This window comes from Rhipicephalus microplus, chromosome 9 (genome assembly GCF_043290135.1).
Source record: "Rhipicephalus microplus isolate Deutch F79 chromosome 9, USDA_Rmic, whole genome shotgun sequence".
Classification (NCBI taxonomy): domain Eukaryota; kingdom Metazoa; phylum Arthropoda; class Arachnida; order Ixodida; family Ixodidae; genus Rhipicephalus; species Rhipicephalus microplus.
In genome coordinates, this window is record NC_134708.1 from 17909630 (window position 1) to 18043472 (window position 133843).

Below are 133843 nucleotides of genomic sequence, written 5' to 3' on the forward strand. Positions count from 1 at the left end.
GGGTCGTGGTACGTGTTCTATCCTGGTGAAAGCTGATGGATCCTTAAATAATGTAGACCATATAGATGGTCTACATGGTCAGAAGAATGGTGTACATAGTACAGAAAAATCTAGGTTGATCTATAAAATATGTAGATTTGCCTTTTTTTCAAATATAAATTTATTTTGATCTATATAGATTATTGCGCTGTGTATGGAGAAGGGGTCTCATATATGCTGCTTTCGGACATTTAGCTATAGCTATGTAGCCCAGGCCCAGGCATGACTGCCTTAAAAATATCTTCAAGAGCTACACAGCCGTGACTGGTCTCAAGTATTTATTTATTCATTTAGTTTTGTGTGTGTGGACGCCACATACGGTAACTGTGCGTTAAAATATAAGTGTGGAACAAAAACTCTATATTTTAGAATCGCGTCTCAGTTTGTATTTCTGCACATCAGCATTGATATTTTTCTCGAACGCCGACGTTAAATTCCCTTCGCAATTGGCGCGTGTTTTTAAATGAGGGAAAGCCGTCTTTCAAAGTTAGCTGACACATTGTAGAGCCCATACGTATATACGCACTTTGCACAAATTTGGGATCTAATTTTCTTACCCCTTTACACGCACTAGCGTGTAGTTCATTATACTCACACGCACCCAAATTGGAACACGAGTATCTGGGCCCGTTTTCTTGTGGAAATACCGCCTTCATGTTCGTGATTCGAACCTGCGACCTCGTGCTACGCAGCAGAACGCCAGCGCCGTACAATCTTTGCGTATAGTTAGAGCACAGTATAGTTGGGCGTTATAACAATGCTTCCAAGACGCGATTTTCTCTGCTGATGGGGTAAATGATAGATCTGCATCGAGGTGGAGGCCCAGACGGAATCACACTTATCTAGAGTGCCCAGCCAGCCAGCCGCTTGAGTATCTGTTTTCTGCAGAAACGTATAAAGACCAACACCGTATAGTGTATAACCTAACATAGTAGTGCCGCATGTTGTGTGCTCGTGCTATAATTCAAGCATGAACGTAGGCTTGCAGTTAACGTGGGGGTTGCAGCTGCGGACAACAGCGTCCACATCCACGCACTCCGTCGCTCTAGCAAAGTGTGATTGCCTCTGTACGAGCAGCTGGTCGTGGACCAGTGGCATTCACATGTGAAGTTGAGGGGCGTAGCCACAGGGTGACACACCGGGCCCGTGGCCCCCTCCCCTCGAAATTTTTTCAACATGGCATAGAGAGCGAAAAATCTAAAGAGGGTGCCCCTCCCGAAATCAAAGATTGATTGATTGATATGTGGGGTTTAACGTCCCAAAACCACCATATGATTATGAGAGACGCCGTAGTTGAGGGCTCCGGAAATTTGCGACCACCTGGGGTTCTTTAACGTGCGCCCAAATCTGAGTACACGGGCCTACAACATTTCCGCCTCCATCGGAAATGCAGCCGCCGCAGCCGGGATTCGAACCCGTGACGTGCGGGTCAGCAGCCGAGTACCTTAGCTACTAGACCACCGCGGCGGGGCTCCCGAAATCAAAGAGGTGCCTCCCCCCCTCCCCCCCCCCCGGAAAGATTTCTGGTTGCGTGCCTGGTGAGGTTCTTAGAACATACGCACACAAATACGGCGCAAGCGAGTCGTTTGGCTATCGAACAAGCGGAGCAATTTTTTTTTACTTGTCGCATACAACTCTAAATAACATCACGACGTCGGTACCGTTCCTCAGCGGTAGCGAGAATGGCCTGCGACACTGTCAACCTTCTTACTGCACCGAACTAAGCAACGGTTTACGCCGAGAGCTGCGGAGCACCGCGGCATACGCGCGTTAGTGTCGCCCCTCGGGAAAAGCCACTTCATCTGCAGTCCGCTCAGCGCGGGACCTTCGCTCATACTCGGCAAGAGAGTGTGTGTGTGTGTGTGCATATTACTCCACACACACGGGAGGAACTGCACGTGTGTGCAGGCCGCCGCGTTGCAAGGCGTGGTCGGTGTGCGCGCTGGCAGATAACGTATTTACATGATGACTAGCCGCGGGGTAATTCTATGTGAGCGTAACTTAAATATGCATACGACGCTACGGCCACGTAGACGTTGGCCCGTCGCTCGTTTTCCATTGAGAAACATACGCGCTCGCTGCTCCGTTGACCACGATTCCTTTTACGCGCCTCACTATACGCGGAACCAATGCGGACGTGGTTTGCGAAGACGACGTGCCTCCCCCCCCCCCCTTTTTTTTGTCGTCCCCGGAATAACGCGCACTGGAACGAGGCGTTTCCCGGCCTTGTTCTCACGTAGTTTACTACCTACATGTCGGAAGTTAACTTCCTACATGTCGGAAATTTACTACATACATGTCGGAAGTTTACTACCTACAGGTCGGAAGATACGGAAGTTTTTCTGGGGATATTTCGTAGGTGTATCACTCGAGTAGTTTACCTCTATGATTCTCGCGACTGTAACTTTGTCGCGTTAATGAAATGTTCCAGCATCGCTCGGGCAGGGTGTCCACTGAGGTGAGCAATTTGTCTAATCAGTACTGTGCAGTGCAGCGGAAGTTGCAGCCGGCGTCAACCAGCCACACGGCAGGGACGACCCCGCCTATGTACAGAGTGAGTATGGAACCACGTTGATGTACGTTTTTACGACTTATCGTTATCGATATCGTTATCAAGCAAAATTTGCCCAATATTTCGCAGCATAATGGATATGTTCGAGGTTTTCTGCGTGTCGTACACAGAAAGTTATCGTCATCATCGACCGGCTTGCGTTTTACAGGCGTCCAAGTATTCTGTACAGATGATTAACGAGAGAAGCTGTAGCATGATGGGATTTGTCGAATTTCTCTGGCACATACGCGCTATGGGAGTTTTACAGTAGAGTTGCCATGGATGGAGAGTGAGAGACATAGACGGTGAGGCAATGGTCGAAGACAAGCATAGGAAGAAAGAGAAAAATATGAGAGGGGGAACGGCAGGGCACACAAAAGAAGGTAGAGAAAGACATAGAGACAAATCGACAAAGAAATATTACAGAAAGGCAGACTCACAAAATATTGCTACGTAGCTGACGTATCAGCGGTCAGAAGACGACAACGAGGAAGTGGTCTGTCGGTTGCGCGTGCTGCTTCCATCTTAGTCGACGCCATACGCATCATTTTGAATATAGATTTTAAATAGACACACCTCGTGTCATTTTTACGTAACAATACTATATAAAACAAGAAAGCGAGCATAGTCACGTATAACATAGTGCAACAAAGGGTGGGAAAGAGAGTTGAGAGAGTAAATGCGTAACCAAGCCAAGCTAAGGCCAGTTAGGTGCCCACCAGCTCTGCTGCGACCAGGCCGTAGCCAGAAATTTTTTTTTTGAGAGGGGGAGGGGGAAAGCACTCGTTGAAGGCCTTGAAAAAAAAAATACACCAGGCTGGCGTGGAACGCGCGGCACTGTCAGAACGCAAGCTTGAAGAGCGGCCTTTGAGAGCCTTCGTTAAATACTCCTTGGGTAATTGCTTCAAGCACACTTGCAGGGTACCCGCTACGTCATAATTGATCGCAATTTTTGTGTGGTATAGGGAGGCGTTCACTAAGCTATCCCCTTCTGTTCACTATGACACCCTTTGTGTCCTGTCCTCAATTATATTCCTCGATGATGCGCGTCTTTTTTTTGTATTTCAGTAACTATAATGTTCTTCGTCGTTCGTCGGAAAAGCATGTATACCCGTTGCATACTTGCAAGGAAGTTTCTGCAAATATTTATGCTGTGGCTGACGAAGACGAAGATATGCCCGAATCTTTTGCATTGGGTTGGAACATTCGATAACCCGCTCGTTACGTGATTCGCATTCTGCGACGCCTGGTTGTTGCTTTGCTGTTCTAAAACGCTTCATTATGCATAACGCGATTTCTTTCTCGGCATCGAGCCTGCCTATAAGGTCAGTTTGCAACGCGGTTTCAAGCAGGCTCAGTGGTAAGAATGCTGGACTGGCACGGAGGAGCCCCGGGTAACCCGGGCTCGAATCCCTTTGTGTGCTCGGTGTTTTTTATTTACTTATTCTTATTTCACCCGATAGTGGTTACGGATACCGGCGGCGGCGGCGGCGGACAACTGCGGCGCACGTGACCCTTGTGATCTCATAACAGCTTTTGCCGTAGAACACAAATTTTCATTACGTATTTGTCTTCAGTAAAACACCTCCCTCCATGAAGTGTGGCAGCTTGGGCTAGTTGGTATGGCATGACGATAGTTATAGCGCGAAAACAAAACGCTATAGCGCTCGTGTCTTTCGGGTCCCTCTTGTCTCTGTGTCGTCGTTTTGTTTTCGTGCTATAACTATCGTCATACCTCCCTCCAACCGAGTTTCAGCGAGATAGGGGAAAATATAGGGTAACCTCCCCCCCCCCCCCCCGGTCTATACGGGCCTGGCTGCGACCCAAGCTTGCGCGATTTCTTGCAAGTTGCTAATTTTCGCGTATGTTTTCCCTGATAGTGCGCTTCCTTCCCGCGTTCTCAAACAGTAGAGCTGTTCTTAGTCGAAATTTTCATGTCCGCGGGCTGTTTTAGATGGTAGATCGTAATGTGATTTACTTACAAAAAGGGGGTCGATCCGACCGCCTTATAGCAGTACCCACGGCCGCTGTAGCTGAGCTAGTAGAGCGTCGGACGCGTTGTCCGAAAGTCACAGGTTTGGTTCCTGAGCAAACAAGACACAACCTGACTGCGCTTATATGCTTACCACCGTTACGTAGTATTTCCCTTCCGCTGGCGGTATACAGACATACAACGTGTGTCCCTGGCGTTTGGTCAGTCTCGGTCTGAATGAGATTGCCAGCTGGAAGCTCTTTATGGTTTGTGGACTTCTAAATGCCAAAACCACGATATCATTATAAATATACGGAACACAACCTTACCTGTTGTTCTTTAAAGCGCGCCAACTTTGCACAGTACTCGGCCCTGTATACGATTGCGCCTCCGTCTAAACGCAACCGACGCGGAGGGGTTCGAACCCGCCACCTCTGCGTCGGGTCTGCAACCGAGCCCCGCTATCACATCACCACCGCTGCATGCGAGCAGGAGGCAGCTCTTGCATGCGCTTGAGAAGTTACGCAAAATGAATCGGACAGGTCCATGGAGCAGCCTAAACGAAAACGACTGCGGTCGGAAAATGGCCATTCCGTTCTTGTTTGTTTTTTTTTTTTTTCAAGTTGTTACGCAGGTGCCCGACACGGGCTCCTGCGTAACAACGTACCAGCCAAAGTACGGGCCACTTTTGAAACAGTTGCTGTGGCAGAGTACAGCAGCTAGCTCTTCGCGGCTGCAGTGGTCGACAACAGAGTGTCGCGGTGGCAGTGATTGCGGGGCCCGAGTCGGGTCAAGTCATTATCCAAAGCGTCCTCTAGCCGTCGCCAGCAACGCACGCGGTGCTGGTAATGACAAAATGTCCGTGAAACTCGGTCGCCGTGCAACCGTTTCACGAAGCGCTCCTTGCACACTTCTTGGTCAATCCACCGTGTACCCGGTAAGTTAAACTTGAAAAAAAAAAAGACCAAGTACATGCGTGCTTCCCTGCAAATGTGCCTTATGGCCCATCTCAGAGGTGGTTCATCGGGTGCTTTGCTGCGATGAACCAGCTCTGCGATGGGCCGTATGCAAATATATTCCGCGCAAGGGCTGAAATGCATTTTCCAACTCCAACCCTATCAAGCTCGTCAGAGTGATCGAGAGACGCTCGTTACCTCGTGACCAAGAAAAAAGCCCTCTTTAATGTTTCGTCGTGAAATATATACAGCCAGAATGATCACATGACTCCCGTGATAACCGGATAAAGGAAACCAAGATAGCGCGTGTCTTGGCGCTTGTCTCTGGAGCAGGCGGCCACGGAATGCAGCAGGATAACGTCACAAACCCATACTTTTTTATCTGGGCATTGCAGAAGTCTGCACGAGTCGTCGTATATTAGCAAAATTTTGCTGGCTTGTTCCTTGTTTTTTTGTTTTTTTGCTTCGACACCTGTTATATTGATACAAGCCATCATTAACATCAAGGAATGGACCATAAAAGCGGCAAAGATGACGATTGAACAAAAGCTAGTGTTGTTGTTGTCACTCCGCAATCTTGGTTCAAAGACACTGTGTACTCCGTGTACAATCTGTAAATATATTTCTACCCTCTGCCTGCTCCCAATCCGTGACATTTTGGTGGAGGGGTGGGGGTGTCACCACTCGAGTCCACTGCGGTCCAGCCGAGCATTCTACCACAGAGCCACGCTGTTCCCCCTCTTCCCCCCCCCCCCCCATATTTTCGGTTAAACTTCACACACGGGATGACGGGGTAAATATATTACAATGCACAACAAACATGGTAGAACAATTACTACGGCCATCAAGCACAGCTCACATCACAATTTAAAATTTTTTTCATAGTAAGCAGGGGTTCTACATTTTCCAGCCATGAAGGAACACATTAATTTGTTCTTACTACCCCGGGCAACGTTGATATGCTTTCTTTAAAATACTGCCTTGCGGGTCTCTTGTCAGGGTCACAGTTAAATCCAGCCATTCAAGAGCGCCATGTCCTGTGCAAGGTAGTCATCATGATTAAATGAAAGGTAATCCATCGTCATTCTACATTGCTAAGTACGTGATTCCATGAGGGTTTAACTGAAATTCTTTTTCAATAGTCCTCTGTAAAACACCCCAAGGGTATACCGCTTCCCAACAGTGTAGGAAAACGTGGTCAATTGTTTTCCGGTTTGTATGCCTCGGGGATCTGCCTAATTTGTAACACAGCCACGCCGGTGCTTAAAACTCCGTTGCAAACTGGCCTTGGGTAGGCTTGATTTCATGATAGGAATCGCATTTTTATGAGTAATAAAGCGTTTTAGAACAGCAAAGGAACAACCAGGCGTCGCACAATGCGAATCGCGTAAGGAGTGGGTTGTTGAATGCTCCAACCGTTTACAAACGCCCTAGGCATCATTCTTCGTCGTCATCGTTAGCCACAGCGTAAAATAATTGAACAAAAAAAAATGGCAGCATATCCACGGAGTGAATGATGGAGAGTGGGGCGAAGAATTCGTCCGTCCATTCGTTCTTGCTTCCGTCCGTCCCTGCGTCCGTCCCTGCGTCCGTCCCTGCGTCCGTCCCTGCGTCCGTCCCTGCGTCCGTCCCTGCGTCCGTCCCTGCGTCCGTCCCTGCGTCCGTCCATGCAGCCGCCCCTGCAGCCGCCCCTGCAGCCGCCCCTGCAGCCGCCCCTGCAGCCGCCCCTGCAGCCGCCCCTGCGTTCGTCCCTGCGTTCGTCCCTGCGTTCGTCCCTGCGTTCGTCCCTGCGTTCGTCCCTGCGTTCGTCCCTGCGTTCGTCCCTGCGTTCGTCCCTGCGTTCGTCCCTGCGTTCGTCCCTGCGTTCGTCCCTGCGTTCGTCCCTGCGTTCGTCCCTGCGTTCGTCCCTGCGTTCGTCCCTGCGTTCGTCCCTGCGTTCGTCCCTGCGTTCGTCCCTGCGTTCGTCCCTGCGTTCGTCCCTGCGTTCGTCCCTGCGTTCGTCCCTGCGTTCGTCCATGCAGCCGCCCCTGCGTTCGTCCCTGCAGCCGCCCCTGCAGCCGCCCCTGCAGCCGCCCCTGCGTTCGTCCATGCAGCCGCCCCTGCAGCCGCCCCTGCGTCCGTCCATGCAGCCGCCCCTGCGTCCATCCATGCGTCTGTCTGTGTGTCCGTTCGTCCATCTATTCAACACTCCAAGTACCACCATCTCGCATCTTTTCATCATATATTCCCCGTATAGAAGCACCGCCATCCAGCGGACATTCCAAGGACTAAACGAGAGGTGGTACACGCACACTTTCTTACGGCTTGCGCTTCGGATCCACTTCCCACCTTTAACCACCTCGAGTTCATGGTATATACTAGTTCACTGTATTCATGGCACTGCGGCCTAACGCTCGCTAAACCTTTCGAAAACCAGGGAGGTTACGCCCAGCGAGTATGACGTAGCAAACTTTTTCAGTCAGATAGTGCTCAATGTACATGCCAATGGCTGCTAATGGGAAATGAGAGGCGGAGAATTCGGCTTTTACTTTCTTACGGCTTGCGCTTCGTATCTACTTCCCATTTTTAACCACCTCGAGTTCATTCATGGTATATACAAGTTCATTGTATTCATGGCACTGCGGCTCAACGCTCGCTAAACCTTTCTAAAGCTAAGGAGGTTACACCCAGCGAATATAACGTAGCAACCCTTTCTTGTCAGATAGTGCTCAATTTACATGCCAATGGCTGCTAATGGTGATCGCAGCCTGCGCGTTAACTTAAAGCCGAATGCTCCTGTCTCTCATTCCCCATTAACAGCCATTGACATGTACATTGAGCACTATTTTTTATTGTTCAACAACGCACAGAAGAAGTCTCTCACCGGCACCACCTTGGAGGTCAAAATGTTATACTTGTTACATACTACGGAGGACGAACGGGTGCCGCTATAAGAAGTTTCGCCCCTAAAATCCCTGCAAGTGTGAAGTGGTTACCTCGGTTCTCCAAATAATGACGAAGATTGGAATAGTGGATACTTCCCTACTGCACAAAAGTTATACATATTGGCGTAGTGTGTACCCTGCAAATGTGCTTGTAGCAGGTACCGAAAGGGTGTTTAAAAAAGACTCTTGAAGGCCGCTCTTCCAGCTTTCGTCGTGACTGTGCTGTGCGTTCCGCACAGGGCTGGTGTTTTTTTTTTTTAACCTAATTGCAGCATAAACGATTGCTCGCTGGCGAAGTGTGCATTCCAGCTCGCCTCATCGCTACTTCATAATGACATCTGGTGTTTAACGTCCCAAAACGATGATGACATTATGAGAGACGCTGTAGTGAAGACCACCGTTAATTTCGACCTCCTGGGGTTCCTTAACGTGCAACTAAATCTAAGTACACGGGCTTTAATCATTTTGGCCTCCATCGTAAATGCAGCCGTCGCAGTGCCATAACCACTAGACCACCGTGGCGGGGCCGTCATGGCTACCGTGCCCTAACACAAGTGAATAAGCACAACTCAACTGGCCGCGAAGCCATGAGATAGCATAGATATGGGGAAGCAGGAAAAGGAGGAGGGGGGGGGGGGTAAAGTTTTCCTAAGCCACTCGGAGTTCAAAGGAGTGGTTTCTTGCAGTAGCACGGATAATTGGGCTAGTTGGTATTGGTTAATCTTTCAACTGAATGACCCTATTGAGAAGATCCGTATGCGATGTCCAATAATTCCGTATTCCGACGTACTTCCGACAGAAACGTCGTAGCAAAAAAAAAAAAAAACTTGAGCTTTTACAAGCCACGTCACCACGCCGACACCCCAAACACACCATCGCCACTACTACCTGATTTGTAGCACTGAATTAGCACCATCGAACTTGCATTACCTGATTAGCACCACAGATTAACGCCAATAGATTAGCCCCACTGGATCAACCCCACTGAATTAGCCCCCACTGGACTAAACGATTAGATTAAAACCACTAGATTGGCAACCACTTTAATGGCAACTGCTTGAATCGCAACCGCTTGATTGACAGTGCGTGATTAGCAACCGCTTGATTGACAAGTGCGTGATTAGCAACCGCTTGATTAGCAACCGCTTAATTAGCAACCGCTTGATTAGCAGCCATTTGATTAGCAACCACTTGACTTGTCCTCTAGATTCACCCTTCCTGGGTCTTCCTCTGTGTCTTCTTGGGTCTTCCTCTGTTTCGCGGTGCTGATCGATAAGCAGGACTGCTTATCGATCAGCCCTTGTGTTTACGAATTCAGCGGCCTTGTTCGGGACTTGCTCCGGCTCCCACAGCGTACATTACCGCACTGCACAGATTTAAAACGGAGACACTGTGTCAACGTGTTCTCGGCTATGCGTTTCCTCACGGCGCATGCGTGCGTTCACTCGCTCGCGTTCGAGCGGCGTTTTCTCAAATGGGTGTAATGAGCAGCGACACCTTTTCTGCAGAGAGCTCGCGACGCGCGCTCCATGATGACGAGGCCGGCACTGCTGCCGCTGCTGGCACGCCGTCTCTACGGACAGCGAGTCTTCGCCGCGCTCACCGTGCTCTCGTTCCCATTTGCTTCCTGGTAACGTGCTCGTCGACGGTTAGCTGCAGCGTCTGCGAACATCGGGCCATGGACAACCCTCACATTTCGTCGGACTGGGCTCCTTGCTTGCGTGTTCACCGGTCTCTCGCCGCACTGCTCATGGGCACAGACGTGCACACGTGGAGAGCCATATGGTTCTCCCTATGGCTCCCACGTGGGAGCCATAGGGAGAGCCATAGGGAGTGGAGAGTTATAGGGAGAGCCATAGGGAGCCACGTGGGAGCCATAGGGAGTAAGGGGGAGTTTGATCACCTAAGCGGGGCGCCAAGCCCTGCCCCATACAGTTACACGGTCGGACCTTTCTCGCCGTTGTTTAATCAAGAGGCCCACGGGGACTAAATGTTTTGACGAGTGAGTAAACGGCGACAAGAACGGCCCCTGATCCCGCGTTCCGAGGAGTGGCGTGGCCAGGGAGTGACACGCATGCAGTCTCTTATTACTATCGTACGTGGTTAACTCACTCACACGAGAATCGGAGATAATAGCGTTTAGCAAAAAAGTCAAAAATTCTGATAAGCACTGCGCTTAGGGCTAACATAGCGCACGTGTTTCATGAAGGAATAAGTGGCGAGGAGGAGATATCGCTCGTACGAAGGACAGCGTAGGCGGGAAAGAAACCACTAATCTTTTTTTAACTGAATAAGGGCGCGCACGCAGACACGGATACTAGAACGGTAAATTGCGCAAACCAAGAGCGCCTAATGTGTGTGGGGAATTAGAGGTTGTACAGAAGTCAGAGAGAGAGAGAGATAAATAAAAGCGAAAAAAAAGACACACACATGGACACACACGCAGGACATTCAGATCAAAGTCGTTCTGAGAGGCCACTTGAACGCAAGAAGCGCAGTAGCGCTTGCACGGCCTTCTTTTGAGACGTTAGGTCCGGCCGATATGGTGCATGCAGGATTCGTTCTTTCGAAATAGTTCTATGGTCTAGTTTATCAAGCGCATTGGTACCTTTAGAAAATGCTTTTGTGCTGTTGGGGTGCCCTAGCAAAAGCACGACGACCGGGAAAGGAGGAGCGGTACCGTCATTCGTATACCGTATTTCCGTAACTTGCTGTAAGTCCACATTGGTAGGAAGCGCAACCATTAATACAAAGAACACACAACACAAGCGCTTCCATAAGCGCTTGTGTTGTGTGTTTTCTTTGTATTAGTGGTTCCGCTTCCTACCAAGATGGATTCATACCGACTGGCCCGATACAATTGTCTATTGCTGTAAGTCTTGTATTGTGCCTGGTCAGTAGCGTACCCATAAACGTGTACTACGAGTCTGCGGCTTGGCCTTCCTGCGGCCACTTAGGCACGATTCGCCAGAAAGCGCCGCGCCATGTTCGCGCGGTGCACGGCCTGGCGCGCGTATATTAAACACACGCTGCGGCGATCAATTTCGATCCATCTTACGTATCCCTGCCCCTAATCGCCTGATCCGCTGTGCGCGACTTCTTCGCGCGATTCATCTTTCCGAGCGAAGCACACCTAGGGTGCCGAAGCGTTGGTGCGTACGCATCCCGCGGAGTCGCTGACATGCAAATTTCGAGTAACGCGCGCAGGACGTTTGAAATCCTCCCAGAAGCACTGGAAAAGAAAAAAAAAAACGTAAGAGAGATCAATGGTGTGTCAGTAACTTTTCTACACTGTCACATAAAGAAATCTTATTTCCTCGAGTGCGAGTGTGAGTGTGCTGGTGACGTATATCTATCGGGGCGTTTCGCTTTGCCGATTCTGTCACATCGCATTTGTTTTTCTATTTATTGCTTTTCAAGCACTAAATTCAGTTGTCAGTCAGCGCTGTGTATGTTTGCTTCTTTTCGTTTTCTTTTGCCCGTCTCGGTTTACTATATATATATATATATATATATATATATATATATATATATATATATATATATATATATATATATATATATATATATTCACGCTCAGTATGTATAGGAATTGGCCGGCCAGCAGTCGGTCCATCCAGCAATCAGCAATCGGGAGACTATCCTCTCCTCCTCACACTCCGAGGTAAAACAAATTATGACTCCATTCGATGACTTCTTCCTTCTTTTTACACGTGTATGACTCTCTATGGATAGACGCGTTAACTCTCGTCTTGGTCCGACGACTCCCCGAAGCACAACGACCTACTACGAAAGCTTTCGTGTCTCTTTATAGTGGTGCCGACACGAGTTTTCGCAGGTGAGTTTACTCTGCCAGGCAGATCTTCCGTATACACTGTTGGCTCGGCGCAAGTGTCATCATCGTCGTCAGCAGTAGCAGCCTGGCTTCGTCCACTGCAGGGAAAAGGCCTCTACCCTACTCAGCCATACTGATTGTTGGCCTATAGTTGGTACTTGCTTATAGACATGCTTTGGCCGCTTGTGCTTGTCGTTGTGTGTTCCTTTACTCTGCGGCCAAAGCATGTCATGCTCAGCCAATCAACCGGGTCCTTAATGACCAGTGGTCATCCTACCCACGCGCTACGTGACTGGCCCATATCCATGTCTTCTTGATTTCAGCTATGATACCCTTAATCCCCGTTTCCTTTTTCCCTGACCCACTCTGCTCTCTGCCCGTCTTTTAATTAAGGTTACGCCTATCATTTTCCTTTGACATGACGTCAAATGATACGTTTTGGTCAGGTCACGTGACTCCCGGACGGGACGGTGACCGGAAGTTCGGTTGCATTGCTCTTTATGGCGTAGTTTCTTACAATACTTACTAGGTGGAAGTCTGGCGCTGCGATCGCTCAGCCATTGTGGTAATTATGGGTAGTACGTGGATTTGCCTGTCCTCCGTGCTGGCGGCTTTGAACTCGCTTGGGGCTTTGTTTATTGTTGTGTTTTGAAGCTTGTTTTGGATATAAGAGCTCCTTGTGACCTCCTTGTGAAGGTGTTTGAATGGGTGAGCATCAGAGTCACTGAACTCGAGGAGCATGTGTTAGGGGGAAGCAAGTTGCCAAGGCATATATTATGAACAGTTGTTTATCAAAACGGAGAGGCCAGCGAGTCGGTACTGATCCATAACTGCGTAAATGTAGCGCGAGAAAGACACGGACAAGAAAGTGCACACCAGAAGCGCTTACTCACAACTGAAAGCTTTAATACCTGAACCGAAAATATACAACACTTACACTCGGTGCCCAACAAAATCCCGCGCATGCGCATTGTTGGCGAAACAAAAGGCAATAATACAAAACGCAAGAACACACCTGCACCCCCCTCCCCACTGGTCTACGTCCTTTCCATGAGTAGTGCGACTTCCTTGTCCGATAAGGCCAAAGAAGTATCGCCAACACACATTTCATTTCATTTATTTACTCTCAAACCACTGGGCATTACAGAGAGGAGTGGGACAACAAATATCAATAACAAGTAAAACAAAACAGCAGGATTAATAAATTATAATGCACTTTCATAAATGATTGATTTGAAAGCGTTGGCGTCTGTGATTGAAGCGATCGATGCGGGAAGGTGGTTCCAGTTAGTACATGTTCTAAGGATGAAAGAGTTGAAGTGCTGGTTCGTATGGCAGAAGGGAACCCCAAGCTTGTATTGATGGTCATTGCGTGCTGATATGTAGGCTGGTGGAAAAAACAGTGAATCGGAGAGGGTTCTGTTAGTGTGATAGATCACATGGGAGCCTTCGCGTTAATGTGGTATATAGGCCTCGATAAGTTCTCATGTCGTGCGATCGTGGTGTCTAAGCAAAATCTCTGTGGCGTAGAATTGCGCTTCACACTAGCACTCGGCGCAGTGCATGGCTGCAGGTGTGTTAGGAGTCTTCCCTGCAAGAAAAACTGATGCTCCCTAAGACGAATGTTTAAACATCGGCCTGTCTGGTCCACGTAGACGATACCACACGACAGAAGGATGCAATGTACCCTTTCTTGTCCGTGTCTTTTTCGCGCTACATTTACGCAGTATGGAACAGTGGATAGTCTGTGATTTTTTTTTTTGTCTTCTACTTTGGTGCCTGGTCTCAAGCGCGGTAAAAGTGTGCGTAAAAAGTGGGCCAAAGTGGTACTGTGGGACGGCTTAACCTTTTGCGTGCCGCCGTCTTGCGTCAAAGCGACTCGAAGTCTCAATAGCCAGACAGAGCCGCAAAGGCGAGATTTCGGCAAATCCATGTACTATACCCGTTCATTCCAGTGCTGTTTGAAACGCATTGCCTTGCATCTCTCCCATAAACACCAGCGGAAGATTTGCCTCTCGCGCGCTGTCATGAAACTTGGGGGGTATCGAAACATGCTGCCAGACATCTAAACCGGCGTGAAAGGATGACATGTATTGCAGAGGCCCCGCCACGGTGGTCTAGTGGCTAAGGTACTCGGCTGCTGACCCGCAGGTCGCGGGATCAAATCCCGGCTGTGGCGGCTGCATTTCCGATGGAGGCGGAAATGGTGTAGGCCCGTGTGCTCAGATTTGGGTGCACGTTAAAGAACCCCAGGTGGTCTAAATTTCCGTAGCCCTCCACTACGGCGTCTCTCATAATCATATGGTGGTTTCGGGAAGTTAAAACCCCGCAAATCAATCAAACATGTATTGCAGAGTGGTCTTTCTAAGCGGAAAACGCACTCTGGCCATTGCGCCAATATTGCTTCGACTCGCACCCCATTCACGCACCCAGGCGTACGTATGGGCGACGTTTAGCACCGTGTAAGTCATCATTAGCGAACATATCAACGAGGCAACACGCAGTAGCAGCTTGTGCCGCTCCGGCTATTGTGTTGTATTGTGCGCCGCCAGCGTGCAGGTCTTTTGTCTATACAATGCGTCGCACGGTAATCCATGCAGCGTTGCTGATACTGCGCGGTCCGGGATGCGCAGTCGAGTGCGATGTATCGCCGTATCTTCGAGCGATGTTTATTTGTCGTGATTGTCGATCAATCGATTGATTGATATGTGGGATTTAACGTCCCAAAACCACCATATGGTTATGAGAGAAGTCGTAGTGGAGGGATCCGGAAATTTGGACCACCAGGGGTTCTTTAACGTGCAGCGAAATCTGAGCGCACGGGCCTACGACATTTCAGCCTCCACCTGAAATGCAGCCGTCGCAGCCGGAATTCGATCCCGCGACCTGCGGGTCAGCAGCCGAGTACCCTAGCCACTAGACTATCGCGGCGGGGCTGATTGTCGATCAAAGAAGCCGTCGTTGTGAGGGATGCGAACATATTTTTTCCCCCGGTGTTTACAACACAATGTAGTCGAAGTATACAGGGCACCAAATTTCGGTGCAATTCGTTCGTAAAGGCTGTTTGCGATTTGTTAACCGTCTCGGTAATATGTCTGGCATCGTGAATATTGATTTGCTCGTATTGTCTTTTCGGGGTGTTTTAACAGAATAGTTATTATTAAAGGAAGCTATCTTTGCCTGCATTATACATATGAACAATGGCCTATATGCTTACGCAGAATGCTAGTACCACTGAGTAGGCCTAGCTTGGTCAGGCGCATAAATTTTTGCATAAAATGTAAGTAAATAAGAACCGTTTGTTGCTTTGATTTATATTTTACGGTGACAGTGGCTATTATTACGATTATAATCAAGATTGATGTAACTCAGCCACTGTCTAAATGCCCGTGGGTATTCTGAAGAAAAAAATTAAAATCGGCGGCCAGTAAAGAGAGAAAGTGAAAAAAAGAGTACCGTACATCGATGTGTTTTGCTGCTTTCACCTTTCTATCAAAAACTACGTGTACCTATAATGTCGTTGTAGAAATGTTGTTCGTGCATGTTTTAGCCGATATAATAACCTTTTTAGCTCGGCAGATGTATCCTACGTCACACCTTTCGATCAAGTTGACGCCGATTGTATACAGCTTCAACAACGGTGCACCGAACTAGTGAATCGACTATAGTAAGCATTGCATAGACCGTTACTTGTGCATCGTTATTGCGGCGTGGATTCAGGTAGCGCACACTTAAGGAGCTGATGTGCAGTATCTATACAGCTTCCGGACTTACACGCCTGCTTGAGCAGACACACAAAAACAACTCGGCCGAGATGAACCTGTTATAGAGGAGATCACTCGGTGGGGGCGAACATGCCTAGCCGGCATTGTTCCTTTTGTTGAGCGCGTAGAGTTGCCAGTGAAACGTCTTCGAGACTCCACGTGGAGTGGGACCTTTATCGAATCGGCTCCATTGTGCAAATGGTCGTCGCACAAAAACTTCTATCTCGCGCTCTCCACTTCAATGTAAAGATGCGGAGTGCCATTCTCGATTTCCGACTCCGTTCAGTGAATCTGATCGTTCGTGTTTGCGCGTTCACATGTACATTGACATCTCCCCGTATTCTGCAGTGCTGGAAGCTATCGTCGTTTGAGAAAATTTGAATATGCGCTCCGTTTACCTTGGTGAGCAGTGGATCTGAGCAGGGGTCTTCCTTCTTGAATTGTGAAAACAGGTGTTCTAACGATCCAGATGCCCTTGTACATGTGTAAAAAAAGAAAAAAAAAAACCAGGCCTGTGCGGAAGGCGCAGTACAGTCACGGCGAAAGGTAGGAGAGCGGCCTTCCAGAGCCTCAGTTTCTAAACACTCATTGTGTAACTCCCGCAAGGACACTTGTTCGGTACCAAAAGTCGACACTTTAGGGCTATGTGTAACCAGTAATGAGACCTTCTTGCACGCTAGTTCACATCGAACAGGTGGCGTAATGCGCAAGCACGAAGGAAGGAGTGTGCTAGTACACGTTCTACCCGTACCTTGCTTTCCTGCACCTTCAGCTTGTATCACATAATATCGGCTCGCACACTTGCACTATAGCCAACGGTTCCTTTAGTAGTCAGACTATAGTATATCGACGTCATGCGGTTATCTCGGCAATGGAGCACACCAGTCCGATATACTTGAAGTTTTGAAATCAATCGTGTTGCATTATATAGGCGAACACTGAACGTACAACGACAGGTCGTATATATACCTACGTAATAGTCAGCTGGGGGCAAAGTGCTGCGAGGTGAAGTATGAGTGATTCAATAGGGTATTGACAAAAAAAAACAAAAAAAAAACAATGAGAATGGCACTCTTCCCATTTAGTTCCGTTCATGCGATCGTTTTCAACGCGTGTGCGTGAACTCCTCTCTCTCTCCCTTTTTCCATCTTTCAAACTCCCTCATCCATTTCCCCAGTGTAGGGTAGCATACCGGTCGTTCCAGACTGGTTGACATCCCTGCCTTTCCTTTCCCTCTTGTTGTTCTCTCTTTCTTTTATTTCATTGTTTTTTATTAGTGCTTCACCCTTCGCTGAACACATAGGCAATGACGCAGGCGTAGAGGTGTCAGATGTGGAAACAGCTTATGCACCCACGATTTACGAAAACCCGAGGCGGGGGGTGGGGGGGTGGAAACTATACCACCGTGTATCCTTATATACTCGCACACTCGCGCAAGTATATACAAACGAAAGCCGCGCCAGAGGACTGTGGGTTCATATTTCTCGCGATTTTATTGCGATCGAACCCGATCCTGTCATTCATCCCACTCCACTTATAGCCGGTGCGAGCCTCGACGGGCCCATAACATGGCGCGTCTTATTTGTACGCCGATCGAGGGCTTCGCGCGGGAACGATGAACTGCGCCTTTGTTTTTCCCGGTACGAGCGGAACGGACAAGAAACGAAACCAGCCACGCGAGCTGGGCTGCTATATTTACGTTCTCGAGGCGATGCTCGCAAGTGGTAGGCGCGTCTCCTCTCCGCCCTGCTCACGGATGCCGAGGAAGGGACAAACGAAAAGAAGAAAATTGAAAGTGGTGAAGAAGAGTGAAACTGACCGCAGCTGTGGGGCTGTGGCGGTGCGCCCGAGTAAATATATCAAGCCTGGTCATGCATACGGTCTGTGCTGCACCGGGATGAGGCCTCGCCGGTGTTGCAGGTGGAACCCGTTCCGTGCTCGTTGCGAAACGAAAGTAGCATAGCGTATGTACTTCGAGAATGGTGAGGGGTGTCTTCGAACGGTTCGGGAAAATGGAGAGAGAGAGGAACGAGGGAAGCGCGATACTCGTCATTCATCGCTGAAATTCGGTCGCTCGGTGATCGCTGGGAAAAATAAAACACACGTCTAAGATGACTGCATAACGTAACGCAATCTTTTTTGTCTTTCAAGTCAAGGTATCGAACATCCCGCGCCCGCCTGGGAAAGATTTCTGCACCTACACAGTCTCCAAGATCGGAGGCCACTGCAAGGTTTCCGAACCGCAATCTACAGTGGAACGTGACACGCCTGAAATCCTGCGTCTACTACTATCGAACGCAGCAGTCTAGTTTAGGCTCACGGACTTTTTTTAATGTTCTCTTCTATCTCTCTTTTCATCCCTCAATCCGCTTCCCCCAGTGTAGGATAACAAACAGAACGCTCGACTGGTTGTCCTTCCTACCTCTCCTTCCTCTACCTACTCCTCCTCCGTGATCAGCCCACCTTAAGCCAAGCGGCAACGTCACGTGATGACGTCTTCGTGGTGACGTCACACATTTTGACGCTGTATAACGGCATCGTACTATGATGATAGTTTTGCGTAACTCGTGTTAATGGCGCCTGCATTGACGTTAAAGTTTCGCGTTTGATGATAAATTTAACGCATGGGGAAGCCGGAGAGGAGAAGAAACAGACACTGTGTATGTCCGTTTCCATGAGAACGAAAATACGAGGAGGAAGTGGAGGAAATTGACCTTGGCTTAGTTTTGAAGTAAAAATCATGCAACGAGGCGTTCTGTAGGTTTATGCCGGCAGAAGTAGAGCTATAGGAGCTGTTAGTACTAGTTCATGGTGCTTGTCGAATGCAGCAGAAAAGAATCATATCAGAATCGTCCAAACGAAAAAGTGAGATAAGTACAGAGCGAGTGCAGTGCTGTCGCAATGTGGAACTTCCATAGAGTGGCAGAAGGAAATGAAAAGCAATGTTAAGCAGTATACGTGAATTGCGCTTCTGAAATGAACATAAAGGACTCTCTTACACTCTCAACATGCTTCTTTAGTAGGTGGTGAAAAAAAGAATTTATAGCAGTGGCTTAGCTCGGCTATGCCAAGATATACGCATGAGCTACGGACGGACGGACGTACGAATCATGGAAGCTTGGGTGGACGGATAGAAGAAATATGGATGGACAAACCACGGACGGACGGACGGATCAAGCAGGGATGGACGGACGGGTGGACCGATGAACCGTGGATGGATGGACCGATTAACCACGGAGGGATGGACGTACGGATGAAGCATAGAAGGAAGAATAGACGGATGAACGAACTGTGCTCAAGCGAGTCAAGTGCCACCCCACCAGTGGCACGTCACTCCAGGAGCTTCAAGACCTTCTCTGGCACGACTGCAGCTTTGCGCACTGTGACGTCACTGCTCCTCGCGCTTGCGCAGATATGCTCACCGTAGGCCACGCGAGACTGTTCAACTTCGGCCAGTGTAGCTTACGCTACGAGGACGAGAGGCGCTGTCGATGCCATGCGAGAATTTCCGTTCGAGAATCTCGTGACGACTATAGAGGCAAACCTGCATAACGGCGTCGTCCTGCGTGCCTCTACCGCATTCATCAAACTGACACGATGCGAGAACTCAACGAGCTTGCTCGGCGTTTACAAGGCTAACGTGCGTTCTCCCGCATACGCAGTGCGTATCGGTTGCCAGATATCATCGCACACTCGAAACCGGAAGGCGTCAGCGCAATTAGCCTTTCCTTCAGCTCGTATATCACATGCGTATGCCATGATCGAGGCGACCCATGCGCATCACATGCAACGCGTTATTTAGGTGGCGTGAATTAGACCTTCGCGCGCAGGGTCACGTGGGGCAACAGCTGATACGCTTGCCCTTATGGACAGTTTGCGCTATCTGTTCACGATGGGATCGTTTGGGGCCGTCGTGTTGCGTATACAAGGCGCTTGCCATCTACATAAACTGAGCCTGCCGTGCATAAAGCTTAGCGGGTATCATAGGGTGACACTAAAGTGAAACAATTAACGGGTGTGGATTAATAAACTGTACTATGAGAACTTCTAACGTCAAGTTTATTAATTCGAGAAAAGATGAACGACAAATCCCCGCGCGTATTCCAAACTGTATTTGTTGTATGCAGGGGTCATTGGCTCAACTAAACTTACTGAAGCGGATGGAAGTATATAGAAGTGCTACACGGTCCCGAACACTTAAATTTAAGAGCATGTTAAAGAACCCCACGCGGTCGAAATTTGGGAGCCTTCCACTATGGCTCCTCTCATAATCATATCGTGGTTTTGGGACGTGAAACCCCAGCATTCGGTAAGTCTGTGGCCTTCTCAAACGTTCTGCGTTCTACTACAAAGGTCCTACGTAGTGGGACACTGTAGACACCGTCAAAATCGGTGCAGTGTGAAGAAGAAGATGCTGCTCGATGAATGCCCCTCATGTATGCAGCGCACCCGTGCGGTATGCGCGGACGCTGTGCGTATATGATTCCACAACCGCCTTACGACACGCACGCACCGCCCGCACAACCGCCTGCTTAAGTTCCATCTTATTCACTCTGATTGGCTCGGAGGACTGTGGAGCAGGCCTCTCTAATTGGCTACTGCATGCACCTACACCAAATGTGAAGAGCTTTATTGGTTTTCAGAGGCCGTTATTGTCGTCACCGGTGAGGCAGCTTGAAGAACCGTCCCGAGCATAGCAACGTCCCGAAACACAAGCCGAGCGAGCCGAGCGTTGGCGATGATGATGATGATGATGATGATGATGATGATTCCACAGCCATGGCTCGTACCCACTCAGTGGGATCGGCCAAGAAGCGATGACTCAATTCAGTAAGATATTTTTTAAAATTCAATATCGAATCCACCCACCGGAGAAAAAAAGGAAAAAAAAGACACCCTAGTCAGAACGAAAGGATTGCAATAGCTGTTTGTCACTCGTTCAGATCAGACAACCATTCATTACCTTGAACAGGAATCAGCATGATGCTGCTAACCACGCATCTTCTTCTTATTCTTCACAGAAGTCACGGTGTTCGCGCCACTCGCATTTTATTTTCTCGCGTTTGCTCGCTTCCCATTGGTTGATTGATTGACTGACTGACTGACTGATTCATATGTGAGGTGTTACGTCCCAAATTCACCATATGATTATTAGAGACGCCGTAGTGGAGGGCTCCGGAAATTTCGAGCCACCTGGGGTTCTTTAACGTGCACCCAAATCTGAGCACACGGGGCCTACAGCATTTTCGCCTCCATCGAAAATGCAGCCGCTGCAGCCGGGATTCGATCCCGCGACCTGCGGGTCGGCAGCCGAGTACCTTAGCCATAAGCTTCCGTATACGGAAGCTTATGGAGCATGTAAACAGTATACCGCTTAAATGCTATACAGGTTAGCAAGTATTTCGTATCTTCCGTAGATACAACAAAAAAAAATATCTGTATGAAAATGTTTGCGTACTGTAAACGTACTGAATGGTTCCTCCGGATTTATATGGTTCCTTTGGAAACTTTGGAATCCATATGGTTCATTTTCTTATAGGACATTTAGAACATCACTTTAACTGTGCCTTGTCCGTTCTCTGGCAGTCGTATGATCCTGCAGTATTTTGACTATAGGATAGGTCCTTTATGTTTACAGCAGGACGTTACCTGAACACAAACCCAGTGTTTACGGCAAACTTGAGCCTACACTGTGTTTAACATATACCCGATACGCTGCACAATTTAGAAAGCATTTCGCACCTTCTGTGGTGCGCAACATAGAAACAAAGCAGGATACCGGCTTATATATGCCACTCTTTCACTGTTATCATCTTAATGAGAGCTCTGGCCGTGCATATAACGCGGCCCCTCGTTGCCGTCAGCTGCTGCGTATGTCGCGTCCTTCGCTTTGAGTGAGTGCAAATGAGAATCTAATAGAATGCGCGCCACCGGTCAAGGATGGATGCCCGTGTTGGATTCCCCCGTGGGTACATCAAACGATTCGAACCCGACCATCATCAGTGCACGTGGACGAAGGGGTATACCTAGCTGCCTGCCTTCTTCTTCTTCTTTTTATTTTTTATTGGTCACGTCCCATTTCAATCTCGGTGTACGCGGAACCGGCTCTTCTGGGATTGAATATCGATGCGCCGGCCGAGCGATATATGCGGGCACGTTGTGTGCAAAACAGCTACATGTACTGATAGTAATTTGCCCGATTTTCACGTTGGGCAGACAGGGCAATTAGCTATCGCGACTGAGCGTTGGGACCCTGTTGTTTTTTCAGCAGCACCTGCGGTAGTTATCTGAATGTCATCGATAACAAGTTGCGCTCGTCTTATATCTTCCCTGTGAGCGCGTGTGCGTGTATACTACACCTGTTGCGAAGCTTGTATCTGTATCTTTCCGTAGTGTATACGTCTTGTGTCCATGGTTCCTGTGATAGCGTAGGTTATTCAGCATTCGTTATGCGGCAATTATTACTAATCGAGGAGTACAGACTTCTTTGACTAAAGCGTGGGACGCCCTCCCACTTCTTTCCTCGTGAGTGACGTTTCGGACTGCAGCTGCGCCGCCGCAAAAAATAACGTGTAAGTTGTAATAGCGACGGTTTTTCAGCCTCTAAAACGCCCGAGACGCTTCCCGCCTTATGCTTTCGACGTTGCCGGCGACCGGCATTACGCTACAGGGGCTAGTCACTAATTACGCTGCTCCAAAAGGCCCCGCCATCAAACTCGGAAAGCAAACACGTCATGGCGGCAAAGTGCTGACCACCGTGAAGTAAAATGCTGAACTGGCGTTGTCACTTCACCGACGCTGCAGTGGCAAGCGAGAGCTGAAGCGATGTGGACGAACTGTTGCGCAGAAAGCTACCGGTGCCACGAACACCAGACCATCATGCCACCAAGCCGAGAGCGCACGCATACTTGTTAGGGGAAAAAACAAATACGGTGCCGTGCGCGACGCTTATTTATTTATTTATTTATTTATTTATTTATTTATTTATTTATTTATTTATTTATTTATTTATTTATTTATGTTACCCTACAGGCCCAGAGGAGCATTGAGTAGTGGGGGTTACAGAAAAATCACAATACATAAAGCATAAAAAGAAATATATCGAAGAAAACAAAGAAAATTGTACAATGGAACAAACACTATAAGCAAATGCACCAAAATACAAAATGAAAAAAAATAAAGCATCTTTATACAAAATCAAGAGAACATATTGAATTTGCAGTAGCTCACAAAATTTGGCCGGATCTCTCAAAGAAACAATTTCATCCGGAAGGCTATTCCAAACTGCGATGGCGCGTGGCAATACAGAATTATTGAATGACTGTGTGTTGCCGAAGATGCGTCTGAAACTGAGATGATATGATATGTTATGATACACTCTGCACTGCACAAATTTTAAAGCCCAGCGTAAAGAACGAATGAAATATCACACGTAATATATGAGCTCCCGTTGCGTTCCATTAAATATTTCTTTTTACAAGTTCACCGGACTCACAGCAGCGAGGAGGTACTTACGACTGTACCGCCGCTGTCGCCACCTTGAACCCGCCAGAGTGCACTAGGGTCGAGGTGCGCACAGCGCCGAAGGAGGCCAGGAGCGTCCCCTGGAAGCGGCCGCGGCACAACGGCACCGAGGAGGGAGGGGGTCACTGGGAGAGTTGGGCCATGCATCCGCGATGGCTGCAGTAGTGTCCGGTGTATGCATGCACCCGAAGTTCAGCCGTGGTACGCGCCAGTAATGAGGGCTGCGATTATGTATACACGTGCGCTCTATGGCGGCCTATCATCGCAACAACGAAGGCAAAAAAGAGAGATGTGCCACGGACAACGGGATCATCTCCCCGCTCAATCGAGGGGGCCGATCAACACTCGATGCCTGCAATCAGCCGCGCCATGAACGTGCGCACGCTCGATGCTTCGATGCCTTTTCTTCTCTGCCTGGGCTGTTTTTATCGTCTTTGTTCCGTACGCGCCACAAAGACGGCAGTGTCGCTGTCCTTACCCTTTTTTTTTACCGTTATATCGGCGACCGGTCCTCGGTTTGACTGTGATTAATACCCGACGACGTTCTTAAATCGCGTGCGTGCGCGAGATGGTTTGCAACCTTTTCTCGCTCTCCGTCGTTTTCTAGCGAGTGTGCATGCACAACGAAGTGGGAAGTTGGAGACCATAGCGGCAAGGGCGAAACGGTGCTTCCTGCAATTCGCAGAGATAGCTTCGCGTTTGAGAGTACAATTTTGGGGCATTTGGTGATGCATACTTTGAATGAAGCGCATTAAACAGGACAGCCCTTTCTTGCCCAGCTTTTTTTTTTTTCATTTTATTTCTAATATCTTTATTTACTCTCCTCCGTAATGACACAATGAAGGTGAAAATTGATTTCACGTGTAAAGCTTGCATTGACGTCACTCAAGCAGCCATATTGGAGCACCAACATGACGTGACGCAAACTTTGTGATGTCACGCTAGTGTTGCCAGTGCATCACATGTTGTTTCCTTCGCTATTCATGCACTGAGTCCCAATAGCCTTCAAGCGAAGTCGCCATCACAGTGAATCAGGTTAATCGCCGCGCGAAGATACGGCCTTGACATTGTCCAAGCCACCATCGTGGAGTGCATGTTTTTCGTCCACCACGTCAAGTGTAAGCTACCTCGGTTAGTAAATATTACAATCTTACAATGCCAGGAACACCAGTCTTGTCGCTAGAAGACGTTTGGCAAGCCGGAAGGTGCACGCAAAGATAACAGAGGTGGCGTGGCAGTCGTTAAAATTTCTTCACAAGCTCGCCGAGGCGCCGTAGATGTGGTGTGATCGGATCCTGCTCGTATCGCCCTCTCAATCGCTAGCCTTTGCTTCTCCGTCGACTCCTCGGTCGTGCCGCACGGACAGGAACGTCTGTGCGTGTGGAAGTTAGCCCTTTCGAAAGATATCCTATAGACTACCCATAGTTTTCTATAAGTACACTATAAAGAACTCTGGCGCTAGTGTCTATGGGAGCTGCAACGCACGGCGCTTCAGCAAGTGCGGGAACCGTGGGTAGTACACTGATTTGTCTACGTACATCCGACCTTGTTTGGCTTCGCGTGGCTTCTGCAAGTACGAAGACTATAGGCAAATCCGTGCACTACCCATCGTTCCGATGGAGGCCGAACGATCGCAGCGCCAGAGTTCCCTCTATTTAATTATACTGAGGAAACTCTATGAGGCTACCTGCTGCAAGCGCGGTCTCGAAGTACCCACTACTCTACAATTCTTCCTTTCGCGAGTTGGCCACGTTAGGTGACCTCCTTGAGAGAGACAGTTGCAACGACGCGCTCTTCTTCTCATTTCCCTTTCCACGGAACCTCTCCCAGGCACCCACTATTCTTCCGGCAACACACGCACATGGGCAGCTGTACGCGCTGTTGACACTGTCGTTGAAAGAGATAATTGATTATTCCTGTATAGCTTATAGCGGCAGGGCCTTGGATCCAGCCACTCGTTCCACTATTCGCATGCCAAGTTTTCACACCTGGCTGGATTCGACGCTTGTGGCGCGCAATGTTATGTCTTATTGACACTGCTCGCACTTTATCACGTTCACATGTGTAGTGTTTCCTTCCGAATCAATTTCGCGCATGGCCGTTGCTTTGTGCTAGAATACCTGCTCGCCGCGCTGAAATCCTGGGCTCGGTTTCCGCTAAGACCAAATTTATTTTTATTTCTTGCACCTATCTCGAACTTTCGCTCACGAGTAACGCTTGTTTCTCCCTCAAAACCAATGAAACCGACGCTGACACGAGAATGTCTGTGAAACGATGTGTTAAACCCTATCTCAATTATACGAATTACATCAAGTTCTGTTTTAAGGGTGCAAAAGATATAATATGCCATGACTCGTATTCACATAAAGATAATTTACGTTAGAATCCTTCGTAAAGAAAAATTCGCCTTTAGTGAATTTTGCTGTAGTATCAGCTTAATCAACAAAACAGGGCTAAGGCAGGCTTACAAATGAAAAAGTTTGGCGAATATATGACCGCGGGGCTCGTGATAACAAATATCTCAGTACGCGAGTATTTCTCGTCCACTCTGGTGGCCTGGATAAATGGTCTGGGTTGGTTTTCCTGGCAAGTGCGTTTTGCAGGCTTGAGGCTTGGTATTGTACGGCCATGGGCCCTGGATGTTCTTCAGACGTGAGGTTTTGGTGTTCTGCAGACGTATTCTACAGTCCTGGATTGGAGGGAGGGGGGAAGGGGGTATAGGTTAAGGAACTGAGTGTTCTACAGGCGTGGGTGTTGCGCAGGCCTATGTAATCTACAGATATAGGATTAGGTTGTTTATACGTTTAGGACGCGGGTGTATTGCAGGCCTGGCACCTGCGTCGTAAACTGATTTAGGATCTGGGTGTCTTACAAGCCTGACCCCGGTTAGAGAGCTTCTCTATAGAAACGGCCCGTTTTCCACGTTACCAAAGAGTGCTGAGAGTCTTGTTTTATTTATCCTACATTTTTCAATCCTCTTTCCGCCTGCGGTGAGATCTACTTGTGTGATGCCGACTGCCTTTGGTGTCGCTACCGTCGCTAATACGTCTGCGCGGTTTGCAGCAAACGCTTCACTTGGTAAACCGCGTCAAAGGAAGGCTGGTGAGTTCCTTAGGTTAGTGGTACGAAAAAGAAAATGACAACTCGATCTTAGCCGCGAAGAGCTATGAGGCTGTACATGCAGAATTCGGGACTGGTTAGTAACTGTCAAACATTTGTTTGCGTGCTGAGGGTGCTGTATGTTGTTTGTGTTCATCGAAGAACAAAGATGGACGGGATCGCATAGAGCAGACATTGCCTAATCATGCCCGGTAACTTACCATAGTCATTAAAACGGGAAGCGTACAACTACGGCAGTGAAACCAGAATAAAACTGCACAAGGGACGTAACACAAGTGAAAGTAGACAGGACGATCGCCGTTTCTCTACTTGTCTACGCTGGGCTCGTTCTATCTGCTACTTCTACATGTGTTCCGTATTTGCAAGATGTTTCAGCGCGCGAACAAAGGAAAAAGGACAGGGTAGACAGAAAGAGCGCTGACTTCCAACTAACTTTATTTCACAGAGTGGCAAGAATATATACTGCTAAAAAGGACGGTAACAGAGCATGAAGGTAAAATGCTAGCCTAATCTACACATCAGTAACAAAACACGTGTGACGGGTCCTCTATTGCCTCAAAGCCCAGCCAGGTAATCACGTTCAGCCTGTGATAAAGCAATCGATGCACCAACTAGCCCAAACTTCCACTCTTGTGATGTGTTCCGTACTCTGCGCAGTTTTATTCCTTTATTATCGTCAACTAGCCCCTCTAAAGCACTTTACTCGAACTATTGTAGATGGCTACTACAGGGATACCGAAATAAAGGCTTCACCGCACGACGGTTCCGAAGAATAGTGAGTACGGTGTATGTTTTCGTGTGTTATCCGAGGTCGCCAGAATGAGTGATATACGTTCTGGAGCAGGTGACGTTGTTGAGATAACAATATATAAAAAAAGTAAACTTGGTGATTGGGATATATGCCGAGGAAAAGCGATGGCATTGCAGGGGGCGCAAAGCTGCAGAGTTGGTGAGGAGGCACGGGTCGTGTGAAAGGGAAGGGGCCCCGCGCAGTGTGCGTAGATATGGCGATAACCTCGGGCGCCTGACCCGCGCGCAATCTCCGCGCCCGGTTCCCTCGATGAAGCCAGGGGCCAAGAGGTGTGTGTGCCTCGCGTCATCCGCGGCAACAACTCGACGAGGCTAGAGGGCGCTGATGGCCCAGGAGGATGGATGTGGAGGTCTGTATCGGCGCTGACCCGCGTGCTTCGAGTTGGGCGGCGGTGATCGGAGCTGTATGCATGCGCGCGCTAAATACGCGATAAGTAGCGGGCGTGCGCGTTTGCACGCGAAGAAAAGCGGGTGCCGCGACGCGCGAACGATGCCTCGTTGCCGGAGAGTGCGCTGTGGGCAAAAAGACCGGGAGAGAATAAACACGGCACAGGTGCTCACCTTCAGCTAAAGTTTTGTCCGAGAAAGCGGGAGAAAATAACATACAAAGCTTCACACATGCGTCACGGCGAAAACCTATACGATAAAGCAGAACTGAGACATTCGTCGCATACTGTTGAAAAAAAAAATTGTAGGTTATCATTTTCCCGTTCTCCTTTATTCAACTTATGTAGAAAGTGAGTGCTTGTGCAGTACAGTTCTCTTGTTTCCGTAGTTAGTGCACGTAATCCGGCAATGATGAATCCACACCAACTCGGTTAGTTTTCGGCTTTCTTACGAATGATGTGGCCGACCGTGGATCAGTGGCAGTGCCAATCTCGAAAAGTGGCAGAATGGAGACCACGTTTTTGTTTTTAGATGCGGAGCATCTCTCGCTCTGGTCTATGTCCCGCTGCGCCGGCGTCCGCGCTCGCAGTGCGCATGCGCAATCCTCCTCCTTCCCTCTCTCCAATGGCAGCGCGTTACTCTCTCCACTTATCTCCTACCACTTGCTTTCGTTTCTCCTGCGTCCTCGCGTCTCCTCTCGCTATGCGTGCGCTACTCTCCTCCTCTAGTCTCCTCTCCTCGATCACGCCATATCTCTCCTCTCCTCCATTTAGCATGCGCTACTCTCCCCCTCTAGTCTCCTCTCCTCCGATTGTGAATTGAAAGCAGCTGCGCATTCGCGCCCGTTCCCCCTCCTCTCTTATGCTGCGCCCCTCTCGCCTCGCAACGCGGACGCAGGCAGCGTCTGCTAGTCTCCGCTTGCTCCCCCCTCCCCACCACTCTCCCTCCTCTCTAAACTCGAGCCATCATTCCCAGTGGCGTCTACATCACCATTGCGCATGCGCGCACTCATTCCGCCCACTCTTACGCTTCCCCTACCTTTCGCCTCGCAATGCTAGCGAGTTTCTTGATTAAGAAAAAAAAACGACTGCTCGCGCTGCATAGCCGTCCAGTGACAAACCTAGTATATATAGGCACTCTATCTTGACCTTCAAAGTTTAGTGCCGGTGGGAGATTTTTCTTGTGCGTTGTTGAACAATAAATAAATATTTGTAGCGTGCGCGTTAACTAAAAACGGAGTGCGGGTCTCTGTGTACCATCGGAATCTTCCGTCTCTCAATGCCATTTCCGGAGCCCTCCACTACGGCGTCTCTCATAATCATATGGTGGTTTTGGCACGTTAAGCCCCACATATCAATCAATCAAATCTCTCAATGCCCATTAACAGTGATTGGCGTATTCCAGTATAGAAAACACCGTTCTAGCATTGCGTGCTTTGCACCCCCCCAAATTTCTTTCCTGCCCAACGCAAGCCCACGTGTAAGCGTTAGCACCCACTGCTTCGCGCGTACACAAGCTTTCCTTCAGCGGGAAATGGTGTAATTTTTTAGGGCTAAAGCGTTAGATGCCTCATAGAACAGGAAGTTTGACCAATAGCGGCTTCAACGTGAGTGATGCAAAAAAAGTCGTCATGTGATGACGCCATTACATGACGTCACAGATCGCCAATATTTAAACATCAAATGACGGTGTTATCACGTGACATCGCAGCTTGCTCAAACGTGGGCTGATCAGGCATACAATGCAAAACCCGGTCTTCACTCGCCAAGGCCTCCGATTCTGTATGGAGAGCGAGATTACTATGTATCGATTATGGTGAACCAAACCAAATCTCGAAACCCGAGTTAGATACAAAAAGCTTTCGCAGGGGGTAGGGGATGGATCAACACGCTGTCTGAAAAGAAAAGGGGGGATGACTGTCGCCATCGAGTTTTAACGTGACAGCGTTAAAATGCTCGTATCGCAGAAATTGCGATGGAAAGTGTATACACTCTTCTTGTTTTGCCACTCGTAACGTATGGGCGAAAACCTAGCGGATAAAAAAAAAAGCTGGAAAAGAAGCTACGAACCTACCAACGTGCGATAAAACGAAACATTGTAGGCTTGACTTTTAGAGACAGCAGTCGCACAACGGTCCAAGGCAAATTACGTCACGAGAAAGACATAATGTTCGGTCAGATGGAGCGTTGGTGGGATACCAAAAGATGGGAAATGCCGCCGAGAATGGCGAAATTCAAGTGGAGTGACGAAACTCGGAAATCTGACGACGTAAAATGGAATCAGCTAGCGCGAGAAAAATTGAACTGGTCAATTTTAGGAAATAAAAAGTCCTTTGTCCCGCAGTGAAAATGATATACTGCTAAATTACGAGCCAGCGTCCCCTCCCAACTTCGTGGCTGATTTCAAATTCCCGCGCCGTTCCGAAAAAGTGCCTCCTCCCCCTCATCACTGTTATCACTGTTATCATTACCGCATAATGATCGCTCCGCGAACTAGGACGCATGACACCCATGGCTAGTTTCAGTATTCCCGCGAACAGAAGTAAGACTGTTGAGTACATGTAGTTCTATAACGATATCGAAGTTGGCACAGGTAAAGCCTCTGATATTAGTGCGCCGCGGTGGAGCACTGATAATGGTGCTTGTCTGGTGACCCCAAAAGTTCGCGGGTTCTATCCCTGCCGGGGCGGTCGCATTTCAATAAAACCTAAATGCTAAGTCTAGGCGCGTGTACTGTGCTTCCAGTGGACGTGAAGGCACACCAGATGGTCCAAATTTTCCGAGCCCTCTACAACGGTGTCACGCATAATCACATTGTGGATTTGGGGTGTAAAACTGTAGGTATCACAATTGTTATTATTGTTGCGGATGATTGCGGTTGTATGGTATGTGGGGTTTAACGTCCCAAAACCACTATATGCTTATGAGAGACGCCGTAGTGGAGGGCTCCGGAAATTTAGACCACGTTTGCGGATGATTGCAGCCGCGTGGCAACGAGCAGGAGAACCGAAGAAAGAAGAGATTTGGCACGAGCTGTCGGAACAAAGGGACGTTCTTGGTGTAGGTCCCGTGTTTCTGCACCAGAAAGATGTCGCGTATTCAAGACCCGAGCCCTACAACAAGAACGTCCTCTTATTCCGACAGCTCGTGCCTAACCTCTTCTTTCTTCGGTTCGCCTGCGAGTTGCAGCGCACATTCATCCGAGCGGATGTCTCAAAGGACCTCAGATGCCCGATTATCGGAACCGAAGAACTTTCTCTGGTTACGTTCGGCCGCTCGAAGCTCCGCGAAGTAACACGCAGCGGACGGGTAGCTTTGACTCTACGAGGCCAACGTAGGGGCGTGGCGATAACCGTGGAGGCCTTGGAAGTACCCAAACGAAATGTGTTCAGTTACAAGCCCACCGCTCAATACTGATGTTTTGCAACTTTTGTGTGACAAGAACTATGATGCTGCAGAGACGTTTTACCGCCGTTATCTTGAATGGTGGTGCCGTTCCGGGAGAGCGGAGTTTCATCTTATTTACTCTAATTGGATCAGAGGACTGCGAAGCTGGCCTCTTTGATTGGCTTCAAACGTCGCCCTTAAGGAATAGGACAAGAGGGTGGAGTTCGACGGTGTCAAGCATGCCACCCCCGGGGTCTCAAGCGTTGAACACGCCATCACGTAACAGCTAGCGTATAACGTCGGTAAGGAGAAAGAAAGACGAGCGAAAATCGTGAAGCCTCCAGCTCTCCAAGTCGGGACGACCTCTTCAGGAGAGGCGCGACGGGCCGTGCAGGCGACGTGCCATCGAAGGCCGACCGTTATCGATGTCTCTTCTCCTCTCTCTCCTTCCTTCCGCAATCTCTGCGGAGCTATTATCAGCGACAGCGACCGCTCTTTCACGCGCGCTGCCCTGGAAAGTATGTGAGCCGTACTGTGCTCATACGGTCCGCATTCGCGCTGCTCCATCTGTGGAGCCTGTAGAGATATTTCAGCGAACAAGCCGCAAGGTCGCTGAGGTGTGTTCTCTCCGTGTGCACATGAGCGTCTCTCTCCCAATAAGACCCCCCCCCCCCCTGTCCCCCCCCAAAAGAAGCAAATATGAGATCCACCACGAGGCAGCTAGGCTCCACTTGAGATAAGCTTCTTCCCCACCCTCTCACTCTCCTTCCCCCTCTCACTGAAATATAGGAATGTCGTCCATATACCTGTGTTCCGCTGCTGGCGTGTTTTTGTCACTCCGCCTGTATCGTTCACAGCACCATAGACACCATGATGCCGCTGTTCTGCACGTTCTGGTTTGATGTGCTGCCTCAGTACTGTCACGTGCACATTAATGACGTCCCAATCCATTGATTCACTCTTTGTAGCCTTTGTGGCTAACCTCGCTGTCCTTCCTCTTTCAATCTTCCTTCTCCTCCTTTGTAGCTTTTGAATGCCACCAATATTGTAATAATTAATTATTGAGGTTTCACGCGCTAGTGTGAATGGCTGTCAGAGGTTTTATCACCTGTATTTTTTAAAAAAACGCATAAATCTAGGCACAGAAGCATCCAGCACTTTGGTTTCGTCGAAATTCGGCCACCGCGGCCGGAATTCGGTTCTGCGACCTTCGATGAATGTCGCTAAGAGAAGTCGAGTGGGTCTATGCGCCGCATCTCCCCTTCGTCCTCCATGGCTTGGCGCTACGTCCCGCAAAATGGAATAGTTCGCGTTGGTTTCTTTTAATGTTTTTAATGAAATTTGTAAGCACTGCAAATTCTGTAGGCGGAATTTTCTGCCGCCACATCCGAGGCTCGCAAGGCCCGTAAAAAGAATCGCGCCTACCTCCTCCGATATTTGCCAAAATTAACGTAACGTGAAGCCAAACTGGCCTAAATGCATGGAACGGTGGTGTACACTCCCACGCATGCATACACGATGTTCAACTGTGCTTGACGTCTCGCTCAACCCGGAAGAAGCATGGCGATTCATGCTCACCAGCTCAGACTACCACGTCCAACTTTGGGCTGTCCAGAGGGCCCTCAGCATGGCGGGGGTGCTCGCCGTGCCCGTCCTCTCGCGAGGGCGGCCCGCAGCCGAACCTCCATCCTTGAGGGCAAGCGGCCCCACAGGAAATCCGCGTTCTTGGGCAGAACAGGACAGAACAGGACAGAACAGGACAGAACAGGACAAAACAGGACAGACAGACAGACAGACAGACAGACAGACAGACAGACAGACAGACAGACAGACAGACAGACAGACAGACGGACGGACGGACTTGACTGTAATTAATTAGTGCTTAATTGCAGCTCCAAAAAAGTAACTGTACAGTAGAAGTAATTCTACTAGATTACCTGGCGTTACGCTCCTTCAAAACTTCATTTCTCTACCAGCAGGAACGCAATTCTATCCAGAGAGAGAGAGAGAGAGAGAGATTTTATTAGAAGGCAGAAAGGTCGGCCTGAGCTAGTTCGCTATAGCCTGCTACTCTACAGAGGGAATAAAGGAAGGGGGAAAGAAAAAGGGATGAAGGATGATGATGGGGACAAACTGCAATGAACTATACTGTGGCTTTCGTATATAGTACAGGATGACTAGAGGATTTCGTGAGAGCTGGGAGACTTACTTTGGCTCATATATCATAGTGTTACACACACACTGTTAATTTTCGGATGGAGTTCTTTCTTAACGTTGTTGTCGTCGATTCTTCCACGTTTCCTCGTTAATAGGAATGATGCTGCACTGAACACCTTCTCAAAGCATGCGCCCGAGGGAAGAGTGGTATTATAACGTAGCTATCACAACGAACACCTTGCTCACGAGTTCGTACTTATGCAATGCTTCGATGACAGTAACCATGTCCTCTGCAGAGCGTTGCGCTTCGCTGTTGCTGACGCTTGGTTAAGGTGTCGCAGGAGGCCAAAGGAAAAGGGAAAAATAGGCTCCCTAGGGATTATTGGCAGGACGGTGGGTCCCTATACAGGGTGGTCACATAGTTATCAGGGCTAAAATTGCCGCAGAAGGTGGTTACATTTTAATTTTAGGGGAAAAACTTGTTAGTTACTGGTAATCACTTACAAAAAATCATATTTCAGTTATCCGAAAAGTTACTGTTTCCAAAAAGTATTTGATTATATTACAAAACGGCAAGGAAAAATCTGCAGAAGGATGGACTGATGTGCTAATTGATAGTGCAGAACAGTATAGCTCGAGGGAGCGTACGGACGGCGACAAATCGAGAACGAGTGCTGCGTCCCGCCTTGATCAGTCTGTGTGCTTCTTCGCGCTATTGTTCTGAATTAGTAAAATGTAATGGAGCAGAAGTGATCATTCACTCATAACGCATCACGTCCAACTCTGCTCGTATCGACATGCTTATTAAATACTGACACCAACTCTGGGTGCATGGTCCAGCCGGCCCGTCAAGCGGCAGAGAGGCAATACCTTGACGTACCGACATGGGAGTCCTGACTCGCCCAAGCCATCAATCTGCCCGGCAAATAATAAAGTTTTCCCTCGATCCACCTATAGAATCCCCCTAAAAATGTCTCACGTAATATAGGAAAGACCATCTTCCAAAACATGGCAACGTTAGTTGACATTTCGTTCAAAGGAACAGTGTGACACCGCTATTATAGGGAACTTGATTATCCATTACTCCTGATGCTTCGCTGATCCACAATAACCCTTTTTTTGTCTCCTAATACTACGCCGAGCATTTCTCGTTGAACCCTTGAACTTAAACAATCTATCAGGCTTCATAAGTAACCGCGATATCGTGCCCGAAATCCTCCATTGATGCATGTTGAGTCACCGACAAGGTATATATTTTTTTCCCGAACCTTCCTTTCGGCGCTCACAGAGAGTAAACGATATCGTCTTGAAAGCAAGAGCCCCGCGCATTGATTGATACGCTGCACTTCGATCGGAGAATTCACCTCTCGAGCTCAACAAAAGGGCTGGCATAATACAGAAAGATTCAGCGCACAGAGCACAAAAGGCGCTCGAATGCCACTTCGGTGCCGGACGTGCTTCTGACATTCTGTTTTTGTTCGCTGCGCCGAGCCCTACAGGGACGTGTCTGCGATGGAAGAAAAAAAAAAGGAAGGGAGTAGACTATACGGACCACTTCAAGGATTCGCTGTGCAATGCGAAAAAACGAGATATGAGATATATATCTCTATCTACGTGCACTACACGCGGGCGCACTCGTGATCTCCAGTGGCGTGTCTGTAGTGCACCGTTGCATGCGGCGATAGGCGATCCTTGAGGAAGCCACTTGTCTTCTGGAGAGCATTGCGCTTGCTTGATGCAGTCCGTGTGAAAGCGGGCCTTTTCCCCGGTGGAGAGAGGCAGTCTTGTGGCGGGCGATGTAACTGCGTGGAAATGGTTCGATGGTCTAGCTGATGGACAGTTGCTTGCGCGGATCACGGACGGTGCCAGAGGGGAACACAAACCCCCTCCCCCCCCCAAAAAATTCTTCTTTTCACCATGTCCAACTATGCCCCTCCCCTGAGAGCAAACACAGTCAAAAGGCAAAGCACGGGTCACCTGCCTACCAGCTCCCTTCAAAAAATTGAGCTGTTGCGGGCGCACCCCTCCTACGGCCTTCCCACGCAATAAAGAAATCCTGGCGCCACCCCTAATCAGGAGAAGGAAAGACTGAGGAATTTATCGATTTCTCAATGGCTTTGAAGCTACGACTATACTGCGCTTGCTTACCTGGTTGATTACTTTGCTTGCTCACTCAATAACCCTCTCGCTCACTCAGTCATTTAAGGACTCAACATGCTCACCCTCTCATTAAATCACTCAATTGCTGCTTGTATAAGGAGAAAGCCTTAGGTGCCTAATCAAACACGAAAAATCGACCGTCCGCGTCTTGCGAAGTTGGCGTCAATGCTAGTGATACAAATGATCGTCGCACTATGACGTCATAATATGGAGTCATCGTGGTGTTCTAACAGACTTTATGCCTTCAGGGGGTATGCGAGGGATCACTGGTTAGCTGTCAGCTCGCAGTAAGATTACGTGCTACGTGGCGCCTACAGGCAAAAAAAAAAAAAAAAAATTCCCACATTCGCCGCAAAGGCAACAGGTGGCGCTGACTGACGCATTCTTATTTGAATCCACATACATACCCCATAAAGCGGACGGGGCATAGCCGCCGTGGTAGCCCAGTTGGTAGCCCATCGGACGCGTTATCGATGGTAGAAGGTTCGGCCCCTACTCACGGCAAGTTATCGCTTCATCCACTTTTCTTTCTTCACGTTTACATTACAATTACCTCATATAACATCTATACTTTCCTTGGCATGATTGTTTGTTAGGTCTCGTTAATAGTGTGTCTAACAAATAAAAATGAGCCCTTAAATTGACCTTCCTTCAATACGTGTCAAGTCACTGTGACATCTTTCCTCGTTCACAGGTAGGCCAATCACGTTGGCCGTGCGAAAACCACGCTGGATGCAGAGGCTTCCGGAGAGGTGTAGGGGAGGATCAACACATATCGACTAACACGAATAAATAGATGGATTTCACCTTCTGGTCGTCTTAGGCGAGTGCATAAGATAGCCTGTCAGTATTTGTTTATTTATTATGATGAAGATGTTGGGCTAGTTCTTTTTGCGCAAGAATTTTTTAGCACCGAAGGATAAACGAGAAAAGAAGGGAGGACACCATGGTTGAGAAAAATATTGGAGCGGGGGTGAGTTCGAGTGCATGCGATTGAAGAAAATTCCTAGTCCAAGCCGCAAGCACAAAATATCTTTCTCGAGTCCTCCAGAACGCATTAGACCAGAACACACCACATTGGTGTGGTCTTCTCACCAGAACACATCCCACCAGAACACACCAGACTGGGTCGGCGTTCCCACCAGGACACATCCCCCCATAACATGTCCCATCAGAACACACCAGACTTGGTCGGCGTTTTCACCAGGACACACCAGCGTGGGTCATTATTTCCAATAAAACGCGGCACACCAGGCTGGTGTGTACACCAGAACACACCAGCTTCTTCTGGTGTATCCACCAGATCACACCAGAAGACACCAGACACACTCTAGTGAGCTTTTAACTGGGAAAAGCATGACATTATGTTTTACATAATGCGGGGGTGCTTCAATAAGGTACATGGGTCAAGATGACTTTGGTATTTGTTTGTCAAGGGCCTAACAGACTCTCCAGGGCAACAAAAACCTTGTAATGAAACCAAATTTTTTATACGTGTATCCTGGTTTCAGTGTTAATTGTGAGTGTTAACACTAAATGCGAAGGAAACTAAAGAGCATTGACACCATGTTTAGAAAAGCTAATTATAAATTACGTACTCATGAGTCAACTCACTGAAAATTGTTCTTCTTTATGTGATTCTTAACGACAGAAGAAGAGAAAAGTGGGCCCTGTAACTGTCTGTATCAGAGTGCGACACCTCAACAGTAGCTCACAAGAGATGGGGTAGGAGGGATTAAAAGGATCGGATTAAAAGGTAAGTAGATAGAGAGAGGAAGGAGAGAGCGAGGCGCAGCGACAGCGAACGACAGAAAATGACGGAAGTAAAGAGGAGACAGGAAAGATGGACACGGTCGCAGGAGTCCGAGGACGGGGCACCACTCGGCGAGAGCTCTTGTCGGCGTCAGGAGATGGCGTAGGGCGAGCCCAGTCGGCCAGAGCTGCGCTGTCGTCGGAGATCGCGGGGGCACAACCGGCCGGCACGAAATCCAGCGAGTAAGTCCCAAAATGATTCTGCTCAGCTGAGTAATATATTGGTGAGTTTTGGTACAAGTGAGTCTGGTTGAAGAAAATATTATGGAGTGTGAGTTCGAGTGCATTCGGTTGAAGAAAATTCTTAGTCCAAGCCCCAAGAACAAAATATATTTCTCGAGTCCACCAGGCCCATGGGATCATGGCCGTCGTCTAGGTTTGGTCCTCCCTTCTCCTCTCGCACCTGAAAGGGGAAGAGGACCTTTCTGCTAATTAAATAAAGTTTGTTCATCATCATCATCATCATCATCATCATCATCGAGTCCACCAGAACACGTCCAATCAGAACACACCACACCGGTGTGGTCTTCCCACCAGAACACACCAGTCTGGGTCGGCGTTCCTACCAGGACACACCACACTTGATCAAATTTCACAGCAGAACACATCCCACCGGGACACATCAGAGTGGGTCAGTGTTCCCACCAGAACACAGCACACCAGGCTGGTGTATACAGCACAACACACCAGTGTGCTCTGGTGTATCCACCAGATCACACTAGAACACACCAGATACACTCTGGTGGGATTTTCAACCGGGGTAAAACGCCATATTATTGATTAGGATGTATGTTCTCGCTTACGCCACGTGACGGATGCGATTGGGAGAGCCGGAAATGCGTCGTAGCCTAACGGCATGCTTGCGACGTTTATTTTTTTGACACCCACCGAACGATTGCGTCGATCAGGCTCCTAATTTCGTCACCGCCGGCAAATGCTGACGCAGGCCTGGGTGACCTGGAATCGCATGGTTTAGCGCTGCCCTGTCCAGCGGCTGCCGTTCACGCCACGGCCGATCGAGCCCCGCCAACGAAACAAGCGTTATCAGCGAACACGCGGATATCTTACGCCAAACCGCAGGTACGTACGGCTCGGCGCCTTCCCGGTCTTCGGTTTCCGAGATTGCGAAGGAGGAGGGGGAGGCAGCGAACTTCGAAGGCCCGGCATCGGTGAAGCAACAGTAGTAAAAACAAAAGAGCGAGCGATAACGCATCATGCGCCTCCCCCACTGCCCGTCTCGCTCGCGCGTTATCTTATCACGTTCGCTCTTCCCGGCGCACGCACGGCTACCGTGCACGTAGACGCCGCCGCTAATCAACCTGCCTGGCTGCAACTTCTGCCAGCGAGGAAAAAAAATTAAAAAATAGCTTCTTGAGAAATCCGTCTAAAGACAGTAGCAGGACCGTATCCCTTCTGCCTGCTCGTTCATGGGAACAACGAACGAAATCATAAATTAATTTCTGCGCGCTGACCCGAGCACCCCAAGACTTTATTCAATAAAGTTTTGCGTTTATCCATCGCACTGGTCCTTGCATGCCGTAACATGACATGATTATGAGGCACGCCGTGCATTTTTAGGGGCGAAGCTCCTTATGACGTGGCTTGTGCGTCCCCCGTTGTCGTAGTGCGTAACCTGTGGCACACACCAGCATACCAGTGGCACATACCCGCCCTCGGGCACATGTCCGCATGTTACGAAAAACGTAGCCTGGCGTCGTTATCACGCCCTTGGTGTTAACAAAGCGTTGACAGCAGAAATGTGGAACATACTCTCGTTTAGTCCTTGGATTGTCCGCTGGATGGCGGTACTTGTATACGATGAATATATGATAAAAAGTAGCGAGATGGCGGTACTTGGAACTGTTCACCAGATGGACGGACGGATGGACACACGGACGAACGCACGAACGGCGCACGTACGGACGGACGCACGGAAAGAAGCATGGACGCATTGACGGACGCTTCGTCCCACTCATGATCATTCTTTCTGTGGATATGCTGTGATATGCCGTGATGTCCTGCGTAGATGTCTCCCTATAGGTTTATGTAACTTCTTTTTTTCCCATTGCTGTAAATTTGGCGCGTTCCATTTTTTTAAAACGGAGTAGCCAACGCTATATAAAATAAAACTGCTGACATCTCCTAAAAAGCCTAGAGTTTTCAAAAAGCGTTGCTTGACTGGTAATTACATTCTTGGTCATCAGGTTTCCGGTTATTGGAGGCGGAAATGCTGTAGGCTTGTGTGCTCAGATTTGGGTGCACGCCAAAGAACCCCAGGTGGTCAAAATTTCCGGAGCCCTCCACTACGGCGTCTCTCATAATCATATGGTGGTTTTGGGACGTTAAACCCCACATATCAATCAATCATCTTTTCTGTTATTGTTGAATTTATCATTAACGGACTAGAAGTGTATAGTTTAGGGCTTTGCAATAATTTAAATCACCTGGCGTTTTTCGAACGCGTACCTAAATATATGGTATGGTATGGTATGGTATGGTATGGTAATATATGCATGGTATGTTCTTTTATTTCGCAAGTACCGAAATCCGGCCGCCATGGCGGGAAGTCGAACCCGTGCGTCCTAAGTGAATGCTCAATAAACATTTCGCTGAAAGGCTGATTTACATTGATAACTTCGGCTCTGAGAAGTATAATGTCCCCAATTTTACCACCGCTGGTTTACTCTCGGAGGAGGAACTCAAGGCAAGGTCCTAGCTTTTAAATTTCGCGCCAGAAGCTCCGCGCATGACGTCATGGTTTTCAAAGCGTACTTTTCGTATTTAGCAGCATTCGCTCAACAAAATATCGTTAAACTTAATACCGTAGGTCTATGGCCCACCATGAAGACAATGTACGTAATGTTTACTGAATAAGTAAGCAAGTATGGGGCAGTATATGCCGCCGAAATCTATGACGTCACGGAGTTCTGGGCGAGAATTTCAAAGGGGCGTCGCCACCTGCACCGTTCTTTATTGCGCGTTTTCTCGCATTCCAAGCTTCTTCTCGCAACAAGCATGGTGATCTTTGAATTGTGCGAGAGCAATCTTCTGGCTTGCTGGTTTCTACGTGGGTCTAACCCCCGTATTCTAGAACGCCCCTTCATTTAACGCTCCACCTTCACTTGAGCAAGCCGATGGGAGCGCCATCTCTAGGCAGGTAAAGTTACTGCATATCAGTGATAAGTTGCTGCTATTCTTGAATAGCGCAGCGTCATTTTCAGCCGAGCAGCGGCGCAGTGCTCCACTCTGTCAAGTGAAGGGTGACAATCGAGTCGAGGAGTGTTTGTGAATACGGGGGTAAGCCGGGTGTGTGAACCAGTCGCGTCCCGCCGGACACAATAAAGTTATTTTCCATTCTATTTAATTTCATACCACCATAATAAAAAAATTGTTATTCCCTTCAGTTCTCTCTCTCACCACAGTCCGTGACGGGAACGCAAGAGTAGCACAGTGCGTACAAACCGCTTCATCATGCTATGTGTCGCTGCTACACGGCGTTGGGCGGAACTGCGATAATTCTGCTCACACTTACCAGATTGATAAGTCGTCCGCAAGGTTTGTTTTGTCGCCGCTTATAATTTACCGCGGCCAAATGAGAAAACTAAATCCGCCTGCCATCTTACACTAATTATGAGGAAACAGGCCTGTGTGCTGTTTCAATGGTGACGGCGCGTAATTAAGATTGATAATAAAGCGATGAAGTGAGACGCTAGTGTTTCAGGCGAATGCGTAACGAGATAATGGAAAACGGGCACGAGGTGTCTCACTTTTTGCATATTTGTTTAGGTTTCTTTTTTTATATATTGTTGAATGACGGGTCGAAATCTCGAAAGTTGAGAAAAGAAGAAAAGCACTTCGACACCTCAGAGTGGCTTGGATCGTTTCATGGAATACGTATCTGCAGCCAATTCCAGTTTCGTTTCCGGTGGTTGTACCTTATCCTTACGTCACAATGCAGATTGTGGTCACGCAGGAACGGGGCATTACGACAATTTCGCGCTCCCTCCGGTTCACTGGAGCACCTGCGCAATATGTAGAATGCTGACAGGTAGGATCACTGCTGACGGAATGAAATGCGTCAGTTTAGGTAAGTAGTGCACCTGCTAAAGTGCTGCCGGCGTAGTTCCCCTTACGCTTTCAGAGGAGCCAACTTCATCCACATCAACCTTAGCAGCCATATTTTAAGCGTCATGACGTGGTTACACTCAAGCTATTTCGCATAAGGATAAGTTATAATTGATGTTTTGAAGTCGCAATGAAACTTCAGTTGAAGGGCTTCAGACACCTGTAGCCCCGCCGCGGTGGTCTAGTGGCTAAGGTACTCGGCTGCTGACCCCCAGGGCGCGGGTTCGAATCCCGGCTGCGGTGGCTGCATTTCCGATGGAGGCGGAAACGTTGTAGGCCCGTGTGCTCAGATTTGGGTGCACGTTAAAGAACCCCAGGTGGTCTAAATTTCCGGAGCCCTCCACTACGGCGTCTCTCATAATCATATAGTGGTTTTGGGTCGTTAAACCCCACATATCAATCAATCAATCAGACACCTGTAGATTATGTCTAAAAGTACTCTTTTATCGGCTACGCGGTTGATGTACATGCACTACAGGCCACAAAAACAAGATGAGACGCAGAAAAGCTAGCGACGCTTCCTATCCCGGAGTCAATGCAAAATCACGTTAGTTCCAGAAAGCTTTCGGAGGAGAGCGCGGGAAGGTTCACTACTTAGAAGATGGTTATCGCCTTCCAATCGACGGAGGTCACTGCGAAAGTGCCAAGTTTACACTGTGTATGTCTCACGTGATTGAAATTGAGGTAATCGGGGATAAGCAATGCCCATACTTTCGTTTTCACTGTCTTCAGTACCGGGTCATATATTGGCGCGATTTCGACTCGAACGCGTAGATAAGAGCCGACATTTTCTCCAGATACCAGATTCGTCGTGACTTCACGTGGTTATCTCATCAGTTGCATATACCAGTCGTCATATATTATATATGTGATTTCGAGTTTGATAGATTGATTGATTTGTGGAGTTTAACGTCCCAAAACCACCTTATGATTCGGAGAGACGCCGCAGTGAAGGGCTCCGGAAATTTCGACCACCTGGGGTTCTTTAACGTCCACCCAAATCTCAGCACACGGGCCTACAGCGTTTCCGCCTCCATCGGAAATGCAGCCGCCACAGCTGGGATTCGATCCCGCGACCTGCGGGTCGGCAGCCGAGCACCTTACGCACTAAACCACCGTGGCGACGCTTGTGGAACTTGCATCCACACACGTACGCGTACCACAATGAAAACACTACCGTGCTAGTGTTTGGGAGTGAGGAAACAACGTGTGTTTCAGAAGTTTGGCGCTGAAATGGTTGTATAGCTTACAGCCTTGCGTGGACTGGTTGACGTGAACCGTAATCGTGGCGGTACATCAAACGCCTTCCGTGTTTGGCATACCCCCGTCGGCGACGTGCGATTATCGCATCAACGTAGGCATGAGCCTATATAGACAGTGAGACGGCGCACGCCGCGATACGTTTGCGGCGTAAACGGTCCCGTTTATTGCATGCTATTAGGGCGCTGTTGGTCGCAATTACGCGATCCGATTTGTGCGCCGGGCCCGTATAGGCGAAAAATAATATGCCTGCCCGAAATTGCACGGTAGCGCGTCTGCATATCAATTGTGCGCCAACGATTGCCCCCGGTCCTTTGTGGTCTGTCTTTATCTCCGCTGGTGCTGTCGCGGAAAAAACGAAGTGCCGTTAGATACGCCTAATCGTTCGTGTAGTACGCCCACCCCATTTCATTCGCAATACGATGTGTTGGGCCATGTATTGCGTCCAGCTCAGTGCGTCTGCTGTGAGCTTCCTAGCCAGATACAGGGGAAGGACAACTTCCCGGAGTGGTAACTTGAGGGACACTAAAGCCAAATAACAATTTACGTTATATATATATATATATATATATATATATATATATATATATATATATATATATATATATATATATATATATATATCCAATAAAGTGGCTGAGGGATAGCTGCCGTGGTAGCTCAGTGGTAGAGCATCGAACGCGTCACTCGAAGGTCGAAGGTTCGGATCCTGCCCACGGCAAGTTATCTTTTCACAAACTTTTCTTTCTTCTCATTTACATTACAATCGGCCTAATAACTTCCCCTATACATTCCTTGGCATTATTGTCTGTTAGGTCTCATTAATATGGTGTAAAACACGAAAAACGAGCCCTTAAGTATACACTTGTTTCCCTTATCCATTAACGAGGGTCTCGTACTGGCAGACTTGGTGCCTTTAGGTTGTATACGGGGAACTATTGGTCAGCTGCCAGTTAGTAATAAGTTCACGTGCTACGTGACGCCACACAGGCTCATAAAGAGTGTGCCACACACGCCGCCATGGCTACTGGTGGCGCTGACTGACACTCCCGCGTTTAAATTGACATAGATACCCAATAAAGTGGCTGGGGGGATAGCTGTCGTGGTATCTCAGTGGTAGAGCATTGAACGCGTTATTCGAAGGTCGCAGGTTCGGATCCTGCCCACGGCAAGTTATCTTTTCACCCACTTCTCTTTCTTCTCATTTACATTACAATGGGCCTAATAACTTCCTTTATACCTTCCTTGGCATTATTGTCTGTTAGGTCTCGTATATATATATATATATATATATATATATATATATATATATATATATATATATATATAATGGAACAACATTGTTCAGCCACCAGCTCGTAATGAGCTCACTCGCCATCGCAGTTTCCAGAGATGTTGGCTAACACTCTCAGGTTTAAATGCAGATATATACCTCACAAAGTGGACCGGGGGATGGCCGCCACTGTAGCTCCGTTCGTAGAGCACCAAACGCGTTATTCGTAGTTGAAAAACTTGCTATACTTGCCAGGGGCAAGTCATCGTTTCGTCCACTATTTCTTTCTTTTGCTATTACATTAGAATTAATGGTATAAGTTAACTTGTATAAGTTACCAGGTTATATTCTAGCCATGAGATGATTTCGTATAAGTATTGCAGGTCCACGGTATCATGTATTTGTTTTAATTGCGATTCTCAACTATTCTGTTTGTCGTTTCAGTATGGACGCTACCCTTTTCAACACCTTCAGGACGGGACCACCTTTTCCAGCACGAAAGTTCCGGAACACAAGAATTTAGATGACAATTCGTTATAATAAAGAAATTACGGCGACTGTCGACGTCATGCGTTGCTCGAGGGACAGTAGTCTTGTAGAATTTGTCGTCTCAGTACGGACCCTTCTACCTCATCCAGGACAGACCCTGAAGAGCCATCGTAGAAGCGGTGAAGCCTTAAAAATAATGTTCCGTAGTGTTTCGCTGTAATGAAGAAATCGTGGCTGTCAAGTTGATGCATCGTTCGAGTGAAATCTAGATACCACGGGCCTTTTGAGTGCGGACTAGCACCTTTTTCACCACATAAGAGACCGGCCTGGAAGCGGCACTGTGGAAGAGCCGAAGCCTTGGGATAATTGTTTTATGGTAATTCGCTGTAATAAAGAATTTGTCACTGTAAATGTTATGCACTGTTCGAGTTATACTCTGGTAGCCATTTGTCGTTTCAGTATGGGCTATAAACCATTTCACCACCTCTAGGACCGGCCCGGGACGAACGTGGTATAAGCTTCATAGCCTTGGTATAATTGTTTCATGGTGCTTCACTGTAATAAAGAATTTGTCACTGTCAATGTTTTGCCCTTTTCGAATCATAATCAAGTACTATTTGTCGTCTCAGAATGGATTCTAAACCTTTTCGCCACTTCCAGGACTGGCGCGGAATTGACGTGGTAAGTTCTCATGCCCTGAAATAATTGTCATGTAACGATTCACTGTAACAAAACGGTTGGGGATTGATCTCGATGTTGTGCGTTGTTCGAGTGATAGTCTGATGCTACTCGCTCGCCGCGGTGGTCTAGTGGCTAAGGCACTCGGCTGCTGACCCGCAGGTCGCGGGTTCAAATCCCGGCTGCGGCGGCTGCATTTCCGATGGAGGCGGAAATGCCGTGGGCCCGTGTGCCCAGATTTGGGTGCACGTTAAAGAACCCAGGTGGTCAAAATTTCCGGAGCCCTCCACTACGGCGTCTCTCATAATCATATGGTGGTTTTGGGACGTTAAACCCCACAAATCAATCAGTCTGATGCTACTCGTCGTTTCAGCAAAGACTATAGCCCTTTCCACCATCCCCAGGAGCAGCCAGAAATTTTAGCTGCATGGCGGCATATGGTACCACCTGACCTCACGAGGTCGAGTCCCCTCTTTTGTAAAAAAGAAAATTGTTCTTAATTTTACAGAAAAAAAAAAGGACACGCGTCATAATTTAAGCCAAGTAGCAAGGTTGCTTTCCGCATTATTTATGTCCAGTTTCCCAAGGTATGCGGCTGCACGTATGTTTCAGCTTTGGCGCAAAGTTGCCTAAATGTCTTCTTGGCATTCCAACAATCCCAGCTCGATCATTGAAACCACCGAGCTTTTAGATGTGAATTGAACACTATACGCACACGGCTACCAGCCCGGCGCGGCATTCACTGTTTACAGCGTGGTCTGCTTACTACAGCACATTATGATTAAAAAATAAAGAACGGAGTTTAATTCTCCTTACCCTTATCGCTATGCGGCTCTCTTAACGCTACTGACCCCGTGAATCGAACCAACACACTTTCGCTTCAAAGCTGAATACCATGCCCAAATGCGGCTCTTATGTTGGTCTGTACATAACGCAGCCTATTCTTCAATGCGCTGGATTTGTATGTCCGAGTCTTGGTGTAGGCTTGGTAGTCTGTTGCGGCGAAGCCTGCGCACCAGGGGAACCTATAGCTCACAAAGAAATCATTATATGCCCAACGCTGCAACATGTGACGTCAGACAAAAATTAGGGGACCCCAAGAGATTCACCTTCAGGAGTTGAACGCGCTAGCCACATCCTGTTCCTAGAGCGTATTTCAAACACTTAGTGCATGAAACCTTTTCGAATTTGCTATGCACCCACTATATATACTTTGCCTTAAGGAAAAAGGTGCAGTAGCGTGTGTGCCTTTTGTAGTGGGGTATCGGCTTTCAACGACGGAGCCATTATGATAATCACGTATCCTGACGCCCGTTGGCAATGGAAGCTTGTACCACGCAATATTAGCGCAATATTTCATGTTGCATTGTGAAGCACGTATTCAAGACGCGTGTGTTTGTGAAGCATGAAAGCTACTTTCACTACATTTCCAAGCAGAGGAAGTTCTTTTGACTGCTTTCACAAGCAGAGGCATGGCCGTGTGGTAGAACATCCGCTTGCCACGGAAACGACCCCGGTTCGATACCTACTCGGGCTCAAACAACCCCGAGTGGGTCCCTATTCGCCTGACGGATTATTTTATCATTTATTTTAAATGCAATCGTCCTATTTATTTTCAGTCACGCATAAGATGCTGATTTTTTGCTCGCAACCCACGACACTAACATTTCTACGAAACGAGCTCTTTAACGCTGTCGCGTTAAATGTTCAGCCATATCAGTGGTGATAAAGGCTTCAACTTTTCTGACTACTTTTGGTCATGCACTACGGTGAAGCCTATGCATCAGGGGAACTTTTAGCTCGGAAAGAAATAATACGCCCGTCGCTGCTAGGTGTGACGTCAGACAAAAGTTGAGCCGTATCAGCGGTGATAAGGACTTGATAAGGGCGTCAACTTTTTTTTACTGCTTTTGGTCATGTGTTGTGAAGCGTGCGCACCAGGGGTACCTTTAACTCGGAAAGAAATCATAATACGCCCATCGCTGCAAGGTGTGACGTCAGACAAAAGTTAAGCCTTATCAGCGATGATAGGGGCTTCAACTTTTTTGACCACTTTTCGACATACGTTGGGCTGAAGCGAACGTCCCAGGAGAGGCAGCCACTCGGAATCGTCCTTGTTATGAGCTTAGTTGGTTGGTGGCTACAAGCTATGACGTCAGACAAAAGTATAGCCTTATCAGCGGTGATAAGAGCTTCAACTTTTTTTACCACTTTTCGGCATACATTGGGGTCAAGCGAACCTCCCAGGGGAAGCTGCCACATGGCATTGTCCTTGTTATAAGCGTAGTTGGTCGGTCGCTGCAACGTGTGACGTTAGGCAAAGTCTGAGTCTTATCAGCGCTGATAGGGGCCTCAACTTTTCTGACCAATTTTCCACATACGTTGGGGTGAAGCGAGCCTCTCAGGAGAAGGTGCCGCTCGGACTCGTCCTCGTTTGTGAGCGCACTTATACGGTCGCTGCAAGGTGTGACGTCAGACAAAAGTTTAGCCTTATCAGCGCTGATAGGGGCTTCAACTTTTTTTACCACTTTTCGACATACGTTGGGGTGAAGCGAACGTCCCAGGAGATGCAGCCACTCGGAATCGTCCTTGTTATGAGCGTAGTTGGTCGGTTGCTACAAGCTGTGACATCAGACAAATGTATAGCCATATCAGCGCTGATAAGAGCCTCAACTTTTCTACCACTTTTCGACACACATTGGTATCAAGCGAACCTCCCAGGGGAAGCTGTCACATAGAATTGTCTTTGTTATGAGCGTAGTTGGTCGGTCACTGCAGGGTGTGACGTCAGGCCAAAGTTGAGCCTTATCAGCGCTGGTAGGGGCTTCAAAATTTTTTACCGATTTTCGACCTACGTTGGGTGAAGCGAACCTCCCAGGGGAAGCTGCCACACGACATTATCCTTGTTATGAGCGTAGTTGGTCGCTCGCTGCAAGGTATGACGTCAGACAAAAGTTGAGCCTTATCAGCGCTGATAGGAGCCTCAACTTTTTTGACCACTTTTTGACACACGTTGGGGGGAAGCGAACCTACAAAGGAAAGCTGTCGCTCGGAAAAGTCTATGTTATTCGGGTGGTTGATGCGTCACTGCAAGGTATGACGTCAGAGAACAATTGAGCCGTATCAGCGTTAATAAGAGCTTCAACATTTCTGACACTTTTTGTCATGTGTTGCGGTAAAGCGTACGCACCAGGGGAACCTTTAGCTCGGAAAGAAATCACAATACACCCATCGCTGCAAGGTGTGACGTCAGACAAAAAGTTTAGCCTTATCAGCGCTGATAGGGGCTTCAACTTTTTTGTCCGCTTATCGACATACGTTGGGGTGAAGCAAACGTCCCAGGAGAAGCTGCTGCTCGGATCCGTCCTTGTTATGAGCGTAGTTGGTCGGTCGCTGCAAGGTGTAACGTCAGACAAAAGTTGAGCCTTATCAGCGCTGATAGGGGCCTCAAATTTTTTACCACTTTTCGACATACGTTGGGGTGAAGCGAACCTTTCAGGGGAACCTGCCACATGGCATTGTCCTTGTTATGAGCGTAGTTGGTCGGTCACTGCAAGGTATGACGCCAGACAAAAGTTGAGCCTTATCAACGCTGATAACGGCCTCAACTTTTTCAACACTTTTCTACATATATTGGGGTGAAGCGAACCTCCCAGGGGAAGCTACCACATAGAATCGTCCTTGTTACGAGCGTAGTTGGTCGGTCACTGCGAGGTGTAACGTCAGACAAAAGTTGAGCCTTATCAGCGCTGATAAGGGCTTCAACTTTTTTTACTGCTTTTGGCGATACGTTGCGGTGAAGCCTACGCAATAGGGTAACTTTTAAGTCGGAAATACATCATAATAAGCCCATCGCTGCAATGTGTGAATGTCAGACAGAAGTTTGGCCTGACAGAGGGATGTCCGTCCCTCTGGCGAGTCTGGCTATGCACACAAACACACAAATAAGTGAGAGTGCTATCCGGAAATTCTCTGTGGTGCTGGGTTTTGAACCTATGTCCTTATACTCTGAAGGAGAGCATTTTGTGTACTAAGCAAACACCGGCACTTGCAGGAGGTGAGCATGTGTAAGCGACATGAATGCGTTAACGCGATCTAGTTAAAAAGCTCGTCTCGCGAAAATTCCGCTGTCGGCGTCGTTAGTTACACTGTACATTCGTCATCTTTTGCGTGACCGAAAAATTGAAAAAGATGCAAACAAAATAAATAACAAGAAACTCTCAGTTTGAGTGGCATTCGAACCCGGGTCTTCTGTGCGGCAAGCAGGTGCTCTACCACACAGCCACGCCTCTACTCACTTATGCAACGAAAAAAACTTCCTCTGCTTGGAAATGCGGTGAAAAAAAAAACATGCATGAGTGACACAATGGGTACATTGTCATCAGGCGTCAGAACACGCGATTATGTCTACCTGAAGGATTAAAATGCGCGACAGATTGCAGAAGGCACGAACATACGTATTGCCTTAAAGGGCGCCTAAACCACCTCCGTCATTTCGGCAAACATTTCACGTGATCACGCGCATCGTGTGCAGAATGGCACCACGATCATCGATGTCACACGTGGCAGCGCTACGAGTCGCCGGTGCGCCACTCATTAAAACAAACCATCCCTCCATCTATTTCTCCAGGCCTTTGCGGCCTCCGCTTGACACCCAGGAGTTCAATCTGACGTGCAGCACAAATACGCTGCTATTGGTGGAGCAGCTGGTTAGTCTGCAAGCAGCTGTCCGCGCTGCTTGTTGTTCGTCGTGTTTCCCGCGTGCGCCATTTCCGTGACGACGAGTCGGCGAAGCTAGGGTCTATAATGTCTAATTTGAAGGTGCCGACTAGTATAAAGGACGGACGGACGCACCGCTATTTTAGCCATACGTGCGCGCTGTGTACGGCTTTTGCACAGATTTCATTTCATTTCATTTAATTACTCTCCATGCCGTAAGGCGTTACAATGGCGTTACGTAAGGCGTTACGATGTTCTGCATCTGATCACCTGGAGAGGTGTAAAGCACGCAGTTATGTACCGGTGTTTCCGGCTGGAACATGTCAATCGCTGCTAAGAGACAATCGAGAGATAAGGGAATATCCGATTGAACACAGAGACCAGCAGCAGTCCGCTTTCAGTTAACGCGCAGGCTGCGAATTTCCATGGTTCAACAACACACAGGAGAATTCTCCCACATGGCACTAACCCTCGGAGATCGATATCCAGTGCGTATATGCACGTGACCTATAGTAACGGCGTCGGTTAATGACGTCGCCTTTGTTGCTGCTTACTGACGTGGAAATCAAGTCATGCTCGCTCACCTTACCTCTCCTGCCATCTGGCGGTAACGCCGCTTGTCGAGCGTGTACGATTGTATGCTTGATGCGGGAATATCATACCAGCGTATCTACTACTGCTCCCCCAGATCTCTAGGAGGTGCTTCGTATATTACAACAGAACACTTCGCAGATTTATTTTTTAACTGCGTTCCGCAGTGTGTGGCGATTCCTCTTTGTATCTTTTCGGTTGTCAGCAGTTCTACTGTACTTTTCCGAACCGTTCACGGTGTTTCCACGTTTCTAAGCTGCAATCGAAGCTTTATCTGCTATTTCTACCGTCATCTGTCTGCGCGTCAAACGGGGGTTCGGTGCCGTTCCCGCCAATAAATAGTCAAGTCAGCTTGTCGACCACGTCTCTAATTTATGAGCGTATAATATCATGTTACGAATATCAAGATCGACAGCTTAATCGGCAGGTCGTTGGGAAACTTTTGACACGTACCATTTCCCGACACATACGTGGCAATGATACGAATACGAGGCGGATAGGTAAGAAACGACGCGTATGCTTGAATGCTTATTCCATGTGATCACCTAGGGCGCTGTGCCAGCATGTAATGTGTTTTACAAGAAGACATCAGGTTTGCGACACAGTACATTGCAAAAATACACAGTAACGGATGGAAGGAGCACAAACGGCGATGATGAGTGCTGAACTTTGAAGAGCCCTTCTTTTTTTTTTTTTTTGAAAATGGCACGCATATTCACACGGCCCGATGCAGAGCCTATCCACTGCACACGTACTGATACACCATCTAATATCTCGGGGAGGATTGAGTAAGCGTGGCTTCCATACAACTTACTGACAATGACATTGTTTATCTACGCTTGTGCAGCGGATAAACTTTGCGACAAACTGTGTATTTGCAATTTCCCGATAAAGAATCCTTCGGTTTTCAATGAAGTTTCCTTCCGTCCGCTGTGCATTCTTGCACCGTAGTGTGCCGTAAGTATGTACTAACAAGCCCAACCCGCCACATATATCAGGATATCACATGTACTTTTTGTTATACTGGATGTTTGGTTGGGTGGTCAGTTATTATTCCTCTCTGTCCTTTCTCATTCATCCTACGTCATCAATCATACAGAGCACTTTAGTTCAATAAGCCCATTATAAGTTAGAAATGTGGATATGAAGGCAGCAGCCGTGATGGTGGGCTGTCACCAAGGTGGTATTTATGCCAGCACACACCACACAAGGCCAAATCACGCCGTGCAAGGCTGATGTACGCAGCAGCACACACCACCACAGGCTTTTGTGTGCATCAGAAAATACCTTGGCGTTGTCAATAGAACACACCAACAGGCTGGCGCCAACATCAGAAAAAGCCAGCTCGGTCTGTTGTTAACTGATAATTCATTGATAGTGCAAACTATACTGACATAGTCTGATGTTACTACTTAGAATTGTGGCAGCTTGGGCTAGTTGGTATGGCATGACGATAGTTATAGCGCGAGAACAAAACGACGACACAAAGACAAGAAGGACACGAAAGACGCTCGTGTCTTTCGTGTCCTTCTTGTCTCTGTGTCGTCGTTTTGTTCTCGCGCTATAACTATCGTCTGATGTTACTACGATACAAAGCTGGTGTGACCTGGTGAGTTCACCAGCCTGTTTGCGTGTGTTCTGATGGTTATAATACACATAAGACAATCCTGGTGAGTTCTGGTGTACGTCACAGTAGCCTGTCGTAGCAATGTGTTCCGGCGTGGGTGGGCTTCTCAACACTCCACAGCGTATCACATTTCGGATTAAACAAAAAAGTAATAATAATTGAGTGCAGGTCTCCCGTTAGCAAGGGGGCGTCGTTTGCCTGGTCAATCACACCGATGACACGAGCCTTCGACACCGCCAATCGGCTGTTCAACCCCGACGACGCGCTCAGCGCATCGCATTCCTTCGCAGTGCGAGAGCGCCGGCGGCAGTGGTGAGCCGACATGCCGCTTATCGAGCTATGAATAGCCGGCGCAGTGCTGTCCAGGTTCAGCAACCGTTGCGCCGGCATCCAACCAATGGGACACTAGCGCCACAGTCACATGATGGAAAGGAGAGGGCACCTGAGCCAGGGTCAAGTACGCAATTAACAAAAGATTCAGCACCGCGGCGCGCTACAGCCGGAGATTGCAACACGGCGCGGGCGTGTGTTTCTGCGTCCACGGTTTGCTGCGACAGTTCAGCGAATGGCGCATGCACATATGGACCAATACGGCGCTTTTGATTATGCGGGTACCATTTTCAGAGCGTAGCATCCACAAAACATTTTTAACAAAGCATTCCTCGTTCGTAATCAGTGACATCCCCTTCTCCCTTGGTGAACTCTTTGGTGAACGGGAAAGAGAAGAAGTAGTCAGCTGAACTGCATTTGAATTTTGAGTGACGTACACAGATCTACCTGTTTTGAACACAAAGCAAGGCTATCCTTCCAGCATTACGACGCATGTCTAGAACAAGACACAGCCGCTGATTTGGACTGCAAAGGATGGGGAAGAGGAGTGCGGAGACTAGAAGGGGCACCATATATAGTAGTTAGTACCACACAACACCATTTCAGATTCTGACATAGTTTACCTTTTGATACTTTTTGTACACAACAGTGCACGCCACTTGTTCTTGCTGACTGTCGACTAGTGGCAATGCCACTTGCGCCTATATTAAAGTGATCGTTTAGACCATCTTTAGCTACACTTTCCAGCTCCCTAGAAAACGTTCAGCGTGCACTACAGTCAGTTACTACTAAGTAAGCGAGATTTGGGGCTCAAACTGAAATACGCGAGGAAAGGTTAAACATTCACGGAAAGTATTAAGAGGATTAACCGATATAGTGTTGTTACTCGATCGTGTTCACAAACTATATAAAAACGCATCGTAATAAAACCAGAACCAAGCAAACCTTTTTTTGCATTATTTATATGGTTCGCTCTGTCGGTGGAGTAAAAAACGGTGTCTGAAATATCTGCAGGTTACCCTCACTCGCTGACACTACAATGCTTTAACCGTTACTCTTTTTGTCTTACCTTACCTACTGCCACTGCAAGATTCAGGGCCATATTTTGAAGCCGCAGTTTTTTTTTTTTTGTCTGCGTGAAACACAGCGTAAAAAAACAAACAAAAAGGGCATCGCAACACAAAGCGAGCCTCACTGGGAGCAGCTAATTACTCGGGCCCGAAGGCCACACCAAGCCAGAGGAAGGACTGCGCAACAACGGCGTACCGTGCCGTACAGGAAGACGGTAGGTGGCGCCACTCGTGCCTCCTCCTGCGACCACGTACGCGCGCGTGCAAAAACAGGCAGCCAGTGTTATGTGTAATAGAACGGACGGTGGTGTTCATTTATTGCACAGTGAGAAGGGCCTATACTTCGCGGTAGCAGCAGATCAGGCATGGAGGTTCGGAACCGAGGTCACCGCTGTGGTGGTGGCGCTCGCATAACAACAGAGATGCGCTCCGCGGAATTTTTTTTTTTTCTTAGGCGTAGGCGTGTGCACAGAGTGGGGGGGGGGGGGGGGGGGCAAGCGCCTCACTTAAATGTCTATGGGGAGGGGAGCGATTCTGAATCAGACATCTTTTAATGCGCAGGGTTGTGGCTGCGAATGTTTTTCTTTTCTTTTTTTTTACTATAATGTCGACCGAATATTCGTTCGGAGAACAGTTTTCTTACCACTTTTACCAAAACGAGGGGTACCAATAGCAAGCAAGCCTTTGCGAGAAGCGCTTCATTTTTTTTTTTTTGCATCGAAAGCGGACTTTTTTTCGGACTCTATCATTTGGGAGGGGGGGTGAGGGTGAGGATGGTGTCAAATTTGGCCACCCCTTAGGGAGAACGCTGCGCACGCCCGTACCTACAGGGGCCTCATATTTTTTCCATTTTTTGTTTTTTTTTCTTTCTCGCGATAACCACATCTCGTTTCTTTAACATAAAACGTCTCTCTTCTCGTCTCCTCTTCGTCCCCATTTTTTTGGCTTCTTTTTTTTTTTCTTCGTTTTTTACACATCGCGGTGGGGGACAGCAGATCACGTGGTGCAGCGATCACAGCAAACAGCGACGCACGCAGAGAACCCGACGACGTTCGGCGATGCGCTTGCAGCAGCGGCGGCACAGCATCATCCCGTCGACGACGACAACGAGTGGTGGGAGGAGGCGAGGCGTGCTCAGGAGTGCATGTCGGCGGTCACGCAACCGTAGCGAACGCCGCGGTGATCCCCCGCGGTTTTGTCGGCAGGCAGTCCGTGACGGACCTTCTCCGTCGTCGTTCAGGACGCTTTGCCGGCGTGGCTTGCAGCAGCACACACGCTACAGCCACACGGTCCGCGTTATATAGGCACAACGGTGCACGACAGCATCACTCTGTAGGAAGGAGTCTCTGTTCTGTACAGGCGGCGGGGGTGCACGGGGAAACCACACGCTCTCTGGATCACACAAACACACGTAACATGCTCGGAAATCACGAACGCACCCACGGAGCTCGTCGCTGGCCTTCTCGAAGAAGCCGCGGAAGCGACGGTTTCCACCACGTGCAGCGGAGAAACACGAGAATGAGAGGGAGAGAAAAACAAAAAGGCACGTCGGCTTCCAACGAACAACGACAAAAAAAAAAAAGGAATACTGTCATCATCACGACATGATGTGCCGCGTCTCTGCCAGGGCCGCGATGATCCCAGTTCCGGGCTCCTGGTGGTGCAGCTCGGGCTGGTGGTGACTGTGGTGCGTCGCGTACAGGCCGTACGGGTGGTGCGGCTGAGGCGGCATTGTCGAGTACTCGATCCCGCACGGTTCCGAGCCGAGCGTCTCGTACGTGGCGTGGTGGTCTCCCGCGCCGAGAGGAGGAAGCGGCGCGTAGCCTCCCGCCGTCGTGCAGACGGGCGACGCGGCCGTGGCGGCGTCCAGGAACTGGACCAGGTCGCTGTGTTCCAGGAACGCCTCCTGCGGCGGCTGCGGAGCGTACATGTGCTCCGGCGCGCCGTAGTAGACGTCTTGCGGTAGGTCGCCCTGAGGAGGACCGTACGGGGAGGTAGGCGCGTAGATGGGCGTGTAGTACGACGACGGCGGCGTCCTCTGGAACGAGTAGCCGCTCGTCGTGCACGTCGTCGAGGCGGTCGTGCAGAGGTGCTGCTGCGTCAGACCCGGAGGACCGAGACCCCTCTGCGTGTGGGTCCGGTACGGCGGCCGGATGTTCTTGAGGAACATGGACTTGTCGTTGAACTTGCACATGAGCTGGGACAGGTGACTGCCCGTGCCGTCGTCTATGGGACCGCAGCAGTCTTCGGGTTCCATCGGAGACAGCTCGGGCGTCGGCGGCACGGGCGTTTCGTACGGCATCTCGGGCATGAGACGGCTGCTGCAGTCCGGAGGGCTGCCCCGGGCCGGGCTCGAGTCCGGAGGCGTCTGGAGGCCGTTGCCGCCGCCCTCGTCGGGGCTACCGGGCTGCGACGGGCTACCCCGACGCGACCCGCGCTTGGCGTGCTTGCGTCTCCTGGGCCGATACTTGTAGTTGGGGTAGTCCTGCATGTGCTGTAACCGCAGCCGCTCGGCTTCTTCCACGAACGGCCGCCGCTCCTGCAGGGTCAGGCTGCGCCATTTCTTGCCTGCAAATCAGCCATAATTTGAGTTAGGTCACGGCATATACAAATCGTTCTCAGGAATCAATTAAGAGTTATGGAGTAGAGTACGCAAAGTTCTGCATTAGCGTTTGTCACCCCTTCTGACGTGCCACGCGCTATCCTCTTGGGTATACCCACGTCAAGTGACAAAAATTGTGTACGTGCGCAACGCACGCTATCCTTGCGTACCTTATTTTAAAACTACCCAATACTTATCTTTTCAAAACACTCATCTGGCCGCCAGATCGTCAATGAACAATCGGCAAACAGTGACGGTCAAGAGCGAGACTATACGCGCAGGAATGAATAAAAGACTAAACTCGCGTCATTGTATGAAGAAAGCAGTGCGAGAACCAATGAAATTGCAGCATGTTTGTAATGTTAAGCGAAACCTGAGCTGGATCGTCCAGCAAACTATTGTCATCCGGTGCGCATAGCTTCGCGGAACCGTTAGCAACAAAGTACGCAGAAACACCAGTCGCTCTGAGATTACGGTAAGGGTTAGAGACGAAAGAAGCGTTGTCAGATACACGAGCAAGAAAAACATCTACTGGTCGTATGCGTGTACCTCGACACCGTAAAGAGTTTGACAATACGTTATAAATGGCATTTTCTAGCTGGCTGATATAATGCCTAACTGTAGCAGTGATTACGGTCGTGTGTTCGGTCACCAGTTAAATAACTAATTTTCACTTTGGTATTCGGCGCTAAAACCTGAAGTCGGACCCCAGGACCGGTCACCATATAGAACCCCAGGACCGGTCACCTTACCGGTCACCTTATAAGGTGACCGGTCCTGGGGTTCGGTCAGGCACCCAAGACATCGTAGTGCCGGACAGTTGCATCCAGAACTTTGAAGCTTTAAGAATGCGTTTACTTGCGCGTTTAATGTGCGTCATATATGGTCTGATACGTGATCAATGAATCGGATAAGTATTTCAATTAACAGGATACTCGAGGCCAAAACGGGGGACGAGTGACTACGTGCGTAGGGTTTAGTAACGTGAGGGTTGTAGCCATAGCACTCCCCCCCCCCCAATCTCGCTAAAATAAAGCACTTACTACCGCCAAGCAAACGCCCTACCTCTTACTACCCAGCTTCCGAAAAAAAAAAAAGAAGAAAAACTGCTTTTTGGCAAAAGACGTACTACACGCTTGGAGGCGTGCCAAAGACGGCTCCGCTATTGCGCGCTACCAGAAGTACGAAAAACAACCACCGCGCTAAAAAAACTAAATAAAGAACAGAAAGCAGAGGCAAGGGAGGACGAGACCAATAAGAGGCGCCAAGGCTTCCTGCCTGCAACGGGACGCTATGGTAACAACCGTATTTGGGACGACGGTCGACTCATTATCGCGTACCCAGGCAAAGAGAGAGAAAAAGAAAGAAAAACAATAGATTACGCTGCGGTCGGCTGCAGCAGCGGCAGTAGAGAGAGAGAGGCACACACAAGAGACGCGGCAGCGCGAAAAACAACGCCCGCGATTGTGGCGGAGAGGAGGGGAGGTGGGGTTCGAGCCGGTAAAGACGATAAGCGTGACGATAGGCGTGACGCAACACGCAGGAGACACCGCCCGCGGCGGCGGCACAGCGACCGCTGCTGTCGCGACGTGCCGAGGCGACATCGCCAACTACCACGCGCAGACCGTGGAAATGTAACCGAGATTCTCTCACAGTGACTTCGTTGGGCAAGAACGAATAGAAATAGAAGAGAAAGCTAAAAAAAGGAGCGGAAAGAAATAACCGGATGACAGGCGACAAAAAAACGAAGACACGCAGAAACCATTAAGCAAATCTACCTATTTAGTTGTACTGTGTCTTTCATTTTTCTTTTCCTGTTATGTTATGCACACTTTGGTTGTGTTTTTTTTATTCTTGAATCCTTGCTGTTCGCCAAGTTAGGGGTCAGCAGCTCAGTCAAGCTGTTTTTTTTTTTTTACTTTTCATTGGAACGATCCTCGGATTTTGCAGCTTTTATTGCGGGCCCCTGTCATCATGTACACAATGATGATGAAATAAACGTATTATTATTATTATTATTATTATTATTATTATTATTATTATTATTATTATTAGTTGTTCAATTCACAAATACCAAAGTGCGCAAGACGCTACGAATAAATCATACAATCAAATAATTGTTTGCTTCGTACGACGAGAGCTTTCGTTCACTGATGCGACCGGACCGCGTTTTCAAGTCCTGCGCAACGAACTCCGTTTCGTGCCGCTGTTCAGCGTAGTCACTCACTTCAGTTTGCAACATGCAAACCAGGCAACGACGACGGCGACAACAGAAACAACAACATCATCACCATCAACAACAACAGCTGCCCGTTCGGTGGAAAGGTTGCAGCAAAGTGACTGTGAGGTTAGCGGAGCGTTGACAAACCACGCATGTGTAGAGACACGTGTGTAGAGACATGCATAGAGAGATGTAGAGACATGTGTAGACTTGTAGACATGTGTACAGTGCCTCCATCTTTAGAGCAGCGTAGCGGTGGTATTGTTTGGAAGAAGAAGAAGATGGCGCCTAATGTCTGCAGCCCGGTTAGACGTGTGTAACCCGCTTCCCAGAGAAGGGAAGCGGGTTAGGGGGAGACAGAAGGTTAGGTGGGCAGATGAGATTAAGAAGTTTGCGGGTATAAATTGGCAGCAGCAAGCACAGGACCGGGTTAACTGGCGGAACATGGGAGAAGCCTTTGTCCTGCAGTGGACGTAGTCAGGCTGATGATGATGATGATGATGATACAGCTTGCGCGGTTCGTGACCGTACTATCCCATCAACAGCCGTTGAAGTGAGAAAGGAGGTTAAGATGGATGAAGAGAGGAAGGAAACGAGAAGGGCCAGAACGCGTCCGTCGCAAAAGGCGTGGAGGTTGCGAGCGCCCTGTGGTTAGGCATATACACAAAGGTCGCACGAGAGCAGGGGAGGACCTCTTCAACACCTCGCAAGTCTGCAAGTTCCTACTCGGAAGACGTCGTGACGAGCCGGCGAGGGGAAGTGAGGGGCGGGCAAGAACTGCTCTGCAGCGCCACAGACCGCGCGCTATACACATTCATACGGGCGACCGATATATCTAGGACGACCCGCGTCGATGCGAGAAAGATAAAACGGCAGTATACGGCACGCCATCATATGCGAATGGCTCGGAAGAGAACCCGTCCGGTTGTGCAGTGGTTGTCTAGTTTGGAGCAACGTTGGTAAAAGAGTCCGAGTAAGTGTAAACGCCCTCGCTATCGCTGCAGTGGAAGCAATGAACACAATGAAGTGGGGCGAGTTGTTTAAGCTTCGTTTCCGGTAAAAAGCGCGAAACAGATGACCCTCCCGCGTCCACAGCGCGTACCAGACGTGCTAACAGAACGCACTTCACCTTATTTCTCGCACCACGTGGTATATGAAACACCACAGTGACCGGGAATTTTCATTCGAAGTGTCGCTGCAATTGCTGTAGCAATAAAGATTGCAATTGAGTTTGACTTTGCAATTGCAAACTCAAATTACGTGAGAGGCGCTGAACGATCGGGTCCGTTCCCGACGCTTAGCCCGTTTTACTGTTGCTCAAAACGGAGCATTTCATAGAAGCGTTGCGAAACGATGAGCGCCCATCTTGCGGCCGTGCAAAAGGTGCGGCTCAGGCCTTGCTTATCACCGACTCGGAAAAACTGTCGCCACCACAAGATATCGCTTTGATTCGCTCTCCGCTGCTTGTACCACAACAAGGCAAACACAATTTAGTTAGCTTCGCCAATTGACTTGACAAAAGAACGAGAAAAAAAAAACCAACTAACGACAACCGGTCGCTTCATTAATTATAATCTATCTCTCTCTCCCAAGTACAAGCGAGGTCTTCTTCAAAGTAAATGCCCCGCCCCGCCGTGGTGGTCTAGTGGCTAACGTACTCGGCTGCTGACCCGCAGGTCGCGGGTTCGAATCCCGGCCGTGGCGGCTGCATTTCCGATGGAGGCGGAAATGTTGTAGGCCCGTGTGATCAGATTTGGGTGCACGTTAAAGAACCCCAGGTGGTCGAAATTTCCGGAGCCCTCCACTACGGCGTATCTCATAATCATATGGTGGTTTTGGGACGTTAAGCCCCACAAATCAATCAATCAATTCTTCAGAGTAAATATGAGTTCGAAACGGGGCGTCAGCGCTTTCTTGCGAAACCTATAGAACTTCCAAGATTCCCTTCCACTCCGGCGATAACCGATATGACACGCCCATACGGGGTCCTTCGCCATGCAAACGTGCTTCTATAATCAACGCTTTTTTTCACACTTTGTACCATCATCCAACACCATTCGCTCGCAAATTTACACTCCCGGCACCCTATACGTCCGCACGCGCTGACAAAGTTGGCCCAATGTTTGCCCGAACAAACAAATATCAGAACTATCTTTACCTAGTAGCCTAGTGGACCAAACAGACACCTCTTCTTTTCAAACCGCACTCCTCGCTTTTCTAGCTATTCAAAATACACTGTAACTTGTCTTCATCATGCTCATCTTTTCTAGGCTGTAAATTTGTGTTCCTGCCTTCCAAATACCAGATTGTCACTTTTACACTTTTTTTATATGTTTCACGCTGTACTTTGCAATTGTGTACTTTTGCTGCCTTTATGATATTGTAATGTCACTTTTGTTGTGTTGATTCTTTCTTTTTGCAATATTGTACGTTGTGTCGGCTTTCAACCCATTCCCCCCCTATGTAATGCCCATTTGGGCCCTTAGGGTACCTAAATAAATAAATAAATAAAATAAAAACGCTCGCCGAAACGTCGCGTCGGAAGAACGACGGCGAACGCTCCTCGAGATCTTAGCCGTCGTCCGGCCAACCCGTTCGGCGCGAAGGTTTTTCCCGTGGTCCTCTTGATGCTCGCGAAGCAGTCGGCGTCAGCTGAGCGGACCGGCCGTGCTGCCCGGCCGCTGACGGGGGCCCTCTTTCCCACGCTCGGGATGTAGGCCAAGCGAAACGGGTCCGGCCTCTGACTGCCTTCCACCCCCCTTCCTTCCACCCCTTTTTTTTCTTCTTTCTATCATTCATCTTAGGCCTCTGCTTGCTCGTACACGCAGCTCTCGCCTGCCTTGCCTGCTTAGGAGTGTCTGTGTTGTTGTTTTTTTCTCATTGCGTCGTCGTCACCTGGATGGACGCTCGATCTGCGCCGAGCCCCGCACGTAGCGATCTATATGGGCGCGAAAAAACCGTCTCTTTAAGCGAAAATCCGCAGGTGCGCGCACGCGTTGTTGTCGCAGTAATTGTATGCCTGTAATTGTATACCTGTAATTGTATACCTGTAATTGTATACCTGTACGGTTAACTCAACTGTACAGCTGACGACGGTTGGGTTGCCGAACTTGCGCTGGGTGCCCCAGATTGCGTTAAAACCAAGAGAGCCGAAGGATGTTTCGAAAGCGCGCGACGCAGACGCATTGACGAAACCTCGTTATGCATTGACGGACCTCTTTCTGTGTATACTACTCATGTATTCTCTCCTTCGTTTGACGTGATAAAATAAAATGATTCTAAAAGTTCGTACCCCGAAACGTTATCGTGGTCCGTGTGGAGAACAGTCTGAAACACGCTTGTCTATAAAAAGGCGCCAGTAGGCTGTTTCACCCGTCGTTTCGTTGCAGGGATATGTAGAGACCGACGCCATAATGATACCAAACATAGTAATACATCTTGCTGGATCGAGGAATATGGAGCGCACACGCACGAACAAACACACACATTGACTCTCACACACGCAAGCACATAAATGGCCCCATGTGCATGATGAACTCGGCTGCGGATAAGCTTAACAAAGATGAGCTTGACAACTTAAACTGTTAGGTTGGACGAGCATGCAATGTGTGCCTCAGAATTTTAAAGTGCTCTCTTTAGCGACTAAAAAGGTCGAGCTTCTGCGCACCTGCTGCTTGACCATATGCATCCTGTTGCAAGCTTACGTTCGTGTTTCTCTGACCACGTTTCGCTGTAATCAAGCTTAGTTTTCGAACGTCAAGTGTTCTGGTCCCGGCAAGCTCGATTTAGAAACTTTCTGCAGTTTCACATGTCGGGAAAATGACGCTGGCATGTATCTTTCAGAAGCTGGGAAAACACCTAGCATACATGTGTGTTCGAGAGAGAGAGAGAGAGAGAGAGTTGACGAGACGACAAAAGAGAATGACAGCGTAGAGGATATGACCTGTCTACGTTTAGCTACCCTGCACAGAGGGGAGGGGGGGGATATGTGCAAGGAATAAAAAAAATAGTCATACGTTCGCATATCCATTTGCCAAGGCAAAGCCATATTCTTTTTGTTTTCAGTAGATAGCATTAATACCTCTCCTTCCTACTGAAAGGTTCCGGCATTCAACGTGCTTTCGCACTGCCTCCGGGATCGGGGGCATTGTGACCTTTCTGCGCCTTACGTGGTTTTAGTTGCCTCCATGATCGGGGACATTGGAAGCTTTTTATACCAAATGTACTTTCGCACTGCATCCGGGATCGGGGGCATTGGCAGCTTTCTGCACCTTACGTGGGTTTGCATTGCCTCCGTGATCGGATGCATCGGAAGCTTTCGCACCTTGCGTGGCTTTGCATTGCCTTCGGGATCAGCCCACCTTTGAACACGCGACGATGTTATGCGATGATGTGATCATGTGAAGTTTTTTTATGAGACGTCATGTGTGCCTTGAGGAGACAATTTATCACTAATTTACTCAGAAGATGTTGAGTGCAAAGTCACACGAGCTCTTCTACAATTTTTCGAAGGCATCACTAAACGACCGCCTGTGAAAACCTGCACTGTGTGTGTGGTTTGTGCAATGAGCATGTCCCTCTCCCTTTCTCCCTTATTCCCCTCTTCCCACGTGCAGGGTAGCAAACTGGACGCCGTTAGCTTCCATACCTTTCTTATACTTTCTTTCTCTCTCTTTCTCTCTCTCTCTCTCTCTATCGGTGAGCTATAACGTCATTGCATGACTATACTTTCTGTCACTCGAGTTGGCGCCGACCGACGGTTACTTGTCGCGTTTGAAGAGGCATCTCAGACTTACGCCTCGGGACAAAGAAACAAAAAAAAAAGCACGAAGGCTGTTGTTTTATTCTAAAGTGCATATTTATACCACGACTAATCACCGAACCATGTGGAGATCTGTATCTGAGCGTGAAGTGTCCTGTATTCTTTGCATGTGGCTCAGCAATTCGTATGAGGAAAAACCGAATGGAACGGCGAAAACCAACGCAGGCTTACTTTCGTGTATACCGTGTGAGCTGGACGCACTGCAGTTTTTAAGCGAGCGAACGACGGACGTGGCCAGCGCAGCGGCGCGCGCAGCCAAGGACCCGGCGCGGCAGACCGCCGTGTGTCCGTGGAGGCCGAGAAACGCCACCAAGTTGAGGCTACGTAATAGGCCCGCCTCGCGCATTGCCACGTTTTATAATGCATGTATGCAAAGACGCTGGGGAAAAGCGCTCGGCGCGTTCTCAGCCGCCGGCGTTGCCTTGCCGCCGGAAAGTGACCGTCTTGGGTGTTTAATTCCTTGCCGCCGTGACGGGCTGACCGGCGTCCACGGGACTGCTATATGCTGTGGACCGCGGACGTAGCCAGAATTGTGTGTGTGTGTGTGTGTGTGTGTGTGTGTGTGTGTGTGTGTGTGTGTGTGTGTGTGTGTGTGTGTGTGTGTGTGTGCGTGTGTGTGTGTGAGAGAGAGAAAGAGAGAGAGAGAGAGAGAGATGAGGAGGGCGGTTTAACCACAATCTGTGTGTGTGTGCGTATGTGCAAGCACACACATACACACACACAAATCGCTGGTCTTTCTGAAAGAGGAGAGTTTCAGTTTCAGTTTATTTAGCAATATTTTTCAGCAATCATGTTAAAGTACAGTGATTCAATGCTTTCATACAATGGCAATGGTCAACACTAAACAAAATGTAAATCAGATTAAAAAAGTGAAAAAGATGCAGGGACAGGAATCAAAAGATGCTAAAAAGCAGCTTGACGGGATTCCTGACCTTGAGCAGATTGGCAGTTCGAAGAGGGAGAGAAGTTCAACCGCCCCCCCCTCTTAAAGATTTTAATTTCACGACCCACACATAAACGCAAGCACGAACATGTGTCGTCGTGTTCTTGTGTCAGTAATGTAGTCAAATTTCTTGGGAGAAACGGGGGGTCAACCGTGCATTGTGCATATATACACACACAAACGTAAGCACGAACACACACACAAAGCACGGTTGTCCCCCACCCCTGAGAAGATTGATTGATTGATTTGTGGGGTTTAACGTCCCAAAACCACCATATGATTATGAAAGACGCCGTGGTGGAGGGCTCCGGAAATTTTGACCACCTGGGGTTATTTAACGTGCACCCAAATCTGAGCACACGGGCCTACAACATTTCCGCCTCCATCGGAAATGCAGCCGCCGCAGCCGGGATTCGAACCCGCGACCTGCGGGTCAGCAGCCGAGTACCTTAGCCACTAGACCACCGCGGCGGGGCCACCCCTGAGAAGAAAAAAAATTGACTACGCTACTGACACACGCGCCACAACACACAATACACACAATACACACTATTGGTACGAACCACTCTACCGACTCGATGGCGCACGTATACCATCGCGTCTGCAGGGTCCTTTCGTTACAGGAACCTGCTCGTCGGTACCAGCCGCAATCCAACCGACCGCTTCCTTCCTCGCCCGTTGCGGGGGAGGCGAAATCGAGAGCGGTGCGGCACACACACACATCGAGTACGAAGACCGCCCTGGCGTCGTCGTCCCGATGCGCGCCTTTGCGCACGCAAAGTGGATGCGTGCATCGGTCCGAGGCGGCTTCAGCCGACGAGATCGAGTGGGCGTAGCGCGTATAATACCACGCGGCCACGCGATGTACGGACGCCGCGTATCGCTAATGATGTGCGTGGTACAAAACACCGAGCACTTTATGTTGTACGGCGTGTGCTGTACGGTTTTGTACGACACGAAGCCACCATCGGTTAACTGGGCGGCGGGCGCTCAAGAATAGTATACGTGTATACCAACGTCGCTCTGGTTATTCGTTGCGACGGAGATCTTTAACGTAGCGTGCGCATGTATAGTGTAGTACCCTTTCAGGGAACTATAAGCCATCGCTGCGAAGGGGGCGTGGTTCACGTTTCTTGACGCGGGGATTATTGATTACCGTCCGTTTTGAAGGCGACATTGAGTGCGAGCTGTATCGGGAACGAATCACAAGGAGAGATAGAATGAGAGGTGACAGGTGTCTTAACTAGAAGAGAGCCCGAGAAGTGTTTTTTGAGACATCAAGTTGATTTGTACGTTGATCAAATCATCGTAACAGCAACAAAGGGTAGCACTCAGGCGACAATCACCAGTGCGTTTAACAAACAGCACGTTTATTCTATTACCTAATGAGCTATGCGGTTGTAAGTTTTCATATCAGTCTGCACCCTGAAACAGTATACCCTTTCAAACTGTGGGGCCGGTAGTCCAGCAGATGCGCATCCGGTTTACCGGCCTTCCTTATGTCATCTCTTTCTCTCTCGTTTTGTGATAGCGACATTGTGCTTTGATGTACCCATAATACTGGCGAACACTTAACTACGTACTACTCAGAATGAAGCTTGACAGCCGTTCTGCATAGTCTGTAGTGTGCGTTCGCGAGAACTGTGGTTTCATCAAGTCAGTATCAACTAGAGTAGCTATATTCATCATCGAGATATTTGTACCTTGCAAGAGAGATGCTCTCATAAATATAGTGTATAGGTACACGGTAGTTGTAGTGAAATCAAACTTGAAAGTGTTTCCAACTGTTGTGAAAGCGACATAAAACAAAAACATGATACCGGAACATGCAACACTAAAACTACACACTAGCTGCAACAGCAGTACTCATCACAACCTGTACTCAGTCTGTGCGAGGGCGCCACGTGTCAGAAGTCGAACCCACAAAAATCGAGCGCCATCTACAGAAGTACGTCGCCACAGCAACTGGGGCAACTCGCTACTTCTCAAAGTACTCTTTAACGACGTAACGCGAGCACTTTCGCGATAAATTTAACGCGAGGCGCATATATTGCCGAGGGTTTACGAGTTGGCTTACGTCATCGGTGACGTCATTCCGCTCGTCGCAATGCGTCCTCTCGAGCGACCGAACTAAGCGGAATCGGCTGGCTTTTCCGTTGTATAGCCATCCATCCATCATGTGTCAAAACCGTGCGACGCCGTGGCTGTTGACTAACACTGATGAGCACGCCAAGTTGCTGTTGCCAATGGGTCACGTGTTGTGGCAGAGAGGATGACGGGGCAAGGACCACACAGACGAAAAAGTGGAGTCACAATGGAGCCATAATTCGAACAGATATTTGAAGCATACATCGGGGAAAAAAAGTGGGGAGGAAAGTGTGCACCTTTTTAAGGAAGGCTCCTCGGGTGACGTCATAATTCCTTCTAGGGTGTGGTAGGAAACTCATAGGGTCCCTTCAGCAGTGATGTCATCCCCACTCTCCTCACCACATCGAAAACATTCTTCACCTAACGAAGCTTTGCAATGTCTCTAGGATGGAAGTCATTGGGAACTTTCGATGCGTGACCTAGTTCCGTACTGACCCCGAGACGGCCCCTTTGATCATACGATGATATAGTGTCATGAGGCCACCACGTAGCGTCATGTTGTCCGACCTTGAGATGACGTCAAAACTACGTAACGAAATTCGGCGATCTGCGTCGTCATGGTGACGATGAGTGGAAGAGGCACGCAGGCAAGGCAGTATAAGAGCCTCAAGCCACGAAGCGCTGTTTGTCCACAGCGTTTCGGGGATTAAGGCCGCGGCGCTGACCTCTCCTCTCGTTTGCCAACAAAGGAGCGTCGACGGGAACCCAGTCGAACCCACGACTTCCGAGTGGCTAGAAACGAGAGCACGGGAGCGGGTATATTGTACGTGTTATAGGCGCTCGCTCCAGATCTTCGCGGCCGTATAGCGAGAGCCCGTTGCCCTTCCCGCGTCGAAGATTCTCCGCGGCGGCTAACAGGACCGGGCGGTCAGCGCGCTCGCCCTGCATCTTTGGCGGGGGCAAAAAGAAAGAAAAGAAAGCAGAGCGTTGTGCGCCAAGGACGTGAAGGCGTGCGGCCGCCGGACACGACGTGGGGCCGCATTATTTCGCGCGCAACAAGCCGGCCAGCAGCGGCAACAGTGCACGCTGAAGAGCGCGGGCGGATACACTTTCGTCGAGGAGGTTGGGGAGGCGCAGGTGCGAGGACTAGATCTCTCGGCGCTCTCGGAGGAACAGATTTTCATTTCATGCGATCGCGCATTAGTATATATAGTCAAAGTGGTCGAATGAAAACGTGCGGCTTTATCCGCAATAAGCGAAAGAATTTGTAAGGAAAGAAAAAAAGAAATGGCAGCATATCCACGGAGTGAATGATAGAGAGTGGGGCGAAGCATCCGTCCGTCCATTCGTTCTTGCTTCCGTCCGTCCATGCGTCCGTCTGTGTGACCATCCGTGCGTCCATTCGCCCTTCCGTGCGTGCGTCTGTTCGTGCGTCCGCACGTCCATCTGTGCGTCCGTCCCTGCGTTAGTCCATGCATCCGCCCCTGCGTCCGTCCATGCGTCCATCCGTCGGTGCAGCCATCCGTGAGTCCGTCCACGCATCTGTCTGTGTGTCCGTTCGTCCATCTATTCAACACTCCAAGTACCACCATCTCGCATTTTTGCATCATATATTCCGCATATGCACCGCCACCCAGCGGAAATTCCAAGGACTAAACGAGAGGTGGCACACGCACACTTTCTTACGGCTTGCGCTTCGGGTCTACTTCCTACCTTTAACCACCTCGTGTTCGTGGTATATACTAGTTCATTGTATTCATGACACTGCGGCTCAACGCTCGCTAAACCTTTCTAAAACTAAGGAGGTTGCACCCAGCGAGTATAACGTAGCAACCCTTTCTTGTCAGATAGTGCTCAATGTACTTGCTCATGGCTGCTAGCGGGGATCGCAGCGTGCGCGTTAACTAAAAGCCAAATGCTCCAGTCTATCATTCCCCATTAGCAGCCATTGGCATGTACATTGAGCACTATTTTTATTGTTCAACAACGCATAGAAGAAATCGCTCACCGGCACCACCTTGGAGGTCAAAATGGTATACTTGTTACACACTACAACGGCTACGAGGGACGAACAGGTGCCGCTATAAGGAGCTTCGCCCCTAAAAGTCACAGCTTTGCCACAAAAGCGTAATAATGAACGCGATAGCAACGAAGTGGAAGGTCACGCGCACAATGACAAGCAGATCGAAATGTGTCCAGCGTTTCTCACGCACAAATGACGCACGAAACGTACTCACATGTGCAGATAGATGAACGCGAATAAGCGTCTCAGTTGTTACTTCGCTGTGTCCGAAAAGCACGCCCTTTTTGGCAAATGCAGACTGTGCAGCGATTTTAGTGACCTCTGTGCACCCAGTAACTACAACAGAAACGTTCCAGTGAAAGGCCAAGACCAACTAAGACGTACGATTCTCACCACTACAAGATAAGGGCGCGTGAGCGAGTGTCTCCTCCCACTTTCCTCTCCTCTCACTTTCCTCTCGCGGGGCAAAGTACACATGGAAGATGAGGGCACGCGCCGCCACTTCGTGTGCCGACGCGCGCTCATTGCGCCATCTTCCTGGTAATGCTGGAAGCACGATAGTCCCTCCCTCCTCCCCGAGATGCCCGCCAACAGCGGTAAGTGGTAGATATGAATAGCTTGCCGTTTAAATGTTGAAGAACGTGCTCCTCCGTGACTCAGTGGTTAAAGCCTCGAATTCGTAATTGGGAGGTCCCACGTTCGGCTCCCCCGCCATAGCCTTTTCTCGATAAGCTTTCCTGCTTGCGTTTACATATATATAGATATGTATACATATACAATGAGTGAAGGCGACGCCAGCGACAAAATCCAGCAGAAAGTTTCCATATATTGCAATCAAAATAATATCTGGGGTTGTACGTCCCATAACCACGATACGATCATGAGAGACGCCGTAATCGAGGACTCCGGAAATTTCGACATTCTCGTCATCATTATCGTGTGCACTGTCATCACACAGTAAACAGGGCTCTAAGTCTCTACCAAGATGCGACCTCCGCGTCAGGAATCGAACCCGCGACCTTCGGGTCAGCGGACGAACGCCACAACCAGTGCTGCCTTAATGACGAAGAGAAGAAGGAAAACCAGGGAAGCTAACTAGTCAAGGAACGCCGGCCTACTACCCTATACGAGGCAACGCGAAGGGGGAGATTGAAAAAAAAAAAGGAGAGGAAAGAGTGGTAAGGACCTTAATGAGAATCGACAATGAAGTTATATAGGGGGGCATTCAATGCAAGCTATGTTAACTGCACTGTTATTGCGGCGTGTGTGAAGAAAGTTATATGGAGGAAAAAGGGAAAAAAAAGAGACGAAAGAGTGGTAAGAACCTCAATGAGAATCGACAATGAAGGTATATAGGGGGGGCATTCAATGCAAGCTCTGTTAACTGCACTGTTATTGCGGCGTGTGTGAAGAAAGTTATATGGAGGAAAAAGGAAAAAAAAAGGAGACGAAAGAGTGGTAAGAACCTCAATGAGAATCGACAATGAAGGTATATAGGGGGGGGGGGGCCTTCAATGCAAGCTCTGTTAACTGCACTGTTATTGCGGCGTGTGAGAAGAAAGTTATATGGAGGAAAAAGGACACGTTCCCGCCGGCTGAAACCGAACCTGCAACCTTTGGATAACTCGCCCGACGCTTCAGCGGTCGTCCATCCGCCCACCTTATCGGCAATCTCTGCGCATGGCAACCTGGGAGTGTTAGCGCCGCTCGTAACGACGACAGCGAGATTTGGGCGTTTATGCAGTGACGGTATACGTATACCGCGCCGTTCACGCCACGGTATTACTATACCGTTCCGTAACAAATGCACCACAGTCCGGAAAACGTTTCAGCTGCGCGAGCTGTGTGTGTCTTCAAAAACCATCGGAAAGCGAAGCAGTAATTAAAGCGAGCGAGAGCATGTGACACTGGCTAGTAGCAAGATCGCGAGACTTGAAACGCGCACCCTTTTACACATGTATATCGTCATTCAACATCACGTCATTTTGTTTTATCTACTTATTCATTCTCCAATCTCGTCACTCGACATGCTCGACGCTTGCCTCTACTAGTATACTACTACTACTACTACTACTACTACTACTACTACTACTCCTACTACTACTACGACGACGACGACGACGACGACGGACAAGGGCATAAACAGCATAGTTGATACACTGCAATGATTCAACTTTCAGGAGAATTTCATATAACGATTACACCTCAGATATTCAACAAATTCTATTATTTCTCTTCTCCCCCCCCCCCTTTTTTTTGTTTTACATTGCGCCAAATTAATTTCACAGTCAAAACACAGTAATCATATTCCCCTAGTCTAGAAAACCTTAAGGTATTGACTTGCATTAACCACCGGCTTCTTGGCCAATCCCCCTTGGTGGGTGAAAGCCACAAGAGAAAGGAACAAGCAAGCAAGCAAGCATAGTTGTAAAAGGACGGCGGGTGTATACAGATTGCCCTTGTGCACGCGACTTTATCCACGTGCCGTTTCTTCCTGCAAGGGAATGGAGCCCCGGGCTCGGCCCGCGCCAGCCCTGGCTGCCATCGTCGGCCCCGAAACACGCGTTCCCCCTCCCTCCGTTCGTGCATCGCGGCCGGGCAACGGCGCAGCGGCAGCCGGAGGTGAACCGAGCGGCCGACCGAGCGGAAGGCAGCCGACACGCTTGGACGGACTCGTCAAGGCGACCGCCCGCCCCGCCCGTTCACCGCCGACGCCGCTGCAGCAGCAACTGCAGCGATGGTGAGATAGACGAGCCCGATAGCTCCCGAAAGGAACGGCGAACGAGCGTTTCCGAAGAGTCCGCGGACGACGTGCAATCGTGATATACGCTCGCGCGTTTCAGCCTAAGCTATCGGTTTCGTCTTCGAACTGCGCGTTGTTCGAAAAAACGAGCGGGACACGCCCCCGCCCTTACTTACTACGGGGTAAAGTGAGCGCATCGCAGTCAAGGGCGTGCACGCCTGCACAGGCGGTTGGTGCTATAACGACGCCTGGCGCCCTCGCCGATCGGCGGCATCGCTTACAGTTATCACGTGGTCCGTTTAAAGCGCGCTACAGGTATATACCCAATAATAACCAAACTTCCGCCAAATTAGCTTCAGCGATGCTGCTGTGGAATCTTTATGGCTACGCCTCTGAGCGAGTGAGGTAAAACCTTATTGCCCATGTCCCTGAAGCTTTCTTTCTTTCTTTCTTGCTTGCTTGCTTGCTCGCTTGCTTTCTTTCTTTCTTTCTTTCTTTCTTTATTTATTTATTTATTTATTTATTTGTTTCTTTCTGTGCCAGTACAGAAAATGTAGCGAAGGCAAAAGGCTGAAAGCCCGACAAAGGGCCTTTGCTCCAAATACAGTGAGGCAGACTGGCTGACATAAGAATTTTGCAGGATACAGAAAAAATACAAAAATATACAACAATACATAAGGTGCATGTGCAAGTACTGTAACACATACAACAGTAATAAAGTGTTATTTCTAGTAAACAAATATATGCGTAACCACCCTAATGTTTTAAATACCAATAGATATAGGTTGCGATTTCTCATCGCTATTGCAAGAGATATACAAAAATAACAATATACACAGGGAAGCATAGGAAAAGAACACACACATAAAAAGCATCAGATACTACTTAGGCAAAGAGGACACATAGAACGATTGTCAAGAAAATTCAATGTTGTTTTCGATCAGTACCATCCTGATCGTATGCTTTGAAACTGTACACTTTATATCTAGGAGGCTGTCGATTTTGTTTAAAAAACGTGGGTATCTAAAAAGATGAGTGTTCGCACAATAGGCCACAGTATAATTAAGGCGTCTAAACAGGCGTGACGGAGAATCCCAATAACATAATTCTTCTTCAATGGCTGCCACTTTTACGTGTTGGTAAATGTGAGGGGCGCCACAAAAAGCGGAGACTTCAGAAGAAGCTTCAGCGCCATGAATATAAAACACTCTTACTGTCCACTTTTTCTGTTATGTGGCCACAGCGACAAAAGAAAAAAAAAAGCAGCAGCACTACCATGCATTGAAGCTCCGCATCGGCCCCACTGATGATTTGGGAGAGCCCTTCTCCTTTAATCCCCTCACCCCTTCACCCAGTGCAGGGTAGCAAACCGGACGTGCGTCTGGTTGACCTCCTTGCCTCTCATTTCTTCCCTTCCTCTTCCTCCTCCTCCGTGAGAACACGGACCGTCGGACTATGGCGAAGCAGACAGGAACAGATAGTCGGTTATAACGTAGACTGCTGCAGTAACGTAAGCTGCTTTGGCTACGGCAGTCGGCTCAATCAAAATATCGGACTGATACCGAGAAACTAACTTCCATGGTCACGTTCTTTCTGTTTTTACTTCGCGGTATGTCTAAACCAATATGCGTTCTATAATTTCTTTACAACCACGTCACGTCATACACCGTACCTATAAGATTTAAGTTTTGATATCACAAAAAAATATCTTGAATTATTTTCCTTTATCGTCATCACCATTGTTGTTGCTGTACCGGCTACGCAATCGCCTTTCACGTCAAAGTACACGCAGCAGCAGCCAAGCCCCACATTGATCGATTCATTCATTCATTCATTCATTCATTCATTCATTCATTCATTCATTCATTCATTCATTCATTTGCTCGTCTATCAGTTCACGACAGAGGAAAACGGAGCTTCAGCTCAATACGATGGGATTGGGCTGGTTTGTTCACGCATCAAACGTATAGTACTGGCTCAAAGAACACTCCACGCAAAAGAAAAAAAAAATGAGGGCGCTCTTTTCCGTCCTTCGTTTCTTCAGTGCAGCCACACTTGCGCCAACGCTGCGTTTCCGTCTAGAACGTTCTCACACACACACAGTACTTCGTCTTGCCATAGAACGAAGTCAAAAAACACTACAGAGCAATTCTCGGCGAACTTGAAGCTACGGCGCGCAAATGTACAAAACGCCCCTCGCGCTGACGCCTCCCCGTCAAAGCGAAAGATGGGAAAACGCCGAAGGCCGAGAGTTACAGGTCTATCTAACAGAGACGGAGGCCGAACGAACCGCCGGCAACGGCGGGAGAAAGATCCCACGGCGGATCGCATGCAGTCACTGCTCGAATCACGGGAGGGCTGAAGGGAGGGGGGGGGGGGTACTAGCGATTTCGGCAACATCAAGTTGACGCCGCCGAAAGCTGGTCATTTTCTCGAGCTGCTGCCGGCTGCAAATGAGAGCTCGGGTGGCGTGCATACGTTCGAGTATGTATACCTGATGTAAGGATATATAATGCAGGGCTCTAGCACGGCTGTAGTGTTCTTGCTACGTAGTTGTTGAGTTGTGTCCTGTTGAACGCACTCTGCACGCAGAAAAAGAAAAGTAACTAAGAATAAGCCTCACTGCGAGAGTGTGAACGGAAGATTTCAATAGACACATCGCGTGGTCACTTCCGCGTAACGCCCTGTTCCGCAGACGGGGCAAATGAAGGACCTGTCGCTTCACCGAAAGTGGCGGCGGGGTACGCGAACTGAGTACGCGAACTATAGTGTAACAGAAATCATACTTGATGTTCGGTTGTGTCGCGATGAAATCGTCCCCTGTGCAGTGAGCTAAACAAACAAAAAAAGGAACAATGGAAATGCGACGGCATTCGGGTAGAGACGACGTAGTCTGCGTCACGAAGGTAGGTTGACATTACGTATACGACTTCGCTCGACTAAAAAAAAAAAAAAAAACACGAGTTCACATGCGCTTGAGTATGACCGTAAGCATAACTGCCGAGAAACGTTTGATGTAACGTCGGGATTCCAACGCGCATCATGAGCTCTAATTGATATGAGACTTAATATGTAAATCAATCAATCGATCACTCACTCATTCACTAAGTCACTCGAACAATCTATCTATCTATCTATCTATCTATCTATCTATCTATCTATCTATCTATCTATCTATCTATCTATCTATCTATCTATATATCTATCTATCTATCTATCTATCCATCTATCTATCTATCTATCTATTTTCTGTATACCGTGAGTGACGGAAGGAATTCGTGGACTGTCAGGTCCTCCAGACGCACCGCACAACCGTCCAACTTATGAATGAAGTTAATTATAGACACGCCAGTTCCTGAAAATGACAAAAAGAAAGCCAAAACGTGCAGAAAAGCGAACCAAAGTACGCCGTTCGCATAGTTGGCGAACACGAGAGATGAACGAACGATGTACTTAACAGCCCCGCGATAGCAGTTAATTGAGCCGGCCGGTTCACGGCCGAGACGGGGAGTAGTAGTAGCAGTAGTAAGTGGTTCATGAAGGAAAGGGCATCTACTTTCTGTCTGCCTAATTGGCGACACGGCGCAGTGCTTTGTAGGGGTGGGGGAAGAAGAGTTTTAAAAAAATAGTAAAAAGAGGAAGAAGACGGAGCACTCGCTGCAAACGAGCGAAGAGGAGAGAAGAGATAGGAAAGACGGGGGACACGGTCGAAGGAGTCCGAAGGTGGCGGGTCGATCGGCGAATGCTGCGCTGGCGTCGGAAATCGCATACGACGCAACCGTTTAGCCTGAAATCCAAAGTGCAAAAACGAGCTCGTATACAGTTGGAATGAGCGTACGACCAAGTCAATGCAACACGTCACTCCTAATCTGTGGGGGCACTCGTAATCGCTGATAAACTCGTAATCTCTTAAGGTAACAGAGAAAAGCGACGAATTTTGCGGTGTGGTATTCAAGACTGCATGTCGAATCGAAGAGCAGCTCAAAAGTACTTCTTGCGCGTCTTCATACTTATGGGCTATTCAACAATTCAGCATACCGTTAAAAAAGCTAACGAGAAAAAAAACTATTTTTATCGTATTAGTAAAGTACTTGCCAAAATCACCACGTGTTCTGCGAGAAGACGCTTGGTATAGCGAGAAAACACGCGAAAAGAGAGCGTGAGTGGCGACACCACCTTGAAATTCTCGCACCAAGCACCGTGACGTCACACATTTTTTAACGGCGTCCGCCTACGTCGTTCCTAATCTTAAGTAATTACATTGCCCTCTGCGTGAGGCCAGACACTTAGCACGCCAGATTTTGTCAAATTTTGTTGAGCCAATGTCGCCAAAATGAGAAAAATGCACCTCGCGATCAATGACGCAACAGGCGGAGATGTCGGCGCGAAATTTAAAAATAAAGCTATGAGAGCGATTTTATCCCTTGGTAATAGAAATATGATGAGTTACATATTTCAATATTATGATTAGAGTTTGTAGAGAATAATTTATTGATTTCAGACGATTCGCGTTTCCGCTTAATTGTTCTTTTAACGTATATGAAGTGCTGGTATAAGTAAAGCGTCCCTGCAGTATGTGGAAATGCTTTTCACGTATACAAAACAAGTGTGCGGAATAGCAAATATTTGAACTGTGCCCCCCCCCCCCAATTTTTTTTAGATTCATACAACAATATCACGAGTTGGGGAGCAACCAAGGTTATCTGAAACAGAGTTCCTATTATCTTTATCCATTATATGGAATATCGTCCTTATCCGCTACACGACAATGTGGCTGAAGTTACAGAGCATGTAGGACTGTTTGAACTCTTCGCAGGGGTTAAAAAAGTAACTCCAAGTTCCCCCCCCCCCCCCCATTGTGACGCGTCTCAAAATCATACCATGCGCTTGGTATACGAAAGACCCGATAATTTTGATATGCAAGACCCACTCGGTACGCAAGATCTAATAACATCATCCAGTTAATAAAGAGTGCTATTTTACGTACTATGACGCAAGAACAAACTTGTACCACGAAGCACTCGCGGAAGGTCACGATATTGTATTTCAGTGGTTGCCGAGTCATTGCGGAATCGTCTGCAATGACCGCGCGGATGAAGCTGCTCGATCGGCTCATGACCAAGACCTGCGAATGCCCATACCACTCTTGAGAACGGACGCTGCAGGGCTACTACAATCACTTGCTTGCCGTATATCTCTCTTACAATGGAATACGCAGGGTTTCTCCAACACGCACCTGTATTCGATCGACCCAAACTTGCAACTTCGTTTGCCATCTGGGCTCCCACGATGCGCTAAAACTTTACTGTGTCGCATGAGGTTTGGCGTGGCATTTACGAATTCGTACTCTCGTCTCCTTGGAATGGCGAGCACTTCGGCAAGCAACATCTGCGCCTGCGAGGAAACGCTTGAGCACATTCTATGTCATTGCCCAGCATACCAGACCGAACGACGTATTATGGAAGCCAAGCTCTGTCAGCTGGATTCACGGCCGATTACAGAAGAGAAGACCCTGGGACCTTGGCCGACGGCTTTCCATACGCGCAAAGCCACGAAAGCCCTCTTGTACTTTTTAAGGACCACCAAACTTCACGACCGCTTGTCAAAGAACTGTGCGAGGCCGTGCTGTGTAGTCTCGAGCTGACTATTTATGCTTCTCTTTCTTACTCCTCTTCTTTTCTGTCTCTTTCCGTTCTATTATTCTCCTTTTCCCCCACCCCAAGTGTAGGGTAGCCAACCGAGCCAAGCTTGGTTAACCTCCCTGCCTTTCCTCTCTATTTACTTGGCGCGCGACGGTTGAAATCGAGAATAATCAAGAAAGATTCTCTTGGTTCTTCTCAATCTTAACCATGGGCCAAGTATCAAGTAACGACGCACCAACTGGCCCAACATGGCGTACTTCATTTTAGAGGAATCGAAACGGTGCATCGTATGATACACCAAGAACATACACGTAACACGAAATCGGACGCAGGGTTATTTCCGACATAATTGCGAAGCGTGGTTATATATTTCAGTTAACTGCACGTATTGTTACGTTTGGTTAAAATGCAATAACGAACAAAAACGAAGCACACAGAAATTCATTTTATATATTTCTTCGACCATTCGTGGAACGCAATCGCGCCCCGCCGCGGTGGTCTAGTGGCTAAGGTACTCGGCTGCTGACCCGCAGGTCGCGGGTTCGATTCCCGGCTGCGGCGGCTGCATTTCCGATGGAGGCAGAAATGTTGTAGGCCCATGTACTCAGATTTGGGTGCACGTTAAAGAACCCCAGGTGGTCCAAATTTCCGGAGCCCTCCACTACGGCGTCTCTCATAATCAAATGGTGGTTTTGGGACGTTAAACCCCACAAATCAATCAAATCAACGCAATCGCGTTCAAGTAAGATACTTACAAAACGAGGTTTCACTCGTAGCTGAAACCACGGAGCTGAAACCCAGGTTAGTTAGGCGCGCGCGATACAGCCAGCCAGCCAACATCACGGCTGTCCTGTGTTGCCCCGCGATGACTGGGATTCGCCGCACCACATCATCACAGGAAGAGAGGGCGAGGCTGTATGCGTGTCTCTTTAGCGGCAATCGACAAGAAAACGTTTAACTTCGCTGCATGCATTTCGCTTCTCTTGCTCTCTTCTTTACGCTATAGTAGGAGCGGAGGCAGCGAGCGTACAGCTTCCATACAAACTGCAACGCCGAAGAGCGCGAAGAACCGTTCCCTCGCACTAAATCCGTGCAGCGTTGTGGAAGTTGGCGCTCCCGCCAGTATACATGCAGCCAAGCTAGTGTCCACGGTGCCGCTTCCGGCGCCGTTGTTCTGCGCCCAGCAACATCAAGCCGGTGATTCGGCAGAAAATAGCGAGACTGTTAGAGGAGCGTTATTTACGTAACGGTAAGTTAAACTGACAACGACAACCCTTTGATGGGTATCTGTGAGATATGCGCGTTTCTGCAAAGAAAGCGAGACTGTTATACTATGCATGTGACAGGAGTTGAGAGAAAAGGCGGTGCAAGACGCGGACCGCGATAGTGGCGACGCCCCCCGTAAGTTTCCGCACTAACGAGACGTGACGCGTCGTGGGACTACCAGAGTTCTATTCGCAGTGAACGGTTTTATCCCTGCAACAGAGGACTTGCGTTTTAAAGAAACCAAGCAGTCGACTTGACAAGTCGCCTGACTACTTTTTTGTTCCCAAGTTACCGAAACTTGAGAATTATAATGGTAGGTGCTTTATGTCACTAAACCATGATATGATTATGAGCGACACCGCAGTGGAGGTAACAGAAATTTCGAACACCTGAGGTTCTTCAACGAGCACCTAAGCTAAGGACACGGACCTCGACCACTTTCGCCCCCATCGAAAATGCGGCCACCGCAGCCGGGATTCGAACGCGTGACCTTCGGCTCAGCAATCGAGCATCGTAACCATACACCAGAGCCCCGTGGCGGTGCTGCAGCCTGAGAGAGAGATTTAAAAATCCGTGACGTCACATTGACGTATACATAACCGGTCACGTTTGTGCTCGAAGCTCTGCAAACGAAAACAGAAAGTTCAAGAGTTTGATTTATCTGTACACTATAGTAATAAACCATTTTCACCAAAATAACGAACGCAAATAGTTTTAACGCAATTTCTTACGAAGAATACCTCCATCCATCTGGCGGAGACTAATATCTCGACCTTGTCCTCTTGGACTGGTACAGAGACGGTCCGTTTCCTGTTTGATTCACTAAACACGTAGATGCTGCAGAAGGCAGCAGTACTGATAATAAAAATAAGCGTATAATCTTTTTTTTAGCCAGCTGCTAATGGAATATTATTGACGTAACGGATCAATAAGGACATGAGAAGACGACAGGAAAAGGAGACCCTGTCTTACCTGCGCAATCCTGAAGTTTGGTTATACCGCAATGGCGTGCGAAACTGGGCTAGTTGGTTGATGTTCATTGGCAAAGGCATGCAGCGCAAAAACAAAACAAAACAAAGACAGCAGATGATTGATTGATTGATTGATTGATTGATTTGTGGGGTTTAACGTCCCAAAACCACCATATGATTATGAGAGATGCCTGTGTGGAGGACTCCGGAAATTTTGACCACCTGGGGTTCTTTAACGTGCACCCAAATCTGAGCACACGGGCCTACGACATTTCCGCCTCCATCGGAAATGCAGCCGCCGCAGCCGGGATGTGAACCCGCGACCTGAAAGCAGATGAAGAAAGACACAGGACAAGCGCTAATATCTTGCGCCGTCATTGTCAACGGACACAAGATTCAGTGCCCGTCCTGCGTCATTCATCTCCGGCCTTCATCGTTCTGCGCTACCTTTACCGATGATTGATTATTATTATTAAACGCCCTGGCTAGTCGGTCAGCGCAGCTCCGCGAGCTGCCAATTAACTTGTTCGCAACAGTAGGCAACACACAGTTTCGCCGACAGCCGGGTGAAACTTTGGCTGGCAAGCTGCGCTAACTCATGGTAACGCTGCACATATATTGCGGTGCCACCAAGAGACAGCAAGCCTATAGTGGGGGGAGGAGGTACACGGCCACACACACTGGAGAAGGCGTCGTGCAATCGCCTATATATTCGGCGGGATTTCGCTCGCAGGATTTCAAGCTGGACGGTTGTGCCCTCGCGATCTCCGACTTCAGCGTAGCTCCCGCCGACTGGTTCGCCCTCCGCGGTCTCCTGATGCCGTGTAGCTCTCGCATTGTGGCACCCCGCCCTTGGACTGCTTCGACCGGATCCCCACTTTCCTATCTCCTTCTTTTTCCTCTCGTTGGCTGTCTTCTTCTGCTTCTACTTTCCTTCTATTCTTTTTATCCCTCCTTCCCCCCACCCCTATAAGGCACTGCGCCGTGTCGCCTGAAGGCAGACAGAAATTAGGTGCCTTTTTCCTCTTCATTGAAACCACTACCACCACCATATTCGGCGTCGCCCCACGGCACTGGAGGAAGAGCGGCAAGAAGGCGACCGTCCGTGACGAAATTATTCGGGCTTCTTTCTCGGCCTGCCGCAGCGCGTACTCGCAAAAGAGCCCCTCGCACAGCCAAGTCGAGCTCCCCCTCTTCGCATCGCGCCTTCGGACGGCGGTGAGTGGTAGCGTACGTGTGTTTTGTGCATGCGCCGCTGCCTGGCGGTGGAGCAACTGAAGCGTGCAACATTTCCGCACGGACACTTTCGGCGGTCGCGCCGGCCGTTTATGTATGTACTCGAGAAACGACTCCGCGGCGAAAGCGCGTTCCGTAAACGGAGGGGCGATTCACGACAACCGCCCGAAAACGGACAAGAATGGCGGCATAACGGAGGCACATTGAAGCACGTGGAGCGAAGAGGGTATAAACACTTAGCGGTATGCATATATTTGTCTATGCGAAAAGCTGAGGCATGCCCCGCCGCGGTGGTCTAGTGGCTAAGGTACTCGGCTACTGACCCGCAGGTCGCGGGTTCGAATCCCGGCTGCGGCGGCTGCATTTCCGATGATGGAGGCGGAAATGTTGTAGGCCCGTGTGCTCAGATTTGGGTGCACGTTAAAGACCCCCAGGTGGTCGAAATTTCCGGAGCCCTCCACTACGGCGTCTCTCATAATCATATATATGGTGGTTTTGGGACGTTAAACTCCACATATAAATCAATCAATCAATCAATCAATCAATCGAGCGCTGATGCCGTGCATTCAGAAAGAGAATCACGGGTGATCCGAAAACTAGGATTCGCCGAAGCGTTATTTTCCTAGCTTCATATCACCTTTGTATCTCGCTAATTTATTGAGCACATTACGTTATACATGAACTATTCTTTATAACACATAAATTGAGCACTCCCCGCCCTATCGAGCAACTAGGCGCAAGGTAAGCTGCACGTCTCCCTACCCGACAAACCAATTTTGTTTCTCTTCGCTGATTGATTGTTTGATTGGTTGATTTTAATAACTTTATTGTGAAATAACTGCATTGTTCTTTTTCTTTATCGCATTGCGAAATGGTCCATCCTAACTGTCCTTTTTCCATGCCCCGAATCGAACCTCCGCCAACGTGCTTAACAGCGCTACACTTCAATAGCTATACAGGCTACAACTACGATCATGCGTTTACGTCCAAGCAACGAAGAAACGTGGCTACATCCAGCGACAAGACAACGCAATAACAGACCAGATTTTCCACATCGAAAACGGCCGATCACCGTCAATCCCACGATTCTGAGAGCACCAGCTATTAGAAAACGGCACGTAAAAATAAGAAAACAGAAATATACGCTATAAAAAAAGACGCATGTCACCAGTGCACCGTCGAAGGCCGCATTTCAGTAGTTCGCTGGCAACGTTTTTTTTTTTTTTTTTTTTTTGCGTACAACGCCTACGACGATATCTGAGCTATAAAAGCCTTGATGAATAAGATAGCTTGCAAAGGCTTATATAAGTGCACCGTCGTGTTTAGATAAGATGCGGTTACAGCGAATAAAAAAAAAAGCAAATTGTTGTATGTAACGCACTTGGAACGTCTCAAACAGTCAAAGGCTGTTCGTATAATCCGATGGTTCGCTACAAGCGGAATCTCTATACGTAAAGGCTCGACAGCGACTGGGCTGCCACGGATAGAAAATCGGTACACCCTCTCCTTAGCAGCAACACTGGGCGAGAGAGGGAAGCAGAGGACGCGGAAGTGGGGAAGGGGGTGACGTCGGATGTTGACGGCCTCCGACGTCAAATTCGTTGCCGCCGTCCTCCTCCTCCCCCTTCCATCTGCGATCGGGCGTGACATCGCGTGTGTGTGTGACCGGAAAGTTCCCCCACGGATGCCACGGACGTATAGCGCCTCGTTACGTACAACTCTCGCTGTCTTACACGTTCCACCTCTTTAGAGGCGCACAGCAAGTATATACATACCGTATAAAATGCCGAGCAAACTCCCCCCCCTTTCCACTTTCGGGATATGTGAAATAAACGCCAACGCATTGTTGCTAACAGCGCGAAAACACGCAGACCAGAAGTGGACGCGGCACGGCGCTGTTCCGTGTCCACTTTCTAGTCGCGCTGTTAGCCACAAAGAATCTGCACCAACTCGTTTAGTTTCCCATCTCAAGTATGGATGGATGGATGGATGGATATGGCTGTACCCTTTAGATCGGGCGGTGGCTAGCGCCACCAAGCCGTAATACTTAATGAACCAAAAACTAGATTTATTTTTCTTTCTTTAAAAAGTGAGTTTGAGGATTCGTACTTTGCAGTGAAGAGTTTAATTTTCACTCGTGCCTTGACTTTAGCCACAAATCAGATAACCTCCTTCTAGTTAAGTCTACCCGCTTAAAGTTTATTTTGCCCTCCCGGTCCCTGAACCCCAGTGCTTTGAAAAACTCTGCGCATTCATCCTGAACTATAGGGTGAAGCCCTTTACAGAACATTATCAAGTGTTCGGCAGTTTCTTCTTCCTCTCCACACGTACTGCATACTGTGTCTACCCCTTCGTATTTGGCCCGATATATGTCTTGGTTCGCAGTACTCCCGTCCTGGCCTCAAACAGTAGAGAACTACCCCGAGTATTATCATAGATCCTTTCCTTGGCAATTTCCTGCTTAAAAGTTCGATAGATCTCTAGTGCGGACTCCTCAATCATGCCCATTCTCCACATGTCAGTCTCCGTTTCCTTCGCTTTCTCACCTCACCAAGAGTGCCTCACCAAGTGCCTCACCAAGTGCCTCACCAAGAAAGCGCCCCCCCGTGGCGGACAGCAGCGCAGTTTCGGTGACACTTGTGAAAGAGAGCGACTGCAGGTGCATGACCACTCTATACACTCGGTTTCTTATCTCCGATGCGAAGCTTTGGAAGCTGCGCAAGATGATCGATCAGCAAAGTGTGCACGTCCGCGCCACTCCCGTTTGAATTTAGTCGCCGTAAACGTGGCCCCAGCGATAGACTCCATCTGCGCCCCGCCGGAACTGATATCGGGAGTCACGATAGTAACGATACGAAACCAAATGGACGGCAAACGGTGCAGAACAAAGCTGGCGTTGTTAATTTGGGAAGCACGAAGCTTCTTCATTCATTACTCCACTCTAAAAACGAAAGAAGGATCACATTTCGGGTGGTGAAATCGTCGAACTATATATCTCTTGGTGCGAACGCATCTGCTGCCAAAAATTTTTTTTTGCTTACTTCCATGACGTTAGACCGGATGCATTTTCTGAGCATAGTCTGAGCAAAACGTGTCGGCCTGTGTGCATACACGCTCAGAATCCTTCATGATTTTTACGTATACATTAGCCTGAGCGACATGCCGCGAAAATAAAGCAAGATGCAGAGGATCGAGGCGTGCTGTTGTTCTTGTGAATCCGTGTCTCGTAATAACAGCTGCATCGCGCCAGAGTTGTGGACTCTGGTCGTACCTCGCCAGAACTAAATATAGCCCATATTTCCCGCTCTTTCGTCCCCGCTGCACCATGCAAATCGCATTCACTCCAAAAAGACACCGTCTACGCCCGGATTCTCTATCCATATAAGCGGCCTTCTCCCATCGCCTGTTCCGTTTAGAAAAGAGAAGTGCTTACCGCAAGTCCTCGGAAAAGCTGCGCAACTGATCGGATGGCTAGCCCAAGTTCCCGCGAAATCGCCTTTCCTCAATCTCGTCCTCACTCCAGCTATAAAGTTGGTCAAAAAACGCCAGAAGGTTCAAATTTTCGGAGACACACACTATCGACCAGACTATTTCCACTCTCGCACCCACGTTAAGAATACGCGTTCATAATCTTGGGCCCAGCTATCATAAGTTGGTGCGGCCAGCGCTATGGGGGCTGCTGAATCGGTTACGTCATAACTGGTGAATAGTCAACACTCCCAGCCAGTGCAGCCGGCATGCGATAAGGACAGGCCGAGCGCTATCCTGGTCGTCCGTTACATGTAATCAGAAGCCACACCCGCCCCCCCCCCCCTCACACACAGCTGTACGTTGCAAGCGATGAAAATTTTGGTCTATATGGCGCGTCTCCAAATCATATTGTGGTTTATGACACGTAAAAACCCAGATATTACTATAATCAGTTGGTGCGGCCAACGCTAGGGGCTGCTGAATCGGTTACGTCATAACTGGTGACTAGTCAACACTCCCAGCCAGTACAGCCGGCATGCGATAAGGACAGGGGGAGCGCTATCCTGGTCGTCCGTTACATGTAGTCAGAAGCACCCCCCCTTCCCCCCACTTTCCCAAATACAGCTGTTCGTTGTGAGCGATGAAAATCATGGTCTATGTGGCGTGTCTCCTAATTACCTTGTGGTTTATGACACGTAAAAACCCAGGTATTACTATTAGTTCACGTGTCTGCGTCATGCCTGTGTATTCGTAAGGTGCGCAGTAGGACGTGAGTATTCGAAACCGTTTCTTCGAGCGATTTGTACGGCGCGAGGACGGGTGTGCTATACGCAGCGCACTCTCCGACGAGAGCCGACGGTAGCTTCGCCGGTGGCGGGAGTACACTTGTTTTCCGGCGGCGTTATTTATGGGACCCCCCCCCCCCCCCCTGAGTTGGGGGGGGGGGGACCACGGCTCGTCACGCTGCCAACTCGGAGGAGAGAGTGAAAGAACAGCGGAGGAATCGCCGTCGACAGAGACGTCGTTGAGGCCACGACAGACAGCCCTCTCTCACTCACTCGCACGCCTCCTCCTCCCCCTTTGACGCCACGGCTGCCTTTTCTATTTGCCCGTTTCTTTCAAACGTCACAGCAGCGCGCGCCGTGCACGGACGGACGGGTGCGGACAAGACACGTTTGCGTGTATTACACGGAGGAAGGTGAGAGTGCAGTCTACCCCCTCCCTGCCCCCAGGTTTTTATGGTCTTTAGCGCATAGAGGAACTTTTTGTGGATCAGGACATAAACAAACGCTCGGAGAGAGGTGTAGATATGTATACATGTGCATACGAGCATGAACGCACCCCCACAACAAGATGGACGCTTGAAATTTGTTAAGAGAACACCGTGGTTATGAGAGGCGCCAGTAAATTGGCCGAGGAAAGAAACGGGGGAGGGGGGGGGGGGGATCGATACTATTGCTGTATCTATTCTAGCCACGGGGAATGGACGTTGCCTGTGAGAAAATTGACTAGATTAAAAGCCGCGTTGGTTCATGTTGTGTGCTTGCCCGAATAAAGGCAATGGAAAAACCACGCTTCTGCACATTATGATTGATTATAGTTGCAGTTGATAATAGTTGCTTTCCAGTGTTTAATAATGTTCTAGTGTCTTGTCTATGTATTCTTTTCCTTAACATTGTTCGTCAGTGCCCACTACCCTCTGCAATGCTGTAAAGCCCTGAGGGTACAATAAATAAATAAATAAATAAATAAATAAATAAATAAATAAATAAATAAATAAATAAATAAATTAGCTATCTAGCGTATTGAACAGGCGGGATATCAAATAACTGGCAACGAACTTGCAAAAGCTAGGTTCATACGCTCACTCAATGCATTCATTTCAATTGTAATCAGTCGATGGACCCTCGGAAAGTGTCGGCCACTCGAAACACGCAGACAGCCCCGACTTGGCACCAGGCAGGTTGAGACGGTTCGAACCCTCTTTTAACCCCCCCCCCCCAATCATCCACAAAGCATCTAAATTTTGCATGTGTTTTTGCATAACGCACACATAACAAACGCGCAAGCAAGCACAACACTAACACTCGTCGGTTAATTCCTCTTGACACAGAAAGGACACAGCTACAGCCTAATTATTTGAAAATTTTTCATTGGATGTGACATGGCTGTTTTATTCTTTAAATGATGTGAAACATTACACAGTTTCACCTGAATAGTGTTATAAATGTATGCGTTTATTGTATGTATTTATGTAACCACTGTTTTGTTGTATTATATTTACTGTTACATCTTTCTCTACAGTTGCTGCATATTTGATTGATCTCGAAATTTTTATATATTGCGATTACTTTTTGGTGCCCTCCTGCTATACGCTTTCAGATGATAGCAGCCCTATAGTAAATAAAATAAATCAATAAATACATAAGAGAAGATTAACTTCCTCGTCCCCCTGCTCCCGAACGAAAAAAAAAATCATTCCTTGTTATGTACCCGCCAGAAAGAGAAAAGATCTTGCATGCAATATTCGGCGGCTCAGGCCTGCCTGCCATCACTGATCACGGGCGAGCGAAATAATTGAAGAGCGTGAGTCTAGGTGACAGCACCGCAGCTGCAGCACATCGAGAATCCGATATCTCAAAGTTCTCGCGAAGAGTCGGATCACTCACTTTTCCACCTATCGGCGCAATACACATACTTTCACTAAAGACGAATGAAGCTCGTTCAAGACGCGTCTGACGCGCTCAAGACGCGAAAGAGCGAGCAAAAATCGCGTAGTGACGTTCACCGTTATTTCGGGCAGCGTGATCGATATACAACAGCTGCATTTTAGCGGTACCTAAACGGAGCAGAAACCCGGAGGCTCGACAAAGAGAGTCCGACTAAGCTGCATTTTAGCGGTACCTAAACGGAGCAGAAACCTGGAGGCTCGACAAAGAGAGTCCGACTAAAATTGAGGACGACTGAGCTATAGCAATGGAAAGGAAAATGATGGGCGTGTATCCGGAGGAGACGAGAATAGAGCCAATAAGCGCACGAAAACAAGCAGCGCCGCATGCATTGGCCAAGTTTCGGAAGAGCCAATCGCGAGCCCTCGCGAAACTTCCGCGTACAATGAACGTCTATGGGATTCACAAAAGCACTGACGAATTCAATACGCACGTAAAAACAAGGCGAGTTTAACTGCAAAGGTCATGCGATGACATTTAACAAACCTATAGGTGGCTACACGAAATATCGCGAAGCTGATATGTGTGCCGTCTGCGGCTTATAATCGAAAGCGCGAGTTGCCACAATTTCCAGCTCACTAAAACTTCGTATCTCGCAAGAACGAAATTTAATTTATCGTGTCACGGGACGGTATACGTTTTATTCACCGGTGCACGAAACGTTCAAAATTGTTAGCTTTAGTTTCTTTGTTGCTAACTCGTTAGCACTGAGGCTATAGCACCGCCAAACATGGGAGCGTTTGCCTATAAATGGATGGATGGATGGATGGATATGGCTGTACCCTTTAGATCGGGCGGTGGCTAGCGCCACCAAGCCGTAATACCTAATGAACCAAAAACTATATTTATTTTTTTTTCCTTAAAAAAGAGTTTGAGGATTCGTACTTTGCAGTGAAGAGTTTAATTTTCACTCGTGCCTTGACTTTAGCCACCCCTTTTCGAAAAAGGGCGCCCCTAGCGCCGCGGACGCGAACTACAGTCTGCCGCCATTGTGAGGGTACCGCCGCAGACGACGCAAACTGTGCGTCTCAGCGACGCTGATGCGCGTTTCTTGCAGCGCACACAGCCACCTCTTGCGTTCCTGCAAAACGCGGACCGCGTCGGGAGGGCACAAGGGGCGGCTAGGTGGTAGGTGGCGTTAGCCACATCCCGATCTTTTTTTTTTTTTAGGTACAGCCATACATCAATCCATCTATCCATCCATCTATACTGACCCTCCTCGAGAGGACGCTCCTATACCCAAGGGCTATTGCGAATACATTTGAGAGAGAGAGCTGACCTTAAGCTGAGCATTTCTAAGAAACGTGCCAGTATGAGTTCGGTAGAGACCTCACTGTGTACGTCATACAGTTGACAGTCACATAGTCGCGCTTTACGTCAGCGACGCCGGTATACACCGCGCCGTGATTAAGCCAGGACCACGGGCTGTGAACTCGATCGCGTCCTCGGGCGGTCTCCGTTCAATCCCCCGTATATGTACAGCCCGCATTTCACAGAAGGTGTGGCGACGAGGTCGTTGCTGCAGGTCATTCTGCTCTTGAGCACGAGGTCACCGGTTCGCGTGGCGGCGGTCACTTTGCCAGTCGCGTGGATAGCGACATGCGACGCGAAAGGTGTCTCGTAAGCGCATCAAGAAATCGCAGCAAGAAATTAATAAATAAACACTAAGCATACAAACAAATAAGAAGAAAAAACTAATGAAAGAAACCTATGAAGCGTGGAAGCTTGGGCAAGTTGGTAGGACATAACTGAATGCAGGAACAGCGCAACCTAGAAGTATAATTACTTCGTAACTACAGAAGCGAAAAAAAACGCAGTAATTGCAATATATATAAAAATTTTGAGAGCAATCAAATATGCAGCAACTGTAGAGAAAGACTTTGTTAAAAGTCAGCGCTCTTTTCTGTCCTTGTTGTTTTTTCGCTTCCGTAGTTACGGAGTAACTACTTCTAGGTTGCGCTGTTCCTGCATTCACAAAGAAACCTCACAGTGTCGCACTCAACACCGAACACTTAACGTGACGCGCCTCATCCACACGTGCGCGTCGCAGCGCGTCAACGCGGTGTGTAGATTCAGCCCTCTCCCTCCATAGGAAGAGGGCGCGACGCCCAGTCCACGCGCTGACGCGGTGTAACGCGCATGTGTGGGTAGGGCCTTAGCAGCTTACACTTGCGATGTGAGAGCGACACAGCTAACCGGGGCGGTGAAGCTACGTGATGGTGAAGTGTCATGCTTATTTTGTTTTTCCTGCTGGAAAACGGCTTTGTTTACACCTAATCATCTTGGGGTGACCTCACATAACCAAAAAACGTCGCGTCTGACGTCACTGACACAGCAGCACAGGAACGTCGCAGTCGACCTTGGCTCTGGCGGTGCTGACCAAACAACGTGAACCGCGAAGCGGCAAGGCGTAAGTTACTGGAGTGGGTCGTCCCAGTGACACGGGTCAACTATAGTGACACTGGCAGAATGGCGACACTGGTGCAACTCCAGACAGAACTTCTCTCCTTTGTTCAAACTCCACGTCTGTGGTGTGACTCCTAAAACCCGCAAGAGGGAGCAGGTGGAAGCCCGAGCCGGCTTTTTTGGCAAGCGGACTCGTCTGGCTAGAACTGGTCAAAAAAAAAAAATCACTCATGGCGTTTCTCGAGTGGTCACGTGACCCTTAGCAGCTGAGGCGCAATGAATTCGGCGCCTCAGCTCGTTTTGGCTAACTTCTCACAGCTACATCTATCTCGAAGAGGCGCCGCAAAACGATATGGCAGCCAATAGAAGCCAGAAATGTCAGCGACTGCGGGAAACAATAGAGAGGAAGAGCGCGTACATACGGAGTGATGATTTGCCGCCTTCCCGACCACTTTGAATACCGAAGCCCATCAATCTCAATCGAGGGGACGAAAAACTGCTCCGCAAGCACGCACGCGAGCTAATACTGCAGCGTCAAGAAGCTGGTGCCGCCGAAACCGGCTTTCACGAAAGAAAGATAGAAAGAAAGAAAGGAAGAAAGAAAGAAAGAATGAGAAAGAAAGAAAGAAAGAAAGAAGGAAAGAAAGAAAGAAAGAAAGAAAGAATGAGAAAGAAAGAAAGAAAGAAGGAAAGAAAGAAAGAAAGAAAGAAAGAAAGAAAGAAAGAAAGAAAGAAAGAAAGAAAGAAAGAAAGAAAGAAAGAAAGAAAGAAAGAAAGAAAGAAAGAAAGAATCGAACAAAGATGCACTCAAGTGCGCTTGTTTCCCAAAAGTACGCGAAGTTAAAAGAGATAGAGGAAGAGAACCACAGTGCGCGAATTCGGATGTGCGGTTTTGCCTTCCCTGTCCCGCCACATTTTTTGTACGCCAGTAGCAAACCGTACGAAAGTAACGAATAAACAAAAGAAAGCAAAGAAGAAAGGAATCGCAGAGTAAGTTCCTATACGCCCGCAGCTCATCGAGCTTGCACTTGCACAGCAGGCGCAAAGGAGAACCGCAGGACGACATATTAGCGTTTGCACTGCATCCGTTAAAAAAACGCACACGTGTTCGTCATTTGCCGCGAAAAGTCAACAGCCACCCGTGGAGTCCGTCCAGAGCGAGATCCGACAGGAAGACAGCGATAAACGCGCATGCGCACAAACACGGAGAAGAGGAGGAGGAAGAAAACCGCAGTTCTGGTGGGTTCCTGGAAAAAAAACAATCCCCTTTGAGAGAAGCAATCCCGAGTGCCGATTTCGGCGAATAATCCATCATATATAGCCTTCAGTTATTTTCTTTGATGCTCAATAAAACCAAACCAAACAGTCGCTGCATTGGCATCGAATGAAAACATCATTGTTGTGACGGTAAAGTATGCCCTAGATTCTAGCCAACAGAAAAATTAAAGCACTTATCCCTTTTTGACAATGCAGGGCACTGCGCAAGCTTCTAGTCTTGCATTTTCTTCCCTCCTCAGACGCTTCTAAGTGAGAAGAAAATTGTTAGGAACATTTCGGTTACATTTTTTTTTCTACTACACCGTATTTTGTTGTTTTAAATACTTGATCCACTTTTATTTTTTATTATTATGCTGTATTAAATAGCAGATGCCATCGAAGCATCCGTTCCTGATAACAATCCGTAGGAACACTAGAACAAATTTGTTGGCAACTAGAAGTGTCCGCCTCTCTATCTCTCTGTGCGTGCGTGCGCGTCTGTGTGTGTGTTTGTGTGTGCGCGCGCGCGTGTGTGTGTGCGTGTGTGCATGTGTGTGTGCGTGCGTACGTGCCTATCTTGTGTTTTACAAAAACTTTCAAACTGTTTTAAAGCAGTTAATCAGCGCGGCTAGTGCACGAGTACATACGGCAGTTATTGATATGTGGGGTTTAACGTCCCAAAACCACCATATAATTATGAGAGACACCGTATACAGTGGAGGGCTCAGGAAATTTCGACCACCTGGGGTTCTTTTACGTGCAACCAAATCTGAGCACACGGGCCTACAACATTTTCGCCTCCATCGGAAATGCAGCCGCCACAGCCGGGATACGAACCCGCGACCTGCGGGCCAGCAGCCGACGAACGGAAGTTATATAAAGTCATAAAGCTGACCTATGAAAGGGCTTCGGATCGCACTGTATTGAAATGAACATAGGCTGTATTACTTAATAACTACTTTGCAATACCAAAAATGCCTCGTCTTAGTACCTCAGTATAGGAAGCAATAGACAGGCGGCGACACCACGTCGTAAGTTCCCGATGCAGCCGATCACGACGTAATCAGTTTCTGCTACGCCATCTTCTGGTGCCAATAGGTAATATTTCTTATCGGTAAGGACGGGATGCACATTAGGCCAAAGTATTGGCTAACCATTTCTGACCATACGCAGAGTCGCAGATGCAAATTATTTCCGAAAACAGTAACGAGAGCCCAAATACGAAAATAAATAATGAAAAAATCTTCGAACCCGTGACGTCAGAGTTATTACGGTGACGTAGAAGTAAGTGCCACAGGCTCGCCTGTATGAACCCTAAATTCAAGGAACGCTGAAGTTTCTCCTGTAACAGCTCTGTTCCGATAATATCTATTCTCGACCTATATATAGCACAAAACTTAACGCTAACGGAGCTTTGATGAAATGGCGTTATTTTTTTTTTTTTGCCGCTATCCACGATGATACATTCATCCGGTTAGGCGTCCCCTTAAGGACAGTGCTTAAACCACAACCTCGGCTTGTATTCGCAGGTACTTAAGAAGAAGAAAGAAATACACAGCACTTGTGACGTGTGCGGCGTTCGCAGTGTGCTCGGAAGTGATGCCGATGGAATGGCATTCCATCCTCTAGCATGTTTCTTTTCTTTTTTTTAAGGCCTAACGCATTATGGGACATTAGCCACGAGGAGATGCATTTCAAAAGTGACTGCTCTTATCAGCTTCATCTTTTAATAAGGCAAAGGGCACACACTTCAAACCCCTCAAGCTGCATTTTTTTTTTCGTTCACGTAGAGCGAAAAGAACCTTTTTTTTTTTTTTTTAGACGGCAGTCTCGCAGGCTCTGGATGCTCAAAAAAAAAAAAAAAAAACTCAGAAATGAATGTGAGACGTCTGCCTCAGGTACCAGCTGCGACGTGCGACGGAGACTAATTGGCGAGTTCGGAACGTGTAAAAAACAAAATGCACGAGCAAAAAACTAAAAAGAAAGTGTGAGAGAAAAAAATAAAATAAAGAAAGGAATTCGAAAGAGCGTTCGCGAGATCCCCAAAACACCGCACAGCTGGCGGTGCGCCGCTGTGCGGTAGGAAACGCGTTCATCCTTTTAGTACCTCTAGATAATCATTATGACGATACTCATGGTGCGTTATCATTATCCTGTCGCTGCCGTCATCCTCATAACCATACGATTCGTCAACTTCTTTTCCCGGCTTCATCAAGATCATCGCATCGTTAATAATTGCAGCTACTTCTTCCATAGATCAATCGCGAGTTCGAGACAATCAGCATCCTCAATCATCGAATCTCGTTTCTCAGCTTCGTCGAAATCACCAAGTTCTTGATCGTCATCGCGTCGCCTCCCACGAGCGAGGGTGCCCAAAGGCATACTGCCACTCCAGCGAGCGTATCTATCTAGCCTGCGTATCTGCGACATGTATAGCAGACGATTACAGTAGTAGATCATTGCTTAGCGAAATGCGGGAGAGGTATGTGCGTCACCATGTAACATTTAGTCACTGACGCATTAAATGTCTGCTGCCACCACCACACATAACGCCAGTAAATCTTAATCACTCTTGGTTTAATTAACAGCGTGTATATTGGAGCTCGTAGGTGCATAGAAAGAACAGACCCCGCCCCAACCGAAATGTTGAAACTTTACACGTGGATAGACTATTTGATGGGTGCGTTTGAGCGCCGCATTGGGCTGCTAATTTTTGTCCTTTGAATATTCGACAAATAAACTAACAGTGTCACGATAGACGCGTACGCACGAAAACAGTTGGGATGGCGCATAGAATGTTTCAAGGCCTTATTAATTTACGTCGCGATACACACACAAAAAAAAAACAGGAAACCTCGGCTTAACAGTCCAATATGGCGGCGCCCAACTTTCTTACGGAGAATAATCTGTATACACATGCACAGATACAAACACACACGAACACACATGAAGGGTAATTGCACCCTTCCAATCAAAGCTTGAGTTAATCTCGTCCCGTATAACTTATAAGTCTTCACGTAGTTAGCTGGCTTCGAGCTGTAGCGTTGCCTGCAAGACAAGACAAGACAAGACAAGACAAGACGATTCGCTCAGTTTCCGTTCGGTGCAGTTGCAATTCGACCCGCGCAAACGACATAAAACTGCAGCGTCAGCTCGGCTATATATGATAACGTAACTAAGTTCTACGATAACGAATACATCAACGAAATAAAAAAAATGGAAAGAAACGTCGAAAGGAGAATGAAACAAAAAAAATTGTTCTACTATACAAAGACCCTCTTCTCCACTTTCAACAGACTTGGGCGAGGAGGACGTACTACGATTAGGTAGACGCGAGTGCGGAGTCAAAACAATACGTCATTCATTGTTGGACTGCCCCTGTATCTCCATTATGGAGGCATTGTCTCCCGAAATAAACAAACGCAGCACGACGAATGCCGCCACATCAAGCTCCCCATATATACGAACGCTATAAGTCATTGACCAATTGACACGGCGAGTTCCCCGAGCGTGTTAAACATCTTCGACGCACGGCTCACATCGCGTCATTTCGTCGCGCCAGTAGGAAGGAAAATAGAGGGAAAAGAAAGGCAGGGAGGTTAACCAGCCTATAGGCAGCCGGTTTGCTACCCTGCGCATGGGAGAGGGATGGGGGAGATGAAAGAGAGCAGAGAGGGAAGAGAGAAACACAGCACATTCGGCAGCACACGCGCGCACACTCAGTCATAGTCCAGTCTTGTCTTTCGCGGTGTGTGACATTGCTGTTACAGTCGCTTGTTCAAGTCGGTGGTTACACAAGTGTTAAGGGGCGGAGGCCGGGGAATTCGACATCGCTCTATCGTACGATCACATTTTTTTATATATATAAAGAATGAAGCAGTCGAATTACTATCGAAGGGCACATTCAACCCTCCGCGGTGTTCTAGTGGTTACAATGCCCGACTATATACTGACCCGCAGGTCGCGGGATCGAATCCCGGCCGCGTTTTAAATGGAGGCGAAAATTTTTCGGCCCCGTCTGCTCAGGTTTCAGTGCACGTTAAGTAAAACCCAGAAGTTGAAACTTGCGGAGCCCTCCACTATACGACGTCTCTCATAATGGCATATGGTGGTTTTGGGATCCCACCAATTATTACTCTCAACGGCACACTATACTCGCCTGCGCACAGCATACGATGAGACAGCAAGACGTCTGCTGGCAGAAACAAACCCTTGCATGCACATTTATAGCACGAATTCGAGGTTGTTAGGTTGTAGTATACTGCGAACAAATTTAGCTAATCGACCGGAATCGCACCTTTGATATCGATACACGTGAGGCGTGATGAGACACACGTGATGCGTGATACACGTGATAAGACCACATTGGACCAAGCCACGATGGCATCTCGGGACGTCATCACCTGATGTTAGGTGACACGGCACTATGGCATCACTGCCGTCACTATGACGTCACAAATTTAGGCGATCTGCGACGTTATTGTGACATATTAAACGTCATCGCGTGACGATCTTCCGCATCACTCGTTTCTAACGCCAACGACGCAGGACGCCGTCAGTCAAATTTCGCGTCAAAACAAACGACTATGCGTATGTGCACACGGCGAAGCGCACTAACGCACTAACGAAATAATGTACTGGACTCGTCAAGCTTGACAAACGCAATCACCCATTCTGTGCAGCGGTAATCAGCTGGCTTCCAAATGCGAAGAGTATAAAAGCTAACAAGTTATGAGCGCCTATTTTCAAATAGACACGAGACTACACAAATTCACAGGTATGCGATTCACGTGTGGCTGATTCGCGGGGTTTTAACGTCCCAAAGCGACGGCACGTTATGAGGCACACCGTGGTGGAGGGCTCCGCAGGAAATTTAGACCACAGTGTTCCCCATTTTTACTATAGGTGTAACTGTGGCACTGCGACCCTTCAAGGGAGGCCCCAACAGTCTTCCAGCACCGTCGTAAAACATTATCGATCGGTATTCTAGGGCTCCTGAGAACGCGTGAGCAAAACATCACAGCGCAGCACGCGGCCTGTAATTTACAATCAATTCGCAAAGTAGGCTATAAATCGTTCCCTCTTCTCTATACAAATGACGTCACAGAACCGAACGACTACGTCATATACCCGAATTCACGGCCATTGGCTGACTTAGAATCGTGAGCTACAACGTTATTGCGGCCACCGCGGGAGGTCGCCACGTGTCTCCACGCCCTGTTGCGATCACACTGAAAAGAAGCCGCGCGTTCAAAAAAAAAAACAAAACAAAAAACACGCTTAATGTCATGACGAGCGCATGAAGTCACTTCTTTTCCCAACGCCATCCTTCTCTGCTCATTTATATCGCGTTCATCAGGGTGAGAGCAATTACAGCATGCGACAAATCTTTGCAACTCCACTGGTACTGGCGGGGATTCTGAAAACTTCATTTCGTGAGGCAATACACCCCTCCGATGAAGCAATTGGATGCTTTCTTGGAAAAGTGTTGCTGCGCGCCTGTCGGTCACTATGGGAAAAAATGGGTAGTATACGCAGATTTGCCTATTCGTGTTTTCGGTTTAGAACGCACTTTTGGTTTTGTTTATCGTTGTGTTTTGACTTGTTTCGACTAAAAGATCGTTTTGCGCATGGCATGAGCCGATTTAAATTGGTGATGTCGAAAAAAAAATCAAAGTGGTGAAGTGGGACGGCTGAACTAAAACTGCTGAACATCGTCTCGCGACAAAGCTGCTACAGGCCACACGGGGCCACATGAAAACAAAAGGAAGAAAAATTAGCTGGCAGATCTATTTACCAAGTCCATGCAGCCAAATCCGTCATTCCAATGCTGGTCGAAGCGCCATTTGTTACAGTTTCCATAGACACTAACGCCAGATTTTCTGTAGTGTACAGTTCTAAAACTCGACGACTTCGGCCACGTGGGGGCTCTTTAATGTGCGCTGACGTCACACAATACACACGCGCCTGTAGCGTTTCGCCTCCGTCGACATGCGACCACCGCGGTCGAAGCCGCGTCTTTCGGCTCAAGGGACAAGCGCATGCAGTCAATCCAGATGGAGCGTTAACAACTACAGATGGAGCACATTGACGCGTGTCTACATGTAGACGAAAACGATGATGGGTGATCTAGCAGACACCAGGAAGTAGACCTCTCGGATTACTCGAGAACGAAGAAGACGATCTTGCGGCTCAGCTGTCTGAAATCGCATCTGATAGCCTGCATCGCTCCCTGCTCAGATATACTTCTTTTCCGATTTTCGGCTTTTCTTTCTATATTTTTTTTTCAGCCCAAAATTACGTTTTGTTTGAAAAACCATTAGCCTTTTAGTTAAGATCCTCCCGCCCGGTTCTTGGCCGATCCCCCTTTGTGGGTGTGCGCCAGAGTATCAAGGATCATCATCATCATCATCATCATCTTGAGAACACGCTGCTTTGGGGCACCTGTTGCAGGCTTGCGTTGGTTCAGGTGAGCGGTGCCTGGGAGGTTCCGGCGAGGAAGTGAGCTCTGGCAAGCGCAAGGCACCGCGAAAGTCGACTGAAGCGATGCACAGGAGTTGCAACAGGTGACAGTATGCGTCTGGACTCGATGAACGGTCTCCCAAGCGGGAGTGTGGAGCATCAGGCAGGGTTGCGGTCCACCACCTGTGTCGCGGTGCAACGCGAATAAAACACAGGTACACCTTGAGACAGCGAAAGCAGCGTGTTCTCAACAGCTGAGCCGCAAGATCGTCTTCTTCGTTGTCGAGTAAAGCCAGAGGCCTACTACCCTGTGTCCGCCAAATCGCTCATCGCCGCTTTCGTCCACATGTAGATACGCATGCTTTATATATATATATATATATATATATATATATATATATATATATATATATATATATATATATATATATATATATATATATATATATATATATATAGTCATACTTAGGATGATGATGACGACATGTGTACACGCTTGTTAGAAGGCACTAGCATGCACACGAATTCAAAAAGTTTACCGGAATGATTTCAATGAGTTACGGTGCGCATAAGCGTTCAAAGCTTAATGTTTTCAAAGCTATACACTGTAATAGATGCTATACAGCTTTCAAAGTTCAAAGCCTACGACATTCGCGACTTAAAATGTCGTTCGTCTCGAATATATCTTTAATCGTTTTACAGGTATACACTCCATGTTTAATATAACGTTCTTTTTCTCATATAATCCGCACAAAAAAACACTGAAAATTGACTTAAACGTGGATGTGCTGGTATGTGCATTTTTTTGTTTTTAGAGTTATGAAGCTAGGGGTGCTAGTTCTATGCATGGGCAAGTTATATGCGAGAAAACGCGGCATATCGAAAGTCTATATAGGTTTACGTAACAAGTATAGCAGGGGCGTATAGCGAGAGATGTTTTCAGAGGAGAGAAGCAGGGGCGCGTTAGAACCTTCCTTACGTATACGTGTTAGTAGGTGTGCGTGTAAAATTTTGCGCCATAGGGATAGGTGAACCTGGCATAGCCGTGGCTACAGCAATGAAGTATATATACGACCGGTGGACGACTCGGAATTAATGTCTGTATAGCATTTAATACCAAACATGGTTTCGAAACACCGTGTCTGACGTCATCGGCGTCATCGTGATGACGTCACACAAAGGACGGCTGGAATCGTGAAGGTACAAGGCAGTGGGAACGACAAAGCCGCCTGTTCTAATAATACTGATAGCTGTTGACCGCAGGAATGTCTTCTCGGGTTAACCGGAAGACGATCGTAACCTAATTCCGCCAGCACATGAACTCAAACTCTATTAACCCTTTGTTCTCCTTTTCCTCTTCAAATAACTTGGCATGCTCCCTTGGGCTTACAAAGGCGGGGATTTCATAAATTAATGCAGTAATAGTTTAGAGGATTTTACGATCCGAACCAATATGATTATAAGGCACGCCGGAGGGCTCCGCAAATTTCGAGCACCTGGTGTGTTTTTTTGTTGTTGTTTTTTTGACGGTCACTCACACCACACAGCACTCGGCCCTGCATCATTTTGTTTCCATCGAAATAAGGTCGCCGCGGCAGGAATCGAACCTGCGACCTTCGTACCAGCAGCCGAGCGCCGTGATAACTGTATACCACTGCAGCAAAAAGATTCCTTGTTGTCGATGAAAATTTGCTTCGTTCTTCACCTACTTGTACAACTATACGCCGCCCAAAAGCATATATTCGAACTTCGTAGCGGCATTTCTTGTGAACAGTGATTACATCACCGTGTATTTCTTCGTTGTAAAACTATCATAATTTCTATGATTAACAACAATGGGCTGAAATCGTCGATATGCGGAATGAAAGTATACAAGAAAGCCTGGTTACAGATGATGCACAAGTTCGCTTACGGTTCATTTATAGCCTAAAAAAAGTGAAAAGAAGAGATACAAAAGTGAAATACTAAACACCACCTTACGACTGTCTTTAAGCGTATGCGAGTTGCAGACTGTCAGAAGGGACACGACGAAGATGTTGCTGTCATCGCGATATTCAGTTCTCGCGCTTTTCACAAAGAACGGCGCATTTTGCTCGTGCTCTAGTATACGCATTCGGTGTGTGTAGGCGTCGGAGATTTGAGTGACTTTAGCCAGTGTTCCGATCACGTGATTGAGTAAGCGTGAAAATGGCTCCACGCGAAATTATACAGAGTAGGGTTGTATCTGTCTTCGTCCCGAGTCTCTCGTTTTCTTTCTTCTTTTCACGATGAGCGTTTGACATTTAAAAAGATCTGACGGAATCTCAGCAGTTTGACGCCGCTGCGAGCCACCGACGACTGCGATGAGGTGGTTGCGGTATGCAAACAGGTGCGCTATAAACTCAGATGCCGTGAAAGAGTACGCGAGGAAATGCCAAACATCAGAAGCGGGCGAAACGGCTGTTTTTCTTTCTTTGTATTTTTTCCACCTTCGCGGGTTTCGAAAACGGATCAAGTATTCAGACTTTATCGTTACAATCTGTGTTCGCAGTCTTGCCTTTTACGTGATGAAGTTGGCGCTGAGCGCTTTCAACAAAATAAATCGGCAGGTCACGGAGACCGAAGGACATCGTTCTCGAGCAGGACCTATATAACGTGTTACCGCGTGCTCCACGCTCATATAGCTGCATATCAATGTACAGTCACGAACAATATACCGGGTGTTCAAAATTAAGCTTTATGATTTTTTTAAAATTAGGCGCTCGAAGGCACGTGAGAACCACTTGTGCAAATAAGTTAAGCGGCCAGGGGGACAGAAAGTTAGATGATAATTATCGCTGTCAGCAGCCCAATTAACTAAAATTTAATAATTAACTTTTTACTGGCTGCGGTAAGTTGGCATGTTTATATTGAAAAAATGTAGGCAGTGGTGTTTGTACACAGTTTCAGTTGGAAGATTTTTTCTAGCACGCCTGTGTTCCGAGATATCCGGCTCCAAAGTTTAATTGTCTTTCGCACGATTACGCATGCAAGAGGGTGAGGGTCCGCGCAAAGCTCCTCCCTAAAGTGACGCATCTGTTGCGTGTGGTGTTTAGTGTGTGAAGAGGGTGGAAGCGTAGGCATAGGTGATAGCAATTACCCTTGCCCTCTTCGGCCGGCGAAATCAAAATGTGACAGCGCGGTGCGCCATGAGCCTTACGCATGATCCTGATGAACGCGATAACAGGAGACCATTTTTCGCGACGTTTTTTCGTGACTTTAGATCACACTGAGACATCTTCTTGTGAACGCGTTAGCAGGACCGTCCTGCACTAGGGTGCCTCCGGTTAGAGCACAGCGTCTCTGCATTGAAGGTCTACCAAGGAAATCCACGTGGAGTCCTTTCGAGCTAATATGGCTGCTTCTGGCGTGAGGTATTCTACCAAAGTAAAAGTAGACGTGGTGCTTGCAATGGCTGAAATGAATGGCAACGCTTCGTTAGCAATGGAGCTTTACGCGTCTCGCCACCCACACCGTCCCCTTCCAACAAGGCCCACTTTCACAAACCTGTTTCGACGCTTCTGCACAACAGGCTCTGTCCACCTTCCGAGACGGACCAGGAAGGCAATCGTCGATGAAGACTTTGAAATCGACGTTGTCGCGTGCGTAACCTCGATGCCAGAGCTCAGCATCCGACAGATTGCCGATCAGTGCGGTCGCAGCATCGGAACAGTCACAAATGTTTTAAGAAAGCACAAGTTCCATCCATATCACGTTTACCTTCATCAGGACCTAAATGAGGCGGACTTTGAAAGGCGAGTTGACTTCTGCAATTGGGGCCTCATCAAAACTGATCAAGAAAATGACTTTTTGCACAGAATAAGTTGGACTGATGAAGCTCGGTTTTGCCGAAATGGAAGTGTTAATCTTCACAACGCCCATTATTGGGCACAAGAAAACCCACACTGGCTGAGGCAGCACAAGCATCAAGTTCGCTGGAGTGTGAATGTGTGGTGCGGCATACTCGGGGACAGGATCATCGGACCTCACTTTTTTGAGGACAACTTGAACGGAAAGATGTACACAGAAGAAATATTAGGTGTTGTCATTGATGATCTTGTCTGCAGTCTTTCCCTGAATGACCTGCGCCAAGTATGGTTTCAGCACGATGGAGCACCACCACATTTTTCTACCAGGGCGAAGAACTGGTTGGACAGACGTTTTCCACAACAGTGGATTGGGCGCGCAGGAGCGATGTTTTGGCCACCAAGATCACCTGACCTTTCTCCGCTCGACTTTTTCCTTTGGGGCTACGTTAAAGATCGAGTTTACGTAACAGAGCCCAGCGATGTTAATGACATGAAGGACAGGATAACATCTGCCTGTGCGAGTATTCCTGCAGAAGTACTGCGCCGAGTCATCGAGTCGACGCGACAGCGGTTCATGCTTTGCGTTGCTGCCGAAGGCAGGCATTTTGAACACTTTTTGGGGCATTGACGTCTTGAGAGGTGAAGAGTTTCGATGAGATTTGTGCATGACCGAAATATGCTTATGTAGCAGCAGGAAATATGCGTTAGCAAGGATAAAACTGTTTCAGTTATTATTGGTGGAGTTGTTGCTCTTGTTTCAATAAAAGTTACAGTACTCGGACATCAGCAGTCACGCTATTCGCGTAGCCCAGGCAACGACCACGCATGCTTCTCTAGTGATTATTACGCACGCGCACTGGCATCCAGATTCTCCGCTCGCACCATTATCTCGGCATGGTATCTGCCACTATCGTTAGAGGCTCTGCAGTTGCGTGTTACGACACTGGTTGCAAGCGTTCTTCGATTTTTGATTTCGACGGCCGAAGAGGGCAAGGGTAATTGCTATCACCTATGCCTACGCTTCCACCCTCTTCACACACTAAACACCACACGCAACAGATGCGTCACTTTAGGGAGGAGCTTTGCGCGGACCCTCACCCTCTTGCATGCGTAATCGTGCGAAAGACAATTAAACTTTGGAGCCGGATATCTCGGAACACAGGCGTGCTAGAAAAAATCTTCCAACTGAAACTGTGTACAAACACCACTGCCTACATTTTTTCAATATAAACATGCCAACTTACCGCAGCCAGTAAAAAGTTAATTATTAAATTTTAGTTAATTGGGCTGCTGACAGCGATAATTATCATCTAACTTTCTGTCCCCCTGGCCGCTTAACTTATTTGCACAAGTGGTTCTCACGTGCCTTCGAGCGCCTAATTTTAAAAAAATCATAAAGCTTAATTTTGAACACCCGGTATCAGGGAACACTGAAATCAGCTTTTGAATATGATACTGGCTAAACGCAGTTGACAGCCGCGCAAAGGTGTTTATAACTCTAAATGCTCACGCGGAAAATCATCTCTTGCGCATCAATACGGTCACATTCATATCGTTACATTACAAGTAATCGATGATTACATAGGAGCCCTATCATGCTCATGACTACGTATGTTTGTGTTCTCCTGCTGCTCTTGTCTCTGATGCCCGTCCCACCATTGCCACTATACTGTAACGGTGTACCATGCATCGTAATCACCACCCTCGAGGTCTATATCTTAAGCTCAACGGTTTATGTGTAAACTAAGGGTTTATGTGTAAACCAAGGGTTTATGTGTGAACCAAGGGTTTATACACAAAACGCGGGTATACATTACTCAAGCAAATCGTCGTCTCGGAGATTTCTTACACCAGTGGACAGCGCCGAATCAGGAGGCTCTAACTAATAGGAGATACTCGCCACACGTGTATCGATTTGAACGGGCGTCGATTGGTTGGACTATAGAAATGCGGGTAATTATTGGACGAGCGAGCGTATACGTCACGCAAAGGGACGCTATCGCGAAAGTGAGTCGGCGGGTGTATACGACTGCAATTAACGCATAAAATTCTATACCGCGCGACACGTGGAGGTATCGCCGGTGACACTCTATAAGGCGGAAGTGAGTGATACGAAAACGATTCGCATCATACCGCATTAAGATACGACAAACATAAAAAATGAAATAAATCAAGGCTCTCGTCGGGTTTTCGCGCACTTCTATACCCGCCATACTGCTCAAAAAAAAAAAAGAGAGGCGATGGGAGAGGTTTGACAAGACGTATAGGGAACGTGAGCCTAACACCGGAGTCACGAACTGCGAATGAGACAGAAGTACACTGATTCCTGCCGAAAACTTGCAAGGATTGGAACCACCTCCCACAATCAGTTGCATCCATTACCTCGCCTTGCAGTTTTAAAACATCGCTCGATAACATACTTGCTGTTGGAAATGTAAACGTTTAATTTTGTTGTTAGTTTTCTTGTATAATCTACTGGCTGTATAACATAGTTGCAGTTGATAATAGTTGCTTTCCTGTGTTTAATAATGTTCTAGTGTCTTGTCTTGTCTATGTATTCTTTTCTTTAACATTGTTCGTCAGTGCCCGCTCCCCTCTGCAATGCTGTAAGCCCTGAGGGTACAATAAATGAAATGAAAACCACCGCCGACCTTGGAACACTTTTTTAGAGCGATTGGTATAGATAGGTGCTCATAAATATGCGGCAGAACAAGGGTCTACCTCGTCAGAACTCTGTGCTCCTTCGAGGTAGCTGAACGGTGTGTGTATACTCGGGTGCGCAACAGGTTCATGGGGCAGTGCGTTAAAAGCGCAGCTGCATACGGACTGTTTTACACGTATAGGTTGGTGCTTCTGTCACGACAGCTGCACATGAGCACACTCACACGTGAGTGGATAGCCTCAAAGATCTCGAGTGTGTGCGCGGATGACGTAGTTTGATGACGTCACATACATGGAGGGCGAAGCGGCGGTGTTGGGTATATACTGCCACCATGCAGGAACAAGATGAACAGCCGTCGGTGCATGTACCCAGCAGGCGCCGTCAGTTAACGGGGGCAGGTGTCACTACGAACGGGTGCCGTTAGTGAACAGGTGCAGTTATAAGTAAACCGGCAGGAGCCTTAGTGAAGGGAAATTGTTAGTAAAAGGCTGCCTTTATGTGTGTCGTCAGCGAGTAGGTGGCGTATACCATATAGACTGAACGGGTGCCGTAACTGAAAAGGTCTCGTTGGTGAACCGGTGTATAGGACACGTCGTTTGGGAGCAGGTGCCGTTATTGAACAGGCGTAGTTAGCGAACCGGTAGGTGCCTCACACTGAAGAGGTGCTGTTTGTACAAGGCTGCCTTAACGAACGGCTGTCGTTTGTGAACAGGTGCCGCTATCGAATTAGTATAACGTTATTGAACAGGTTATGTATACTGAACAGGCAATACGTATACATGTTTGAATCTGTGAGTCTCCAGTGAAGTGTACAATTTTGGCAATGAAACTTGATGGGTATGACGATTTCACGATAAGAAATTTCGGCGTGAATAGCTATTAAACCCAGTTTAACCGAAATGCGTAGTCACGTCTTTTCTCGGCGCTTGATTGTAAGCACGTAAAGAGAAGCGTCATCTTCTTTCTAGCGATGCTTGTGAAAATTAACCCAATATTGCGACGTTCAGGAATCGCTCGCATTAACAATGTTTCAGTGAATATTCGGATTTTCTATAATGTACGCTGACAATGAACTTTTAATCTACACATTGGAAGACGAACCTCACAAAGAAACAAACCCTGTCAATCACGATCAGCCGAGAATTTCACGATGCTCAGAAACGCGGTGAATTCGAGAGAAGCATCTGAGCAACGGCTTTCTTTTGAAAGTGAAACCCCACGAAATGGCCTTCCCTTATATCGAAGAATCCGTGACGCGTTTACGCTACGCGAACGCTTTTTTATATGTTCGAAGTAGTACGTCTTCCATAAGTATACGTCTTACAGGACCATGTGAAGACTCAACGCGAGACTCCATATAATGGGTGTATACGCATGAAAATGGGTTTCGCGTGTATACAGAGCACGTTGAGGGTGTTTGGGGGCGCAACCAAATGTGCATAGATCGCGCTTTTTAGTGAACATAACGTCTTAATGATATCAGTGAACATAAGGTCGTAACGATATGGTCGTAACATAAGGTCGTAACGAAAGGTCGTAACTAGGTCGTGCCAGGGTGGCACGACCTAGTCAGGCTTTTACTTAGCCTTTAGTCGTGTCCCCCAAGGCAATCTTGTTCAATTTTGCCTTGAATAAAAGCAAACCAAACCAACTATCTCTACCCGTTGAGAATAACGAAGACTCCATGCTCCCCAAGAAAGGAAGTTTCGACAGCGTAAAAAATAATCTGAACCGCATGCCTTCACCACAGTGCTTCAATGAAACAGAGGGTTCTTCACGGAGGCTCCCACGAAGTTGCGTAACCTAACAGCTAGGTGGCGCTGTGTGCTTCCGAGACGAATCTTCAGAGTGCATTTGAACAAGCGTGTACGGTCGAAAATGGTTTAGGACGGCACAGAGGAAACGGAAGGCACTCGCGTTTAGGGCCAAAGAGGTCGCAAGACGGCGCTCAGAAAGTGAAAGTTCAGGAGAAGGGGTCGTGGGAACCGGACATATCCTGTGAGACCCAATCGTGCCGTTGTAAGTCGAAGATAAAGAGGAAAGTAGCGCGAATCAGCGTGGCGTTGGCCGTGGGGCGATGTGCGGATTAGTGATCACGTAACCAGGGCGAAACTGAGAGACCTAACAACCGATAGCAGAACGAATCTCCGAATTTTCGATTATTGTTATTATAGCTTCCAGAATGTAGCCTATCCGTGCGCGGTCTCCACAAGGTGGTATGGAGACTGGTTTTGAAGCCTCGGTAATCTATAGTTGTGAGCGCAATTAACTCTGTAACTATAGCAGCAACGAAATAAAAATAAAAAGGCATAAAGAAACAAAAGAAAAGAAGGCTATATAGACACGATGTGGCGTATAGCTCGTAAAGAAGATGAATATAAAAAAAGAAAAGTCATCCGACAAGTTCGTAGCACAACGCTACAAATGAAACCTGGACTGATCTCTCGAAATAAAGCTTCGTAAAGAACGTACAAACAATTTGTCATTGTTCGGCATTCGACTGCGGAAAAACGCCTTTCAGGAACGGTTGTTCGACGATCCATCCACCACCTCAGCTAACCAACAGACTGGTGGATGGACGAAAACAGTGAGCGAAAAGCAAACTGCCGAGAATTTTCCCAGCGTCTCATATGAGCGGCAGCAACACAGCTGACACGCTTGCATTCCCGATTTTTTGAATGAAATACACCATAGAAAATGTGGCATGGGTGCAGTCACACGTTGCTACCTGCAGGTGCACTGCAGACAAATTATAAAACGCGAATGGCTAGCCAGTCACACCCCGTATACCGAGTCCATAGGCCCTCGTAGAGGTTGGGGGGAGGCGAGACACCGTTATCGCCAACTCCGTCGGCGCGCAGGTATACGCAATACTGATCGCCGACGATCGGAGCCTCCTCCTTCGCACGGGGCACACACACGCACACACAGACACCAAAGAGGGGCGTAATCTCCTCGGCCAGAAGAAGCAGCACGCTGACAGGAGCCGATCATGGGCGCGATCATCGGGGTCTACATGACTATACTCACCCAGCATCTTGCTCAGGTCGGCGTTGTGCAGGTCCGGGTTCTCGTCGGCCAGCCTTTTGCGTTCCCCTTTGGCCCACACCATGAAGGCGTTCATGGGCCTTCGGATGCGCTGCTCGGCGCTCCTCTTGCCCGCCGCCAAGGCGGCCACCTGTTGCTGCGTCGGACTCTCGGGCGGCGGCGGAGGAGCCACCACGCCGACGACGTTCACGGGGTTACACCGCTGCTGAGGCGGCGGCGGTTCGAGACTCCAGCGCGGCGCCCACTCGCCGCCGGCGGCGGCGGCCGCTGCCGCTGCCGCAGCGAGCTCCAGCTCGCGCGGATCGTGCTGCTCCCGTTGCATCCCGGCACTCCGCTGGCGCGCGCCGCCGACCGTGCGGCCATGCTTCGGGCTCAGCGCCAAGCCGCCCCCCCGCGCGTCCGACGCGGCCAATCGGAGCGCGCGCGGCGTCGTACGTCAAAAGCACGTGACGCGCGGCCAATGGGAGAGGAGGCGCGTTGCGCACGCGCGCTCGAGCGTCCGCGGCTTATCCGTTCGCGCGCACCCGCTGCTTGCAGCAGCAACGCCGGAGTTGCGGCGCTGCGTCGCGCCCGGTTCGTGCGGGGGAGGCGGGCTCCCCGACCGCGTTCCGTTGACTGGCAGCTTGACAGTGCGCGGCGGCCTCGTGCGCTGCAGCTGAAGGCAACGGCCGCCGCTCGCTCCTCTCTCGCCGACGACGCTGGAGAAGTGAAAGGCTGTAAAAAAGAAGAGAAAAAAAACTTTTCTTTTACACAGACCCCTGACAACAGCTGGCGAACCGGACCACGGGCTCCGACAACGGGTCGGCGGCGTCGGACCGCCGGCGCTCGGCTCTGATGGATCACGGCGCATGCTGCCGTAGCGCGCAGTTGGACGTCCCGCTGAGATTTCGCGCACCGCGGGGGGGTTTTGCGCGCTCTGTTTTTTTTTTCTTTTTGTCTTTTCCCCTCAGCGCGAGTCTTCGTCGCTTGCCACAGCTGCTGCTGTACGACGACTTGCGGGGAAGAGCTGTGCAAAGCACAGTCCTCGTCGTTTCGTGGAGTTTATTTCTGGCGCGTATTTTTTCCCAGCTGCACGCTCAGACCAGAGGCTGCATCGCTGCTTGTCGGCGGGGCAGCTGACCCAGATGGCCGGCCCAGATCGGTCCAGCCGCGCTGCCTTATCAGCGCCGAGTGTGCTTCCGCCTTCGCCCCCGCCGTGCTTTGCGCGTAACGCGGGCAGCACACACATAGAGGGCGCTGCGGCCCCGATGATCCCGGATCCACCATTACTGGCAAATGGTTCTCCTCCCGGAGTTTCTTTTTTTTTTTTCTTTCGTCATTTCTGTTTTATCTCGGATGGGGGTTTTATAGCGCGACGGTCGTTAGGCGCCGCCCCCCGGCATGACCCGAGTCCCCTTTCTGGTCTGGGATCCGATCCCAAGGACGCCACCCACTCTCCGGGAGTCCCATACTCCGTGTGTCGTTACGAGGAGAAAGAACGGGTCGTTCAACCCCCGAAGCCACGCCCCCTACGCCCAATCCTGGGTCTCATCGTTATTTTTTTTTCTTCGTGTGTGCGTCCGGAGGACCCGCCCCCTCCGGAACCCCGGGTTCAGTTAACTTCTCTCCGCAGCTTCCCTTTTTTCTTTGTTCAGTTTGTCTCCTCGATAACCGCTAGGCGGAGGCACATGTCCTGGGTTATTTAGGAGGTCTTTCTTTTTTTTCCTTATCCTTTCGTGTAGGCAAGGCTGAGCCTCGTTCTCCCTTTGATCGATGGTCTGTCGGACGCCGTTAGGAGGAATAAGGGCTGCCCGCGGGCGCGCAAATGCTGGAAGCAGGCGAGCGATCAGAAAAAAGGGGTGAATCGGAAAGGTCAGATAATACCGAAACCCTCGCGTGACTCAATGCACCGAGCGGTGTCACTAATGGTTCCGCGGACAGCCGTTATGGCGGCGCTTCTGGTGTTACGGTGTCTGTCCCGATGGGCCGAATGTGTGTGCGATATCGATGCGGGCCGAAGATAAGGCGCAGAAAGCTCGAGACCCGCAAGTTTTGTAAAGAAACGGGGTCAATCCAGAGCACAGTACTCTTATAAGAAGGAGGGGTGGGGGGGGGGGTCTTCCTTCTCATCTGAGGGTGAGGTTAGTTTTGGCTTGAATTCTTTAAAGAGGCACTACAAGAACTTGCAGAATGAGAAAAAAGCAATTAAAGGACAACCATAGATGGGTCGCAATTAATAAACTATGCACCTGCTGCCCTAGGCGCTCGAAACACACAGTCGAGCAGTCTCCTCGCCTTTGTAGCGTAATCACGCACAACGGTGGGTCAAATCATATTGTTACACGACATCAGCAACGAGAGAGCGTCAGGTAGACGACAAAGACGATGAAAGCGACCGCGCTCCTGTTGTTGTTTTCGCTGTTGTACCCCATTATCCTGCCGCCCGGTTCTTGGTCCATCCCCCTCTGTGGGTGAGCGCCATCCATCTGAGGTCATCAGCATCAGTACCAACATCTTTGCTGCAGCTGCCTCTGACTCTCCCTGTATACTCTGTAAACATATTTATTTCATTCATTCTCTCAACCCCGTGACAATATAAAGGGGGTACCAGTTCTGTACAACAGCTTTACTCACACGGACCTGCATTGTTGATGTTTATCGGGCAGGGTTAAGGCGACGTAAGTATGTGACAGATATGGCGAACGGATCCTGATTGATTGACATGTGGGGTTTAACGTCCCAAAACCACGATATGATTATGAGAGACGCCGTAGTGGAGGGCTCCGGAAATTTCGACTACCTGAAGTTCTCTAACGCGCACCTAAATCTGAGCACGCGGGCCTACAACATTTCCGCCTCCATCGGATATGCAGGCGCCACAGCCGGGATGGCGAACGGATCCTCGATGTCGCATTCACATAGCTCTTTACTTCCGAAACTTTACTTCCGGAAACCGGGGACATACGGCTGGCCATTGTGAAGAAGCTCGTTGTGAAGAAGCATGCATTGCGATGATTTCTTCCGAACTTGGCGAATGAGTATATGTGTTTATGAAGAGGAAAGATGGAGGGGGGGGGGGGGGGGGCAGGCGATGAAATTTACGCTTCCCAATGGCGTCATTTAATCTGGCTCAGCAGGCGAACGTTGATCGCTGGGCTGAATTTGCTCGTGCGGAGCACGCACTGGCCACACCACATTGTTCTTCGGACTGCTTGCAAGTGCCGACCGCCTGCAGGACCACTGCACGGCCGCCGCACGAAAGATCAGCGTGCTCTAATAATTAGACTCGAACGAGAGTCCTCAAACACTTAATCGTGGCCCTAGTATCGCTACACCTAAGTGTCAAGCATACCATGTGACAGTTATCGGCGACCAGATAAGAAGGCTGTGCGGGCAGGAGTGCCTGGCAATGCGCGATGATTGCTTATCTCTCACACCACCGACGATAAGGGTGCAGCAGAAAGGCGCGCGCGCGCCATCTCTCTCTCTCAAATTTTCTCAACCATTACTGATAGATAGATAGATAGATAGATAGATAGATAGATAGATAGATAGACAGATAGATAGATAGATAGATAGATAGATAGATAGATAGATAGATAGATAGATAGATAGATAGATAGATAGATAGATAGATGGGTGAATAGATAGATAGATAGATAGATAGATAGATAGATAGATAGATAGATAGATAGATAGATAGATAGATAGATAGATAGATAGATAGATAGATAGATAGATAGATAGATAGATAGATAGATAGATATCTGGGGTTTGACGTCTCAAAACCACCACATTATTATGAGAGACGCCGTAGTGGAGTACTCCGGAAATTGCGACCACCTCGGGCTCAACTACTACAAACCAGCATATAATTGTTTTGGCAACTGGCATAACAGAGCACGCATGCGCAGGCAACCAACGAAGAAGCGAAGGCGAGCGCCTTCGGAATCGAAGCGATAGCGCCATTACAGCGATAAGAGACGCATGTCGACGAATTAGCGAATATCGTGGTGGTTGTGGTTGACCTTGTCCCACGATGGTGATCGTATTCGATTTCACGTAAGCTCGTTTACTGAACAATGTAAGCGACCTATATAGGTAGACCAACCGCGACTTCGTAAAAACAGCTTCTCACAGTGTCATAGATAGCTCTGGTGACGTCAGCATACGCGCGTAATAACCAATTATGCATAACTTCATTGTGGTAGCGTTTCAACGAAAGCCCCGCCGCGGTGGTCTATAGTGGTTAAGGTACTCGGCTGCTGACCCGCAGGTCGCGGGATCAAACCCCGGCTGCGGCGGCTGCATTTCCTAGGGAGGCGGAAATGTTGTAGGCCCGTGTGCTCAGATTTGGGTGCACGTTAAAGAACCCCAGGTGGTCGAAATTTCCGGAGCCCTCCACTACGGCGTCTCTCGTAATCATATGGTTGTTTTGGGACGTTAAACCCCACATATCAATCATCAATCAAAGTGTTTCAACGAAAGCATTTTTCGATTTGTATTTCGGTGCAACGGGGACCTGTCGCGATGTCACGTGACAGTACCCTTATATGGCGGCCACGATTACGCCAGTGACGTCAATCCACTCTATTGTAAAAGGCATTGAAGGTTATGCTGATTCGCGCTTGCCTTATCGCTAGTATTGTACACTATACCACGTTTGATTCTGCTGATATCGGTTTCTGTTGTTTTTAATTCTGTTTATTCCTTTCTTTTATTTGTATACTTCAACCACGACCATAGGCATGCGTAGGGCTCACCTTTAGGAGGGTTAAGTTTATTGATTGATTGACTGAATGATTGATTGACTGATTAATTGATTGACTGATTGATTGATATGTGAGATTTAACATCTCAAAACCGCATATGATTATGAGAGACACCGTAGTGGAGGGCTCCGGAAATTTCGACCACCTGGGTTTATTTAACGTGCACCCAAATCGATATTGCGGCCGCCACAGCCGGGATTCGATCCCGCGACCTGCGGATCAGCAGCCGAGTACCTTCCTCTAGGCTCCGACGGCGGTGCGAGGGTGAAGCTTCAAAACTAATATGTAATACTCTAGTCGATATGCTTAGAGTTTCCTACTAGTTTACCCTCACGCTAGCTGCCTATATCGCAGAAAGGCGTTGGCTCTAGGTTTGATCCCGGGACCAAGACAACCGGATCATTCCTCAACTAGAAGCTTTACATTTCGAGAAATCAGGATGGTTTTTTCTTCGGCTTGTTTCGCATTAGTACGAGGTACAGATAACAGGAAGGGAGATAAAAAGCCACATATCAACTTGACTACAGGTGCCTGTCTCTTACTGCCAACAGACAGCAAGCGTGCAAAAGCAAAAAAATACAACGCGTGAAGGTGGATGCACAGAAAAAGAAAAAAAAAAACATGGACATATAAAAGCATGGGTAAGACGTAATGGACATGCATGCAAAAAAAAAAATATTCGGCTGATCCCGCGTGCAGTGAAAATCACTTATTTGCGAAGCCTCCATCAAGAAATCTGCCATGTCGCACTTTTAAAATGAGCATAAGGCATGCGGAGACTGTCACAGTCTACGTAGGAAAGGAGGTATAAGCAATCCTGTTCTCGAACATGCAACCATAAAACCAATAGGGCCGAGTGGCGTACCCAGTGGTTGTGCTCCGTGCCCTCCCCCCTTCCTACACCAACCTTCCCCAAACGTCTGCCTACGCGACTAATATGCCTCCCACAAAATGGGGCGGATGAGCACGTGACGATGCAGGACGCCTCGCGCATCTCCCTGGCTGTGCCGGGAGATGAACCGTGGAAGGGGCACGACGTAATAACGTCCGACTCCGTGATCTGGCGGGGTCGAGATCAGCCGCTGCTCCAGCTTGCGAGGTCACTATCATAACTCAGTTGGCATACAGCAGAGAGGAGGGTGTTACAGGAAGAATAACGCAGATGGAGAGGGTGAGGGGTGAGGCGTGGAGGCGCCTTTCGGGAGCATCGTCGCAGTTGCCGAGACGTCTGCCGCTGTGGCTACTACCGCAGTAGTTCGCCGCTAGCCACGGCAGCAAGGAAGGACGAAGCCGCCCTGCCACAGCGGAGGGAGGAGTAGCGTCTCCTCGCACGTACTGCAGAACGTCCGCATCCGGAGTCGTCGTCGCGGGGGCTCCTTCTTCGAGGGGTCAGCAAAGGGCGCCGCAATTACGCGACGATTTCCGGCGCCCAGAGAGCGGCGGTCAAGCGAGGAATAGGACGACGTCGCCGGAGAGGTTCCCAGGACGGTGCTTCTGCCTCCGCATGCGTCGCCGCTGTCTTAGCGCTGTCCCCGACGTGTGCGTCTGTAGACGTGTACGCAAAATGCTGTTGCTCTGGCAGCAGAGCACGCACCCAAGGAGGACGTTGATCCACGAACCGCGACCCCCCCCCCTTGTTCGCTTATCCCCTCAACCATCCTCTCCACCACTCGTTCGTCTCTGTTATCGTCGTACCCACTCCCAACTGCTGCGTCATCATCGTCATGCAGTTTGTACACACGCAACGAATCATGGTGCACCACCGGCGCAGTTAGCGTTAAGGGAGCAGACCTGATTACCTCTCCTGTTCTTCTAGCTCGTTTCGGGGGTTGACACCGGGGCCGCTCGAAAAAGTCGGCGTGGTCAAGATAGCGACAGAAGAATCACGCGCGCCTACCTCCTTCCCTGCCTTGTTGTTGGCGTCAGGGACACACTTCCGTGCAACCTGTAGAAGCGACATTCTGATCCGACTGCAGCGCTGCAGTGGTTTCGTTAAATAATCGAGAGAGAGAGAGAGAGAGCGCTGCAGTGGTTTCGTTTAAGAATCGAGAGAGAGAGAAGGGACCGTGAGCTTACGTAGGGCACTTCCACACCTCCTCCTGCCTCACATGTTTCCTTTATTTTCTCTTTTGTACTAGCCCTTAAGGAGACCGGTAGCGCCTGGCCTGTCAAGGTAGGTGCTGAAGATATGAGGCCCAGCTCCGGGTGAATTAACCGTTACCATTGTGTTTGGGCAAGAGTGTGAAATGAGTGTGTCTTCGTGCACGTGCCACTGCGGACGCTTATGCGCGCGTGCGAGCCACGAATGTCGCCCCGCTTAGTGCATCTAGGCTCGCATCATTAACGCGCAGTCTCTCAAGCGTCAGGCGAGCCCGCGTTTTTTTGAGTTTTAACCGCTTAAAAGGTTGAGGTATACAGGCATCGTATAACAGGCATGCTCCGCCTTGGCGTGACTGTATGCTCGACCAAGGCTAATGGAGATTACGCTATTCATTCATTTCATTTTTCAGAACGAAGCGAGGCATGCAGCGGTATGTATAGAGTATACAGAATAACTTAATAGTGCAAACGTCTATTCAACATCATGCAACAAACAGGTACGTGATACGACGACCACGAAATACCATTTCTCGATTGGCAAGCCACATTCTACGTTGAATCTGTCCGGCTTTAACGCTATAACCATGCTGATGTTGTACAGCAATCCAGAAGACTCCGCATGAACTTAAGCGTTTGTTCGTATTCAATAGATCTGCCACTGATACAAATCCATTCCTTTGAAAGCTGATAATCATTCCTTTGAGAAGGCGATCTGTCTTCTTCATTGTGTTTCCAATACCTTGGACACGCTTTATTGATTTATTGTCGCCGATTTAGTTCTTCCTTGAGTGCCTCTCATCATTCCGCGAGTGTTTATACTATAGCTGGTGGGAGAATGGTCCTCATGTCAAACTAATCTGCCTCTCACCAAACATGCCGCTTTGGCTCGGCTGGCTGTCAGGTAATATTTAACTGCTCCATTTCAGTGGTCGGCCGTTCGTATAAAGCTGTAACTAGGAGAAGGGGTTAGGGTGGAGAAGGTTCTGGCCCCCTCCCTCTCCCCCCATCAATTTTTTTTTCATGCATGGACCCTTCAAACGAAACTAAGATATTTACACGTTTCCAGATCGACCACTAATTGCCAACGTTAGCTGTTTCGCAGCCCCCGAAAAATATTCTTGCTACTACAACCCCCCCCCCCCCCTCCCCGAAAAAAATTTCGGGTAAAGCCTTTCTAAGCTGCAGAATGGACTCGGGAACAGCGCAAACAAGGTTATTTTTTATGAGGGGGGGGGGGGGCAGGAGCACATAACTGCTTTGCGTTTCGATTATGTTAGCTCATTTATACTTCTTAGACGAAAAAGAAACACGGGCATGGAGAAAGTAAATATATGCGAAAAATGGCGGCTTAGAGAAGTCCATTTGTTCTTGTTGCGCGCTGTCCACAATTAGGGAGCCGAGTCTTGCAGACTATTTGCCCACGAAAGCTTTAGACATTTTAACACACAAATAATCACAACATCAAAGTGGAGGCCGATAATACGGATAAGCCCGTTACCAAGCCGCTTAACGGCTTCTTTCTCAGCAAGCATGTTGGGCATCAACGAGCGTTGGAATACTAATTCTATTATCGTTATTTGCTTTATGACAGTTCTTCCGTTTACTTACATTGCCACAGCCCGAACTAGCACGAAAATATATTCTTCGCGGCAAAGAAGAAAAAAAAGAGTTGGTTGGTTGGGAGGACGGAGCCATATATATACCTCGCCACAAATAAAGATGTACAGTTCTTCGAGAACCACGAAAAAACATTGTTCTCAACGAATACAGATGCTGGTTGGATCACGTCGAACAGCGTGTCCTGTATAGGAGTTGTCCCAAGCCAATGTGCTGCAACTGCCAGACTGTTTCTAACTGGCGAGCTCTTATCAGTATACAGCAATGCTGAGTAATGCGGGACGGAGAGATGCCGATGGCTATACGCAGAGTCGCGGCTTGCAGCGTGGCATGTCGCGAAGAGAGCCTTTGCGGTCTACCAGTACATCGTTTCGGTACCGGGAGCCAAAATGCCGTGAGATAAGTCGCGGCAACGGAACGACGAGGCTCGAAAGAAATACGGGCGCGCGGCGCGCTCAAACGGGGCGAGAAAACTGTCCCAGACGCCAGGTGAACCCTTGAGTTTAAGCTTGCATTTTAGATTAGGAAAGAAAAACGACAAACTTTTTTACGTCTGCTCACCGATCAATCTTTGAGAACTAGGGACCAGCTTACCCGAGAAATTATTGAAGCCGAAAAAATACACTTGCTAGGAGATAAATGTGTAAGCACATCATCGATTGCTTTATCACAGGCTGAACGTGATTACCTAGCTGGGCTTTGAGGCAATAGAGGACCTGTCACACGTGTTTTGTTACTGATGTGTAGATTAGGCGTGCCTTTTACCTTCATGCTCTGTTATCATCCTTTTTAGCAGTATATATTCTTGCCACTCTGTGAAATAAAGTTAGTTGGAAGTCAGCGCTCTTTCTGTCTACCCTGTCCTTTTTCCTTTGTTCGCGCACTGAAACATCTTGCAAATTTGAGAACTAATTTTTCTAAAACCTGGTAGAGAGAGAGAGAGAAGGAATGAAGGAAATGTGGGGAGTTTAAATTGACTGTACGTCCAGTTTGTTACCTTAAACACGGTAAGGGGACATGGGCACAAACAGAAAGGGTGGGGGGGTCAAATACTCTCGAAATCTTTCCACGCATACACGTACAGGCACGCACACATACGAACACACGCACGCTGATACATAAAGTATAGTTGAATCCCTCCCCCTCCCTTTCAAAATAAAACTTCTGGCTACGCCCCCAAGAAAACAATACACAGGGAAAGAAAAACATACAGGGCAGGATTGCACAGGCGGTCGTTCGATTCTGTTGCCTTCAAGTAAGGCTCCCGTTTCTTCGCTAAAAAACAATCATCGAGTTTACTCAAGACACATTCTAAAAGTCCGGCATCTATCCTAATAAACTTCCTGTAGCAGGCCTGCAAAGAATCGGGCCTTAGCCCTCCCCTAACCCCCAAATTTCAGATGGAGGCAGGCGGCGTTTCACCAAGAATAAATCATGAATGTACCAGTTTTTTCACGGCCCTCAGAAAGTGGACCACAGATCCATTGTAGGCTGACTACCCCAACATCTCGCTTGATGCCACAGCTGCCCTACTTCCTAACCTATACAACGGACTCATTTGCAGGATTTCATGCCTACCGGTTGTGCCCCCGCGATCTCCGACGACAGCGCAGCTCTGGCCGACTGGCTCGCCCTACGCCACCTCTTGACGCCGACAAGAGCTCTCGCCGAATGGTGCCCCGTCTTTTGACTCCTGCGACCATGTCCATCTTTCATATCTTCTCCTTACTTCTGGATGTCGCTGTCCCTGCGCCTCGCTCTCTCCTCTTCCCTCTCTCTATCTCTATACCGTTTAATCCTATCCTTTTAATCCCTCCTTACCCCCATCCCTCGTGATCTACTGTTGAGGTGTCCTTCCCCTGAGAGACAGCTACGGGGCTCACTTTTCTCTTCTTTTCATTTAAGAATCACTTCCTCCCTAACCCACAACAACGCTTTCGTCTTCAGCAGAGTGGACCGGTATTCGGCGCCTGCCTGCGCGACGCTTTCACCCGAAGTGTTTGGCAACACTGCAAGCCGAGGCGACGGCCTCCAAACCGATCGCGCTGGTCGCACCTGTTCTTCTCCATCGGCGAGAAGAGAGAGCGAACGCCGATGGTGGGCGAGGGACTCGCCCCGGGCGGTCGTAGTAGTCGTAGTAGTACGCTGGTCGATGCCACCGCCGAGTCCCGCTCCGTAGATCGATTTCTTCGCGACGTAATTGGAGGCCAATGGGGTGCACGGAGAAGGTGTACGAAAGGAGGAACAGCGGGAGGAGGTTTTCGCACTTCCGGCGTCTCGGTTACCGCAAGCGGCGGCGGTTGCCGCAGGGCGCTGTGAGATAAGCGCTCGCCCCTCGTCAATACAGGAAACGCGATCGGCGGAGAAGCCGCCCCTTCGCGGTGTGAAAACAGCGTCGGCCTTGCTCTCTCGCGGCACGTATCGAATTCGGTGTGTCGTTTCGCGCGCTCCCCCCAAAAAAAAAAAATTCGCGGCCACGTGACCGGTAACTTCGACCGTTAGCGTAACTGTGAATGAACGAACGAATTAATTAGTGGGTTGACATTACGTATGAATTCGCGAGCTCTCAACGCTAGCGGCCTATATGGAACATTCATGGTATCACTTACGGCAGCTTAGATCGTAAGTGATACTATTAATGAATGAATCAATTAATCAATCAATCAATCAATCAAACAAACAATCGATGACATAACGTGCGACTTCACGAGCTCCTCCTAAAGAGCGTGGCGAGCTGGTCGGTAGCTCAAACCGATAGTGAAACTGCGAATGGATGCATGGATGAACGCGAGAGACTATATTTATTATACTTTACGCAGGGTGTTGGACATGACGCAACACGATTGCGAGAGACTCCCAGATCACTTGTACACCGGTGCAAACATGCAACGAGCGCACGAATGCCAACATCATAATCACACGATTGCAGTTTCTGGTGACTCTTGGTGCTGGTGGTTTCTGTTCCTGGTGACTTTTGGTCCTGCTGACTCCATGGTCCTAGTGATTCCCGTTAGTGGTGACTCCGTTGCTGGCAACAAGCCTTATACCTCAGACCCAGTTACAGAACGTACTGCGACAGGATTAGGTGCCGTCAGGACCAAGAATCACCAGAAATATTGAGTGATATCTGTGGTATCTCAACCGACAAGTGGCTCAGTCCCAGTGATTCTTGGCAGCAATATTCCCAGTGATTCTTGGCAGCTATTCCTGGTGACTCGATCCTGGTTCTGATGACTCCTTGCTCCTGGTGATTCCCGTTATTGGTGACTCCGTTTCTAGCTACAAGCAGTATACCGACAACCCAGTTACAGAACGTACTGCGACAGTGAGGATACTTGTCGATTGAGAGTATACCATAACAATCACTCAATATTCCCAGTGATTCTTGGACCTGATGGCAGCTATTCCTGGTGACTCGATCCCGGTTCTGATGACTCCTTGCTCCTGGTGATTCCCGTTATTGGTGACTCCGTTCCTGGCTACAAGCAGTATACCAACAACCCAGTTACACAACGTACTGCGACAGCGAAGCCACTTGTCGGTTGAGATACCACATATATCACTCGATATTTCTGGTGATTCTTGGTCCTGACGGCACCTAATCCTGGTGACTCGACCCTGGTTTTGATGACTCCTGGTGATTCCCGTTATTGGTGACTCCGTTCCTGGCCACAAGCAGTATACCAACAACCCAGTTACAGAACGTACTGCGACAGTGAGGATACTTGTCGGTTGAGACTGCACCACAACAATCGCTCAACATTTCCAGTGATTCCTGGTCCTGAGGGCAGCTATTCCTGGTGACTCGATCCTGGTCCTGATCACTCCTCGTCCTGGTGTCTCCTGTTCCTGATGACTTCTGTTATTGGCGATTGCTTATGCAACCGCTGTAAGTATATACAACCATTACAGTCGTCTTTTAGATGCGGGTATTAACGGGTTGCTGCAGACGTTGACCTAGCTTGACCCAATCTAAACTGTAAAAAAAAAAAAGAGAACACCCACCAGATTAATCGGACGAAAACTTCGGCCCCTATCTCCCTGTAAACCTGTCCTCCGATCTTAATCTAACGTGGCCCACGCTGTATAGCGACTACAGCACCAAACCCCACGCACATCGTGACCCAACGGCGCGTCGTCGACCACCCCATCACGACCTTAATTAATCTCGCCAAACGTGATTCCCATTAGTAGCACGAAACTATAACTGGTGCTTCGAGGGCCGGGATCTAGCACGAGCATATAAACAGACGGAACGCGCGCACAGGAAAAAAAAATCATTTATTAGAAGTATATAACTTCGCAAAGTGCTTGGATAACGCAGAATACGTCAGCGACGAATTCGAATATACAGGAAGCGGGTACATAGATGCATTTGCCGCATCACGATCGAGTGCTTGTGATATTGTTTCGCTTGCACACATGGTTGCATGTTATTTCATCGAAGCGCTGCACTATGTTGCCAAGCACGCTTGTACCTCCTCAAACACACACGCAAAGAGCCGTAGCGCAACTGGTATAGCGGTACGCCGCGCACACAATGCGAATGTAGTGGGTTCGGTTCCCAAAGTGGTAATTAGGTTGCTTTAACTTCCATTTTAATTTTCCTTGCGTCATGTGTACTGCTCTTTAATGAAAACCTATAAATGATCCCATAATTTCCACCTATTCGAGAAACGAAAGTGGTTTCAGTATTATGATCTAAATAAGCGATCATATGTACGCCTATCCCATTCTTTTTTATTTTTTTTATTCATATTGTCAGCCCAAGGGCCAAGACAGGAATGGGGCTACATATCTGGCATGTACAAAGAACATATGTGGAAACAAGTTTCACACTGTACGCTCAGGACGCACACTATATGGAAATAACAAAACAAAAACGCAAAAACTATATCAGAATACATCCCGCATAGGTCACGGATAAAAGAAACATGTTCGAATACATCTCGTACACGTCACCAAAAAGAGAAAAAAAAAGATTTGAAGTGATATAGTGCATATTGAACATATTGATATAGTACATTCTCATTCTCTATTCTCTGTCATTCTCTATTTAGAGAAAATTCGCTGCCACTGCGTTCCATAGGCAAACGAGCACTGTCGTCACACCTTATGTGGCGCACACGCGAATGTAAAACGCGGCATGCAGGGCGACTGCCGCGGGTGCCAACGAACTGCGGCTGGCGGCTAGCTGCTTCTGTGGACGGGCAGCACGCATCCGCACGGACGATGCACCTGCTGCCGCTTTCCGAGGACACCAGGAAGGAGAAGAAGAAGAAGCGAGGGCCCTGGATGAAACGGCTCGGAAGTGGCTTCCCCGCTGCCTCCCTTCCCTCCTAATCTCTTCTTCTGGGTCGGTAGGCCCCGCGTTTTCGCGCGTGTAACCCGCCTGTCCCGGTGTATTACCGCGGTCGAGCTTTCAAGTTCCGCCTTAAGTGAGCACATTTTGGAATTCTTTCTTCGCCGAATAGCTTATGGGCATGGGCGGGCGCAGGGTTCCTAATGAGAGAGAGAGAGATAGGGGTACTTCGTGGCAGCGTCCCCCACAACCCTAATCAAGCCTGACCATAGTTATAGCGCGAGAACAAAACGACGACACAGAGACAAGAAGGACACGAAAGACTCTGTGTCGTCGTTTTGTTCTCGCGCTATAACTATCGTCATGCCATACCAACTAGCCCAAGCTGCCACACTTCTACTTAATCTAGCACATTAAAAATATTTTAAGAATGTTGTAAAAAAAGAAAAAAAAATGAAAGTGGTGTGATACCTCTCGCGATGGATTTGGTCCCTGGCTTCCCTGAAGCAAAGACCGGAAGTAAAGCGTTCTTGAAACACAGCATCAGGGGGGCCTATAGCTTCTATCATCGTCGAAAACCTGCGTGGACATAGGTTAATAAACGTACGGGGCAGACATTACACTCCCTTTCCCTAGGTGATTTCAGGTGGGCACCTCAGTGCCCCTCGTTCGCAAGTCCGTGCTCGTATGTTTTCGCGAGTCACTTTGTCTCGTTTATTTGGGCTCACTGAGTTCTGTATATTTTACTCCCTGTAACATCCTTTTATGACATGATAATAAACTGATTGATTGATTGATTGATTGATTGATCGATTGATTGGGAGCCTCATATGCCTCATCAAACGCCAAAGTTGACCGTCTCTGGTGTCACTGTCAGCGCGAGCGATGCAAAAAGGCCTAATCCCGTGATGACTTCCCCGTACGACGACATCATGACGTCACAAATATGAAAATATTGTGACGTCACCATAACGTCGCTGTGCCATCACGTAATGTTACCCGGGGCACGCACTGCGTGACATTTTTCGTCTATGCTTGCTCTTGGGAGGAAAAGGGGTGCAAGGCGGGTAAGGTTATAGTGGCGGGTTGAGGAGAAAAGGGTTCCCCCCCCCCCCGTACACCACTTTCAGCAAAAGAATTTTACCGAGAAATACCAGAAAGACATACTTAATATCTTGCTGTTGAGTCTATAGCTACGCTCAAAAGAAGTCTGTAGATTTAATCAGTGCACTTTCCCGATGACGTACAAAAATGCGTCACGAATCCTCGCATACACACGTGTACGCGCAATAACGCAGGTGCAGCGACGCAAGAAAAACAAACGAACTGCGATTTTCGAAAACGAGAAGAACAATATAGTACATCGATATTTTGACGATTTGGAAGGTTTTGAAGTAACACGCAAACCAGGTCAGATATTCCCTCATTTTTCTCCTTAGTCTTCCCTTTTTTTGTCGGGGTTTGCATCAACATAACCAATGTCTCGTTATTCTGAGCGTGAGCCCGACATTTAAAAAAATTAGGATTCCGGATCATTACGCGCTAAAACACGTCATAGCAAGAGGCCGAGGATGTTACCTTTTTGCAGGGTTACTTAACATGCAACCAATGAACGCAATATACAGGAGTGTTTTTTTTTTTAAGACGATAGATAGTTTTTCTTGGGATACTTGTGCGCAGAAACTGGGTCTGTGTATCTGTCTGTCCCGTGATTCAACCACCTGGCGAAAGTTCAAGCACCTGCTGAACGCCCAGGCATCGTGAACTGGTGGCATGCGTTCATACTTGTGAACATTGTCGATCAAAAAGCAAATATTACGCATATCTGAGGCGCAAAATCAATACCGAAGTATTAGGTGGTGTGCTCCTGTACTGCAAAATACATCATCATCATCATCATTATCATCACCATCATCAGCCTGACTACGACCACTGCAGGACAAAGGCCTCTCACATATTCCGCCAGTCAACTCGGTCCTGTGCTCGCTGCTGCCAATTTATACCCGTAATTCTAAACACCTCAGCGCTTACTAAGCTGAGCTGAATATGAGACGCTATGACGACGTTATGGTGACGTAATCACGTGATGACATTTTACGTCACTCATCACCGACAGCCACGTATGGCATTTGACGAGGCATCTGAGGATCCCACCATAATAACTTGGAAAATGTTTTGTCACTAAGGAACCGGACGACTGGTCAGAACGTACGATTAAATGAAGGTGTAAATGCAAACGCCCTAAATTTAGGTGACAGGTTTCAAGAATGTTTATCGCAATCTGATAATAATTTATATTGTTAAATCGCGTTCAAAAGTCACTGAAGAACGGTATGTAGCGCAGCCTGGTGGCAGGGCTATGAAGCTGATGTTACGAAGTCGTTTCCCCTTTCTGCACGCAGTCTGGCGCGTTCATACGCACCAGAATGACGGCTAAAAACTGGAGTATGCATATATTGGTAACCATGCCTGCTCAATTCTGTGCTGCTAGCGAGATAAGGCGAGTTGACGCTTAAAAGCAGCGCAGCAGGCGCGGCAACTACAGTGGGACATGTAGAGCAGCAGAGCGCATGCGCAGACAACCGCACCGCAGCGAATCAAACATGAGCCGCTTCCGTCTTAACCACCCACTCTTTGTTGATGATTTGATGATTGATTGATTTGTGGTGTTTAACGTCCCAAAACCACCATATGATTATGAGAGACGCCGTAGTGGAGGGCTCTGGAAATTTCGACCACCTGGGGTTCTTTAACGTGCACCCAAATCTGAGCACATGGGCCTACAACATTTCCGCCTCCATCGGAAATGCAGCCGCCGCAGCCGGGAATCGAACCCGCGACCAGCGGGTCAGCAGCCGAGTACCTTAGCCACTAGACCACCGCGGCGGGGCCACCCACTCTTTGTAGCATGCATGTTGAAAACGACTACACATACGGCGCGGATCGAAAAAATCCTATAATAGATCTAAAACGGCATTTTTCCGCGCTATCACTCCGCCATAGTGCTCCCTGACCGTTAAGCTTTTTCAGCTGATCCCCAAAGAAAACAGGTGCCATAAAAGTTAGCTGTCAGCCCCTTCAACTAAATACCTTGGTCGGCCACGGTTAACCCATGTATGCCCAAACTTAGGAAAATCAACAAAACTAATTTATTCCACAAAATGACTGCTTCTATGACCTCGGAAAACAGTATAAGGCTTTTATTTTTAAAAAACACATCGCTCTTTCGAACAATGGTTTTGAAGCCATCCCACATGTAGGACGCCAATGTTTGACACACCATGAACAAAAAAGATTAGCGCCTATTACTGCCATACGTAAGTTACTTCACACCCAATGACTGACGAACAATCGACAAAAATATCAGCAGCATCTAGAACAATTTGACTCTATATTACTTAAATACTTTCTTCTCGCGGTATGGCACTCGGCTACACGCATGCGAAATAGCTATTTTGTGATTGCAAGCACATAGCTATTTGTAGCCCAGCGATCACCTAGACTTGCATGTGACGAGGACAGGTCATCATAAACACATTTTAGGTGACACTACCTTTTTTACAGAAAAAAACATTCGAGTTACACTGAAAAGTTTTAGCGTTCTACATGTAGGACACTAGGCATACATGGGTTAAGCCGAGTTTGTCAAGGGATAAGATCCGACTGCCGCGGAAAGCACTCGAATGCGTATACGCTAATAAAAAAAAATCGCGCAACAGGCGTGAAAATGCAGGAAACGCCCGTGGCGACGCATCGCGGAAGAGGGGGAAACCCTCCTCTCGCTCTGTTTTTGTTCCCACGGGTGGCTCGCGGGAAAGGGTGCCTAGGGAGAGGGCGTCGCCCGCGGCCAAGAACCTCGCGGCAGCGTCGGCATCGCCGAAAAAGAGAGGGACCCGACCGCTAGTAGAAGGAGTGTTGCGAGCGTCCGACGGCAAGAGTGGACTCGGTGCTGGGCACCCTCTACATCACTTCTACTACTCTTAGGCCGCCGTTCGCGAAGCCAAGAGCGCCGGATCGTTTGTTGCGTGCAGTGCAGCTTGGCGTAGCGCGCTCGTGCATTGGTTTAAAACGGGTTGTACTATTGACCTGCAAGCCGCTGAATGCAATTGTCCTGCCCGCCTCTGTCGCTTCTATAACTGCCATCACATACTACTACAGCAGCTCTGTCTAAACTAGTGTACTCTATTACCCCACCCTCCACCGTAATATATATATATATATATATATATATATATATATATATATATATATATATATATATATATATATATATATATATATATATATATATATATATATATATATATATATATATATATATATATATATATATATATATATATATAGGGGCCCTTAAAGCTTCTCCTCTGAGATTGAAACGCGATAGCGATGTTCTGTACCTAGTGCATTCTTCAAACACTTAGGGCGTGAAACTTTTTCGAACTTGCTGCTGTACGTGCCCTTAAGGAAACGGGTGCTGTATGTAGCGTGTGTGCCTTTTGTAGTGGGTTAACTGCTTTAAACAACGAAGTAATTATGACAATCACATGTTCTGACGCCCGATGCCAATGGGTGCTTGTACCACGCATGATCATACTGCAATGTTTCGTGTTGTATTGAGAAGCATGCATACAGGACGCCCGTGTTTGCAAAACACGTTACTTTCACTGTGTTTACAAGCAGAGAAAGGTATTCTCACTGTAGTCACGAGCAGAGGCGTTGGCCGTGTGGTAGAACATCCGCTTGCCAGGCAAACGACCCGGGTTATATCTCCACTAAGACTCAAATTAACCCGGCATCAATTCCCACTCTAACCCTCAACTTTTTTTTATTATTCATTTTATTTGTACCATTCTCGATTTCTCGGTAAAGCATAAGATGACTTTTTCCCTGACAACAAACAACGCCGGAATCGCTGCAAAGCGAGCTCTTTAACGGTATCGCGTTAAAAGCTCTCTGCACCCAGCGTGGTATTGATCTGCCTCCGAGATCGGAGGCGTTCGAAGCTTTCGGCGCGTTTCAAGGTTTGGCAGTGCCTATGGGATCAGCCCACCTTAGTGATGTAACGTTATGACGTCATCATGCGACGTCATGGTGACCTCAGGAAGACGTCACAAATTTTGGCAACATCGTGATTTTCTGCATCACTCGCGTTGAGGTCACCCTTCTCGTTCCACGAGGCATCTGGGGGCTTTTGCCTTAAAATATGCAGCGTGGCGGTTTCGAAAAATGTCATCTCCGTTTCAAGATGCACGTCCCACGCATTTGCATCATTGGTTCGCCTCGTCCTGCATCATCTTGCACCTCACGTGATCGAATATACGCGGCCTGAACTTTCTATTCCAAATTTACAACACCCTCTTCTCTTTTCGCGCTTGAGAAAAAGAAAACGGAAAACAATCCGGGGGATCCAAAAGCACCGCATCCCGGCGAAGAGCGCTGCCCCCCTAGCTTCAGAATCATGTCGCACACTGCACGCAACTCAGCCGAATCATCGACGTATTCGCCGGCCCTATCGAGGGTTCGTCGCAGCCGCCGCCACCCGAGTTCGGGGCAGTCCAGAAGCCTATAGAAGCCATAGACGAGACCCCAGGCAGGCGGCGGCTAGTTTATGCCGCCAGCGGCGGCATCTCGGGCGCCGACGCCAGAATCCCAGCTGCCGCACACAGCAGCAGCCGCGGCGTCTCCCCCGTTCACAGACAATGCGCCTTTTCATATTTCACGACGCCGTCGCTTGTAGCGGCCGCTGCTGTGCTCTGCATAAGGGGGGGGGGGGGGAGGCCTTCCGGCCCGATGCGTCTATTCCTCGTACACTATATAGTATACTCAATAAGAAGGAGTCTCTCCGACTGCCCTGTCTCTGCATGCGTAAAGCTTCTTCCGCGCGGAAGGACGTTGGCCCTCGGGGCGAGGGCCAACGCTCGTAAAGCCGACGCGAGAACCTATAAGCCGAAGCTGTACACTAGGACGCTTGGTTCTATACACTGGGACGCTTGGTTGAGAATGGGATGCGTCAAAGGCCGCAGCTTCGCCTCAAATCACGGCCTTGGCTTGGACATCTACGACGATGAGCGTGTGTGTGTGCGAGAGAGAGAGAGAGAGAGAGAGAGAGAGAGATAGATAGATAGATAGATAGAGAGAGAGAGAGAGAGAGAGAGAGAGAGAGAGAGAGAGAGAGAGAGAGAGAGAGAGAGAGAGAGGTCCATGAACAGCGGGCACCCATCCGTGCTTCGAGAGCAAGAACCCTGTCCCGAGAAAGGCCACGGCTGGTCATGCTGGAATTAACGAGGGACATCCCCCAATTCCACGTTGTCAATCTTGAAAATCGATACGCGGTCTCCCCCGACTCGTAGATCCCGTATTCACTAAGAGCGTTGAACCCTGTAGGAATGCAATCACACGGTACCCGTACTGTACGTTACCGAGTTTCGTAAGGTCGTCTGTTTACCCGGTCGTGAATTTCGGCTTCCTGTTTAACTGCAGCGAATGGTGTCTGTCAGTGGCAAGCATCCCTGTGCAAGTTGTGGTGAGATAACATTCGGGCATTCCATCTACGATTTCTGGCATTTAATGCGCATCGAACCCTGCTTGACCGATCAATCGAGTCTCATCACTGCACAGCCTAAACCAAGCCTGCGAGAACGATGAGCATTCTAGTTCTTTGGTATCTGTACACTTCGAGTCCATTTCCGCTGCGCGCATTGTACCCTGACATCCAAAGCCGCCGCACTGTCGCATTGTATATATATATATATATATATATATATATATATATATATATATATATATATATATATATATATATATATATATATATATATATATATATATATATATATATATACTCTTTTGAAGTATCAGGTTGACTCTATTTAGGAGTGTTGTGTGACGTAGGACACTCTCCAAAAGAGGAGTCAACCTGCCTCTTTAAAGAAAGCTATGATTGTGAGAGTCTATGATTGTGAGAATGGGGTGGGGCAGCTAAGCGTCCGAAACCTCAAACCGACGCACCACGCTTGTGCTGCACTCCAGAGGTGTCTCTCGAACGGGGGGAACACTACACCGCACCCCCGCTGTGGAGGGCAACGACTCCGCGCACGACGCTGTTAACGCTTACACGCTGGGTTGCGCGAGGTGAAGCTGCATGTGAAAGACAACAAGTAACACGCATAAACGAAATCCCCTATTGCGCGGGAGAGATCTATGCGTTTCACGGAAAATAAGATATGAAGTACCCAGGTAATACTACAGTACTGACTAATATATATATATATATATATATATATATATATATATATATATATATATATATATATATATATATATATATATATATATATATATATATATATATATGTTCTTCACTAGAGAAAGCGAAGGATGCTAACAAACGCAAATAGAAAGGAAGAAAGAAAAACGACCCCTTTCTGTTATACACCTCTTATTCAGTTCGACAGGAAGGTAACCTCTAGCCAGACCACAACCTCTTCCCCTTTCCTAAGGGTGAAGGAGAGGGCTGACCAGCCAGCACCCCCCCCCCCCCCCTCCCTTATCTGCCGCCACTAACTCCTCTGACTCGAAATCCCAGCGTGCCCCCCCCCCCCCCCCCCACTTCCCATATATGGGCCCCGCTTGACTTTTGATTGGCTATGATTTACACCACCAGGAAGAAGAGAGCAGCGCGCGGCGCATTCTCGGACCGGCGGCAGCGCGTTGTATGCGAGGCATGGAGGGATAACACACCTTCCGTTTCTCCCTCTACTACTCTTTCCCCTCCGCCCTCTTTCCCACCGGCAGAGCGTCATCCGCTTGCAGCGTTGGCTTCCTCCATGCGAGACGCTGCGCGTTGCTTTTGGTTGTCTCGGTGTTTGCTGCCTCGTGACGTATGCTTATTACGAGCCCTAGATTATGGGCCATTCCGAAGGCCGCAGAGGTGACAGGTTCGTTTTACCCCTCCTGCACCCCCTCTAACCTCGCTGTTTGCCTTCTCTAGTTACGGCGCTGCCGGTTTTTTTGTCATTAGTTTTTTTTTTTCTTTTTCTTTATGCCAGAGTAACGCCGGAACCGAGTGTACTATAAAGACCTCTTGCACGGCGCCAAAAGGTCAACACCCTCATAAGAAAAAAAAAAGATTATCCTACAGGCTTCGTAAACCTTTCCAACAAATAGGTAACCACCCCTGATCACACGTGTTGTGTGTTATTATAAACAAGACCTGCGTTGGGGCGCCACGTTTTATTTTTTGTTTATTGCACAGCTTTCACGACTCGAAGGCATCAGAAGATATGCCCCTCGGCATCATCCATGTACGCGGGTTAGTGTGAAAGATGTACACTAATAAATGACCAAAGCAGCTTTCCAGGACGGCTGCAGAGCCCAGCAGCCCAAAAAGCCATATCAGGCCCGTAGTCCTCGCCTACAGCGCCCCCGAAATTCTGATGGAGGGAGGTGTTTAATTTAAAATAGGTAATGAAAGTAGGTATTTTTTTTTTCAGGTCTTCAGTTAATGCCCCCCCCCCTCCCCAACCCCAGAAAAAATTCCTGGCTGCGGGCCTGGGCCACATGGTAGGAAAAAAAAAAAACAACTTATGCACTACTATCCATCCGTTGCCGAAAGAGAAACGACTGCGTTGCCCAACTTAGTTCGAGTGACTTTTGGGGGGGCTGCTTGATCGATTCAATTCAACTCGTCTGAAGGCGGGAAACGAAGCTTACGTGCCTCAAAAACAAGGAAAATGGAATGCGTCAACGACGTAAACATGACTGATACAAAAAAAATCGAATGATGATTTTCTAACGTGACGTCACAGACGCCGAAATCTGTGACGTCACACGATGACGTCATTATATGACATCGTCGCTTCGTCAGACCTGTGTCGGTCGCAGAGGTAGCGCAAAACGAGGCGAAATGCAAAAAGTTCGCAGTGACTTGCAAAAACACAATGCAGAAAGCTTACCAAGTGGGCGAATCAATGCACCAATAATAATTTGAGTGATTGATTGATTTGTGGAGTTTAACGTCCCAAAACCACCATATGATCATGAGAGTCGCCGTAGTGGAAGGCTCCGGAAATTTCGACCACCTGGGGCTCTTTAACGTGCGCCCAAATCTGAGAACAAGGGCCTACAACATTTCCGCCTCCATCGCCAATAATAATTTACGGGATTCGACGTCCCAAAACCACGATATCACTACGAGAGACGCCGTATAGTGTGTGTATGTGGGGGGGGGGGGGGCTCCGGAAAATTCGGATCAATACTTGATGCGCACCATAGATGCTCGGCAAATGACCTGTCTAGTGCACATCGACTACTGAGTGATCATAGAGTATTCATCTCTGCACGTCATATCAGTGCCTCCCTCCCCCTTCCTGATGTAATGCCCTGGTTAGGGGCCTTAATGTTTAATAAGTGATGATGACGATGATAGTGCTGAATACCTCACCTGACATGAAAAAGGAAGATGGTTTTCGTCTTTGGGTCCTCTTATAGGAAAATGCACAAAAGACCTGTGAATTTGTTTTTTTTTTTTGTTTTTCAACGCACCCGCGAACAGCTAGCCTTGGTACGTGTATCTCACAGGGGACAAAATAAAGTAGAAGCCCCAATGAGATCTCTCGCCGTTTATCTCACTGCCTTCGTAAGGAGGCTCTTTGCATAACGTCGCACTCTCTAGTAGACTCTCTAGTAGACTCTCTAGTAGACTCTCTAGTAGACTTTCTAGTAGTAGTTTGCACTCTCTAGTAGACTTTTTCTGAAATAAATGTTTTTTACCACCACCACCTTTGCATAAACATACCGCAGAGTTACATATCACGCTTACGCGGATATCTGCTACGTAATTACGAAGTCTGGTGAACATTCTGCATCACCGCGCATCGTCTAAATGCGGTTGCCAAGCGCGACTGTAGTTGGAGCATGCTTTATTCAGACTTCCTCCATTGGATTACGTGTTGCCTGCGCGTTTGCCCAGAAACGTGATCCCAAGGTCCGTCTGCAGGATAAACGAGGACCTTACTCGGTGAAAACGAGTCCTTTCTTTTTTTTTTCACCCCGCCGCGGTGGTCTAGTGGCTAAGGTACTCGGCTGCTGACCCGCAGGTCGCGGGTTCGAATCCCGGCTGCGGCGGCTGCATTTCCGATGGAGGCGGAAATGGTGTAGGCCCGTGCGCTCAGATTTGGGTGCACGTTAAAGAACCCCAGGTGGTCGAAATTTCCGGAGCCCTCCACTACGGCGTCTCTCATAATCATATGGTGGTTTTGGGACGTTAAACCTCACATATGAATCAATCATCCTTTCTTTTTTTTTTCTTTCGTAGACTCATATTTCTCAACAAAGCGGCAGTAATTATTTTCGTGGGAAACCACACTAAGTCTCCGTGCATATAGTATGCGTTAATGATAGAAGCCTGCCGATCGTGTAAACTAAAACTGTAGAAAAGCGACTCCGCGATTTGTGCAAAAGACTTAATTAGCACGTTTTTTTTTTTTTTTTACCGAGCCGGATGCGACGAATGACGACGTTGTTTCAATATGACGTTAATGACTTCTCTACACCTTCGAAATGATTTTTGTTGATACGCGAAATTTATGAGGCTGCAGAAATAGAAAGGCTGGGCAGTGTCGGCAGGCCGTCGATTGCTCTATCACAAAAAAGAAATAGAGAGTTAGGCCCGTGTGCTCAGATTTGGGTGCACGTTAAAGAACCCCAGGTGATCGAAATTTCCGGAGCCCTCCACTATGGCGTCTCTCATAATCATATGGTGGTTTTCGGACGTTAAACCCCACATATCAATCAATCAATCAAAAAAAATAGATTTTCTTCAGAACGTTGGCGCGCGTGTTGTTCATGGCGCGTTATCACGATGATTACTCGGTTGTTAGGTGAATTCTGTTTTTTCTTATTTTTGTCTTTTTCTATTTTTGTCAGATACTGCTCAAGTATATATGGCGCGGTTACAGCAAATAAATCTCGTTGTAAGTCAGTGCCGCTGTTTGTCTCCTTTTCTTGTCCCTCGTTATTGGCGCTGTTTTTTTATGTGAATTATGTCGTACCAACTCGCCCAAGCAACCACGTTAGCTACTTTCTTTTTTGAAGGTTTTCGTGAAATATTTCTTCGGCGGTAAGGGTGCCCCCCCCCCCCCCTCTTTTTTTAGGAGCCAAGCTCCTTAAGGCGTGGGCTGTGCGTCCCCTGTATGTAGCCACCTCTCGTTCAGTTCTAAGTATTACGCTAGCCACCGCCCGATCTAAAGGGTACAGCCATATCCATCCGTCCATCCGTCCGTCCATCCGTCCGTCCATCCATCCATCCATCCATCCGTCCGTCCGTCCATCCATCCGTCCGTCCGTCCGTCCGTCCATACGTCCGTCCGTCCGTCCGTACGTCCGTCCGTCCAAAAGATGCAAGATGTTATAAACTAGACGGCGGTACGTGTAGTTGATTATGAAAGATGCGAGGTGTTATAAAATAGGAATGATGCCACATATGGCGCGTGTCATCGTTCGATATAGTGCGGCGACGTACGCTAGGGGGAGCGTTGCAATAAAATCGAGTGGGCAAAATGTACGGAGGATTCATGGTTTACCAGGTTTACCTCCGGAGCTTCGCCCACTCATCATCATTCACTTCGTGGATATGGCGGCATTTTTTTTTAAGCACGTATACAGTCGTCAACAGGCTTGACACGAACGCTACGCAGCATGTCCTGAAAGTTTGATTGGCACTAGCGCCGCGTAGCCTGCAGGGTTCAGTTGTCGCAATGCTACCCATGCATGCCGGCACACTAAGCATAAAGAGGTATCAGCCGTGGGTGAGGAGAGCATCGGTAAGATGCAGCTGCCGTATACCTTATACACTCCAGAAATAAGCGGTAAAGTATACCATTCACGATTTGAGAATACCTGCCAAATGTGTTTCTACCCCATTCTCATTCTTCCACAGAAGTTACTTGATTGTCAATAATGGTTGAAACAATGCGCATTTTATATCCAAGCACACGAGTAGTTCCTCGCATTTCACTTCTGTCAAGATTTGGGCGTCGTGGCGGGGAATCGAACCCACACCCTTTTAGCTTGGCGGCTTTTTAGATTGCACAGCGATTTTTAGATTGCGTGCTACCGATTGAGCGTTCAGAACGCAAACGCACGACACACCACGCGGACGCTGATCCGGGCGCGGCACAGCGAAATGCAACGAGAGGCCCTAGCATCTCGTGCGACTGAGCGAGCTAGCGGCAGCGCGCGGAGGTAGACGCGGTCGGCGGAGGGAGGAGGAGAGAGAGGGTTTGCCCTGGCGGTGACACTGACGTCAGGGGCGGCGGCAATTAGGGCTCGGGCCAGCAGAGCGTGTCCGGCGCGAGGGGTCGGGGGTCAAGGGGACCCGTCCCGCTTCCCTCGGCGACGCACAAAATCACCGTAATTGCGGCTGGTGCTCCCCCCCCCCCCCCCCGTGTCGTCCTTTCCTTTTTTTTTTTTTTGTCGTTCTTTTGTTTTGCCACCCTCCTTTTCTTTTTTCTTTTTTGCACGGAGACACGCGCGTTCGGCCTCTCCATACTACTACGGACGTGCACGGTCCGTTTCGTCCTCGTTGCTCTTAACTGCAGGAAGACGAAGAGATAGCGAGGAACGACGAGACGCCCCGTCCAGCAGCTCTCTCGAGAACGCAGCGATAGAGAGACGGAGTAAGGGGAAAGGGTGGAGGAAGAGAAAGGGCTCCGACGACGTCGCGCCATCCTTACCCAGCGTCAGCGAACGCGTCGTGCGCGTTGGCCGTCGGAGCAGCGCGGCAGGTTGAGGAGGTATATACTTGCAGGGCGACAAACGGAGCGGCAGTGCGAGAGTTTGCACGTACGCGTCGCCGCGCCAGCGGTATGTTGTTGTCGTTCGCTCTACTCGTTCGGAAAGTGAACATACTGAGAGAAAACACGATTGTGCGTCTTGCAGAGAATTGGTAGACGCCGAGAAATAACGGAACGCACGTGTGCGCCATAAGCCATTGCACTTTCGAAGTGGATTCATACACAGCAGTGTTAACGGTAACGCGTTACAAGTATCAGGGTTACCGGTAAAACGTTACTCGTTTTACTCTTTGACCCCTATTGTGCGCAAGCGTACGCATATATACTATACACCACAACATACATCCCCTCCAGGATAACCGACCAATCTGGCTAACAGGGAAGTCTAGTTTTCCTTATCACTCATATATTTACCACGAAACTACGGCGGTTCCGTCTTGACTGTCAAGTGCAGCGTGAAATAGTGAGACATGAATGACATGAAGACATGAAGACACGAGCCTGCTGACTGGTATTTAGTCGATGCCATGTCGACAAGAGTAGTCGGTTTACCTCCAGGCTTCTGAAGCACCTAGTTCTATAACGACGCTCTTGAATAGTGCTAGTCGAATATACCTCATTGCTACTTAACAACTATCCCTATATTCGTGCTTTTTAATAACGCTAGTCTGCTTGAAAATGGCCCTGCTGACTCTTGTCAACGAATATGTCTATAGTTGCTAATGGCTGACCCTAATTACTATACCTTACCTTACTATACAAAGCCGTAATGACGCTTGCCTTTCCCTCCGTTTTTTTTTCTAGCTGGCCCTATTGACTCTGCAGTCATATATGACAAACTGTTAACTAGCCGGAACTACTGTAGCTTAATTGACTAGACGTAATGAGGCTTTCCAATAGGGCTAGTCGGTTTCTTAAAAAGTAGCAAATGAGCTCTTGTCAGTATACATGGCGATTTATTAACTATCCCTATTTTCTAGCTTTACGTTGCCTAGCCCTATACTGACACTTGTCAATAGGTCTGTAGATGACTTACATCATGCCTCCAAACATCACTATACTATGGTTCGTGCTTGACAAACGTGAACAGGTAGGCTCGCGAATACGATGTACATAATGATGACTTATACTCCACTCTGGGGGTACTTAAAACAACCTAGATATTTAGATTGACAGTTCCCAATCGAACTAGGTTCGTCTTGATCACATGTACGAGCGAAAAGGAGGAAGACGGGTCCTTCAAAACCAGACATAGCTACAGTTACTATACACGTCGTTAGGATCACCAAACAGTATAG

General features: G+C 48.4%; 1 protein-coding gene across 1 annotated transcript; it reads right to left on the reverse strand.

Moving 5' to 3' along the window:
- Window positions 1–53842: 53842 nt before the first annotated feature.
- Window positions 53843–106600, reverse strand: LOC119163535 (uncharacterized). The gene is made up of 2 exons (XM_037415549.2): window positions 105961–106600; window positions 53843–56127 (listed from the first exon to the last, which is right to left on the reverse strand). Exons 1-2 carry the CDS (start codon window positions 106298–106300, stop codon window positions 55157–55159), a joined length of 1311 nt encoding a protein of 436 aa, XP_037271446.2. The 5' UTR covers window positions 106301–106600; the 3' UTR covers window positions 53843–55156.
- Window positions 106601–133843: the final 27243 nt, after the last annotated feature.

Coding starts and splice junctions, on each gene's coding strand:
- LOC119163535 (XM_037415549.2), bottom strand. CDS start 106,300: ATGCAACGGGAGCAGCACGATCCGCGCGAGCTGGAGCTCGCTGCGGCA. Junction 56,128..105,960: donor CGACCTGAGCAAGATGCTGG/GTGAGTATAGTC, acceptor GCTGATTTGCAG/GCAAGAAATGGCGCAGCCTG.